Raw genomic sequence first — 117473 nt, 5'->3', positions numbered from 1 at the left:
TCAGGCTCATCTCTCTTCCGAGGGCCTCTACCATGTCTAATGAGCTATCTTTCTTCCTCTGTGTTCTTCTTTGTGCTTTTACGTCCCTGTCTTTGACTGAGCATCCATTTATATAGACCACAGCTGTAAGCCAGCTGTAGGCAGAAACTCAAAACAAGTCACCCTAATGACAAGGTCAAATAAAAACCCTAATCTTGAGTTAATAAAAAAGTGAAACTTCTAATACAGTCTAATATGCCCAGATGAACAGACCAGTTTACAAACACAATCCAATATCTATTTTTGGAATTCATAAACAACACCAAACTGCTACAGTCACTATTTGGCAATCATCACCATAATAAATCATTTAGATAGTCATCATTGGTGGGTGATAAAACTAGTGGATGAAAGTCAGAATGTTTATATAGTCTCAGGCTATATTCCCATGAAATACTGATGAAAAGGGAAAATATAACTACAGAAAAGAAATATGATAGATCTCATCCAAGTAAAAGTTAACATCCCTAGTAATGGGATATATCAACATCATTGCCTTCTGGCCTTCTGGTATAATTCACTGAGAACACAGCATCACTTTTGTGGTATTTTTGCAAAAAAAAAAAAAGCATCACGTGAATCTAATTATGAGGACACAGCAGACCAACCTGAGGGGACATTCTACAAAATAATTGGTCTGTACTCCTAAAAAAAAATCAAGCTCAACAGAAAAGCATTTTTGTAAGCTTGAAATTATTTCAAAACAAAAACAAAACAAGCACAGAAAATTAACAGGCACCATTCATACAAAGTTATAAAATTAAGAATATTTCAGCTGGTGAAAATTACACAAGTGAAACCTAAAGTAGAAGAAAATGACTCACACACATTCCAAGAGGAATAAATGTTTTTGAACAAAACTTTTAGATATGAAAAAAAAAAACCCAGCACAAATGAAAAATGATAAAACTCAAAACAGATGAAAAGTAAAGAAGAAAACATGAAGGTATGAAATAAGAATTGAATGACCTCAGGAAAGAACTTGAAGAATAAAGAATTATCTTAGAGGTGAAGACTAAAAGGTTCCCAAGGAGGAATAGATTCAGATATTAAGGGAACTGAAGAAAAGCATGAAAAGCTAAGAGAATGACAATGATAAGCAAAAATAAAGGATCAGAGAAAAAGTAGTTAAGGACACATACATAAGAGACAACATAGGAATAATTGAGTTCCCCAAAGAAGAGAAATATATGGGACAGAACCAAATATTTAAACCTATAACCCAAGAAAAGTTTCCAGAAATGAAAGGTCTGAGTGGGATTGGACCTAGGTTGGTCAACTCCAGGACATATTCTAGTAAAACGATTAAATTTTAAAGATGAAGAGAAAAAATCTCTCCAGGTCCTCTAGGCAAAAAGATGAAGGCACTTAAAATCACAGATTGCCATTAGAGTTCTCAACAACATACCATCTAAGACCAGGAGAACAGCATTTTCAAGAAATTAAAAGAAAATCTGAGCCAAGGATTTTCTATTCTGCCAATCTTTAAGACACAGTGCTATTGAAAAAGGTTTTAAATGTGAAAGAACTATAAAGTATGCTTCCTGAGGGATCTGAGAAAGAATCAATTTCAAACAGTTAAGAGATAACTGGGGAAACATCAACCAAAGGGCTAGTTGTCAGCTCTAAGTGTATTTTAACTGCAGGTTCAAGGCTAAAAGGTAAAGACAGAAGAAGTAATCAGGAGGATTTGATCTATAAGGTCCTTGCCAGTAGCTAATTAATTCTAGTGTCCTTAATGATAGATAGGGAAAATACTAAAATGTTGTCTTTGTAACAGAAAAATTTCCAGGTCTGGCCATTAGAAACCTGACTTGTGCTACTACAACCAAGAGTCAAGGCCCCTCACCCAGTCTACAGACCTGACCTATTTCATAATTGGAACGCCTTGGTTGAGAAGGAGGCTAGGTTCTCTTGAGGCCAACCCTGCAACACTGCCACAGAATATTCTGTAAATCTTCCCCTAAGCTTTCCCCAAATGGATCTGTACATGCTGTTCTCTCAGTAATATGATGCATTGATTAAAATAATGCGGGAAAAGGGAACACTCCCTCTTATGGATCTGTGGCCATTTACTAAGGCTCTGCATTGGGAAAAAGGAAATATCAGGGATTCAGGCACTGGCTCTGAATTTATGTGAATTCCTAAAGATTCAAAACACCACCGTGGTCGATTGATCAAAGTGGAGTCTAAGGGTGGTTAGGTGACAAGGTTCCAGCCAAGTTCTTTTATCACAGTGAGCCCATAAGGGTGCAGACTCATCCTGTAACTATCTCCTGGTTCCTCTGGGTGATGATTCAGGTGAAGCAGTAAGGCTGTTGCCACAGGCTCAAAATTTAAAGGAGTACCCAAAACTCAATAACTAAGAAAAATGAAATAATGCAAAAAGACCATGATGAAATTTTACACTTTATTCACTTAAAAACAGTAATAAATACTTCACTGATACTCATTTCTTTATATAAAAGCCATATTTTTCAATGCTTTTTTTCACCAACTTTTTCTGGAACCCTGGTGCATAATTTATTATAGTTTGTAATTATTAACTTTATATTTGTGATATAAATGTGTATGTGTGCCTATTTGATTATTAAAATTTATATGAGTTAATATAAATAAATACTTTATATTTACTCATTAGATATAGTATTAATTAAAAACAAATATATTTTAAAGTTTTACTAAAAAGTTTTAGACATGCCATCTAAACAACTGATTTGACTTCTGGGAAGAAGGAGGCTTAGAGAGGCCGAGGCTTCACTTCTCTCCCAGAAAAAAAACTGGAGGATAAGCAGAGACTGTCTGGAGGGCTACTTTGGGGCTCAGGACACCAGGGAAAAGTAAGGCATCACCCAGAAGAGAGCAGGATGAAGGAAAGGTGCTTCAGCAGTCTGAAAAGCCCCATGAGTAGAGCTGCAGCAGCAGCAGGTGCTCTTCTCCCCAACTATGGAGCAAATAGTCTGTGGACTGCACTGGCCGCAGACCGAGGGGGTTGCAGGGGTCCTCTTCCCCAAGAAAGGGGAGAGGGAGGGACAGCCTCCAGCAAATTCAGACTTTGGCCAACAAACTGGGTCTGCTGCATTGGAGGGGACCTACACTTACAGGCCAGGTGGGACCATGACATGTTTACCCTGAGAACTAAGGGTAATTTGCCTTCTCAAACACACTCCCTACTGGTTGCTGAAGAGGCAGAGGGAGGGAGGGTGTGGCCAGCCAAGGGTGGAGAAGAGCCTCTGCGAACGTTTGCGAGGCTTGGCCAGCCCTGAGGCCATGGCTTCTGCACTGCCCACCACCTGAGTTACACTAAATGGAGTCCCTCCAGTACCTGGTGTCTGAGCTGAGAGGTTGGCCAAGGAATGCCATCTGCTGGCCAGACCAGAAAAGGAGTGGAAAAACAATAAGAGACAAGCAGCTGCCTTTACTGCCATCCTCTCCATGGCCCTTAGAAACTGGCCTACACCCCATTACTGGGTTCTTAGCCCTGGTTTGAGCAGTTAAATGGGCAGTTCTAAATATCTAGAAAGACTGAGCCAAGAGTCAAAGCACAGTGGTAGCACACAGCTACTTAACTGTAAACCCCTAGGCAAGAGAGAAACTGATCAGACTAAACTCAGCATCAGAATCAGATGCCTAGACATTAGCAAAACATTACAAACCATACAATGGAAAAAGGACGATAAGGCTCAGGCAAAGGAACAAATCACAACACATGAGACACAGGTCTTGAAACAGCTACGCAATGAGGTTCATACAAATCTCCTAAATCAAATCATGGAATTTTGAAGGACAACATGGCTAATGAAATAAAAGACTTTAAGAAGACACTGAGTTAGCACAAAGAAAAATTTGAAATCTTGGATAGAAAAATAACAGCTTACAGGAATGAAAGACCCAATAAGTGAAGTTAAAAATACAATACAGGCACACAACAGCAGATTTGAAGTCATGGAAGAAAGAATCAGTGACATAGAGGACAGAACAACTGAAATTGAAAGAACAGAGAGAAACGAATGAAAACACTGAGCAGGGGCTCAGGGATTGGAATGATACCATGAAGCACACCCGTATATGTGTTAAGGCAGTTCAAGAAAGAGACAAAAGGAAAAAGGGGCAGAAAAGATGTTTGAGGAAATAATGACCAAAAATTTCCCAACTCTCATGAAAGAAGTGAATATACATGTCCAGGAAGCACAGCATACTCCAATTAGACGAAATCTGAATGGACTTACCCCAAGACACATAATATGCAGATTACCAAATGCCAAAGATAAAAAGAAAATTCTGAAAGCAGCAAGGGGAAGAAAGCAAAACATTACATACTAGAGACATCCAATAAGACTTAGTGCAGATTTCTCTTCAGAAACCACGGAGGCAAGAAGGCAGTGGTATGATATAATTATAGTACTGAAAGAAAGCCAGCCAGCCAAAAATTCTTTAGCTGGCAAAACTGTCCTCAAATATGACTGTGAACTTAAAATATTCACAGATAAACAGAAACTAAGAGCATTTGTAAACTAGAACCCAGCTTTGCAGGAAACACTAAAGGGAGTTCTGCAGCCAGAAAAGACAAGAGAGAGAGAGCCTTGGAGGAGAGTGTAGAAGTGAAGAGTATCAGAAAGGGTAACCAAAAAAGGTAAAAAGATGAACAAAAATAAGATATGATATATGAAAGCCAAAAGATAAAATGGCCAAACTAAATAATGCCTCTACAGCAATAACTCTGAATGTTAATGGATTTATCTCCCTAGTCAGAAGACATAGTCTGGGGAGTGGATGTGGCTCAAGCAGTTGAGTGCCCACCTCCCACATGGGAGGTCCCATGTTCTGTTCCCGGTGCCTCCTAAAGAAGACAAACAGTGAGGAGACAAGTAGACACTGAGCTAAAATAATGAGCAAACAAGCAAGAACAATGAACAATGAGCAAAAACAAGAGAGCAAGGTAACGAGCAAATAGTGAGCAGACAATGAGCAAAAACAAAAACAAGCAGGGAGTGGATGTGGCTCAAGCAGTTGAGCCCCTGCCTCCCACATGGGAGGTCCCAGCTTCGGTTCCTGGTGCCTCCTAAAGAAAAAATAGACAACATGCAGACAACAAGCAAAAAAGCAAAAAAAAAAAAAAAACCCAACAAGCAGACAAGGGGTAAAAAAAAGAGCAAACAAGTGTAAACAATGAGTAAACAGATGAGGAAGCCATCTTGGGGGGCGGGGGAGACATAGTCTGATGGAATGGATAAGAAAACATTAGATTCACCTTGGACGCAAGGATGCAAATAGACTGAAACTGAAAGGTTGGAAAAAGATACTTCATGCGAATAGTAGCCAAAAGAGAGCAGGAGTACCTATACTGGCATCAGACAAAACAGACTTTAAACGCAAAAAAAAAAAAAAAAGGGGGGGGTAAGAGATGAAGAGGGCCATTATATATTAAAAGGGACAATCCACTAGGAAAGAGGAGAAGTCATAAATATCTATGCACCTAACCAGGGTGCCCCAAAATACATGAGTTAAACTTTGGAAAAACTAAAGGAAAAATAGATGTCTGTACAATGATAGAGACTTCAACATGCCACTCACATTAATAGATAGAACAACTACACAGAGGATAAACAAGAAAGCAGAGAACTTGAACAATATAATAAGCTGAACCTCATTGACATATGCAGAACATTGTACCCCAAATCAACAGGTTATATATTATTCTCAAGTGCTCATGGATCTATCTACAGGATAAACCACAAGTTGGGCCACAAAACAGCTCTCAATAAATTCAAGAAGATTGATATTATACAAAGCACCTCTGATCATAATGGAATGAAGCTGGAAATCAATAATAGGCAGGAAAGGGAAAATGTGTAAACATGGAGGCTAAATAACACTCTGAAACAATCAGTGGGTCAAAGAACAAATTGCAAAAAAATTAGTAGATATCTTGAGATGAATGAAAACAAGAACACAACATCTCAAAACTTATGGGATACAGTGAAGGCAGTGGTGAGAAGGAAATTTATAGCTCTAAACGTCTTTTAAAAAAGAAGAAAGAGCTAAAATCAATGAACTAACTGGACAATTGGGGAAACTAGAAAAAGAAAAGCAAACCAATCCCAAACACAGGAGAATGAAATAATAAAAGTTAGAGCAGAAATAAAGGAAATTGAGAACCAACAACAACAACAACAAAAACTAAGAAAGTCAACAAAACCAAAAGCTGGTTCTTTGAGAAAAATCAAAATCAATAAAATTGACAAACCCTTAGCTAGACTAGCTAAGAAAAAAAGAGAGAGAAGATACAAATAAAATCAGGAATGAAAGGGGGACATTACGGCTGACCCCACAGAAATACAAAGGATCAAAGAGGATAGTATGAGAAACTGTATGCCAACAAATTAGACAACTTAGATTAAATGGACAAATTCCTAGAAATGCACAATCTATGTTGATTCTACAATAAATACAGGAACTCAACAAACCAATCATAAGCAAAGAGATTGAATCAGTCATTAAAAATCCTCCAACAAAGAAAAGTCCAGGACCAGATGGCTTCACAGGTGAGTTCTACCAAATATTTCAAGAAATATTAATACCAATCCTGTTTAAACTTTTCCAAAAAATTAAGAAAGAGGGAAAATAACCCAACACATTTTATGAAGCCAAAATTACCCTACTACCAAAGCCAGATAAAGATACTATAAGAAAAAATTATAGACCAACCTCTCTAATGAACATAGATGCAAAAATTCTCAACAAAATACTTGCAAATCAAGTCCAACTGCATATAAAAACAATTATATGTCACTCTCAAGTGGGTTTTATTCCTGGTATGCAAAGATGGTTCAACGTAAGAAAATCGATTAATGTAATACACCACATTAACAAATCAGAGGGAAAAAATCCCACATGATCATATCAATTGATGCAGAAGAGGCATTTCACAAAGTCCAGCATCCTTTCTTGATAAAAAGGGCTCCGAAAGATAGGTATAGATGGAAGGTTCCTCTACATAAAAAAGGGCATATATGAAAGTCCCACAGTTAACATAGTACTAAATGGGGAGAGGTTGAAAGCTTTCCCTCTAAGATCAAGACCAAGACAAGGATGCCCACTGTCACCACTGTTACTCCATATTGTGCTAGAAGTTCTAGCTAGAGCAATTAGGCAAGAAAAAGAAATAAAAGGCATCCAAACTGGAAAAGAGAAAGTAAAACGCTCACTATTCACAGATGACATGATCTTATATTTAGAAAATCTCTAAATATCTCCCATATATCTACTTGAACTAATAAATGAGTTCAGCAGAGCGACAGAATACAAGTTCAACACACAAAAATCAGTAGCATTTCTATACACTAGTAATGAGCAAACTAAGGAGGAAGTCAAGAAAAAAATTCCATTTACAATAGCAGCAAAAAATCTCAAATATCTAGGATTTCATTTAACCAGGAATGTAAAGGATCTGTATTCAGACAACTACAAAACACTGCTAAAAAAAAATCAAAGAAGACCTAAACAAATAGAAGGACATTCCTTGCTCATGGATTGGAAGACTAAACATTGTGAAGATGCAAATTCTACCCAAATTGATTTATGGATTCAATGTAATACCATTCAAAATTCCAAAAGCCTACTTTACAGAAATAGAAAAGTCAATTATCAAATGTATTTGGAAGGGAAAGTGGTCCAAAATAATAAAAAATATCCTAAAAAAGAAGAGCGAAGTTGGAGGACTCAAGCTCCCTGACCTTGAAGTGTATTATAAAGCTAAAGTGGTCAAACAGCATGGTATTGGCATAAAGATAGACACATTAATCAATGGAATTGAATTGAGAGTTCAAATAAAGACCATCACCTCTATGTTCAACTGATTTTCAATAAGCCTACTAAGTCCACTTTTCTAGGATAGAACAGTCTCTTCAATGAATGGTGCTGGGAGAATTGGATATCCATAACGAAAAGAATGCAAGAGGACCCCTACCTCACTCCCTATACAAAGATCAACTCAAAATGGATCAAAGACCTAAATATAAAAGCCAGGACCATAGAAATACTAGAAGATAACACAGGGAAACATCTATAAGACCTGGTAGTAGGTGGGGATCTCTTAAACCTTATACCCAAAACACGAGCAACAAAAGAAAAAATAGATAAATAGGACTCTTCAGAACTTGTGCACCCCAAAGGACTTTGTGAAGAGGGCAAAATGGCAGCCTACTCAATAAGAGAAAATATTTGGAATCACTCATCCAACAATGGTCTAATATCCATGATATATAAAGAGATCCTACAATTCAACAAAAGACCTGAATGGACGTTTTGCTAAAGAAGAAATACAAATGGTGAAAAAAACATAAAAAAATGGTCAGCATCATGGGCTATTAGTGAAATGCAAATGAAAGCTACAATGAGATATCATTTCACACCTACCAGAATGGCCACTATTAACAAAGCAGAGAACTACAAGTGTTGGAGAGGATGTGGAGAGAGAGGAACACTTATTCACTGCTGGTGGGAATGCAGAATGGTCCAGCCACTGTGAAGGACCGTTTGTAAGTTAGATATACATCTACCATGTGACCTCACCATACCACTACTAGGGATATACCCAGAACCGAGAGCAGTGACAGAAACCGACATCTACACGCCAATGTTCATAGTGACGTTATTCACAATTGTCAAAAGATGGAAACAACCCACGTGTCCATCAACTGACAAATGGATAAACAAACAGTGGAATATTATGCAGCTATAAGAAGAAATGAAGTTGTGAAACATGACAACATGGATGAACCTGGAGGACATTATGTTGAGTGAAGCAAGCCAGACACCAAACGACAAATATTGTATGATTTCACTATTATGAACTAAAGATGTGAAAACTCATGGAGTTAATAGCTAGACTATAAGTCATCGGAGAAAAGAACATGGTTAGAGAATGGAAAGCTGAGGTTTAATCTGCAGAATTGGTAAAAAGTTGTTTGTAAATGTTAGGAAACACTAGAAATTGTGAAAACACAACACATTATAGGATTTGTAATTAGTAGCACTAACATATGGGGTGTTTTTTGAGTAATGAAAAAAAGTAATAATTGAAGTGATGAATGTACAGCTTGGTGATTATACCAAATGCCATTGACTGTACCCTTAGGATTGTATGGTTTATGAACAAAACATAATAATAATAGGGCACGTTGGGGGAAAATTACACCAAATGTAAAATATAAACCATAGTTAGTAGTAATACTTTGACAATGCCATTTCATAATTTGTTACAAATGTTTCACAACAATGCGAGGTATTTGTGGTGGGGTGACGTATGGGAACCCTGCATGATGTTATGCATGTTTGTTTTGTATGTTCAGAACTTTTACTATACACTCATTTTTTATGTATGTTCATGTATAAATAATATACATCAATAAATTGGTTTTTAAATGAAAAAACATTAAAAAACAACTGATCCAATGTTCAGGAAAAGAAGAAAAACGCATATTGAAATGGATCAAAATTATGGGAGGCAATTACAACTTTGTCTAGAAAAACACCGTAGGGTCTAACATTGACATTATTAAAGCAGAATTACCGGAGTGGAGGCGGCTCAGGCAGTTGGCACCTCCCTCCCACTTGGATTGGAAGGCCGGGGCTCGGCTCCCGGTGCCTCCTAGAAAGAGAAGACCAGCACACAACAGACAGACACAGCAAATGCAAGCAGCGGGGGGGGGGGATAAATAAATAAATGTATCCTTAAAAAAACCAATTACCATTAAATTAGTAAACAAAGGAATCTTCAAATTATGAAGAAAAAATGTTAGAAATTTCAGAAAATAGTGAATATGGGTGTGAGGAAGAAAGTAAAATGCTATTTGAAATAAATTTTAATAATCCTCTGTCAGAAAAAAATAATAATTACTTTAATAGAACATGGACCTAAGGACAAGATACAGATTTTAGAGACTATTTCATGTAATGGCCAAAGGTTTTCAAAAAACTTTGAAAAAAGTTCTAGTGGCTCTTTTAGTCCTTGTGACTAGCTCACTTAATCTAGATAATTCTTGTCTTCATTTTGCTTTCCATGTATACTTTTTTCAGTCTTAAAACAATCAAATATTTGCAACTCAAAAAAGGGGTTCAAAAATTGCAATAATTTAAACAGAATTCCCTGTTCTAAAATGGAAGTTTTTTTTGATGATCTTTGATGAAGGCAAATGAAGCTGTCAGAATATTTTTCTAAGTGACTTTACATGTTGTTTGGTGCAAAACATAATCCATCCTAGATGATCATGCGACATTCTTGGAAGTAATGAAATGCTTCTAATTCCATTAAATTTATAGAACATTGTAATGACACTATAGCTAGTCATATAGCTACTCATAAATTCGATCTGTGACTCAGTTGTCTTATAAATTCAAAATGAATTTATAGGGCTTCAGGACATTATGTCCTGGACATTATGTCCATTATGTCCAAAATACTATTGAGAATAAAAGAAGCAAAATACTTTTTCTGGTTGATTGCACATATGCAGTAACACGTGATGCAAAGAGATGTCAGATTATTAAGTATGTTTGCATTAGGAACAATGGCATCGGTGAAAATTTGTTGACTTTATTGAGATGAAAGGAAAAGCTGGATATATTCTATCTTATTTAACTGTTAATAAATTGGAAAAAGACAAAATTGACATAAAGGGTGCTTGTGGACAGAGGTATAATAACAGGGCAAATTAGGCAGGTATATAGAAGTACAAGCCATTGTTTTCCCCAAAAATGATTATGTCGAATCTGTGCCTTGGTTAGCTCATAATCTTAATTGAACTCACCTTGACACAAATAGATTACAATATTTTGTGTGATTTATCTGTATGGAATGATATTTTAGACCCAGTGGGAGAGTTAATAAGGCTCGATAGTTTGAAAACATAACAATATATGTTTACCTACTTAATAGAAAACCTATTCCTTTAATGAGAGAAAGTAACTTTGAAAGTATATTTGATGAATGTAAAACTTTAGCAAGAGATGAATTTGAAAATACGTGAAAAAGAAAAGTAAGGAAATTTGAAATGCACAAATCACTGGATGAGAGTTTCAATTACTATGGGAAGACTGCATATCAAGTAGAAATTAAGGAGATTATAGAAACTCTGATTTTACAGTTGAAATGGAAATATAAAAATTACTCTGATTATTTAAGTCCTGTAGAAATGTCATCTGAAATAGTTTTAAGCAGTATACATACAAATATCAATAGTTTGTAAAATGAAATCAACATTGTATTTGGCTTTTCTGAAACTGATCATAAATTTTGCTTAGTGCAATCTCATCCAAATTTGGAATGGCCTTGATCATTTCTTTTAACAACGTCAGTCATAATGTCTTACAAAGGAGGTTTCGGGGCTGAAGTCTGTCTTCAGAACTCCACCATGCTGGTGGGAGGATTGAAGTCTGTTCTTCAGACCCCCTCCACTGAGAGAGCTTCTCAATAAATAAATTCTTTGCTTATGGTCAAAAAGAAAAAGGTTTCAGTAAGCCAAACTCAATTAAAATTATTTAAAGATCATTGCTTGGTCAAGAGAAATTACCAAGTATAGCAATTTTTTCAATGAAAAACAAGATAAGCAAAGAAGTCAATTCTGACAATATTATTGATGAATATGCTTCCTCAATAGCCAGGAAAGTAAAACTATAGTAAATTCTGCTTTTGGTATAAACAAAACACTTAAAATACAGTGAATATGAATACCACTATTTCTTAATTTTTAAATACTTTGTCAACTTTAATGCACTGGAAAAAATAACTATTTAAAAACACGTATATAGAGGTGTAAAATTTCCTTTTGCCTCTGGCTCCGATATGGCTGGGCATGGATCACTGAACAGACATGCTTGTTAACCAGCTGCCAGAATCCCTGCCTTATGTCTCTGATCCAGTAAGGCTTATTGTGAAAGAAGGGATCAAGTGAAGAGTTCTGAAGTTTCCTCTCCCTAAAAGGACAGTAAGCCCCAAGCAATCTTCATTCCTGCGGGAATTTCAGAGACGGGGAACCATCAGTCACCTCCCTGACAGCCTTGTGCGGAAGGACGGTGAACCTTGGTGAATGACCGCAGACAGTCAGTCCGTGACTCCATGTCCAGCTGCTATTCCAGATGTGAAATCTTTACTGGAACTCAGCCTGTGAATGCGCCTGTCAAGCTGACAAATGTGTTCTTTTCCTCCTGAATACCAATCTGTAAGGATCACCAGGTGCAGTTTCCTGTTCCCTAGCTGGACCAAGAGTCCACTTCTACAGCCTTGCCGCAGGGATATACCAACTCTGCTGATCTCTGCCAAATGTCTTCTGCTGAGATCTTAACAGTTTTTGACCTTCATAGAATGCTCCATTGGTCCACTCCATTGGTGACATAATGCTGATTGAGCCTGATGAGCATAAAGCAGCAAGCTCTTTAGATGCCTAGGAAGATTCCCACAGAAATTCAGGGCCCTGCCCCCTGATGAAGTTACTAACGTACGATGATTTGAGCATGTCAGGATATCTCCTCAGGGGGAAGACAGGTTGCCTCACTATGTACAGCCCACCGCTATAAAAGAGCATACTACTTCACGGGACTTTGGGATTTTGGAAGCAAGATTTTAGCATATTACTTTGACTCATTTACTATATAGTAACCTATACACCTGCTGGCCCTGAGTATGGATACTAGAGCAAGAGAAGTCTCTGCAACAAGTGCAGGATACAGTGCAAGCTGCATTGTCACTTGGAGATTCAATGATATTTGTAGTGTGTGTGACAAACAAGACTGCTGTATGGAGTGTTTGGCAAACTCCAATAGGAGATCACAACTTAGAACTTGGGTTTTGGAGCAAAGTAATGCCCTTTTCTGAAGATTACCATGCTTCTTTTTTTTTTAAGTAATAGTTTCTGCATTGCTATTAGACCCTGATCAAGAATGAATACTGACCACGGACCATCAAAAATTCATGCAACCTGAGGTACATGTTAACTGGGAGTTATATGACTTACCAAGCTATACTGTCAAATGTGTACAGCAGCAACCCATCCTCAAGTAGAAATGGTATCTTGAACAGGTCCAGAAGGTACAGGGAGGTAGCATCAGCAGTTGGTTCAGACTCTTTCGCAAAACTGCTACGTTGCCTACTCCTTAAGACAGCATGGATGGCCTTCTGGGGAATTCCTTATGACCAGTTAACTAAGGAAGAAAAATATTGGACTTGGTGAGGAAAATTGCTCCCAGGGTGCAGAACATCCAGGATGGATTTGCCTGTTTCTCTGGAATTAGAAATGGCCATCAATACAGATCCACACTGATTCATGGGTGGTACCTAATGGTTGGGCTGGCCAGCCAAGGAGATGTAAAGAACAAGATCGGAGGAGTCTTGATGTTATATGTTTGTTTTGTAAGTTCCCAACTGTTTTACATTTATTGTTTATGTATGTTTATGTATGAGCGATTTATTTCAATTAAAAAAAAGTTAAAAAAAAAAGTGATGTCAGGGAAGTCTAGGAAGAAGCGTGTAAATGGACCTCTTAGAATGGGCACAGAATGTAAAGGTATTATTGTCCCATGTGAATGTTCACCAGTCAGTCAGGCCTTTTCTCCAGCCCTCCCAGTGCTTGCTTGATGGGACCAAATAAAAAGAGCCATGGTGGCAGGGACGGAAGCTGTGCACAGTCTCGGCAAAGTGGACTTCCTCTGACCAAGGCTAATCTGGTAATCTGGCGGCCACCTCGCTGAATACCCAGCCTATCAACAACAGAATCTAATGTGGAGCTCTTGACATGGTGCCCCGGTGGCAGGGGGAAGACGGGGGGAGAGGGAACAAGCTGCCACAGAGAGAATACACTGAACCTTTTTCATCATGGAGGGGGCAGCAATTTTTCCTCACCCAAATAAACTTTTCCTGGACATAGATTTGCCTTCCTTGACTGTAATACTTCCACGGGCTATTTGTGGGTATAACTTGTTACTCACCATCATGTGATTACACATACACTGCTGATCAAAGGAATAATTTAATAGCAAAACAGTGCTGCAAAAAGACTTGCCCACAGAATTTACTAGTTTTTGTTACATATGCCATCATGTAAAAACAACTGCCCTGGTAAAATGGCCTATTCAGTTATAGTATCAATCGGAGACAATGCCTGGAAAGGATAGCAATCTATTGATAGGATGCAGTAGTGTACTTGGAATCAACGACCAACATATAGCATTCTTTCTCCCACAACTAGGAATCACAGGTCCAGGAGTCAAGTGTGGAGGCGACAGTAGCTCCTCTAGTTATCACACCTAATGAATCACCTACAAAATTTTTGTTTGTTATCCCCACAACTTTGGGTACTGCTGCTTAGAGGTCTTAGTTCCCAAGGAGGGGCTGCAGCTACCTAGGGACATAACAATGGTATCGTTTATTTGGGATCTGAGACTGATGTCTGCCTATTTTGGGCCCCTCACTCTACTAAACAGGCAAAGGGGGTTGCTCTACAGTTGAAATGACTGATATTTCTTACCAAGGGAAAAATGGCTGATATTTCTCACACAATGAGGGCAAGGAGAACTATGCCTACAAACCAGGGCATTCTCAGGGCTATCTATTAGTCCATGTCCAATAATCAGAATTAGTGAAAAATCTACAACAACAACAAAATAGGCAACTGACCTGCTGATTTCAGAAATGAAAGTTGGCATCGCCCTACCAGGTAAAGAACCCCAACAGGTTGAGGTCTGGTCTGAGGGTAAGGAAAACATAGAATGGATTGTGGAAGAAGGAATTTATAAGTAACACCAGTGACCTTACGACCAATTACAAAAATGAGGTCTGTGGCAGGAGTGCACGCTTTCTTCTTTGCTTGTTTAGAGATACATGTAATGCATGTTAACTAATTCTCCCTCCCTGCACCACTCTCCTCCCCCCACTTTCCACCTTTCCCCCTTATTATTCTATAGAAGAATTGCTGATGGTGGTTAAATTTTTTATTTAGTTTTTAGGCTACAGATAAGACTAAACATTTTCCAGAAATAGATACCATGACGCCCGGGATGGATGGATAAAATGATTTGGGGATTTGTGTCTCACCGTTGTGGGGCAGGGTGGACACGATCTGTACCAGACAGGGTCCTCCAGGGAACCACAATCAACAGGAACTCTCTGTCAAGGGTGTGCAAGTCCATACGAGTCTCTCACGTGACCGCGGGGACGCACAAGTCCAGGTCCTGCAGGCAGGCTGCAAGCCCGGGCTCCGATGAGAGTCCAGGGAAGGTCCTTGAGGGGTTTCCAGGGGCTGCTGGCTGAAGACGAGCTGGGAAATTCTCTCTAATGCTGAGATCACTTCCCCTTTTAAGGCCTTCAGCTGGATAAAAAGTCACTGCTGATGGCAAGCTCCCTGGTTGATGGTAGATGTAATCAGCCACCTGTGCAGTAAACTCACTGATGACTCAAGTCCATATATGTCCTTGTATCCACAATTAGCCCAGTGCTTGCTTGACCAAACAGCCGGGCAAAATTACCTGGCCAAGTTGACACATTAGCCTAACCATCACACCATCTTTGTTTGAAAAATATTAAATCTTTTTTAGGCAAAACCATGAAGTTATTAAATGGAAGATCAAGGACATTTAGAAGGGTGGACTGCTCATTATAGGCTACTTTCAGCTTCTAACCCCCTCTTCTGTGTTCTGCTTTGTGGCACTGGAGATGGAACTCTTCACACCGTATTTTTCCTTTGCTGGTTGGCTCCCTCTTGGGTTCAGCCCTTAGGGGTCGGGGGGAGAGGAGGGATTTGTTCCTTCCCATTCCGCTCGCTGTTCCCATCAGCATTACTCCATAATAGTCCTTCACTCTGGTGGCAGCAGTTGAGTCCAGGTGCCAGGTCTTTCTCACACTCCTAGAGCCAGCCCCAGTAAGCCCCTGTAGAGAAACAAGACCGACTGGCCAAAGCCCTCCTCCTCGGAGTCTGAGTCCTGGCACCGTGAGGAGCCTCCTCCCCTGGGGCTCCCCATCGACCGGCAGCTGCGCTCCCCAGAGGCTGAGCCCAGCTCCGTGGAACCCCTCCAAGCCTTAACCTCAAACTTCCCTTTTATGCCCACGCCTTACAGCAATAACTGCTCCTTGAGGCTATCATTTCTACCGTAGGGCCCCTTTTCATTGTGGAAACATTCTAGTACCACAGTAAAGAGATTTTAAAATTTTATTTTCCCTTATTATTTTATTTTTGTACACAAATATGCACACAGCTTTATGTGTAATAGCCAAAAGCCTGGAAACAATCCAAATATTCATCAGCAGGTGAATGGACAAACTGTGGCATATCCATAAAGAAGTATACTTTTTCATTTTAAAAACAATTCACTGAAGTATATCATTCACACATGAACATACATAAACAATAAGTATATAGTTAAAGTTGTGAACTTTTTTTTTTTTAAAGATTTATTTTATTTAATTCCCCCCCCTCCCCCGGTTGTCTGTTCTCTCTGTCTATTTGCTGCATCTTGTTTCTTTGTCCGCTTCTGTTGTTGTCAGCAGCACGGGAAGTGTGGGCGGCGCCATTCCTGGGCAGGCTGCACTTTCTTTTGCGGTGGGCGGCTCTCCTCACGGGCGCACTCCTTGCGCGTGGGGCTCCCCTACGCGGGGGACACCCCTGCGTGGCAGGGCACTCCTCGCGCACATCAGCACTGCGCATGGGCCAGCTCCACACGGGTCAAGGAGGCCCGGGGTTTGAACCGCGGACCTCCCATGTGGTAGACGGACGCCCTAACCACTGGGCCAAGTCCGTTTCCCTAAAGTTGTGAACTTACAAAACAAACATGCGTAACATACAGGGCTCCCACACATCACTCCACACAAATATCTTGCATTTTTGTGAAATATTTGTAACAAATTATGAAAGAGCATATTCAAAGCATCACTACTAACTGTAGTCCATATCTTACATTTGGTGTACTTTTTCCCCCAACCCACCCTACTATTTTTTCATAAACCATATAATTTATGTAAAGTATACAATCAATTCCTCATATTAAATTCTCTTTAAAATAACTGGTTTGGTCTCAGGTGTCCTAACTGGATCCTGTCTGCTATATTAAGTGTAAACAAAGCAGAGATCAAGGTGTAGAGAATGCCCTTTTGTTTGTATTGTTTTAACCAAGAATCACCATTCACATAATCTGGCATTATTGTATTTCTGACCCATCACATTATTTTTTCCGATTCAGTTCTTGCAGGTAATCTATTAGAAATGTACATACTACTTCTTTACTCAGGTTACCTTCTGAAAAAGATCCCCTGATATGTTCACAATAAAAATACTTGCGTTTTGGAAATCTGCAAACTAACAATAATCACCTGCCTTTTGTGGCTCATATTAGGGGTTTATCAAGTTTTTGTTATCTTTATTTAAAACCGTTTCATTCTGGTTCTAAATATTTTTTGTGGTGATGAATGCACAACATTGGGGTTATACTAAAAGCCATTAATTATACACTTTGGATAGATCATATTTTTTAATTTAAAGAATGTCATTCATCATATCTACTATAATATTAAATGCTTGATGAGCAGTACGTTTTGGTGTCAATGTTATCAAATTTTGCTGTGTTTATGCCCAAAAAAGAAATTACTCTTCATTATACTTTATCAATTTTCTCTGAACTCTAGAGATTGATGCTCTAAAAACTTAAACATCAGCCTGTGAATATTTTTTTTCTCAGTCTTACAGAATCTCTATTCTATAAGAATGTTACATGGCAAAGGAGGATTCAGGCTGCAGCTAGAATTAAAGTTGCCAATCATCCGACTTTGGTGATATCCAGTGTTACCCAGGTGGTCCCCATGCAATCACGAGGGTCCTTCAAAGAGGACGGGGAGGCCAAGGGGGTCAGCACGACGCCCGCGAGAAGGACCTGACTTGCCTCCACTAACTGACGGTGGAGGCACGCAGCCACAAGCCAAGGCACGCAGGGTCCTCTACTAGGTTGGTGCAAAAAGAATTGCAGTTTCGGACCGTGAATTTTAAATCGATATAACTAGGCTCAAACACATCTTTATTAATCAAAATAGGAACCATTACAATCAACACATTTTTTGCCAATGAGAAATAAGTTCGTTTATTCCTGTAGCATAAAGATCTGTGCTTTGGGATTCCATGAACTCTTGGAAAGCATTTTCTGCATCCTTCTGGTTGTGGAAGCAGTTTCCCTGCAAAAAGTTGTTGAGATGCTTGAAGAAGTGGTGGTCAGTTGGCGAGAGGTCAGGTGAATGTGGCGGATGAAGCAAAACTTCGTAGCCCAATTTGTCAAATTTTGAGGCACTGGTTGTGTGAGGTGTGGTGAGGCGTTGTCGTGGAGAGGAACTGGGCCCTTCCGTGGACCAATGCCGGCTGCAGGTGTTGCAGTTTTTGCTGCATCTCGTCGATTTTCTGAGGGTACTTCTCAGATGTAATGGTTTCGCCGGGATTCAGAAAGCTGTCGTGGGTCAGACCGGCGGCAGACCACCTAACAGTGACCATGACGACCTTTTCTTGGTGCAAGTTTGGCTCTGGGAAGTGCTTTGCAGCTTCTTCTCGGTCCAGCCACTGAGCTGGTTGTTGCCAGTTGTCGTATAAAATCCACTTTTTATCACTTCACAATCTGATTGAGATATGGTTTGTTGTTGCATAGAATAAGAGAAGATGACATGTCAAAACGGTGATTTTTTAAATTTTTGGTCAGCTCACGAGACACCCACCTATCGAGCTTTTTTCACCTTTCCAATTTGCTTCAAATGCTGAACGACTGCAGAATGGTCAACGCTGAGTCCTTTGCAACTTCACAGGTAGTGTTAGAGGACCAGCTTCGATGATTCTCGCGTTGGGTCCTTGTCAGCTCCCGATGGCCGGCCGCTACGCTCCTCGTCTTCGAGGCTCTCGTCTCCTTTGCTAAACTTCTTGAACCCCCACTGCACTGTACGCGCCTTAGCAGTTCCTGGCCAAATGCCTTGTTGATGTTGTGAGTCGTCTCTGCTGCTTTACTACCCATTTTGAACTCAAATAAAGAAAATCACTTGAAAAAAAGTTGCTTTTTGTCTAACTTGAATTCCATAGTCTAAAATAAATACAAAATAAACAGCAAGTAATGTCATTAGCAAAACAACATAAAGTGAAAAAAGCACATTAAAATGATATATAACAGAACCGCATTTATTTAAGAATGTATTTCAATATTGAATGGCAAATTTCAACAATGCACAACTGCAGTTACTTTTGCACCGACTTAATAGAAGGAGAAGGCAAGGAAACCCTGCGGAAGGAACACAGCCATGCTGACAACTTGATTTTAGCCCCATGTGGACTTCTGGCCCTCGGAATTGTAATAAATTTGGGGTAAGTCATTGAGTTTATGGCAATTTGCTAGGGCAACAAATAGCAAACAATACATTGATTAAATCTGTATAAAAACAAATACTAACAAATGATTCCTAAAATAAAATCAGTGTGTAATTATGAGTCAGTCTCTAATTTATATCTATGTAGCTATCAAAGATTTAATTTGGAAATTTAATAATACCATGGACATGGACAGTAAATAGATAATAGGAACTGAAATATGAAAATTAAACTAATACCAAGTTTTTAAAAAAAAATTTAATATATTCATTGACCGGAAAATCAGCTCCCTGTTTAGAAGCACAGCTTATTTTACATTTCAATTATGTCTTTCAGATATCAAACTCATTCCTGCTTTGTACACTGAAGCCCAATGATGTATGTTGATCCTGTTAGAACAAGACCGTTTACTTACACTTGTCAGCAAATTGCCATGATTTACTGATTCTGTTGGGCAAAAAACTTTGATGTTCTCTGCCAGAAAAATGCTTGTAATTCATATACAAACCATTCATCTTTGGAGTCAGTAAAGTGATAACAAAAATACAAATAATATTGAATAAGTAAGCCTATGACATGAATCACATTCCCTTAATTGAGATTCCCTTGTGCAGTGAACAACTTGAAAGAGAACCATCTGTGCTGGCTCTGACTTTAGATAAAGGTAAAAGAGAAAACGGAGTTCACTCTGGTGTCAACCTGCTCCCAAGGTCTTTGATTCTGTGATTCTAAAATTTTAACTCAGAACAGATTCAGATGCTGAGGCAGGTACAAGCAGCCTCTTTACATCTGAGATTTTAGCTTCAGTAGGTACAAGATATACCAAAGATTGGCTTTTTTCCCCTTCTTCTTGGTAATGCTGAAGCTTATTTGAGTTTATTTCAGTCGATGAACGTGTGTGATGGTTCAGCTCCTGGGGCACCTTGGCTAGTTGTGGAGTCCAGGTGTTTGGTCAAGTAGTAGCTTGATTGTCCTGTGAGGGTCATTCCTGGATTTAAACCATGACTCGCTCTATGGCTCATGACTCTACAGCTAGCAGAGGAGGCTGCCTTCTGCAAGGAGAGAAGTCTTGCCCAACCGGTCAGAGGCCTGGAGGATTTCAGCTGTCAGAGGGATGAATTTCTGCTTGACCTCAGCAGCTGCTGGGTTGCAGTTCCCAACCTGAGCCTGCCCTGTGGAATTCAGACTGACCAGTCCCGGAGGTGGCGAGAGCCAGTTCCTACCATAACCTCTTAATATTTACATTTACTACATATAATATTACACATCCTTCCCTTGGAGAACTCTAATACACGGGGTAGAACAGACATTATCAGTTCTTCACTCACATCTCTCACCCTTACCAGGGAACTTGCTAGAAATACTCCCACACTCCTTGCCATACCCACTGCGACAAACCCCAGAGCAGGGCCAGCAATCTGTGTCCTTAAGCTCCCAGGTGACACTGATGCACAGTGAAATTTGAGAACCATTGGATTGGATTGGATAATTTTAGGCTAGATGCTTAAAAAGTCTGGTTCAATGTCACTAACCTCTTGACTGAATAAATAATCTCCTGGGAGGTAGGGGTAGGTGAGTATCTAGCTTCTCAGAATGAGTCTTTTTTAAAAAAAATTATCACCCCTCGTTGTTTGCACTTGCTGTCTGCTCTGTGTCCCTTTGTTGTGTGCTTTCTGTGTCTGCTCTTCTTCTCTTTAGAAGACAATGGGAACTGAACCTGGGAGCTCCCATGTGAGAGAGAGGCATTCAATGGCTTGAGCCACCTCTGCTCCCTGCTTTGTTGTGTCTCATTGTGTTTCCTCTTTGTATCTCCTTGTTGCATCATCTTGTTGCATCAGCTCATCACGCCAGCTTGCTGTCTTGCTTGTCTTCTCTAGGAGGCACTGGGAACTGAACCCAGGACCTCCCATGTGGTAGGCGGGAGCCCAGATGTTTGAGCTACATCTGCTTCCCTCAGAATGAGTCTTAATTGACAAAGTCCTTTAGCATTTCTTCAGAAATGTCAATTTCTTTCTAGAAAAGGACTGTAAATTATGAAATGTGACCAAGTTTGCATATTTTTTCTTCTAGCTATCATCAGCATTGCTCTAATCCCCTCTGCCAGAAGGCAGAGAATTTCCAGGGTCCAAGCAGTCCTGAGGCTGCCAGCTGGCCTTGGACAAATGGGTACCATAGTCTAGTATAAAAGTTTCCAGCCTTTTCTGGAAACTTCTAGGCTCAGTACCTGCTACCTTATTGAAATATGTCACATATGTAATTTAAATTTTTCTATTAGCCATGTTTTTAAAAGTAAAAAGGAATTGAAATTGATTTTATTTTATTTAACCCAACTTAACATAATGAATATAAAAATTTTTCATGAGATATTTCGCTTTTCTACGTTGCACTATTTATCCAAAATCTGGAGTGCATTTTGCAGTGGAACTCATCTCAATTCTGACTAGCCAGAGGGCAAGTGTTCGATGGCCCCAGGGGCTTGTGTCTCTGGGATGGGGCTGCACAGTCCTCGACCCGGCACTCTGCAGCTGAAGTGGGCAGTGGAGCCCTGGGGGCGCGGGCAGGTCCCTGCGCAGGGCTCGCCCCTTGGAGGGCCTCTGCCGCTGCGGCAGCTCCTGCTGTTTCCATACCCCCAGATCTGGGCTTTGGGACCATGTGAGGGTCCAAGTCAGAAGGTGGAGTCTGCATAACTCTGCTTGTGTCGGGGCCTGTCCTTTCTCTGGGGAGATGCACTGATGACTTTCAGGCCAGGCCATTTCCACGAGGAGGAGCTCCTCCTGGAGGAGGCAGCGGGGGCCAGGAGGCAGACCCTCACCTTTCCGTCCCTCAGAAGTCCACCCTTCTCCTCGCCCTAGCATCAGGGACACAGTGACCCAGCACAATGCCAGGGCTGTTTTTGATTGCATTCATCCTGTTCCCAGACGAGCGAGCTGGGGTCCCTTTGCCCTCCGCAGAGAGCCTGGGGTTCTTTTCAAACCAGGCCAATTCCAGTGAGCCAGGACGGGAGATCATCGTGGATCTCGGTCTATCAGGAAAAGTAGGGGAAGGCTCAACGCCTTTCATGATACCATATATTCTTTTTTTTTTCCCCGGAAACTTTTTGTTGGATTAATTCTCCTCAGGTTGTTTCAAATATCTGATTGTTTTAAATAATTCTGTACAAGTTGATTTTGACAATTTTCATCAGGGTTTGCTTTGCTTTATCAAAGGGATGGAATCATGGACGTATTCACAACATTACAAAAGTTCCTCATATTTCTATTTTCCTTCATGAAAAAGTAGGGATTACTGATTAAGAAATGTAACACAGACCTATGCATTTTAATCCTGTGGGCACTAGGACACATGAGTAATCATTAGTAGAAATGTCTGAATATTTATATTATTATCGTGTATGATTTATTATAAGTTTATGGGGTGATAAAATTTTAGGGAGACATTTTGCCTTTATTCATAGCAGGATGTGAAAATTTTGCCCTTGGGTATGAGATAAAGTGACCATGGCCTCTACTCTATGGTCATCATTTGTATTGGTCAGCCAAAGGGGTGCTGATGCAAAATACCAGAAAGTGGTCGGTTTTTATAAAGGGCATTTCTTTGCGGTAGGAGCTTACAGTGAACAGGCCATAAAGCATAAGTTACTTAATGTTGGAAGAGACTTCAGCGCCGCTCTGGGCAGACACCACTGTGGCAGCCAGTCACCGGGAAGCCTCCTTCACGTGCCCGTCCCGGTTCAGGAGACGTGGGGTGGGAGCTAGAGTCTGCACTTGCAGCAGGACTCTGAGGTAGGCTCCTGATTCTCAACCTGAATCGCAGTATGACTCACCTGAGCTTAAACTAAGGTACGGAGCCCGGGCAACTCGGATTGAATTGGTCTGGAGTGCAGCCTGGGCACCGGGAGTTTTAAATCGTCCGCAGTTGACGCTGCAATGGAGCGAGGTTGGAGCGCCACCGCCCTTGACCCGCGGCTTCTCCAAGGTTCGCGCGGGTCAGAGTCACCCGGAGAGGAGGTTAAAGCAACGCTGCGCCCGCGCGCGGGGCTCCGGTCGCGCTGTTGAGGGCACCGGGTCCTGGCAATCTGCATTTCCGACAAGCTCCCCGGTGGCGCTGACGCGCCCGCCCCGCGTCCCGGCGCCCCCGGGCGGGACCTTCACAGCCCTCTCCCGCCCTGGCCCCGCCGGCTCCCCCACCCGAGGCGCCACGGCGCACGCACCAGGGCGGGCTGCGGTTCCCCACCGCGCAGTCCCGACGGCGCGCAGGGCCGGGGCCGCACGGCTGCGGGGCGCAGCGCGGGGCCAGGCACCCCGCCGCACGCGCGGCCCCAAGGCGCAGGCCCCACCCGCGCGGGACCCGCCGCGGGGCTGCCGTGGCAACCGGAGCCCCCCCCGCCCCCAGCACCGCCCCAGCGCGACGCCCGGGGCGGGCCTTGGCCGCGGCAGGGGATTGGCGCCGGGGCGGGCGCGGGGCTGCCGGGCATAAAGGCGGCGCCGCCCGCGCCCCGCGCCCTGCTCCCGGCTCCCTGCGCTCGGCTCCGGGCTCCTGGCTCCCCGCTCCGCGCTCTGCTCCGCGCCCGGCTCCTGGCTCCCCGCTCCGCGCTCTGCTCCGCACCCGGCTCCCCGCGCTCCGCGCCCCTGTCGCGGCTTCGCTCCGCGCTGTCCTGGGCGTCGCCGGTGCCGCGTCAGCAGGTCAGGGGGGGCCCCTGGGCGCTGCGCCCCAGGCGCGCGCGCTGTCCCCGGCCATCGCCCCGGAGATGGCGAGGTCCACGCGGGCCCCCTCCTCAGCGCGATTCCACCCACCGGCTTATCCAGTCCCCCGGGAAGCCAGCTCCCGCGGGTGGGAGCCCGCCCAGGCTCGTGGGCGCCCCGGTCCTCGCGCCGCTGCCCACCCTGTCGAGAGCCAGACCTCCCTGGGGGCCGCTGGAGCCCACCCCGCAGCTCCCGGCCTCCGCTCCCCGCACGCGTGTGCTCTGATCGGCCCTGGCTCCCTGGCCCGGGGGGGGGGGGGGGGGGGAGGGGGGACTTGCCGCTGAAGCCCGCGTTTGTGAGCCTCCCTGCCCCGCGGCGCGCGGGGGCTTCTCCAGGCGGCGGCTGTCACTAAGCGTCGCGGTGGGAGGCAGGGAGCACCGTGGGCTGCGCTCTTTCTAAAGGGGGCAGCCTGAGGTCCGCAGAGCCGTGACCAGCCTCCCGGCCAGGGAGGGGCGAGGCTGGCTCTGGACCCCCCGCTACTCCTGCTCCCCGGGGAGGAAAGAGCTGCGGCCCTGGGGGCCCCCTGGGCAGGCGCTGAGCCCACGCGTGGTCTCCTCTCTCAACCTGATAGTCACCCCCTCTGGAGGGGAGTGGAGAGAGAGGGCTTGGCCGTCTGTGGACCTAGCGCCCCTCCCCTCCTGGTCGCTGGTACCTGCCTGAGCTGGGACACTCGCTGACCCCTGCAAAAGGGGGGCGTCCCGGGCTTCGGGCTCGTGGTGACCGCATCTGCGCCACCAGCACCCTCGTCGTGATGTGCCGAGTTTTCCCTTTGTCGTTACTGTCAAGAGGACAAACATTCTTTTTAATGAACCAGAGGGTTGCCCTCTGACATGCCTCGCAGGGGCTGAGCAGAGCTTCTGCTCTTTAAAGCGGAGCGGAGCGTTGTTCCTGCAGGGAAGCGCCCAGGGAAGGGAAGGTGGGCCCCGCCCAGGGTCGGGCGCCTGCAGAAATGACAAGGAACCGGGGAATTTACCCAGGAGGCAGGTGCTGAGCGTTTTCGGAGGGCGGGGAAGGAGGCGCAGCTTTGAGGAGCAGGATGGAAGGGGCTGGAGACCCCTGGATCCGAAGGAACAGAAGGGCCCCGGGAAGCAGGAGTTGTAAGCAGGTTTCTAAGTTGAGGGAGAAGAGCCAGCAGGGGCCTCGGCTGGGAGTTTGGGCAGGACCGGGGTTTGGTGGGCGCTAAACTGGTTTCTGAGGGCAGCGTTGCTTGGGTCTCTGGTCCCTCAGCTGTGTGTGTGTGTAGACCATTTCTTGGAGCCGGGCGCTTGTACGTACTGGATTCATCTCAGCTCATCCTTATTTGCTGCTTATGGCTAGAGGCAGAAAGCCAGAGCCAGGGGCAGCAAGGAACAAAGCGACACTGCCAACACATCCTCGGGGGCAAGGCCTGCTGTGCCAGCCTCCAGTAGTTCAGAAAGCTACCCTTAGCATTCCGGAAACAGAATTATCTACCTTCAGAGCAATCACAATTGAATTGTTATTTTTTTCCTCCGAGAAACTTGAAAAAAAAGTTTTTTTCTTCTGAGAACATGAGGCAGTTTATTTTTGTGGCATAGATATACCCCTGATTTTCTTTAGTTTCTCCTTACTTTTCGGCTCTCAGGCATTGTGCTTAGCAAGTACTTAATATACATTAGGCGCTGCTAGGAATTGCTCAGTGACGCTCACTGTCTTATGCGCTAAAATCAACATGTCCAAAATCGCACTCGCCTTCTCACCCACCTGCTGCCGGAAGCCCCTTACTCCAGCGGCGTGACCTGGAGACCCCCAGGTTAGCCTCGGCTGCTTCACCAGCCGACCGTCTCCCGGCAGTCCCCAAAGCTGAACTCTGAATCTGTGTCTCCATCACCCACTCCACTTCCTGATGCCCCCACGGCCCGGTTTCTGCTGCTTGTTCGGATGAGTATGAGTGCTGGAGGTTGGAGGTGCATGCCGGGAGGCTGCTGGGAAGCCCCCAGCTTGCGCAAAAGGGCCTGCCTTTTCCTCTCCTTGCAGTTAAAGTAAACAAGGTGTTTGGGAGAGAAAGTCCGCTGGACTTCAATTTGATCCTTAAGAAGGAGGGCCTGGGAGTCTTCTTTGATGGTTTCCCTACATAAATTTAATAAGCTTGCAAAGGAAGTTTTGCATTAGAAGAGCTGTTCCAGAGTGTGGGTGGGGGGCCGTGAGGGTCCTGCTCACCCTTGGCTGGGCTCTGGGAGGCCAAAGCTATTTTGTAGATAATCCTGAGATGTTTGCCGCTTCCCCTCCCTTCTCTCCTAAGTGTACAGTGGGGTTTTCCAGGGACTCTTAGAAAACTCGCTCTCGGCTCACAGCTCTACCATCTAGCTGCTGAGAAAGACAAAATGACACCAGAGGGTTCTTTGATTCCTGGAAGGGAGGCATTTACTCCAAGAAATTGGAAAAGCCAGATAAGAAATGAAAGCATAGGAAAGCTTTTCTCGGCTTTACAGCTGTGCTGCAGCTGCATTTTGAGACCCCCATTCAGGATCCTCCAAACAAAAGTGAATTAAATGTCTTAAATGTAGCCATGATAAGCTCTTTAAAAGCCAAAAGTGATCTGTTACAGCCTTCCGGACTGGAAGCAGAAAGGCTCCTGAAGCGTCTAGCGGACAGGGGTTGCCCTACTGCCCTGGCTGGAGTGACTGACCCAATAGAGCCTTGCTCAGATAGAGACGTGGCACTGCACTTTCCAACAACTCAGCTTGTTGAATTTTAAAGGTTCAGCTACAAACACGAAGGCTGAGATAGCATCTTGACTGTAGAAGTGCATTTTTACCATACAAGTGGAAACACTTACTGTCAGGGCTGGACTTGCCACTTTTCTTGTTTGTCTAGTGCCAGCATCAAGCCAGTCACAGAAGAATGTCTTTCAGTGAAGGCTTGCTTGGCAGCAAACACAAGGGCTAACAAAATATCCGAAGTGTTGAGTAACTGTTGAATTGCATGGTTTTTTTCTGGAACAGCTGTGTTGCATTTGCACTGATGATGCAAAACCAATGCTGAGGAAACCTGGTGCTGCGGCACAGCTCAAGGCACCAGATGACACTAGCAGCCATCGGGTTTCTCATTGCCACACACTTAGAGTTTAAAAAACCCAGCTTTATTAGGAATGTCCTGATGAAGAGATAGGAAAGAGTGCTTATGCTTTTCAAATAGGATAGTTGTTTTTTAGCACTGATTGAATGTTATCGTATTTATTTTTTCTGATATATTGAGTCTGAATTGCTTTCACGCTTGTTCAATTGTCATAAAATAATATTCTGAGAAGAGAACAAAAGAATGTACCCATACCACAGAAAAATAAGGTGCCATGGTCAGAAAATAAATTTACCATATTACCGAAAAAAAAAAAAAAGTGCTGATGAATGAGTAAAAATGATTAGTTGTTAATTAAATCTTGACCCTTAAATGCACATCTTTTTAGAACGGGAAAGCACTTGTGCTGCATAAGTATGATGACCGTCCTGAGTTTAAGTACTGTACGTGGTTGGATTATGAACTGAACTGGCCACTTTTTTCATAGAACACCAGTTTTTCCTCAAAAGAATGACAGATAGACTATGTTTATTCTTATTTGGGTATTCAGACATATTCCAAAACTGAAGGAAGTGAGACGCGTTAAGGAAACAACTAATGGTATTTGTTGCCACTTAACTTATACCGGCCGCCATGAGCTTGACAGCTTCCCAATAAGTGGAAATTTTCTGATGAGCTCTGTGGCGATGCTAACCAATACTGCTTCCCGGTGTGAACTGTTTTAACATTTAAAAGATCTGCAGAATTCACTGAACCGACATTTTCCGAAAGATCAGTGTGTGAAGTTACAAAATCAGGCTGATTAAAAAGATCCATTCGAAGAAAAAGAGGACCCGTGGATTTTAGTATTAGCAGGATATGAAAGGCTCGTTGTTAATGGTTTCAGATTCCACATTGCAAATAACCTTTAAGAAACTGCCATGTGTTAATTTTGGAGCAGTGTCAAAGGTGAATATTCAGAATTACCTGAAAAGGCTATTAAAATACTCTTTCCTTTTCCCACTACTTCTCTGTGTAAGTCTGGAATTTCTTCATATACTTCAGTGAAAGGAACAACAGGTTGATTACAGAAGCGGCTGTGAGAACGCAGCTGTTTTCTGTTAAGGTGCACATTGCCGAGATTTGCAAAGTGAAATAATGCCTCTCTTTTCACTAAAATTTTTTGGTTTTTGAATATATGTTTAACGTGTATATTTTAAGTGAATAATTATGTTAAGAACATTTCTCAGTTTTGACTTCTAATTGCAGTAAATACTGATAGATCCTGCCACGTGAACAAAAGCTCTTTGGAGTTTCGGAGTCCTCACTTTTCTAAGAGTGTGAAGGCGTCCTGAGACCAAAAAAACAGAGAACTGCTGATCTAAGAGTATTTAACTTGGCAGCAGCAATATAATAAACTTGACTTGGAAAAGCTACAAGCACAGAAGTTTGGAGGTGTGTGTGTGGTGAGTGAGTGAAAGAGAGAGAGAGAGGGAGAGAGGGAGGGAGGGAAGGAGAGAATACCCTGCCTGTTAAAGCAGTTCGGGAAGAGAGAATCGTGCTGCATGGTGGGGGCTTTGGGGGGGGCAGCTGCCCGTTACCTGCTCCTGTGCTGCGTGGTGGGGGGCCCTAGGGGGGGCAGCTGCGCGTTACCTGCTCCCGTGCTGTGTGGTGGGGGCTCTAGGGGGGCAGCTGCCCGTTACCTGCTCACATGCTGCATGGTGGGGGCTCTGGGGGGGGGGCAGCTGCCCATTACCTGCTCCCGTGCTGTGTGGTGGGGGCTCTAGGGGGGCAGCTGCCCGTTACCTGCTCCCATGCTGCGTGGTGGGGGCTCTGGGGGGGCAGCTGCCCATTACCTGCTCCCGTGCTGCGTGCTGGGGGCTCTGGGGGGCGGCAGCTGCCCGTTACCTGCTCCCGTGCTGCGTGGTGGGGGCTCTGGGGGGGCAGCTGCCCATTACCTGCTCCCGTGCTGCGTGGTGGGGCTCTGGGGGGGGCAGCTGCCCATTACCTGCTCCCGTGCTGCGTGGTGGGGACTCCGGGGGGGCAGCTGCCCGTTACCTGCTCCCGTGCTGCGTGGTGGGGCTCTGGGGGGGGGGGCAGCTGCCCGTTACCTGCTCCCGTGCTGCGTGGTGGGGACTCTGGGGGGGCAGCTGCCCATTACCTGCTCCCGTGCTGCGTGGGGGGACTCGGGGGGCAGCTGCCCGTTACCTGCTCCCGTGCTGCGTGGTGGGGCTCTGGGGGGGGTAGCTGCCCGTTACCTGCTCCCGTGCTGCGTGGTGGGGGCTCTGGGGGGGGGGGCAGCTGCCCGTTACCTGCTCCCGTGCTGTGTGGTGGGGCTCTGGGGGGGCAGCTGCCCGTTACCTGCTCCCGTGCTGCATGGTGGGGACTCTGGGGGGGCAGCTGCCCATTACCTGCTCCCGTGCTGCGTGGTGGGGCTCTGGGGGGGCAGCTGCCCATTACCTGCTCCCGTGCTGCGTGGTGGGGCTCTGGGGGGGCAGCTGCCCATTACCTGCTCCCGTGCTGCGTGGTGGGGGCTCTGGGGGGCGGCAGCTGCCCGTTACCTGCTCCCGTGCTGCGTGGTGGGGGCTCTGGGGGGCGGCAGCTGCCCGTTACCTGCTCCCGTGCTGCGTGGTGGGGCTCTGGGGGGGCAGCTGCCCGTTACCTGCTCCCGTGCTGCGTGGTGGGGCTCTGGGGGGGTAGCTGCCCGTTACCTGCTCCCGTGCTGCGTGGTGGGGCTCTGGGGGGGGCAGCTGCCCGTTACCTGCTCCCGTGCTGCGTGGGGGGGCTCTGGGGAGGCAGCTGCCCATTACCTGCTCTCCTCCAGTGACGCTCAGGGGGCCTGAGCGAGCACCGGGATGGCTGCTGATGTCAGCTGTTGACAGGGGGAAGAGGGGCCCGGCTCAGTTAGGGACGCCTGCTGTGTGGACTAAATGCTCGGTTGGGGAATTGTGGGCTGCTTTGCTAACCTCTGTGGAAAAGGGACGGGGGATGCAGTTGTGCCTATGTGGGATCTTCAGGGGTTGGCTTTTCCCTGAAAAAGGGAAGATGGGAAAACTTTCCCAGCTGCGGCCATTCATTATTTTACTTTTGGAAATTGGGGTTGTCTGAGTTTCAAATGTTCTGGCAATTCCAGCCACGTCTTGGCTTCCTCAGTGTCCCCTTGAACTTGCTGAAACGACTGGCTTAAGAATCTGACCTCTGCCCTGGTGTGGGGGCGATTTCCGCCGGGAGGTCCTCTGGGGTCTGGTGGTGGAAGCCGGGCTGTTTCTGTGGCCCTGCCCGCCGCGGGGGCCCTGGTCGAACGGGCCACTCCCGTAGAAGAAGTGACTGGACTTCAGCCCTGGGTTTAGGGGTGCACAGCGCGTTATCAACGGGAACACAAGGGACCTTCTTGGGAATTGAAACGGTAGGTTCTCTCTGTGCCCAGAAGTTGGTTTTACTCCTGTCTGGCCGTCAAGCCGGGGTGCGCCGTGCTGGGGCTCCTAGGACCGTCTCTCCTGCTCGCTGTGCTCTTGAGCAGTCCACGCCTCGTTTTGGTGTGCTAGAGAACACAAACACCGGTGACCCAGAGCGGGCGCACACGCCTTTAGAAGCTGGGTTTCTATAGATTGGATGATTAGGGAATATAAGAAAGCTGCTACCTCTGGCTTTTTAGCTCAGAAATCCCGTTTCTCTTCTCAGGGCCCTGAGCTGAGCACCATGCAGAGTGAGTCCAGGCTTTGAGCGGGAAGTGCTCCTCTCTGCCGTGCTTTCTCTCCTCCTGCAGGGCCAGCTGCTGAAGTCCTCAGTCTGCTCTCTCTTTGGGGGGAGGTGGGGCGGGTACCAGACTTGACCTGGAAAGTTACTCACCAGGTACAGGGACTCCAGCCCTGAGGGGTCCTGGGGCGGCCATGAGACAGATGGGAGCAGGCGGCGCGGGCGGCCGTGCTTGGTTTACCTGGTCCAGGTGTGGAACCTGCCGGCGGCCGTGGGTTTACCTGGTCCAGGTGTGGAACCTGCCTGGGGGGAGGGCAGGGAGTTTGCTGTCAGAACGAGCCAAGGGAGCTGGGCTTCTCCGACTTCCTGTTTGTGACACGCTTGCATGCTGGTGACAGAATGGGAAAACTATGAGGCCTGTGCCCGCGCGCCTTCCCCGGCCACGTGCCATCTGACCGCCTTGACCTCTGGCCGGCAGAGCGGGTGTCCCGGGTCCTCGGGGAGAGGGGTCCCGCCGCCCGCTGGGCTCTCGCCCTGAGCAGGCGAGTCGGCGTCCACGCGGGCGGTCAGGAGAGCGAAGCGGGCGGGAGGCGGGGGTCTCCAATCTGCCTTCTCAGCAGCGTTTTTCTCGAAACAAAGTTCGTCATTAGGGTGACACTCCTAGGAAGGGTCGGAAGGATTCGTTTTTGCTCTTCTCGGTTCATCTGCAAGGTGCCGGGTCAGGCAGGCTGGGGTGATGAGGGTGGGGGTAAGGGTGACGAGTGAGGAGGCGCAGTTAGGCTTGTGCTGGGGCCAAATCCGGCTAATGCTAAGGCTAGCTCTGCGCTGCTGGGGAGCAAGTCACCTGGAATTTTTCTGACATTATAAGGTACGGGGCAGTGCCGTAATATTTCAGCTATACTGGTTTTTCTTGTACTACACGTGGCCAAGCTGATAGTGGATAACAGTAGAGTTAAGTAAAATATACGTAGTCTTTGAAGAAATGAGAGAGCGGCTTAACACTGAATAAATAACAGCCCTTCCAAAAGAGCTGGCAACGGGAAGGGGAGGTGCTGGGTACACGGGAACCCCTGTATTTTGATGTGACATTTACGTAATCTAAAGCTTCTTTAAAATAAAATAAAAGATGGCAATAAAACATGATCCCCACCTTACTAGACACGGCTGGTGGGCTAGACAGTGATGTCGGCTGTCCCCTTAAATCTCAGCCGGCGTCAGCGATTCCAGCTCTGCCTCCAGCTTGCCCCGGTGGGCCTGGACGGGGCCTGGGGCAGCACTTTTCCCCTCTGTCACGGGACGTTGCTCCCGTGGGCGCGCGCCGCGTCTCACTCCTCGGATTCTCGGGTGAGAAGCGCTGCTTGGCTCCTTAGCTGGGGTCTCAGGGTTGATTTTGGGCCAAGAGCTTGCTCTTTTGAGTTTGAGCAACAGAGCAGGTGATGACCCCCCCCCCCCTTTACAGGCACCTGGAGGAGGATGCTGGCCCTCAGGGCGCTGCGGCCAGGCCTGGCGCGGTCCCCGCCGTCCGCCCTGTCCCCTCGGCAGGCCCCGGCGGCCGCCAGCTTCCACGCCGGCTCTTTCTCCGAGGTGGACCATCCCCGTGTCTTGATTACAGGTTGGTTCCCGCCCCCACCCCCACATTTGGGATCCTGGGCAAAACCGGGTGCTCCCACCACACTCCCCACTCAGCAAGCCGGCGCTGCGGGTGGACGTTTCCCCCGGGACTCGCGCTTGTGCCATCGTCTGCCCCGTTTCCAGCGGACTTCCCGGCTTGCCTCTCCCCCAGGCCCCCTTCCCACCCCCACCCAGGGCTGAGGGCCTCGGGGCGTCCCCCCGGAGGGTACCGGGCACCGTCGCTGTTGAGCGCCGAGTGCGTGTGGCACCCGTGGCCGGCGAGCCTCGCGGCCTGGAGGAGGGGGACGGCTGGAGCCTGCCCGCCTGCCCGGAGGGTGTCGGCTCCCTCCCGGCTTTCCCGCCTGCACCCCGCCTCCCCTGTCCCTCACCTGCTGGCCTCTGTGCCGGCTGGTCCCTGGGGCTGGGAGCAGGGGCCGCCCTGTCCTGAGGGCTGTGCTGGTTACGACACGGGGTTGACCTAGGACTTGGCCGTCCGCTGAGAGCGACAAGGCTTGCTCAGCTAACACGGGCTGCGCGGTGAGTACTGGCTGGGTTCGGAGTAAAGTGTCACTTTTTCCTTTCTTTAGGGGGTCTTGGTCAGCTTGGAGTGGGGCTTGCTAACTTTTTGAGGTAAGAACCCTAAAACCTGAAATGTGGAATCTGAGTCCTTCAGCACGGGTGCTTGGCCTTGGCCCCTTCCGGCCGTCTGTCCTCCTTCCCCCGTCCCCGACCAGCTGTGAGAAATCGCAGCCCTGGGGCTTTTAAAAGGCAGGTTCATCGGCGCCTCTTACTGTCACAGACTGGCTGCGGCCTCGGCCCCGCGCCCCCACGCCGGCGCTCTGTGCCTGCCCCTCCCGGGAGGAGCAGCACGCACACCCCAGCGCAATCCCTGGCACCCTCATTTTAGCCGTTGATTGGGCCTGGGAAGGAAGTGCGGGTGGAAATCGGAGGAACAGAGCGGGATTTGGAGAGAGTGTGATGAATGGGTAAAAAGAAGAGGAGAGGAGAGAGAAGCATTTGAGGAGAGGTTTTATAAAACTTCTAGGGGTGATGGGAAAAACTGGGGGCAGATAGAGGGATGCAGATGGGACGAGAGGATATAAATAGAGGGGGTGTGGCAGGGCAAGAAAGGCTCGAGTGTGGCAAGGACTGAAGGCGGGCGTGTGTGAGGCAGCGATGGTGGGAAGGAGGGCTTGGAAGGCTGACGGGAAATTTACCGTTCCGACTTAAATGCTTGCTTTCATAGAGCCGCTCATAGCCTAGACGCTGCCAGCCAGGCTGTTCTGATTTTCCCTTTAGGAAACGATTTGGAAAGCACAATGTGATCCTATCCGACATCAAGAAGCCCCCCGACCACATCTTTCAGAGCGGTGAGTGAGGAAGTAACAGGCCCTGCCTTCCTGCCTTCCTTCCCTTTCTCTGCTCCCTTGCTCTCCTCTCTTCCTCCTTTCCTTTCTTTTTCTTTTCTTTCCTTTCTTTTTTCCTCCCTCCCTTCCTTCCTTCCTTTCTTTTTTCCTCCCTCCCTCCCTTCCTTCCTTCCTTCCTTCCTTCCTTCCTTCCTTTCCTCCTTCCTTCCTTTCTTCCTTCCTTCCTTCCTTCCTTCCTTCCTTCCTTCCTTCCTTCCTTCCTTCCTTCCTTCCTTCCTTCCTTCCTTCCTTCCTTCCTTCCTTCCTTCCTTCCCTCCCTCCCACCTTCCCTTCCTTCCTTCCTTTTCTTTCTTTCCTTCCTTTTCTTTCTTTCCATCTTTAATTTTCAAAATGCAGCTTAAGATGCAGTTCCAGGACTGTGAATTAAAGAAAGAGAAGAAGTGAAGTTATTGAGGTACAGCTGGGTCATCTTAAAAATGCATACTTTTATCCTCGTAATTCTGTGAAATCTCTACAGTAATGCCGCCGTTGCTTGTTCAAGTGATAAAAAGGACAGCAGAGCTCTTCTGACCTTGAAGGTTTGAAATATCCAGAAATTCGATTCCTGTCGTTTTGAGTTTTTAGTTAACTTATTGGCTCAGAGAGAGAACATACAAAAATGAACTTCTTCTGTGATGAGGAAAAGGAACTTGAAAATTTTAGAGAAATCTTTGTTTCAATGTAGAATTGTTTTTGAACAACTGCACAGAAAGTGTTCAGCTGCTTCAGTCGCATCTTTCCTGCTGGGACAGCATGGTTATCTGTGCTGTCTCCAGCCCTTTCTGGTGCACTGGAAGCTTCTGCTGCTTTACCGATGTGGTGAAATCAATAATTGGCTGTAAGTGGGGAAAATTATGATCTAACAAAATCAGCTCTACATCTAACGTAATCGACAATGATGAACGCGTGCTTTATGGCTCTCCTGTACCAAAGTTTTCTTTTTTTTTTTAATATCCATTTCTCTATTCCTTTTAAAGTGTGCAACTTCTGAGCAAAGTGAAATCACTCTGTACATAGCATTGTTGTTGTTTGTTTTGTTTTTTAAGGAGGTACCAGGGATTGGCCCCAGGACCCCGTCCATGGGAAGCAGGCGCTCAGCCACCTGAGCTGCCTCTGCTGGCGGCGCTGGTGCGTCCGGCAGGCTCTGCCGCCAGCTGCCTGGGGCGATGCCTGTTCTTCCTCTCGCCCTCCCTTGGCTCTTGGCACGTCACTTCGCATCTCTGTCCTCAGCTAGCCTTTCCTATCTGCAAGGCCTTAGAGGAGCGCTGGCCCCTGTGGGCTTTCTAAGCATAAGCGTTTTACTGTGTGGTGAGTGGTGGTCGCTTGTTAACCTTTGCACAAGAGAAGATGCTGCAGGGCGCCCACGTGGTTTTATTTTTCTATTTTTTTAAATAAAATTTTATTGAAGGATATCGTTTGCACATGAACATACATAAACAGTAAGCATACGGGAATGCCCAGTTGGTTTCAGCTATTAAGTTGATAGAGCTGGCTTTCGTGAGTCAGGAGGTGGAATGGCCCTTTGAGCGTATCAAACCCTGAACTTCTTCACTTCCGTGGCTTCGTTTTGTGTTCCTCGCAGGCCCGTTTATTTATTCCGATATCTTGGATTACAAGAACCTCCGCGAGATCGTGGTCAACCACCGCATCACCTGGCTGTTCCACTACAGCGCTCTGCTCAGTGCCGTGGGGGAAGCCAACGTGTCCTTGGCGAGGGCCGTGAACATAACAGGTGAGTGTCTGGGTGCTGCCCAGGCGCGCTGGCCCCTTGCCCCGTCCTGGCTGGGGGCGTGCTTCTCACGGTACGACGTGTCCGTTTCAGGACTGCACAACGTCCTGGACGTGGCTGCAGAGCACGGCTTGCGACTCTTTGTGCCCAGCACCATCGGCGCCTTTGGACCCACGTCCCCCCGGAACCCGACCCCAGACCTGTGCATCCAGAGGCCCCGGACCATCTACGGCGTGTCCAAGGTCCACGCGGAGCTCATGGGGGAGGTGAGGTGCTGGGCAGGGCCGGCGGGGCGGGCCCGGCAACAGGATTCAGCGTGTCTCGTCCCACTCTTTGTATCAGACACAATCCCAGCACCCAGAGACGTTCGTTTCACTCGTTGTTTGTCAAGCGTCAGGTGCGTGCAGCTTCTGCAGCTGCTCGGCCGGGGCTTTCCCACATCACAGAGAAGGCTCGTAACGCTTCTAGACGCCCCTCAGATCTGACCCCCTGCACTGGCTGTTGGACTTTGGGGTCCTCCCCCATTCTTACAGGCTCCCGAGCTTAGGTGGTTATTGCTGGTTTTATATTGGTTTTTTTTCTTCTGTCTGTCTTCTTGCATCATTGTCTTCTTTTTTGGTGTAGGCCTGTGCCTCGCCACACAGGTCTGGGATGCCTTTTTTTTCTTCTTTTTTTACAAGGAGGTCCTGGGGATTGGACCTGGGCCCTCCATATGGTAAACAGGCGCTCAATTGCTTCAGCCACAGCCGCTCCCCTTATATTGGTTATTTCTTTAAAGTTTTATGGAAAACAAGTATCTTTTGTATTGGCTTTATTTTTAAAAATACTCTTTGTCCTTTTAACTTTATAGTAACTTTCAGTCCGTGTGGGAGCCCTCGGATGACATTTCATATTCATTGCTCTCTTCTCCCGTGGTTATCCCCTCTACACTTCCAGTGTGGCATTGCAATAGAAGGTTCATAGAGAATTATTTAGGACAAGGAACAGTAACTCTGCCAAAGAAAGATTGGAAATCCCTACTGCAGGCTGATTTATTATTTACAATGTTGATGAAAGACGGTAACCTTGAAATGGTGATTCTTAGAGGACCATAAGAGCTAACGGGAGTATATCTTGGGTACTCTAAGTCTCCGTTTTCTTTAGGAGTGTTTTAATATAATTGCATGCAATGATATTTCAGAAAACAGCTGTTATTTCTTTGCATTGCTCTGATTAAAAGATTTTTTTTTAAATCATTTTTCTCTTTCTCCTAGTATTATAATTATCGGTATGGATTGGATTTCCGATGCCTCAGATATCCAGGAATCATTTCAGCTGACTCCCAACCTGGAGGAGGAACAACTGGTAAATGTTGTTTGTTTTTCTTTTGCATATAAAATTGCCTTCTTGTTGCTAGGAAGATTTGTCTTCGTGGTGAATGGATCTAATTTCTTTCTGGCCACATATCGGCCAGTGATTTTGCAGACGATCTGGGCATGCCCTTGAGGAGCTCCTGGAACCCTCTTGACTTAAACCCATTAGAGAGCAGGAAGTGCCTGAGTTTTGCGAATCCAGCCTGAGATTGCTCAACCAGAGCACTGCAATCAATCGCGTGCTATTAGAGAACAAACCTGTTACCCACAGTGTCGGAAGACACCAAACAAGAAGCAGCTTCTTTCTTTGAAGACATCCTTTGTTCTCAATTAAAATGAACTCTATTCACTGTATATTTAAAAGTAGGGTTTTGTTTTTAAATTTAAATGTGAGTTATTTAGTAAGTCTACATCAGGAATCCATCCCATATCATATTTCAGGGGTCCTGAAATACAGTATAAAAAATACTTAACACAATCTGAGGGATTTTACCTCACTTTAAAGGAGGCTTTGGTTTCAGTTACTTTTTAGAAGTTTATACTTTAATACAGCACTTCTCAAAGTGTGTCTCGGGATCCCTGAGGCCTTTTCAAGGGATCCGAGAGGTCAGAACTGTTTTCACAATAGTGCTAAGACGTTAGCTGCCTATTGCCTCTCTTCCTCTCTCGCGGGCACGGTGGGCTTTTCCAGGGGCTGCCTGGCTGGTGCGGAAGCAGACGCGGGAGTGCAGCTCTCTTCTGTTAAGGCAGGCGCCAGAGAGGTTTTCAAGGTGCGAAACAGGCACTGCACCTCCCTAGATTTTCTCCTGTGTGGAAAATACATTCTTTTACACATAAACTCTTACGTATTACTATGTGATAGATTATCGCCATTTAAAATATACTAATAGTTTTAAGAAACTCTCAGCTAAGTTCTAACGTAGTAAAGCCACCGACTCTAAACCCTTTTTGGGGTCCTCAAGTTTTAAGAGCGTAAAGAGAGTCCGAGACCAGAACCTTTGAGAAGCTCTGCCTTCACCCAGAGGCTCCTCTTTTTGGAAAACCCACGGCAGCGTTCTCTTTCAGACTACGCGGTCCAGATTTTCCACGACGCCACCAAGAGCGGCAAGTTCGAGTGCTACCTGCGGCCGGGCACGCGGCTCCCGATGATGTACCTGGACGACTGCCTCAGGGCCAGCCTGGCGGTCATGGAGGCCCCGGCCGAGGCCCTGTCCATGCGGACCTACAACATCGGGGCCATGAGCTTCACCCCCGAGGAGCTGGCCCGGGAGATCCTCAAACACGTGCCCGAGTTCCAGATGACCTACAACGTGGACGCGGCGCGGCAGGCCATCGGTCGGTACCTCCCTGCAAACCGCCTCTAAACCGCGGCGCGCGCCCTTCCCTGCGGGTCAGCGGGGGCGCTGTTGCGGAGGGTGGGCAGACGCAGCTCCTCTTCCCACGTGCGTGGGCCCTGGGGAGACGTGGGCACCCTTCCCCGGAGTGACGCGGCGCCAGCAGAGGCTCCGATTTTGGAAAACCTCTAAGGCAGGTGGAGGCGTTCGATGCCAGATCCACAGCTTGTCAGCATGCCACTATTTTTACAGTTAAAACATAAAGCAAGAGAAATGGAAGCCACTGAGGTAGTACAGAAATGGCTCTCAGTTTTCAGATCCTGTGATTCTGCCCCTTTGTACCCTAAGCACCTTGCTGAATATATTTCCTAATCTGTAAGGTAAGAGCAGGGCCTTACAAGATTGGGTGAGATGTTAACAGTATGTGAAAAGTCACAGCACCTGACACCAGGTGTACGGTACACTTTTTTTTTTTAAAAGGTTTATTTTTTATGTATTTCTCGCCCTTCCCCCGCCCCCAACCCTCCCATTGTCTGCTCTCTGTGTCCATTCGCTGTGTGTTCTTCTGTGATCGCGTCTATCCTTATCAGTGGCATGGGAATCTGTGCTTCTCTTTGTTGCATCACCTTGTGTCAGCTCTCCGTGTATGCGGCGCCATTCCTGGGCAGGCTGAACTTTCTTTCCCACTGAGCGGCTCTCCTTACAGGGCGCACTCCTTATGTGTGGGGCTCCCCTAGCAGGGGACACCCCTGCATGGCACGGCATTCCTTGCACTGTGCATGGGCTAGCTGCACATGGGTCAAAGAGACCTGGGGTTTGAACCGCTCACCTCCCATGTGGTAGGCGGACGCTCTAACCACTGGGCCAAGTCCGCTTCCCCCGTGCACTCTTCATCTAAGAAACGATGGATGCACGTAATAGCTGTTCTTCTACTCAAGGGAAGTTTCTCTTTTGGTTCCCCAGGGCCGACCCTGTTGGACATGTGTGGACATTCGGTCGGTCTAGGCGCTGGCTAACGTAAGCTCCTTCTCCCTGTCTCTTCCCAGCGGACAGCTGGCCCATGAACTTTGATGACAGCAACGCCCGGAAGGACTGGGGCTGGAAACACGATTTTGACCTTCCGGAGCTGGTGACGACCATGCTGCTCTGCGGCCGTCCTGACGCCCGGGTGGCCCGAGCCAGCTGAGGGAGCCGGAGCAGGGGCTCGTGCGTCCTGGGCGGCTGTCGGGGGACACTGGACAGTTGCTGATGCCATGGACCCCAGGGAACCTAAGCGATTCGGCATTCAAGCGACAGATTGGACTTACCTTTGGCAGCTCATATTGAACTGCCAGAGAACGGGGTTGGCGGTCAGCGTCTTTAAAGTGCTGTGGGTTTGGTGGTAGGGCTTTTAAATCTTAGCTCTTTGCCTAAACTTGCCCAAATATACATATCACAGAATGAAGCCAAGTCAAAAGTTTCTATATCCTTAATTAAGATAAAGTTGCCATTTCTGGGGAAGTGGAAGTATGTGATGTTTGTACCTAATTAAACTTAATTAAATGCAACTCCTAAGACTCCATTGTTCTCTTGACGAGACACCAAAGATTGCATTTTGAAGATTTCCAAAGATTGTGTCCTAATTTAAAAATACTTTTACTCTCCCATCAGGTAGTAAAATATGCTTAGTAGGTCATGCCCAGGTTCATGATGTTTGAATCATTTTAACACTTCTTCAAGAATTATCTCTTCTGTATGAAGATCTGAAGGAAACTGAGAGTAGCTAAGGCTGGGGTCCTGAACCTTTTTTGTTCCACGCGTGCCTTTGCCAGTCAGGTGAAAACCGCAGACCCCTTACTAAGTCCGCACTATGCTGTGTATTATTTAATAAATATATCACACCCGCACCAACACGTCCCACAAAAATGTTATTTTGAATTTCTATCCAGGCTCACGGACCTCTTGTTAACAACCCCTGGTCTAAGATGACCCAACTAGTAAAGGGTAGCTCTGCTGTTACTTTGATAAGCTAAGTGGTAATTACCGGGAGAATAATTCCCTCCCTGGGCAGTGTGAGTAAGCCCCGCGACTCGTCTAAAGGTGTAGGTTGCTGGGGCCTGCCCCTTGAGTTGGCTTGAGGGATGGGGCATGGAAATCGCGAAGTGCGCAGGTAATTCCAGAACAGCTAGCTCCCCTAGTTAGATCAATTCCAAGCCCTGTGTTCTAGCGAGTACCTTCTCGTTGCAGCCTTTTCAATACTCTTAGATGGAGCCTTCAGAAGAGCTACTCAAATTTTCTGATGCAATTACTGTATAAACACATGCAGGTTCACTTTTTTCCAGTTACCTCAGGATGTGCTACATGTGAACTCACAGGAAATTGAAACTTCTAATTCCATAGCTTAATCATAGACACAAGTGATAACTTATGCGCTTAATGAACATAAAAGATCATGCATTTGGCCGTTTAACTCTTAGGTATAAATGTGAAGTTTTTTGAAGGTATACCTGGGTTTAAAACTTTAACTGGGCGGCGGACTTGGCCCAGTGGTCAGGGCGTCTGTCTCCCACACGGGAGGTCCACGGTTCAAACCCCAGGCCTCCTTGACCCGTGTGGAGCTGGCCATGCGCAGTGCTGATGTGCGCAAGGAGTGCCGCGCCACACAGAGGTGTCCCCCACGTAGGGGAGCCTCACACGCAAGGAGTGTGCCCTGTAAGGAGAGCCGCCCAGCATCCAGCATGAAAGAAAGTGCAGCCTGCCCAGGAATGGCGCCGCCCACACGGAGAGCTAACACAGCAAGATGAGGCAACAAAAAGAGACACAGATTCCCGTGTTGCTGACAACAACAGAAGCGGACAAAGAAGATGCAGCAAATAGACACAGAGAACAGACAACTGGGGTGGGGGGGGGGAAGGGGAGAGAAATAATAAATAAAATCTGAAAAAAACAAACAAAAACAAAACTAACTGGAGAACTTTAAGAACTGATTTTTTTTTGTTTGTTTAAGTTATATTAATATGGTTTTTTTCTGACTTAGTGTAATTAAACTTGCATTTGTACATTTTTCTAAAGCCAAGCACTAGTAATGAGGTTTCTTTTTAATGGTTTTTCCCCCATTTAAAGTTTATAGTTCAGCGGTGGTTAAGACATTCACAGAGTTACGCATCCAGCAGCACAATCTAACTTCAGGTCACTTTACCACCCTCCAGAGAAACCCCACATCCAGCAGTCCCTGCTTACTCCCTTCTCCTGCTGCCCTCGGCAACACTGGTTTACTTTCTATCTCTGTAGATTTGCCTCTTCTGGACTCTTCACATAAATAGAATCACACAACATATGATCTTTTGTGTTCAAGTCTCTCGACGTGTTTTCAAGGTTTACCCATGTTGTAGGTAATGTGTATCAGTACTTCATCCTTTTTTATTGCTTAGTAATATTCTACTCCGTCTTCTAAACTCCACATCTTGTTTGTCCAGTCATCAGTTTATGGACATCTTAGCTGTTTGTACTCTTTGGCTATCATATAGCATGCTGCTATGAATATTTGTGTCAATGATTGGCTTTTGAAGCTATTTTTTTCTTGTTCATAGTTGGAAAAAAAGTTGTTTAGCTGTCTTAATCTATTCAAAATTATCTTAAAGGAACAAAAAATTAATTCCTCCCTTCTGTGAGAAGGGAAGAAACCAGTGACTCGAGCCACCCTTCCTTTGTCTTTTGGACACTGATCTTCAGCCACGCCACCGTTTCCTTGGATGGCTTTGTAATTGGAGACTTTGTAGGGATTTGTTTCTAGAATGGCTCCTTTAATCTTTTTAAATCTATATGCACTCTGGGAGAACCTCGGAGAAGAGTGACGAGATTAATGGTTTGCTTGGACTAATCTGATGGCAACTGCTGCTCAGTCAGTGAATGGGTCGGTTCCATAAGCTACCTATGTGGAAGGAATCCTACTTTTAAAAAATCAAATATAGGATAGATTAGGGTAATTGCTTTTTTAAAATGGAATTTTCTTATCAATTTTTATCGTGTTGATACCATGTATGCTTGGATATAAGGTGACAGAATAGGCAAACCTTTAGCTTCCAATCTAAAGATCTCCCCCCAAAATATTTTTATCCAACTTAAATATATGAACTTTTAGGGTTGTAGAGAAAATGTTAAAAACAAAAACTGTTAGTATTAGTTACATGTATTTCAATTTGTTAATCTGTTTCATTTCAATTTGTTAATCTGTCCGCCATGAAATAGCCCTTTACATTCACATTTCCTGAATACTATTCAAACTTCAAATTCACTTCTGACATTAGAGCCACTTAAATAGTCATCTAACAATTCAAGAGCAAATTATCCTCTCAGTCGTTTTGCAGTGTTCTTTTGTGGGTGTTTTGTTTTTTTAAATCCATGGGTAGTGCTGTCAAGGGAAACTTTACCCCAAGCTCCAAGTGCCTGTGTGCGTGACAGTGGGGACGGTCGGTGTTCCGCGGGCTGGGCTGGCCACCGTCACCGAGGGCTTTCAGCGACTTTAAGGCTTGGTTCCCAGGGACTGCCAAGTTGGGACTGAAGCTGTAATCCCGGGGGGTGTTCCTGCAGCTGTTGATTCCTCTGCTGCTGTAAAACCTGTTTTACCAGCACCCAAAGTTAGCATTGCTCCCGGCTGGCTGAGGCTGGCGGGTTTTCACCGCAGAGTTTTGCTCAGGCACGGGTCGCACTTTCCCGATTACGAAAGGCTTTGCCACGTTTCACATCCAGGGTGAGTCTCGCTAAGGGATACTTTTGGGAGAAATTCTTGCCTTCTATTGGAGCTTTTGTCATATATTGACACATTTGTCTGAAGTCCTTTAGGAAAAAAAAAAAGATTTCTGCCTTTCTCGATTTGTCAAGAAGAAAAGATAGCACGTTTTTGTCTTGCCCTGTTCTTTCTTTAAACTGTGAGTGGAATTCTCATGAACCTTCAGGAAGACAAAATATATAGGTTATTCTGAGAAATTTAAATATATTAAGTTGTAATGTGAAGGAACTAACCAGAATAAGTTCCCACCACTTCCAAGGATGTGTTTCCCTCATTTATTTTTTTAAATTTTTATTTCTTTCTCTCCCCTCCCCCCACCCCCGGCCCCAGTTGTCTGCTCTCTGTGTCCATTTGCTGCGTGTTCTTTTTGTCCGCTTCTGTTGTTGTCAACGACACAGGAATCTGTGTTTCTTTTTGTTGCGTCATCTTGTTGTGTCAGCTCTCCGTGTGTGCGGCGCCATTCCTGGGCAGGCTGCGCTTTCTTTCCCACTGAGCAGCTCTCCTTACGGGGCGCACTCCTTACGTGTGGGGCTCCCCTACGCGGGGGACACCCCTGCATGGCACGGCACTCCTTGCGCGCATCAACGCTGTGCATGGGCAGCTCCACACGGGTCAAGGAGGCCCTTCCTAATAGTTTCAGGTTCAAGGCACCAAGAAAACATATTATTAAACCTCGGTGCCATTATTTGTAGCGAACATAATGATTTTGTTTCACTAAGAAAGGAAAAAGTCCTTTCTTAAACAATGCTTTCAAGTTATAATTTTTACTTTATATATTATTGGACTCTTAGAATTTTATTGGACATGTATTTTTATGCATATGCAAAAAGGGAAATAGTGAAATCATGTTTGTTGTACCTAAACTCTTAAATCTGACTTTTCTGGATCACTTTTTGACTCAGTCGTCGATGGCTCTATTTTTTTCTACCCACTATTCTGTGTCTGTAAGAGTGTTGATGATGCAGCATTTCTTAATAAAAACTGAATATCACTGGCACTGGGTTCTTAAACCAGCTTTGCAGTTATGTCGTTAATCTCCCTTTGACCCTGGCTCCAGGACTGCTGCTCAGTACATCTGGTTCACCACAAACCCACAGCTCTGTGGTTCCAAACCCTACAAAAACTGCCTGTCATTGCTTCAGCCTCTGGCACCCATCGGGCAAGTTTTGGGGCTCCGGCTTCTGATGGTGCCAGCGTTACCCTCGCCACCTGGTCACTGTCCATGTCAGATGTGCCTGCCTTCACAGAAGTTCAAGTGTGGATCTGAGGAGAGTCTTAGAGCAGACAGCTGGACAGGGTGGTGTTGGTGCACAACCGAGTTCTCCAGCCCCTTAGGTCGGCTGCTTGGAGGGCAGAAGAGGCCCAGGGGACGCTCTGCAAGACGGCGGCCTTTGGGTTAACGCCCTGACTCCTTCATTGCCAGGTGGGCTAAGCTGAGTCCTGGAGGGATTGCAGAGCACGACAGCAAATACCAGGATGAGTGAGCCTTATGGGAGGGAAGAGGAGACGAGCTGAGAGCTAGCAGAGAGCACCCTGCTGGGAAGAGCAGGTTGCCCAATGAGGGGTCAAGCCTTGCTCAATGTGAAAAAAATATTTCGTAAAATATGATGTGAAATTTCAATTTCTCGTTAATGAAGGTGGAACTATCCGTGGCATACAGCAGCGGGCTGGGTGTGGCCTGTGGGTGGGTGGGTGGAATTCCTGCTCTAAGACTTGATTTATCAGCTCTTTCAAGCTTAAAAGGTAAGAAGCTGGAGTAAAACAGGAAAGAACTTTTATTATTTCGAGAATAATTTGTTCATAGCACAATGGTCCTGCTACCAATACAGCTTCTAGATCTGAGGTTATAGATCACTGACGTTCTCAGAAACCTTCAAAACTGAAAGCATCTATACCGTGTAGTTTTTGGTCAATATTGGCCATTAGCCATAGAAGCTGAGCTTCCATTTTAGGCCTATCATCCATTTACCTTTTATTTATTTATTTATTTTTAGAAGTTGTGTGCATGGTAAAATGTGAGCAGCAAGACTGGGTAAACATAATGAAAAGTATGTCCCCCAGTTGCCCTCTCTAGAGGCACCCATGCATGATTGCACATTTGTATATCACTTACCTCTGCAGAGGATTATTTGGTTTTCTTAATTTGGGGTAGAATGTTTGTATGTATATATGTACATGTGTAGATGTCCTGGTAGATATATGTCTATGTTTCGTGTTGAACTGTGTTCCGCAAAGATACGTGAAGTCCTACCCCCCCAGCACCTGCAAACGAGACCTTATTTGGAACGAGAGTCTTTGCAGGGGTGACCCCTAAGAAGGGGTCACCCTGGAGGAGGGGAGGGAACCCTAATCCAATATGCCTAGTGTCCTGGTAAGAAGAGACATGGAGATGTCACATGACGGTGGAGCCCGGCTGGTGACGGGGGCCGGCGGGGACTGATGCTGCCGCGAGCCAAGACTCCCCCTGGCGACAGGGCGAGGAAGGGCCTTCGCAGACCCTCCGAGGAGCACGCGGGGAGCACGGGCTGTGGCGCTGGGTCCCAGCTTCCGGCCTGGGAGACAATAAGTCTCCGTTGTTTAAGCCACCCAGGCTGTGATATTTTGTTACAGAAGCCCAAAGAAGCAATATTTGTATATATTAAATACCTTGCTTTTTTAAACAACACAAATGGTGAAATACTCTCGGCCTTTTTCATTTAATAGCCTAGGGAAGTCTTTATTATCAGCTCATTGTTTTAAAAGCTGCGTGAGTTTTCACTGTGTGGATGGACAATACTGTATTTACCTGGCTCCCCAGTGATGGATACTTAGACTCTGTTCAGACTTTCACTATTACAATGTCACAAAGACAAGGCTTGCAGAGACAGTCACCTTTCATTAGCTGAAAGACTCAAAATGACTTCCTGCGGATCGTGAAGGATGGAGTTCTTACTATGTAAATAGCATTAGACCACAAGCTGTCTAAGGGACAACATCCATCTACCATAAGGAACACTTATTGAATGAATATAAAGACCTCATTCCAAACAAAACTTTCCGTGAGATATTTACCCAAATGTCTTTCTGAAAACAGCTTATATAGGCTGGACATCCTGTATTCCTTACATTGTGTTTATAGTTGAGAAACGAATTACTAATGTGCACAGATGATCTACAAGTGAACGCACCTGTTCATTTTAATAAAGTTAAGATGCTGGAGGGTCCTTTATTATGCATATATTAGGGAAGCTGTGGGTTTACAGAACAATCAGGCATCAAATACAGGATTCCCATATACTACCCTGTTATAAACACCTTGCATTGGGTGTGCATTTGTTCCAATAGATGATAGCACAGTTTTCATAATTGTGCTGTTAACCACAGTCCATGGTTTAACTTAGGGTTTGCTGTTTGTATGGTGTGGTTTCATGGATTTTTTTTTTTTAACTTTTTATGCTATTACTGTATGTACAACCTAACATTTCCCCTTTTAATTACATTCAGATACACATTTCAGTGCAGTTAATTAGTTCATACCGTTGTACTACCATCGCCACCATCCATTACCAAAACATTTCCACTGTTCCAAATAAGAACTTATATCCTACCCCCCCCCCCCCCCCCCCCGGTTACCTATATTCTAGATTCTGACTTCATGAGTTTGCTTATACTAATTATCTTATAACGTGAGGTCACACAATATTTGTCATTTTGTGTCTGGCTTATTTCACTCACATGGTGTCTATGAGGTTCATCCATGTTGTCACATGTATCAGGACTTCATTCCTTTTTACAGCACAATAATATTCCAATTTTTGTGTATACAACATTTTGTTCATCCAATCATTGGTTGATGGACACTTGGGTTGCTTCAATCTTTTGGCAAGTGTGAATAATGCCACTATGAACACTGGTGTGCAAATGTCTTTTCACGTCCTTGCTTTGCTAGTTAATTGTTTGTTCGGATCTTCTATTTCTTCTTAAGTCAGTGTAGGTAGTTTGTGTGTTTCTAGAATTTGTCCATTTCAACTAGGTTATCTAATTTATTGGTGTACAGTTGCGTATATTATCCTATTATATCCTTTTTATTTCAGTGGGGTCAGTAATGCCCCCCTTTTCATTTCAGATTTTCATTATTTGTATCCTCTTTTTTCTTTTCCAGTTTAGCTAAAGGTTTGTCAATTTCATTGATCTTTTAAAAAATCAACTATGGGCTTTGTTGTTATTTCCTTCCTTCAGCTCAGTTTGGTTTTAGTTCTTATTCTAGTTCCTCCAGTTTTGCTGCTAGGTCTCAGATTTGAAGTATTTCTTCTTTTTTAATGTACATATTCAGAGCTATAAATTTCTCTCTCAGTACTGCCTTTGCTGCATCCTATTAAATTTGGAATGTTGTATTTTCATTTACCTCAAGATATTCTCTAACTTCCCTTGCAATTTTCCTTTTTAACCCATTGATTGTTTCAGTATATTGTTTCGAATCCACATATTTGTGAAGTTTTCTTCTCTCTCTGTTATTGAGTCCTAACTTCATTCTTTTGTGGTCAGAGAAGATACACTGTATAATTTTAATATTTTGATATTATCGAGTCTTGTTATGAGACCTAAAATATTGTATATCTTGAAGAATGCTTCATGTGCACTAGAAGAGAATGTGTATTCTGTTATTGTTGGGTAAAGTGTTTGATATACGTTTGTAGGGTCTAGTTAGTTTAGAATATCAGTTAAATCTTTTATTTCCTTATTGATCTTCTGTCTAAATGTTCTATCCATTACTAAAGTTGGTGTATTAAAGTCTCCTACTATCAGTGTAGAACTGTCAGTTTCTCTCTTCAAATCTGTAAATATTTGCTACGTATATTTTGGGGCTCTGTTAGGTGCCTATACATATATATATATATATATATATATATATATAATTGTTACATCTTCTTAATGACTGTCTTTATCCCTTGTAACTGTTTTTGACTCAGAGACAATTTTATTTGATATTAGTATAGCTACACTAGCTCTTTTTTGGTCATTCCTTACATGACATATTATTTTCCACCCTTTTGCTTTCAACCTACAGTGTCTTTGAATTTAAGGCGAGTCTCTTGCAGATGGCATATATTTGGGTCATGCTTTTTAATCCATTCTGCCAATCTCTGCAATTTGACTGGAGAGTTTAATCCATTTACATTTAAAGCCACTACTGATAATGCAGGGCTTTCTTCTACCATTTTGTTATTTAGTCTTTGTAAGTCTTATGCCTTTTTTGTGCCTCAATTCTTCCATTAATGCCTACTTTTATATTTAATTGATTTTTTGTGTTGTACCACATTGAGTATCCTCTTACTTCTATCTGGATATATTTTTTAATATATTTTCCTTATGGTTACCATGGGGTTAAAATTTAACATCTTACATATATAGCAATCATATTTGGTTTGATACCAACTTTATTTCAATAGCATACACATACACTTTTCCTATACCCTTCCATCCTCGCACCATTTTTGTACTTACTACCATTTATAGCTTTGTATATTATATGTCCAAAACCATAGATTTATCGTTAATTTTTATGTGTTTGCATTTTGGCACCTGTGAGAAGTAAGAAGTGAAGTTATATACGAAACAATACAATACTACTGGCATTTATAATTGCAAAAGGATTGCCTTTACTGGAGGCCTTTATTTCTTTATGCCTCTTTTAACCATTGTCTAGTGTCCTTTCTTTCAGTGTGAAGAATGCCCTTTAGCATTATTCATAAGACAGGTCTAGGGGTAGTGAAATTCCTCAGTTTTTGTTTATCTAGGAATGTCTCAATCTCTCCCTTACTTTTGAAATAATGCCTTGCCTGATATAAAATTCTTGGTTGGTAGTTGTTTTCTTTCGCTACTTTAGTATTTCACCCCACTGCCTTCTTGCCTCCATGGTTCTGATGAGGAATTGGCAGAGGCTAGCTGGGACTCCCTTGCATTTAACATGCTGTTTCTCTCTTCCAGCTTTCAGAACTCTCTCCTCGTCCTTCGGATTGGATGGTTTGATCAGTGTGTGAGAGAGTGTTTTTCTGTCTGCCCTGCTTGGTGTTCTCTGGGGGTCTTGGATGTGTACATTCACATCTTTTGCTAAGTTTGGGAAGCTGTCTCATAATTTCTTAGAATAGCCTTTGCTCCTTTCTTTCTTCTCCTTCTGGGACTTTCATAATGAGTATATTGATATGTCTGTTGGTGTCCCAGGGGTGTTGAAATGCTCCTGGGAAATTTTCTTTTCAGTTGTGGTTTTCAACTCAAGTAGTGCTGTTTGGTTCCTTTTTAAAATTTCTATACCGTTACTAAGATTCTCATACTGCTTATTTGTTTTTTTCCCCTGATATCCTTTAGCTCTTTCTCTGTATTTTCATTCAACTCTGAGCATTTTTAAGATCATTTTTTAAAAAAAGGCTTTGTTTGGTGTGTCCACATTCTCCTCTTCTTTGTTGGTGTTTTCTGCATTTTAATCCTTTTCCCTTTGATGGGCCATCATTTCCTGTTTCTTTATTGGTCTTGTACTCTTTTGTTGCACATCATACATTTTAATATTTTAAAATACTAACTCTGGGATTTATTCCCTGAGATGTCTGTTTCTATATTTAGTAACCAGCTGGTGATAAGACAGTGACTTTCTTGAGCTTCAGTGCTCCTGTCAGGAAAGTCCACCCAACGGGAATGGAAAGTGCAGTGTCCTCCCCGACTTTCTGGGCCTCGGTCTTGATCAGGGCTTGTGCCAGGCAGTTGCTTTCGAGTTCCCCAGTTTGCAGGGATTTGAATGTTCCCTTTATTTCCCAGGAGACAGAGCTTTTCCCTCTTCCTTGTGTTTAAAACAGATAATCCTTTGCCCCAGTCTGTCCACCTAGATAGTCCTTTACTCTGCTTTTCTTGTCATCATTAGCTGCTTTAGCCTGGGGGGCAAATTCTGGAGGGGGGGGTGATGTAGGAGAGGAGTTTCCCAAGGCAGTCTCTCCCAGCCAGAACAAGGCCAGTATCCACGTAGGCAGTGACCCTTGGGGAGGGTCAGGAAGGACACAGAGCCACTGTCCTTACTTCTATTATTACAGATACGTTGTATTAGTTTGGAACCATAAATAAATAAAATAATTGAGTCCTTACCTGTGCCTGGTTTCTTTTGATTAACATTGTATTTGTGAGATTCATCATGTGTTTAGCCATCATTTGCTCAGTTTCATTGCTGCATAGTATTCCTGTGTATGACAAAAACCAACATTCTTAAAAGTCCATTTAAATTCTGACAGCCATTTGGACTATTTTCAGTTGAAGGCCACCAGGAATAGGGGTGCTGTGAGCCCTCTTTTACATGTCATTTGGTGAATGAAGGTTTGCATTGCTATTGGGTATAGACCTGGGGTCTATACTGTAGGCTGGGTCATAGCATATGTTCAGCTTTGGTGTATCCTACCCAACAGTTTTTCACAAGAATGAGTCAGTGTTCCAGGTGCTCCATGCCTTTGTCAACATTTGGTATCGTCAGGTTCCTTAATTTCAGCCATTGTGGTGAGTGGGTAATAGTACCTCACTGTGGTCTTTCTTTGTTTAATTTCTATTGAGATATATATGTACAAGAGTGCCCCAAATTTCTGAGCACTGTTTGGCTAAAAAATTTTTGGAGCTTGATAAGTTTTCACGTACATATGTCTCAAGTAATCACCGCAAAGATCAAGATGTAGAATATTTCCTGCATCCTAGGAGGTTCTGTTACTCCCACCCCCAAAAGCAAGCCACTATTCTGGGATTTATCATTATAGATTTGTTTTACCTGTTTTTAAGGTACTAGTTGGTGTCTAGTTTCTTTTACTCAACCTAATGTTCTTTTTTTTTTTTTTTTAACTTTCAAGACTTCATTTTATTTATGCTTCATCTCCACAGGGTAATTTTCAGAATAAGTGGAAAAATCTAAGTATTAAAAAATGAGGTAATAATGGAGTTTTTTTCCCCCTGGGATAATTTCAGGGACATTATTATGAGCCTGAGCATCTTTAATTCTCTTACCTATATGAATTCCCACTCTCTGAATTTCCTTGTACCCAAGTGTCTCAGAGAAACCTGCACAATGATAAGCCTAGAGTTCTTTTTTTTTTTTTTTTTTTTTTTTAATGTTATTATATTCCATTTGCCTGTAGCTGGACATTTGGTTGCTTCCAGTTTTGGGTCATTATGAAAATGCTTCTGTGAACATCTTTGCTCATATATTTTATACATATATGCATTTTTATGGTTATATACCTGCATGGGGAATTGCTGGGATCAAGGAATGTATAAGTTCAGTTCCAGCAGACATTGCCAAACTGCATTCCAAAGTGGTTGTTGAATTTACACTCCCATCAGCAGGGTAGGAGAATTTCCAATGCTCCATCTTCCTGACAACAGAGTATTTTCCTTTCTGTTTCAACATAGCCCTTCTGGAGGGTATGTGCTAGTATTGCATTACAGTTTAAATTTTTGTATCCCTCATGGCTAATGCCATGAAAGATTTTTCATATATTTATGGGCCATTTGGATAGCCTCTTTTTGAAATGGGCGAGGTACATCTCTCTCTTATCCCTAAAGATCCACTAGAAAAATTCTTGCTTCTTGTCCCTGCAACCTTCAGTTCTGCTGGTCTACAGGTCTTAGTTCCAAAAGGAAGAGTGCTTGCACCAGGAGAGACAACAATGATTCCACAGAACTGGAAGTTATGACGGCCGCCTGGCCACTTTGAGCTCCTCATGCCTCTGAATCAACAAGCAAAGAAAGAAATTACTGTACTGCTAGGGTGATTGATCCTGATTATCAAGAGGAAACAGGACGGCACCTACACAATGGAGGTAAAGAAGAGTTTCTCTGGAATACAGGAGATTCCTAGCATGTCTCTTAGTATTACTACGCTCTGCACATTAACGGGAAACTGCGGCAACCCAGTCCAAGCAGGAAAGAAGTTTTGGGTCACCCCAACAGGCAAAGAACCGTGGCCAGCTGCGGGGCTTGCTACATGAAGGGTGACAGAGAAAGGTAGTTACACATACGAGCTATGGCCATGTGAGCACTTACAGAGATGAGGGTGGTAATGGTTGTGAATGTTTCCTCCTTGTTTTGTTATGAGGATGCTTGAATATGATCCTAAAGCAAATATCTTTGTTTTCTTCCTTATTGTATCCCCTTGCCATATGACATAAGCTGTATTAGCTTCACTTTGCAGTATCTACGTTATAGGTTGTCAAGCTTAAGAGTGAATATTACTCAGGGACTTGCACTTTCTCCTGAGGAAAGGATTCGTGTGTTTCCAATTGTACCCAGGACAGGTGAATATTTTAGGTGAAAATATGTTTTTTATTTGGAGATTAAGTATGGTTTAAGGAGATGTGCGTGGCTGCCACGTTGAGAAGAGAGAGACTGTAACGGTTAAGTTCGTGTGTCCACTCGGCCAGGTAATGGTGTCCAGTTGTTGGGTCGAGCAAACGCTGGCCTGACTGCTTCTGTGGGAACATTGGGTGGATTTAAATCTGAAGATTACCTTCAACAATGAGAGGTCTCAGCCAGTCAATTGACATTTCAGCAGTGGGAAGAATTTCCATCTCTACATTTTTTTTTTTTTAAGATTTATTTATTCATTCCTCTCCCCTTCCCCGCCCCCCGGTTGTCTGTTCTCTGTGTCTATTTGCTGCGTCGTCTTCTTTGTCCACTTCTGCTGTCATCAGCCGCACGGGAATCTGTTTCTTTTTGTTGCATCATCTTGTTGTGTCAGCTCTCCGTGTGTGCGGCGCCATTCCTGGACAGGCTGCACTTTCTTTCACGCTGGGCGGCTCTCCTTACGGGGCGCACTCCTTGTGCGTGGGGCTCCCCTGCACAGGGGACACCCCTGCGTGGCACGGCACTCCTTGTGCACATCAGCACTGCACATGGGCCAGCTCCACATGGATCAAGGAGGCCCAGGGTTTGAACCGCGGACCTCCCATGTGGTAGACGGATGCCCTAACCACTGGGTCAAGTCTGCTGCCTCCATCTCTACTTTAGCCAGCCAGCTTCTTGTGAGCAATTCGAGAACCTTCATCAGAGTTCCCAGCTTGCAGCATGCCTTATGGAATTTGGACTTGCCCATCCCCACAGTTGTGTGAGCCAATTGCCAATTCCCATGATAAATCTCATGTATTTTTATATATAAATATCCTGTTATTCTGTTTCCCTGGAGAACCCTGATTAATATACCTAAATCCAGCAAAAATATCATTCAGGAATGAAGGGAAAATAAAGCCAAAATCAGATGAAAGAAAACTAAGAGAATTTATCACCAGCAGACTTGCCCTACAAGAATGGCTAAAGAAAGTTCTCTAAACAGAAAGGAAATGATAAAAGAAAGGAAACTGGGAACATCAGGAAGGAAGAAAGAACATGATAGACAAAAATATGGGTAAGGACAATAGATTTTCCTTCTCTTCTTGAGTCCTCTAAATTATGTCTGATGATTGAAACAAACATTACAGTGCTGTCTGATGTAGTTCTAAATTTTGTAGAAGAAATATTTAAGACAGTTATACACACTGGAGGATAAAGGACATAAATGAAGGTAAGATTTCTGTATTTCACTCAAATTGGTCAAATGATGTTGCCAGTAGATTGTGATAAGTCATGTATATATAATGTAATACCTAGAGCAACCACCAAAAAAGTTATAAAAGAAATACACTTAAAAAGACTGTAGATGAATCAAAATGAATTATTTTAAAAAGTGACCAAAAAGGAGGCCAACCAGAAAACAAAAATAAATAAATGAAATGGGAAACTCTAACATAACAATAACTAGGTTAAATGCAAATGATCTAAACATACAAGTTAAAAGCCAGATTGGAAGAGTAGTTGAAATGACATGCTGCAAATACTTGCTGTCTATAAGACACTTCAAATATAACAATCTAGATAGCTTGAAGTAAAAGGATGGAAAAGGATATACCATGCAAGCATTAGTGAAAAGAAAACAGAAATGACTATATTAATATCAGGTAAAGTAGAGTTCAAAGCAAAGAAAATTACCAGTGACAGAGAGGGATGTGACATAATGATTAAAGGAACAATTCACAAGACAGAATTCCTAAGCATGTACGCACCAAACAAGAGAATTGCACAGTCCTTGAGGCAAAAACTAATAGAATTGAAAGGAGTAATACACACACAATTATAGTTGGAGGCTTCAGCTATAATAGAACAGATAGAAAATCAGCAAGGACATAGAAGAACTCAACAATACCATCAACCAACATGATGAAATCAATATTTATAAAACACTTCACCCAAGAACAGCAGATTATATTCTTTCCATATCTTGGACCATAAACCTAAAAAATTTGTTCTTATATTTTATGCATACATTAGAAAAGAAGAAAAGTCTCAATAATCTAAGGTACCATCTCAAGAACCCAGAAAAAGAAAATTAAAGGAAACCTAAAGCCAGCAGAAGAAAGGGAATAATAAAGATAAGAACAGAACTCAATGAAATGGAAAACAGGAAAACAATAGAGAAAATCAATGAAAAAAAGCTGCTTTTTAAAAAAAATCAACAAAATTGACAAACCTCTAGCAAAACTAACCACAAAAAAGGGATAATACACAAATGACCGCTATCAGGAATAAAACAAGGGTTATTGTTATATACCCTGCAGACATCAAAAGGATAATAAGGTATTGCTATGAACAACTCCACACATGTACATTTAACAATGAACCAGCTTCTTGAAAAACATAAACTACCACATCTCACCCAGTATGAACTATATAAGTTGAATACCTTTATAAAAGATATTGAATTCATAATTTAAAAACTCCTATAACAGAAATCTCTAGGCCCAGATGGTTTCACTGGAGAATTCTACCAAACATTTAGAGAATAATTAATACCAATTCTGGACGATATCTTCCAGGAAGTAGAAGACGAGGGAATACTTCCCAATTCCTTTTTATAAAGCTAGCATTACCTTCTTACAAAAGTCCAACCGACTATACCAGAAAAGAAAACTACAGACCAACGTCCTTCATCTATATAGACATGAAATTCCTTAACAAAGTATTAGCAAGTGACACTATGACCAAGTGGAGTTTATTCCAGGCACACAAGGCTATTTCAATATTCAAAAATCAGTCAACACAATCCAACCTATTAACAGGCTAAAAAGGCAAAAGATCACACCATTGTATCAATGCGCACACACACACACACAAGGCATTTGACAGCCCTCCCCTGCCCCACTGACACCGACTGCCCTGAGGAGGGGAAGAGAGTGGGCTCCCACTTCCCCCAGCTGCACAACCAGGTGTTGCAATCCCTTCTGACCTTCTTCAGATGCCAGGAGTGGGTGGAGAACTGTAGAGCAGACTTAGAAGGTGAAACAGCCGATCAGCTAAATACACACTATCAGGGCCAGGCACTTGGAGACCTCGGTGGAACTAGTCCTTACTGGAGCATTATCTTCAAGATAATGCTATACCAACAATACTTATTTTACAGGTCATTTGAACAATCCACATAGTAGACACGGGAAACAAATGAAAGAATTGAGTGAAGGTGAAGTCAGGACACCAAAACAGAGAAAAATTGTTGAAACTTCTGAACAGGAACAAAAGAAACAAAACAGCAGCCCTGAGAGCCCCAGGGCTGAAGAGAAGGAAAAGCAAAGAATGCCTACAATCTTTATTAGAAATTTTGGTTCTTATGGGAGAACTAAACACAGCTCTGGATGGACATGAGGCTGATGAACTTGACTGCTGGTAATTTTCAGTGCTGCTGGAGTGCTGGAAATTTTTGAAGAGGTTCCAAGAAAGTGCTTTGAGACAATTTTGGTGAACACGGTTAACGTGTTCTTTTGGTCTTGGATTGTCCTGAGTGACATTGCAACGACAGATACAGGCCATTATGCGTCCTGCCATAACAAACAGAATTGAGTGGGAGAGAGTGGAAACTGCAATGTGAACTATAATCCCTGCTGGGTGGCAATGCTTCAAATGTGTTCATCAGTTGCAAAGACTGTACCACACTAATGAAAGAGGTCGCTAATGTGGGGAAGGGTGGGAGGCATGGGGAGTGGGGCATATGGGACTCCCTTCTATTTTTTGTGTAATGTTTTGTGTAATCTAAATATCTCTTAAATAAAAAATATATTAAAAATAAAATAAAATAAATAAAATAAAATGAATTGTGTAATGGGTAGCCACATGTTGTGAATGTACACCACTGAATTGTATACTTGAAAGTGGTTGAAATGGGAAACATTATGTTGTATATATGTCTATTAGTCGGCCAAAGGGGTGCTGATGCAAAATACCAGAAACCTGTTGGCTTTTATAAAGGGTGTATATTTGGGGTAGGAGCTTACAGATACCAAGCCATAAAGCATAAGTTACTTCCCTCACCAAAGTCTATTTCCACGTGTTGGAGCAAGACGGCTGCCGACGTCTGCGAGGGTTCAGGCTTCCTGGGTTCCTCTGGGCTCAGGGCCTCTGTTTCCTCCACAAGGTCAGCTGTAGAGACTATCAGGCGAATGGCTCTGTCTCTCTCCCTGGGGTTCTTGCCGTGTCTAAGGAGCCATCTCTATTCCTCTGTGTTCTCCTGGCTCAGGTCTTCTCTTCTCCAGGCTTGCTTTTCTTTCCTCTGTGTGCTGCCTTCCTGGGGCTCCAGCTTAAGACTTCAGCATCAATTCCAACATCAGAAACCCTCAACTCTGTCCTTTGCCATGCCTTTTATCTGTGAGTCCCCACCCACCAAGGGGTAGGGACTCAATGCCCTAATGAAGTGGCCCAATCAAAGCCCTAATCATAGTTTAATCATGCCCAGATACAGAGCAGATTACTAACATAATCCAATATCTATTATTGAAATTCATAACTATGTCAAACTGCAACAATATGATACCATGAACATTTTTTAAATTAAATTTGAATTAAAAAAAAAAAAGCAGAAACAGATGCTAGAGAAATGCTGGAGCTGCATTAGGGGAGAGACTCTGGTGAGTGAGGGACTCACACACCTTTTCCACCATCACAGATGATGCGGTGGACAGAGCCGGCGATTTGCCCATGTTGGTTTGTCAAAGCTTCCTATAGGTAATTCAAACTTTTGAAAATACCTAAGAGACTTTTTTTTTTAAAGATTTATTTTATTTATTTCTCTCCCCTCTTCCCCCCCCAGTTGTCTGTTCTCTATGTCTATTTGCTGCATCTTCTTCTTTGTCTGTTTCTGTTGTCAGCAGCGTGGGAATCTGTGACTCTCTTTGTTGCGTCATCTTGTCGTGTCAGCTCTCCGTGTGGGCAGCGCCATTCCTGGGCAGGCTACGCTTTCTTTCGCGCTGGGCGGCTCTCCTTATGGGGCGCAATCCTTGCGCGTGGGGCTCCCCTACATGGGGGACACCCCTGCGTGGCGCGGCACTCCTTGCGCGCATCAGCACTGCACGTGGGCCAGCTCCACACGGGTCAAGGAGGCCCGGGGTTTGAACCGCGGACCTCCCGTGTGGTAGACGGACGCCCTATCCACTGGGCCAAGTCCGCTTCCCACCTAAGAGACTTTTAAAAGAGGTTTCCTCTTCTACGTGGAGGAAAAATTGTAAGGTAGATGCAGGCCACTTAATCACTGAATGTCTTTACCTACAGATCTCCATTGAATGCATCGGTCATTAATAATCCACCTGTTTAAAGGGCCCCTGTTTAAACTCTCATGCTTTGAAGACCCATCTGTTCTTCCAGAAGATAGCACTGAATGTGCCACATTTCATTTCTGTGTGGTCTCTGCTGGTGGCACGCTGGAATTATTTTAACTAAGTCATTTTAGACATAACATTTATCATCACTGTGGATCCAATTGTCAGGTTTTCAGTCCACACATCAGTATTTTGAAGAAATACATTTGAGGAGGTGTGGAAGGAAAGGAATACATTTTGTAAAATGTTACAATGAGGCTCATGACTGAGTTATAACTAGGAGTTTTAAGTAGATTGTTAAAAATTTGTATTGGACAGTTAAGGGAATTACCAGAGAGTCAAAGAAACTGAGCTTGTCAAGCAAGGATTTCAGTGTAGATTTTGTCTTTATCAAATGAACCTAAAGGAGCAAGTTACAGTTAAAGTTTGAATGCCTTTTTCTACATCTCATTGTTGCTGTTTACATTCTTTCATTGAGCCTTACGCCTTCATAAGCTTTTTAGCAGGTGTGTGTTAAAGAATTCTGTGTCATGGTCAAGACAGAAGCAAGAGGCTGTGGATACTGACAACTGATTTGTCTCTTTTCTTCTATTTCCATGACTGTAGCTACTGCCTTATCCTGATTTATAAGCAAAACTTAGAAAGCCTACAAATGAAGTGTTTTATGGCTTATTAAGGAACAACACAAAAAATGTTACATTTGGTGGTGAAAATCAACTGTGTACAGTTTATTTCAGTCTAAATAAAATGTGGTTTGTTTAAGAAAGCATTTTATCAAATTCAACACTCATTCATGAAAAAATCTGTCAAAAAATAGGCATAGACAGTAACTTCTCAACTTGAGAGAGAGCATTTACATAAAAAACCCAAAGACAAAATTATTGTTAATGGCGAAAGCTTGAATGCTTTTCTCCTAATACAGGCAACAAGGAAAGGATGTTTGCTCTCCTTGCTCTTACTCGACATATTGGTGGAAGTGCTGGCCAGTGCAACAAGGCAAGAAAAGGAAATAGGGGAAGCGGACTTGGCCCAGTGGATAGGGCGTCCGCCTACCACATGGGAGGTCCAAGGTTCAAACCCCGGGCCTCCTTGACCTGTGTGGAGCTGGCCCACTCGCAGTGCTGATGTGCACATGGAGTGCCACACCATGCAGGGGTGTCCCCTGTGTAGGAGAGCCCCACACGCAAGGAGTGCACCCTGTAAGGAGAGCTGCCCAGTGCAAAAGAAAGTGCAGCCTGCCCAGGAATGGCGCCGCACACATGGAGAGCTGACGCAGCAAGATGACACAACAACAACAACAAAAAGAAACACAGATTTCTGTGCCGCTGACAACAACAGAAGCAGACAAAAAAGAACACGTAGCAAATGTACATAGAGAACACACAACTGGGGTGGGGAGGGGGAGAGGAGAGAAATAAATAAAAATAAATCTTAAAAAAAAAAAGAAAAGGAAATAGAATCAGTCAGGAAGCAACAAAACTGTCCATATTTGATGCTAACATGCCTGTCTACATGGAAAATCCAAGGAATCTACAAAAAAAAAAATCCTAATTAAGTGAGTTTATCAAGGTTGCAGGATACAAGATAAACATATAAAAATCAATTGTAGGGAAGCAGCTGTGGCTTAATCAGGTGGGCTCCCATCTACCATATGGGAGGCCCTGAGTTTGTGTCCCAGAGCCTCCTTGTGAAGGCAGGCTGGCCCACATGCTGTGAAGAGCTGCCCACCTGGGTGCCATGGAGAGCTGACTCAGCAAGGTGATGCAACAACAAAAAAAGGGAGACAAGCGAAAAAATGCAGAAGAGTATGCAGCAAATGGACACCAAGAGCAGAAAGCAAGCAAACCGCAAGGGGGAGGGTGGAAATCAATTGTAGGGGAGCAGATGTAGCTCAAGTGACTGAGTGCCTGCTTCCCATGTATGCGCTCACAGGTTCAATTCCTGGTAACTTCTAAAAACAAAATAAGCAAACAAATGAAAAAAAACAAACTCATGGAAGTCAGTGTAGCTCAGTGGTTGAGCATTGACTTCCCACATATGAGGTCCCAGGTTCATTCCCCAGACCCAGTTACAAAGAGAGAAAGAGAAAAAGAGAAAGAGAGAAAAAGAGAGAGAGAGAAATAAAGGAATTGTATTTCTATATACTGACAATGAGCATATGTACATCAAAATTCAAAATAAAATACCATTTACAATAGCTTAAAAATGCTTTTATGTAATTCTAACAAAATACGTACAAGACTTGTATGCTGAAAGCTACAAAGTGCTGAAGAAAGAAACCAAAGAAGATCTAAATAAATGGAGAGACATATTATGTTCACATAGTAAAGATGCCAGTTCTTCCTAAATTGATAGACAGGTTTAACACAATTCTTATTAAAATTCAAGCAAGATAATTTATAGATATAGACAAGATTGTTCTAAAATTTATATAGAATATAGAGAAATTAGAATATCTACAAATTTTGAAAAAGAAGAATAAAGAAATTTCAAACTTACTTTATAAGAAGAGTAATCAAGATTCTGGTACTGGAGGAGGGATCTAGGCACATATATCAACAGATCAGTGGAATGGGTAGAGAACACAAAATAAACCCATACATACATACATACCTCAATTATTTTTTTTTACAATGGTGCACAAACCAGTTCAAGAGAGGAAAGATGGCTTTTTCAACAAATGGAGTCAGGGCAATTGGACATCCAAAGGCAAAAAAAACAAAACAAACCCTGAACTGAATATCACACCTTATATGAAAATTAATTCATAATGGGTCATGGAACAAAACTTTAAAAAAAATGGGAAGCAATCTTTGGGATCTAGGGCTAAACAAAGAGTTCTTAGACTTGACACCAAAGGTGTCTATAAAGGGAAGAATTGATAAATTGGACTTCATCAAAATTAAAAACTTTTGCTTTGCAAAAGACCCTGTTAAGAGGACAGAAATATAAGCTACACACCAGGAGAAAATATTTGCAAACCTTATATCTGACAAAGGACTAATATCTAGAATATATAAAGAACTCTCAACACTTGTACAAAAACAAACAATTCAGTCAGAAATTGGGCAAAAGACATGATAAGCCACTTTTCCAAAGAGGATGTTCAGATGACATATAAGCACATGAAGATATGTTCAACATCATTAATCACTAGGAAATGCAAATTCAAACCATAACAGGATTTCACTACACACCTATCAGAATAGCTAAAATAAAAAGTAACAGCAAAATCAAATGCTGGTGAGGATGTAAAGAAATGGAACCACTCATACTTAGCAGGTGGCAGTGTAAAATACTTCAGACATTAGAATACAGAGTTTGGCATTTTTTTAAAAGCCCAGTCATGCAATTACCATGTGAACTACCAGTAATTGCTCTCCTATCCATTCGTCCCAGAGAAATAAAAAGTTATGTTCACAAAGAAACCTATACACAAATATTTACAGTAGCATTATTCATAATAGCCAAACTCTGAAAACACCCAGATGTCGTTCAACAGGAGACTGGCCAAAGACACTGTGGTGCACCCATACTTTGGAATACTACTCAGCAATAAAAAGGCATGAATATTGATGCATGCATTAACCTTGATGAACCTCCAGAGAATAATAATGAGTGAAAAAAAAGCCAGTCCCCATAGATTACGAACTGTATGATTTCTTTTACATAAGGGTCTCGAAATTACAAAAGAGTAGCAATGGAGGACAGACGGGCGGTTGCTGCAGGTGAGGGGAGGAGACTGAGTGGAAGGCACGTGGGACGGGCTACAAAGGGGCAACACGGGATCCTCGCGGTGGTGGAATTGTTCTGTATCTTGACCGCATCAATGCCAATAGCTTGGTTGTGATATTATGCTACATTGTTACAAGATGTCACCATTGGGGGAAACTGGCGAGAGGGTACAGGGGATAGAGCTGGATTATTGCTACAACTTCATGTGAACCCACAATTACCTCGAAATAAAAAATTCAATTAAAATTCAAAAAGCAAAGTACTAGTCATGTGCAGTAAGCTCGGTTACCTGTTTGGAGTCCTTCGTTTCACTGCTTTCTACCAACCTTTCCCCTTCTTGTCTTCCCTTCGCCCCCCCCCCCCCGCAGGATGGCTGGGCACCACGACAGCCCGGCCAGGCCCCCCACGGGGCTTTTGCTGGTGTGGATGGACGTGGGTCCTCAGTTGTTGTTGTTATTTCCGTGTTTTTTTTTTTCCCCTTGTCGTGTTTGGCTGCAGGAGAGCAATTATTTTCCAGAATTTTTCTGTCTTGCTAGGCTGCCCCTTTCCCGATTCTTTGACCAGCAAGAGCAGACTTTTGTTGGGGCTCGTGTTTGTCGATTCCCACGGGTGTTTTCAGGTTGTTGGCTTCTCTGGCACCCAATCTGGGTTATTTGAGGCGAATAAGAGGACTTGCTCCTGGCCCTGACATCCCTAGCCAGGCTGCCTTACTCTCTCCACCTTTCAGAGTCTTCTCATATTTGCTCTATGTCTAATGTCCAGAGTTTTTAGTTATACTTAGATAAATAGGGGGAATACGTCTACTCCAGCTTCCTGGAAGTCTTGAACTGCCTGTTTGTAGTTACCAGGGGCTGGTGGGAAGCCGGCACTCAACCCCTGAGCCACATCAGCTTCCCTAAGTTGGTTTATTTTGTTGTTGTTGTTGTTTTTGTTGTTGTTTTCAGGAGACATTGGGAACCAAACCTGGGACCTCCCATGTGGGAAGTGAGAGCTCAACCGCTTGAGCCACATCTGATCCCTGATTCTTATTTATTTATTTACTTTAGATTTATTTTTTATTTCTCCTCCCTCCCCACTCCTTCCATTGTCTGTTCTTCTGTGTCCATTTGCATCCTTGTCAGCAGCAGGAATCTGTGTCTCCTTTTTTTGCATCATCTTGCTGTGTCAGCTCTCGCGTGTGCAGCCCCACTCCTGAGCAGGCTGTGCTTTTTTTCACACGGGGCAGCTCTCCTTACAGGGCACACTCCCTGCATGTGGGGCTCCCCTATGCAAGGGACACCCCTGGGTGGCACGGCACTCCTTGTGTGCATCAATACTGTGCATGGGCCAGCTCCACATGGGTCAGGAGGCCCTGGATTTGAACCGTGGACCTCCCATGTGGTAGTGGATGCTCTATCCATTGAGTCACATCTGCTTCCCTGCTCCCTGCTTTTGGAAAATTAAAAATTGCCCCCCTTTCACCTCCTCTTGCTATGACGTGTATTAATGTGTAATTGAAAATAACATGACATTTTTAATATAAAGACACACATACGTTAAAAGTAAAAAGGTGGACACACTAAAACTCTTGGAACTAAAAAAGAATTCACCAGGTGGCAGGATACAATGTTGATATAGAAAAATCAATTGTATTTTCATGTCACTAGCAATGAACAACCCAAAACCAAAATGAAGAAAACAATTGCATTTACAATAGTGTCAAAAATAATAAAGTACGTAATAGCTGTAGAAAAAGCATTTTGACAAGATTCAACACCCATTCTTCATAAAAAACTCTCAATAATTTAGGAAGATATAGGAACTTCTTCAATCTGATAATAGGTGTCTATGAAAAACATACAGCTAGTTTCATGGTTAATGGGTCAAAGACTGGAAGTTTTTGTCCTAAGATCAGAAACAAGATAAAGATACCCACTCACACCATTTCTATTTCACGTGGTACTGGAGGCTCTAGTCAGGGCAATAAAGCAAGAAAAAGAAATTAAAGTCATCCTGATCTGAAAGGAGAAAGTTACATTGTTTTTATTAGCAGACAACACAATAGTCCACAAAAATGGATTGAATGTACAAAAAAGCTACCAGATTGAACAAGTGATTTTAGCAAGGCTGCAGGATAAGAGATTAATTAAGTGGCCTTCCTGGTCACTCTGCTTCTTGTTTTACAGTTTTTCATGCTTTCCCCAATAAGCACATTAAGTCTGTTCGTGACATGCTCCTGATCAGAATTCTTCAGTATCTTCTTATTGTCTGCAGCATTAAATTTATTTTCTGGTGACCCATATTCAAGTTAGTAACTCCATCAGAGTCACAAAATATTTAGTTCATAATAGCACAATCATACAGTATTTGTCCTTTTGTGTCTGGCTTGCTTCACTCAACATAATGTCCTCCAGTTTCATCCATGTTGTCACATGCTTCATGACTTCATTTCTTTTTACAGCTGCATAATATTCCATCATGTGAATATGCCACAGTTTGTTTATCCATTCCTTTGTTAATGGATGCCTGGGTTGTTTCCATCTTTTGGCAATTGTGAATAATGCCACTATGAACATTGGTGTGCAGATGTCTGTTTGTGTGACAGCTCTCAGTTCTTCTGAGTATATACCTAGTAGTGGTATTGCAGGGTCACGTGGCGAGTCTCTTTCAACTTCCTTAGGAAGTGCCAAGCAGTCCTCCTCAGTGGCTGCACCATTCTGCATTTCCGCCAACAGTGAATAAGTGTTCCTATCTCTCCACATCATTCTCTCTAACATTAGTAGGTCTCTGTCTTTTTTTTTTTTTTAAAGATTTATTCTAACCCCCACCCCTGCCCCCCCCCCCCTCCATTGTCTGCTCTCTGTGTCCATTTGCTGAGTGCTCTTCTGTGTCTGCTTGTATTCTCATTAGGCAGCTCTGGGAACTGATTCTGGAACCTTCTGGAGTGGAAGAGAGGCGATCATTCTCTTGCACCACCTCTGTTGTGTCTCTTATTGCCTCTCCTCTGTGTCTCTTTTTGTTGCGTCATCTTGCTGAGCCAGATCTCCGTGTGGACCAGCACTCCTGTGCAGGGTAGCCCTCCGCACAGGCCAGCTCGTCACACAGGCCAGCTTGCCTTCACCAGGAGGCCCTGGGCATCAAACCCTGGACCTTCTATACAGTAGATGGGAGCCCCATTGCTTGAGCCACATCTGCTTTCCTCTTTTTAATAGTGGCCCTTCTGATAGGTGTGAAATGATACCTCATTGTAGCTTTGATTTGCATTTCCCTAATCCTCAGAGATGTTGAATATTTTTTCATGTGTTTTTTTGCAGCATAAAAACTAACCTTCTGTGCATGGCTTACCAGACCTTCCAAGTTCAGCCTTATTTCCTCCCTAAAGATGACCAGTCTATGGTTCCCCCAACAGTCCCTGCTCTTTTCCTTCAGGCCCTTTACACTGCTCTCTCCTTTTGCTGAAACATGTGTTTCTGCCTTGCTTCTGTTTTGATGGTGAATCTCAGTTCAGTGCTCGTGGTGAATGCTTCCCTTAATTTACGAACTCAGATGGGCCCGTTCTGACCCGCACCTCCCGCCTCCACTGTATCACACATGGGACACGCTGCAGCATGCGATGGCCAAGTTCCTTATCAAACGCTGGGGTGGAACGCCGACAGGGCCATCGTTGTGGTTGCAACCCTTTCTATCCTAATTGCTTAGCAAAGGCCTCTGTTGGGTGCTGGGGTCTTACTGTGAAAAGTGTTCCTGGCCTTAAGTGACCAGAAGTCTAGTGGGAGAAGTGGAAATGGGTAAAAAGACATTGTGGTAGGTGCTAAATACCCAAATGTGGTTAGCACAAAGTTTATGGGAAGAAGTACAGAGTTTTGTGTTTGTGAGGGGGGGCAGTGCATTTGACATCTAAGCTCATATCCTCTGTAGTCCAAACTTGTAAACCTGATCAGATTTTTAACATCACCCTGTGGATACACAAATGGCATCTCAAACCTGACTTTTCCAAATAGATCTCTTGCTACTGTTAGGAAAAGAATTCGAATTGGCAAAAAAGATTACTGGGTGTCCTGTCTACTGCTCTCATCTGGGTTATTTGTGCCTTTTTGTTTTAAAGCATTTTACAACTCGGTAAGTTAACTGAAAGTAATGCAAATGAGTCTTTTCCATAGAAAAGATGGAAGTACAATTGATCCCCTCTACCAAATAGCCAGTTTTCATCTATTAAAAAGTTTATTTCAGTATTCCTGATTGCCTATATATATATGTGTGTGGGTGGGTGGGGAGGGGTTCTTTGAATTCTTTTTTGAGTAGCTTATAATATTTTACATTCCCCTCAATTAAAGAGTTAAAATTTTCTTGACGCATTTTTTGACAGAGTTATGATTTAGTATTTTTTAAAAATCTTCTGACATTTTCAGAGGTCATTGCGGAAATGTCCAGTTGATTTGCCTGACAGAGCCGGGTACACTGTACTGCCGGAGGCAGGCACCCCACTTCTGACTAAGCCTTGGCTTCCAGGGTGAACCCCAAGCAGCAATAGAGCTTGAACTTTGCCGATTCTCTGTTATTCTAGTTTTTTCCCCCTCTTAACCCGGTTTGTGTTTTGCTTTTATTTCTAGTTCCCACATGGATATTTAACCCCCTGGTGGCAGCAGTGAAGGAATTGGGTAATCTCTGTACATGGATGATCGAGATCTAGTCCCTGCTGAGTGAAAGCTGACAAAGAATCTTGTTTGCTAGTCATTTTTTGATTGCTTGTTGTATTAACCAAAAGGGGTGCTGATGTAAAGTACCGGAAATCTGTTGGCTTTTATAAAGGTATTTATTTGGGATAAAAGCTTACAGTTACAAGGCCCTAAGGAGTTCAACTCAAGGTTGGTTCCTTACCCAAGTCTGTTGCCACGTGTCGAAGCAAGATGGCGGCAGCATCTGTGGGGTTCAGCCTTCCCCTTCCGCTCTAGGCGCCGTGGGCCCAGCTTCTTCCCATCTCAGCTCAGGCTGGAGGCTCGTTTCTTTCCCGGCCTGCTCAGCGCTCAGGGCACTGGTCTCTTCAGCTGTAAACGATCAGGCGAATGGCTTCTCTCTCCCCAGGGCTGCAGGATCAAAGGCCTCTTCTGTGCCTCTGGAGCTCCCTCTCTTTTCTAGCGTGCTGCTTCTGTGTGTCTCCTTGACTGAGTGTCTGTTTGTACAGCCCACAATGCGGGTGGGGACTCAGCTGAGTCCCATCAAAGCCCTGCTCTTAACATAATTTAATTTAAGGCATGCCCTCTCGATCTAATACGCTCAAAGTGTGTCATGCCCAGAGGAACAGACCAGTTTACAAACATAACCAGTACCTCTTTTTGGAATTCATAACTAATATCAAACTGCCACATTTGTCTATTTGTCTATTTTTAGCTCAAATCAATCAAGAATCTTGTGCCCACTAGGAAGAAAAGCTCTTTGCTATTTTGTATCATGACTTTTATATTTTTGTAATTTTCTCTTGACCTATAGTGGATAATAGAGAAATGAAATTATAAGCTCGTTCTGGGTCTGTTTTTGTTGCATGTGTGTGTAATGTTTTCCTGTCTTGGAGGGTATTATTGGATTATAGTGTTCCTTAATTTAGAGGAGCTCTGTTCTGATTGGTGTATAGAGATAAATAAGTTCTTATATAAATGGAATATTCTAAATGTTCCAGAAAATAAGGAAATTGAGCTTTTTTTTGAAATTGAACTTCTAATATCTATTCAGAAACATTTTAAGAATCCAAGTTCACATAATTAAGATAAATCTTTGGCATATGAGACTATTTTAATAATAATTTTTGTTTAAAAATAGCATTCATTTTATTTAACTTGGTTTGTTTTTCCAAAACTTATATTTGTTTCCTAATCAAATAAATTAAAATTACTTTTAGGTAACGACAAGGCAGGCTAGTATGGGGAAAGGGAGATGAGTCTAAAACCTGGCAGGAAAGCATGGCTGCCAAACGTGTGGCTGTGGAATCCCACCTGGAAGCCCCCTGAGCGACCAGAGAGGCTGCTGGAGGAGCCCCGCGAGAACCCGGCCATGAGACCCCATTTGGAACGAGATCTCGTCTTGTGGGCCCCCTGGGGACCCTGACTGTTGGAGGAAAATGGCGCTCACTGGGACACGGAGACTGATATGACCACAGGCAGAGAATTTATTGAGAAGCTTCCCCTACGGAGGGGAACAGACTCCAACTCCCCCACCAGCATGGTGGGGTCTGAAGGGAGACTTCAGGCCCCTCGTGGAAGGTGCAGGTGTGAGTTTATACAGCACAGCAATAGGCAGGGGAATGCTAGTTCAGGGAGAGGGGGTGGGGCCCAGAGTCCAGCCTTCGGTCAAGAAAGGGCTGTAAAAGTGGATTCTCTTTGTGCATGGCTTGGGAGTGGTGGGCTAGGAGGTGGGGTTTCCTTGGAATGCAGGAGGGTTTGATGGCCCGGAAGGGGTGAAGGTCCTTATCTGCTCCGCTCCCATGGCGATAGGGCTCGTTCTTGGGGGGAGATCGCTGTCTTCCACAGGTGGGCAGCTTGCTCAGTCAATCGGAATGGAGCCACAGCCTTATGACTTGGTAATCACTGCAAACCTCTAACAGTCCTAATTTTTGCTTATATACATATTGGGGGACCTGGGTATTGGGGTATCTGGTACTGGGCAGGATGGGAGGGTGAGGGGATTTGGGGCGTCGGCTCAGCCTGTGTACTTCCTGCTGTCAAGGGGCAGAGCAAAGAAGTTCCCTCCACCCTGTGCGGTGGGCTGTGGTTCCGGGTCCCTCAGGGGTTCATGCTGTTCCCGCAGCGGAGAGACCCCGTTCACGTCTTCCTGGGGTGTTGACTGCACGATCTGCTGTATGAATCGGACAAGAAGCTGTAGGAGACAAGGACCAAAAAGAAGCAGCAGCAGTACTGTTAATAACGGTGTGATAAGGGGGAAAAGGATTGATTTGAAGGGTGAAGAAAACAGAGAGGAATGAGGATAGCCATGACTGATTTCCGTAGTTATTATCTCGGGCTCTCTAAACGATTTCTATGTTTTTTTCAAGACTTTAAATTTTCTTCTACCTCATCAGTTCTGTTAATGTAAAAACAACAAGTTTCACTTGTGATTGCGCAGGTGCCTACGACATCCTACTGGATTAGGGACGGGGTGGTGGTTTGGGGTTATCTGTTATCGGAGCAGGGGAGACTTAAAAGTCTCAGCTCTTTTTTTTTTTCCTTTTAGGTATCACATTTATCTTTCCCTGATCCCAGCCTATAACGGAATAGGAAGGGGTATGTCAAATACTCAGATTTAAACCTCAAAGCTTAAGTGATTTAAATGTGTATATTATACATTAACAGTTTTTAAAAATCATTGGTTATAGTCTGATCTAGTCATTCTATTTCCCTTATTTCCATTTCTCAATAGGTCTCAGATACAAAGTCAATTGTGTCACAAAAACTGATTACAGGGTCCAACATGAAATATATTCCCAGTGATTCTTTTAAAGGTGGCATGAGGTTATTTTAAAAAAAGGTCCTACAGGACTTGAAAAACAGAGCCCATTAACTTGTAAATAAAATTAAGCAGTCTATCCTCTGCTTGCGTACTTGGCTCCATGTGTCTATAGGAAGAAGTGAGAGCCATTACCAAGTAAGGACAGATCAGAACTGCTGGGGAACAGGGGTGGGGTGAGGTAGGAAAGGAGCTGGGGAGAAGGGCCAGATTATAAAGGGAAATTAAAGAGTATTATATCTCTGTTTTTCCCCACCCTGCTAGAAGCAGGGACTGGTTCCAGCCCCACCCCTCCACTGCAACCCGCTGGAGCTTTCGGGCTGCTCTGTCCTGCTGCACTGTGAACCAGCTCCTTCTTTCAGAGGAGAGGTCACAATTGTCCCCTACCCAGAACCCTTTGCACAAATGTGACATACAGCCTTATATATTAAAATTTCAGCATTTGGCAAATACCGAAGAGTGTCTAGACTAGGCCACAATAGGAGGGCAGGGAGACAAGTTTTACAAATGAGCAGCTGATGCCCTAGGAGATGAAGTGGCTCAGCCAAGGGGAAGACGAGGAGGCTAGTGTGATGGTCATCCATCTACGAAGGAGCCTCTCAAATTTTGATGTGCATAAAATTCACTTGTGAGCTCATCAAAATGCAGTGGGCCTGGGGTGGGGCTTCAGATCGCACATTTCTAAAAAGCATCTCAGAGATGACGGTGCTCTTGATCCGTGGACCACACTTGGAGAAGCAAAGGCCCATAACACAGAGGGAGCCGCATCTGCCTTTCTGGGCCATAAACAGATCTCGCAAGCCCTAAGCAGACCGAGACCTAGTCCCATGTTATCTGCATACTCGGGAATGTCCCAGGCAAAAAGCCTTAATGCGTTCCCGGAGTAACAGCTGTTCACAAGGAGCATGACTACAGGAACAGCCAAACAAGGAACATAATTCAGCTTGAGTAAATGGTAAGGACTCTCTGCTAGGAGTAAAACTAATCTTTTACACATTTCATCCTTCTTAAAGTGAACATGATATAAAGGTATTAAAAAAACAGCATATTAAATTCCATAGTAAAATGTCACACGTGCACATAGATATAAACACTATGAATTCTAAGACGTTCAATGCATTTTTTTCAGAACAAAGTGCTACCACTGCTCTCAGCTAAAATCATCTTCTCTTCCAAACACAAGGAAAAAAACCTTGACTTGTAAGGAAAGTCACTGCACCGCCAGCCAGCACCAGGCCACAGGCCCCCATTGGATCACAGCCAAGCGAGCAAGAATAACAGGAAATCCAAAGGCAGAAACAGCAATCCCGGAGCGATGAAATGTGCCAGTTCCCCACAGGCGCTGCTTGTCCCGACAGAGTCGTACGTGGCCCTTCTGGCAATGAGGTGGGGAATGGGGGCGATGGCGTGAAAGATCAGAACAAACGCGGGCCAGTGAATGCCATAATCCTCTAAGCCCATCCAGCATTAGGAAAGTCAGCCCAGCAGCCCCGCTGCAGGACGATGCCACAAGAGCTTTTACGCCCGCCGTGTCTCCCGAGCTGGGCGAGGCCGCTTCCCTTCTCAGCCCTTTTTGATCTGGTCGGGTGGAGAGGGAGAGCCGGAAGGCGTTGTGGAGTTCAGTTACTGTTGTTTTTGGTGCTGAGGTGTTTTGGCTTCTGGCCCGTTGGCTGGCACTCTATTTTTGCAGCAGGAGAAGATCACATCATGACCATGGGTGACGTCTTGGACGGCTGTCTGGATAAACTGAGTTATTGCATGGAAGATGCGTGCACCTGCTGATAGGAGGAGAATGAGAATTATAATTGTGGTAAGGATAGGAATTAATTAGGAAATTTAGGGTGGACTGTGAGGTTATCGCCTCCAGGAGTCTGAGGAGAAGAAATAAGAAGATTATACATTCAGCATTAAACAATGGCATTAAAGGTTGACAGTGAAATGACATGATTTGATGGGCTTATACACTTAGCGTTTTAGCTGGAATAGGAGACTTCAGATGATTAATTGTGGTTTCATAACCGTTTTTGAGTGATTTTTCATGGATTTAAGAGTCCCACCAGCAGAGCTGCATAGACCAGCATGGTGATCAAAATGACCACATTTTTCCCAGTTTATATAGTTTGAAGCAGAGGCAACAAGAATGTGTTATTATGTCGCCTTTTGGGCTTGGGGCAGCTGGCACTTTAACTTGTAATTTAGACTTCATCCGTTGTAAGGATTCAGCTACAAGCTTACATGAGTTTTGTCGCAGTGTCTGCAGCCCTGAAAGCATGCCTTGCCCCTTCAGAGAGAGGGAGGGGACCGATGTCATCCACTTGCCATCGTGCTGCTGGAGTCTGTGCTCGGTCAGTATGTCTCATCCAGTGAGGTAGTTGTCACAGTCATTGGAGTGAGCGCGACGGGCACTCGTGGGTGATGCTCCTGGCTGCTGGCGAGGGACGGGCAGTTGGAACTGCTGGCCTAGGCACTGGTATCCGTGGTATTTGCTTTTTCAGCAGAGCCACCTGCTGCTTTTTGGGTCTCAGTGGTTTGGCTCTGGATCTCCAGGAGGGCATCTGCCTCAACAGTCTCAAGAGAGGTGTTAGAGGAGGCGGCAGGGACGTGATAGACAGTTACCTGTCAGTGCTGGCAGGCGTTGCAGATGTTCTGTCACAGGTCTTTCTCTCCACAGAGGGCAGCTCACAACCGTTCATTGTTCCTGTTTTGCACTTCATTTTCTCCTTGCAATTGCGACTAAAACTCAAGTGGTATTTGTTTAGAAAGTTGCCTTTGCCAAACTCCACCCAAAACCAATATTGGTACTGGCTACGTCCAGTTCACAGGGTAGTTATTGCTTGAGCCTGTGTTATTGTTGGGGGAGAGGGGGGTAATATATCCATGAAAAACTTTTTCTGATTAACACATATAATGTTTTTAATATCTGAGCTAAATGAGGGATGAAGGGTTTTTAGGATTCCAATAATATGAGAAAACATTACACTTCATCAGTTACAACAGAGGGTACAGCTTTTGTTTTATTTAACTAATCACCATTTAAGAATGTGACAGTCAGGACTTTGGAGCTTGTCCTAATTGTTTGCCTATCTCAGGCTCTTAAGATAAACCAGTTGTTTTATTTGAGGACAAAATTATTACCTTTTCCTTAACAATAAAACACATTTTATACACCCTCTGCCTTCACAGAGCACATTCCCTTACTCAATGCTACCACAATTCCTTCTACAACTTGCCATCTGCATTCAAGTTTTGTTTTACATACTTCCATTCTGATTTTATGAAAACCAGCCATCTTATCTTACAACAAAACACTTTTCTTGAACAAACTTATCAAATTTCAGTCAGCACTCCTACAAACTTTTCACTTTCCTCAATATTTTACATTTCATTCTGTGAAGAAAAATAAACATTTTAATTTAAGCAAGAACCATTTTTCATGAAGAGATTTGTAGCAATTTTATCAGTCAAGACTTACAATTTTCATTACTCATACCTATTTAATAAAATAAATGCTTGTTTAATTTTTGGCCATTTGAATAGAACTCTTGTAGGAATTAATATTACCATCCTGAGGTATTAAAATTACACTGGCAGTGAAAAAACAAACACAAAAAGAGTTACGGTACACGGACAGAAACATAAAGTTTATTAATTTGACTTATAATTCTTACTCCTTTGGTATGGTTATTTTTACTGCTTTCGAGATTTTTTTGGAATCAGTGTTGCTTATAATATGCAACTTTGTTTTTGGAAACACTTTTACTAGTAATCGGTAACAGGAATATTTGAGCATGATAAATGCTGTTAAACTTTAATTTGACAGTTTAGAGAGACAGATATTTAGCACATATAATTTGGATTATTGCCTTTTAGGAATATACTTAGGAGTCAGCTGAAAGCTTACTGTAAGAGGTGAGCAATTGTAGGTTAAGGAAGGTTATTAGGCACAGCTGGGTACTGGTAAGTTGCAAGGGGTCAGAGGACTAGGATCTGAGAAGGTGTTGGATTTGGGAGAGATCAGATTGAGGAGAGGATGTGCTTTCTGCCTCAGCCACTTCCTGGAGAGGGAGGCAGGAGCTGGGGAAGGAGCCTGGAGAGTGGGGGGCTGGGCTAGAGAATGGATGGTGGGTGGGGAGAAGGGAGCGGGGTCACAGGGAGATGTGGGGGCACTGGAGGAGGGTGGGGTAAGCTGGGGTGCTGATGAGGCATACAGCAGTGGAGGAGGGGCAGGACTGGAGGGATTAGAGTGGGAAGAAGCGGTTTCTGAGTACGGAAGGTAAGGAGGGGAGAGGCGGGGTGGGGAGGCGAGCTCCAGCTTCTGCACCTGTACGAGGAGGGAGGGGTGGAAGGTGGAGAGGACCAGGTGGTGGGGAGTCAGAGGACGGGGAGGGTGGGGGTGGACGTGATGTCCAAGGAATACATGGCGGAGGTGCAGGGGGAGTCTGATCAGCTGGATCAAATTGGGGAATTTGGGGGGCAGAAAGGAGGAAGAAGAAAGCTTTTGAGGAGGTTTTTGGTGTAAAAGAAGAACAGAATTGACAGAGGGAGGGGCAGATACAAAGATGAGAGAAGGCCTGAGTGTAAGGAATCTCACATGTCTGCCACTGGTCTGGATAAATTTCTTTAAATCTTGGAGAACCTGGGAATTGAAAGTGTAATTTTCCCCCACTGACTTTCATTGTCCAATTGGTATTGCGGCCACACAGAGGTCAAATAGAAAATGAGGTTTTGTTTTGTTTTTTTTTAAGATTTATTTTATTTATTTATTTCTCTCCCCTTCCCCCCCCCCACCCCAGTTGTCTGTTCTCTGTCTATTTGCTGCGTCTTCTTTGTCCACTTCTGTTATTGTCAGCCACACGGGAATCTGTGTTTCTTTTTGCTGTGTCATCTTGTGTTGTCTCTCCGTGTGGGCAGTGCCATTCTTAGGCAGGCTGCACTTTCTTTGGCGCTGGGCAGCCCTCCTTACACTCCTTGCGCGTGGGGCTCCCCTACGCAGGGGACACCCCTGCATGGCAGGGCACTCCTTGCGCACATCAGCACTGCACATGGGCAAGCTCCACACGGGTCAAGGAGCCCTGGGGTTTGAACCACGGACCTCCCATGTGGTAGACGGACGCCCTAACCACTGGGCCAAGTCCGCCGCCAGAAAATGAATTTTTTAGGTCTGATGTTTCCTTCGGGGTACAGAGTTTCGAGGTTATGAAGGAAATAGCCCAGAGGCATAGTTTTGGGGGGCCAAACTTGAATTCCCCATTTTAGGTGGCCTGGGTGAGACTAAGGATCTCTAGAATGGGGGAGATTCTGAGTGAGACAGGCAACCCAGAATCAGGCAGATATCTCCAAGGAAATGGGAAACCGTTCTTGGAGCCAGCCATCTCCGGAGCCAAGGCGTTTCTTCCCACCAGGACACAGGCATACCGCCTGCCGTGGCCCTTGGGGAATGGTGAGGATCCTGACCTAGCACTAGGTTTTCCCAGTGGGTTGTCCTGGACAATGGAAAAGGAGAGAGAGAGACAGCTGGATCCTCTGGTGGAGAAATCCTTAACTCACCCAGCTGAGATTCGATGTCAGGTGTTGTATGGGTTTTTGGCGGGGGCAGAAGGGAGATTCCTCACTAGGCAATCAGTCTCAACATGATCCCAGTCCCAGGTCCCAGGTTTTGGCACTGTATGTTGGAGGAAAATGGCGTTCACTGGAACACGGAGACTGATTGACCACAGGCAGAAAAAGAAGTTTTTGAGAAGCTCTTCCAATGGAAGGGGTCTGAAGAACAGACTTCAGCCCCCCAACCAGCATGGAACCAACCAACCCTCGTGGAAGGTGCAGGTGTGAGTTTATACAGCACATCAATAGGCGTGGAAATGTTAGTTCATGGGGGAGGGGGGTGGGGCCCAGAGTCCAGCCTTGGGTCAAGAAAGGGCTGTAAAGGTGGATTCTCTTTGTGCATGGCTTGGGGGTGGTGGGCTAGGAGATAGGGTTTTCTTGGAATGCAGAAGGGTTTGATGGCCCGGAAGGGGTGAGGGTCCTTATTTGCTCTGTTCCCATGGTGATAGGGCTCGGTCTCGGGGTGGGGGTGGGGGGATGCTGTCTTCCTCTTGTGGGCAGTTTGCTCAGTCGATTTGAATGGAGCCACAGCCTTAAGACCTGATAATCACTGCAAACCTCTAACACTTCTGATATTATGTTGAATTAATTAATGGATAATCATTGGATTCCTAGATAATGTCTAAATATTGTAGAATACCAAAACATGGATTATTAAACATAATTTTGTTTATATACTCTTTCTTATTTTTATGCAATAAATAACTTTGCCCATTTTTGTCACGTTAAGAAGATGTCAAAGGAACATGTGTGGATGTAGAAGGTTGTATTATGTGTGTTTGTGAGCTTGCTGGTCTGCTGAAATACTTGTGTAAGACAGACAATTCTCAAGGACCCAACCTCCAGGTTTCTTTGTGAAGTAGAAGGTACTTTGGTTAAAGTTATAAAATTAATATGGTGGTTGAAGTTAAACAAGGAGCAATGGTGATGGAGAAATACAACTGCGTATGGACTTTTTTGTTCTTTCAAGGGAGGAGTATTTTTTCCCTAACTCAGTGATGCTCAGACCTCTGTGGAGCATCTCGGGACCACGAGTCGTCCTTCCCAGCCACTTCCTCCAAGCACATCTAATCCCACCTTGGCTTCCTCTCCTCAAAGGACCCCACCTCACATTGGCACTTCTTCCAAAGATCACTGCATTGTGTGTCATTGTTTGCACATCCGTCCCTCCTGGACTGAGAGCGCTCTGGTGGCTGAGCAGGTTGAGTTCACACAAAACACATTTGTTTATTATTTAACTGTATGCCAGGAGAGCCAGCAGGCTCTACAAAAAGTATGTAGAATAACATTTGTTTTAGAGCAGGGGTTCTTAACAAGGGGTCTATGAGCTTGAACTGAAATCCAAAAACATCTTGTGGGGACGTGTTGTGTGGGTGTGATGTATTTACAGTACAGGGTGGACTTAGCCAGGTGTCTGTGGTCTTCACCTGACTGGCAGAGGGGTCCGTGTTGCAGGAAAGGTGAAGCAGCCCTGCCTGGGAGGACTGCTGGGAGAAGAGCGCTGCTGCGCACAGCTCGGGAGCCCAGGGGACGCTCAGGAATGTTAATTGCTGTGAGTCTGGCCTGGCTGACTCACCTTCTCCTTGGGAAAGGCAGTACAACCCTGGGGGCAAGACCCAGGAGGCGAAGGGAGTCGCAATTACCTTTTGTCTCACCAGGGATCTGATGCAAGTAGGATGAAAAGGACACATTCCAGCCCCGGGAAGGCCCCAGCCTGCCTGGGCAGGATGAGGCAGAGCCAGGGTGCATTTCTTTCTGCCTGGCCTCAGTGACCATGGACAGATTGTGGGGCCCCCCTCCACCCAGCCGCCGCCCCCTGGAAACAAGTGGGTTCTGTCCACAGCTCACGGAGGGCTTGTGTCCTCGGCAAGGCCCTGATGCTCTGTCTCTCTCTGCTCCTTGGCACATGGACTTTCTCTGCAGGAATCAAGATATCAGGATTTCTTTTATGTATTTATTTTTTAAAAATTTATTTCTCTCCCCTTCTCTCCCCCCAGTTGCCTGCTCTCTGTGTCCATTGCTGTGTGTTCTTTTGTGAATGCTTCTTAGCAGCAGCACCGGAAATCTGTGTATCTTTTGTTCCATCATCTTGCTGTGTCAGCTCTCCGTGTGTGCGGCACCATTCCTGGGCAGGCTGCACTTTCTTTCGTGCTGGGTGGCTCTCCTTACGGGGTACACTCCTTGTGCGTGGGGCTCCCCTACGCGGGGGACACCCCTGTGTGGCAGGGCATTCCTTGCGCGCATCAGCACTGCGTATGGGCCAGCTGCACACGGGTCAAGGAGGCCCGGGGTTTGAACCGCAGACCTCCAGTGTGGGAGACGGACGCCCTAACCGCTGGGCCAAGTCCGCTTCCCAGGATCTCTTTTAAAACGTGGAGAAATCCCCTGCCCCGCCCCCATCTTCCACAGCACCGGGTGGCGAAAAGCCTGGGCTGCAGATTCTGGACAGGAATTCCATATGTAGGTAAAGGTGGGTTTTAGGAATCCTGTCTCTCGCCTGGGGACAGCCCCAGGGCAGGAAGCAGGGAGGTACCAAAGGGCTAGCAGCCAGTGCTGCAAAGGGAAGAGAACATTCAAGAAAAGGAGAGAGGGAGAGAGAGCAGGCAAAGCCCAGCAGGCCAGTGCCCAGAATGTGGCATGGCCCTGGAGAGGGAGAGGCTCCAGCAAGAGCCAGGAGGAGGCCGTCATCCATGCCAGCAAAGTGGAAAGAAAATGTGGAAAGAAAAAGGAGAGAGCTGCCGAGTGGCATTATCTCAACTTGGTTGGGATCAGTCCCAGGAGACATAAGGACCTGTGAAGCCGGCTGGTAAGACAGGGAATAGTAAATGGATCTGGAGGCCGGCAAGGTGTCCACGTGGACATCAATAACCCCCAAGATGGCTGCCAAGAGACCCTCCCCAAGGTTCTGCAGTTCAGAACAAAGACTTCTTCTGGAAGCCAGGAGAAGCCCCAGATATTCCCAAGGACTTGATCTGTGGGCCCTCATGGGAGACTGATGGGCGTGATAATCAATCAAAATGGTGAACAGCCAGAAGTCCTCCCTTGCCGTTAGCAGAGGGGTGGGATGGTTAACAGTTCAAAAAGCGGTGCCAGCCCCGAGCTCGCTCTCCGTGCTCTTTCCTGTGGACCCCTGTTCCTGCCCTCTGTGTACTGCGCTCGTCGTGTTTCCTCTGCCATGTGGCCATGCAAGTAAAGCTGGGGCTTTGTAATCTATAATGGGGAATTGTAGCCTGTAAGTCAGCCTGCTTTATCACTTTTCAACCCCTTCCTTTCTACCTAAGACTCCTGATCTGTTACTTTCTTCCATTTCTCATCCTCTCTACCTGAATAAATTACTGGCCTAACTCACCCGTCGTGCTCTTGAAATTCATTTCTGCAGCTCAGTCAAGAACCTAGACAAAATAGGTAACACCTGGAAGTCAGACAGGAGGACAGGAACCTCAAGAGATGGTAGGAAGAAGTCTTGGATTTGTGGGAAAGAAGAGTTGAGGCAGGTTAGTATAGTGAAAGGGGGAAGGCGGCTGGCCTGGCAGACAACATGGCCAGCAGACCACATGGCCAGCCGACTCCATGGCTGACTGATAACATGGCCAGCAGACCACGTGGCTGACAGACAACATGGCTGATAGCATGGTTGATAACATGGCTGACAGACCACATGGCTGACAGACCACATGACTGACAGATAACATGGCCAGCAGACCACATGGCTGACAGATAACATGGTGGATAGTATGGCTGACAGACAACATGGCTGACAGACAACATGGCTGTTAGACCATATGGCTAACAGACAACATGGGCAGCAGACCACATGGCCGACAGACCACATGGCTGACAGACAACATGGCCGGCAGACCACATGGTTGACAGATAACATGACTGGCAGAAAACTAGGCTGACAGGTGACATAGCTGACAGACAGCATGGCTGACAGACAACATGGCCGGCAGATGACTACTGGGCTGACAGATAACATGGTAGGCAGACAACTAGACTGACAGGCAACACAGCTGACAGATAGCTTGGCTGACAGACAACATGGCCAGCCGACAACTGGGCTGACAGATAACATGGTCAGCAGACAACGAGGCTGACAGACAACATGGCTGACAGACAACATGGCCGGCTGACAACATGGCCAACAGACAACATGGTTGGCAGACAATTAGGCCGACAGATAACATGGCCAACAGACACCATGGCCAGCAGAAAACATGGCTGGCAGACAACATGGCCGATAGACAACATGGCCGATAGACAGTATGGCCGACAGACAACATGGCCGACAGACAACATGGCTGACAGACAACATGGTTGGCAGACAACTAGGCTGAGGGATAACATGATCAATAGACAACATGGCCAGCAGACAACATGGCTGACAGACAACATGCTGATAGACAGCATGGTTGACAGACAACATGGCTGACAGATGACATGGCTGACAGACAACATGGTTGGCAGACAACTAGGCTGACAAACAACATGGCTGACAGACCCCACCTGGAAACTTCCTGAGAAGAAGGCTGATGGAAAGACTGCGAGATCCTGGCCAGAAGAATCTCATTTGGAAGGAGAGGGAAAGCCCTGGATATCCTCAAAAAGCCTTACTATTGGCCCCCTGAGAAATGACAGGTGGGGCAACCAATCAGAACAGCAAACAGACTTTAAAAAGGCCTGACCTGGGGTCCCACCCATACAAGTCACCCTGCAGTAAGCCTGCTGTCCATGCCTTGGACTGTGTACTTTTCTCATTTTCTTGTTTCTTCGAAAACTCTTTACTCCCTTGCCTACCTTACGGTATGACCTTCTTTTTTTTTTTTTTTTGAAGATTTATTTATTTCTCTCCCCTCCCCCCCCACCCTGGTTGTCTGTTCTCTGTGTCTATTTGCTGCATCTTCTTTGTCTGCTTCTGTTGTTGTCAGTGTCATGGTAATCTGTGTTTCTTTTTGTGTGTCATCTTGCTGAGTCAGCTCTCCGTGTGGGCAGTGCAATTCCTGGGCAGGCTGCACTTTCTTTCGCGATGGGCGGCTCTCCTTATGGGGCGCACTCCTTGCGCGTGGGGCTCCCCTACGCGGGGGACACCCCTGTGTGGCATGGCACTCCTTGCACGCATCAGCACTGCGCATGGGCCAGCTCCACAGGGGTCAAGGAGGCCTGGGGTTTGAACCACGGACCTCCCATGTGGTAGACGGACGCCCTAACCACTGGGCCAAGTCCGCTTCCCATGGTATGTCCTTAAATTCTTTTATGTGATATAAGCCAAAAATCTAGAAGCCCAGAAACCAGTGCCATCTAGTAACAGAAGGAAAATCAGGGAGCAGATCTTCCCTCTGTAGATCTTATGTGCTTAACATGAACAGACTTCCAGGTGCCCTGCCACTCAAAGCTGGGCTTGGGTGGGATAGGCATGGTGGAGGAATATCTGTTCTACCAGGAGTTAGGAAATATGTCCTAAGTGCCTGTCACAGAGTCCTAGGTCTCCTTGGATGGCTTTTTTTTTTGAGGTACCAAGGAATGACCCTCGGACCTTGTACATGGGAAGCGGGTGCTCAACCACTTGTGCCACATCCACTCCCCTGGATAGCTCTTGTATAAACCAAACCAATCATGTGGTCTTTGCTTGCAAGAATGAGTCATGGAAGATTTGATCCACAGAACCTGGTGGCTTTCAAAAATGGAGTCTCCCATCTACACATGCAGCCCTATAGGCAAGATGGGGCATGTTAGGGCCATGAGACCCCACTTGTCATCTCCAGAGCCTCTCAAAAGCTATAATATTCAGACTTAAGAGGTTCCATATGTGGTCCATCCCACCCAGCATTTGTCTCTGAGACTGTGATAGTAGGTGTTTAAAGTTTGTATATTGGATTAAATTGAATAGGAAAAAGAAGGAATATTCTTTGAGAGATTAAAGGTAAAAATATTCCTGCAACATCAAGTTATGGACAAAAGAGTTCTGCAGTCAGTAGATTGGCTTCTCAGGATCTCACTGAATGCCAAAGTAGACACTACCCCAAATAGCAGGGCTCCTGAGGGCTCTGGCGACATCAGACACTATAGGGAGGTCAGAGAGCTCAGGACTTAGGTGTCTTGCAAATGGACCCTACTTTGGAATTTATGCTCCCCAGTGTGACAGAGTTGGACTCAGCTATGGTTTCCTTACACATGGCTCTTCTTTCCTTCTCTTTGAACCTATAATTAATACTAGAGTTGGTAGGTGTCCAAGAGATTTAAATCTTTGGGCTATCCATGTGCCAGCTGGGCCCTGAATCTCAATGGAGTTGTAACACCTACTCTCCAGTTCACTGGACTCACCCAGGACAACTAGCAAGGAGGTGAGGATGGACAACCACCATACCAAGGAACTGAGAGCATCTACAATTGCAAGCAAGAGAGTCCCATTCATTGGCCCAATGGGATTTGAAGACCCCTCTCAATTAGAGGTGAACTGGACATCACTATCCCAGATTGGGGAACAAACTATGGGCTAAAGTAGACTTACTGGTATTCTATGATAGACTCATTGTGATTCTAGCAATGGAAAAAGGATATAATTGATGTGGAGGCAGTGCCCACTGGAGGTTCTGAGGGCAGCGGGAGGGAAAAACAGGTGTAATATGGGAGCATTTTTGGGACTTGGGAATTGTCCTGAATGACATCGCAATGACAGATACAGGCCATTATAAATCTTGCCATCATCTACAGAATTGGGTGGGAGAAAGTGTAATCTGCAATGTAAACTTTAATCCATGCTTATCAGTGGCAATACTCCAAAATGTGTTCATCAATTGCAATGAAAGTACCACATTAATGATGGATGTTGTTAATGTGGGAAAGTGTGAGAGATGTGGGGACCAGGGTATATGGGCATCCCCTATATTTTTTATGTAACATTTATGTAATCTAAGTACCTTTATTTTATTTTTTCTTTAAAGTATCTTTAAAAAAAAAATTAAAAAAAAAAAAAGACTGGCTTCTGCCCTTGTTCTTATCATTTGTGACCTAAGTGATCTAATTTATCATCTTCATGATCTGAAACTCCCAGGGTCCCTGGCATCAGAGTTGGCACCCAATAAATGCTAGTTGAATAAAAGAGTAAAAATATAAAAATGGTAGTGAATGGTAGCAGTATGTGATGATTAATAAAAGATAAATCAAAAGTTAAGTACAAACCTGCAAAATCAGAGTAAGTTTTGGTGGCCATTCAGTTATAGTAAAGCTCTCCAAATCAGCCCAGTGTAGACTGTGACATTTCCAACATTGAAGTACCTGGATGTGTTTTGCAACCTGCATAATCCCTTGTCTCCATCTTGGGCTCTTCTGAGGATGAAGGAATTCTGAGTTTCCAGAAGTCTAGATGGTTATGGACAGTAATGGTTCCTGGGGATAAGATTTATATAGAGAACTACTTCGCAGAATAAAAGTTCTTCTTCCAGAATAATGCTCAGGACTGTACAAATGCTAAACCCAAAGCAAACACAGTCACTCCTGAGACACAGTGGGGAGACCATTTTTGGATATCCTGGAAACACTCTGCTTTTGTCTACCAATATAGATCCTCCTCACTACCACTCACAGGTACAGAAATCCATCCCTCTACTTTCCTTGTTCATGGCTGTGTTAGTTAGCTATTGCTGCATAACAAATTAGCACACGCTTAGTGGCTTCAATCAACATCTATATGTCTCCTAGTTTCTGTGGGTCAGGGATGCTTCAGTCCCCTGCTTAGGGTCTCAGAAAGCTGCAATGGAGCTGAAGTGAACCCACCAGGCTGGGCTCACCCAGAGGCTCCACTGGGAGGATCTCCTTTTGAGCTTACTTAGGTAGGTGGCTGGCAGAATTTTTTCTGGTGCTTGTGAGCCTACGGGCCCCCTGCATCTTTTGCATGTGTGTGTGAACTAGTCATTAATAGACAAGACTTATTTCTTCATGGACACACCCATGGCGTGACGATGTGGCCAGGGGTCTCAGCGTGCTGGTCTCAGACCCAGAGGCCCCAGACGTGGCGTAGCCCTCTGTGGGCCCGAGTCTCCTTCAGTCACTCCAGGTCTTCCAGACCGTAGGCCAGGACCTGGCTGTATTTCCATCCTTGACGTCCTTCCGTCTGTTCAGGAACCAGGCAGGGATCTTGCACTGGCGTGGCCTCTGCGCAGTGGGGATCGCACCATCCTCCTCATCCTCAGGCACCCTCCCACTCTCTTGGGAAGGTCTGTGTCTGCTGTCCCCAACTCCCCAACAGCACATGTGCACACCTTTGCCCCACGCCCTGTGGCAGTGACGGCAAAGGCTACTTTCCACCGTTCGTCAGCGTGGGTGCTGAGGAGTCGCAAAATGTGCTGGGACTTCTCCGGGGTCGCTGGAGACGTGGTGGCAGCAGCAACGGCGGCAGGTAGGCCACCTGTGCCCCGGCGTCTCGAGGCCACCTTCGGTTCCTCAAAGCCGCGCTTTGCCCCCGGGGCTCCCGCGGTTCCTTGCCACATACGCTTTGCCGATCTGACACTTACTTTATCAAGCCAATGGGACAAGTTCTCGAGTCTGCCAGCAAGATGGGGTCTTTCAGCTCATGACCCTACTCAAGGGAGTGACATTCTCCTCCTTTGCCACATTCTGTTAGTTATTAATGGAAAGAAGTTTCCACTCACCCCCACGGGGAGGGAGTTACACAGGCAGGATCACCAGTGGGGTGACCTGAGAGTCTCTTCTTCACAAGTGTGACAGTGTCCAGCAGCCCAGAGAGCACACACAGAGTGCATCACGACGTGCATTTTGGTTTTCGTTTTTAGGAGGTCCTGAGGGTTGAACCCAGGACCTCGTACATGGGAAGCAGGTGCCCAACCACTGAGCTACGCCTGCTCCACAATGAGTTTTTTATTTTTTTAGGAGGTACGGGGATCAACCGGGGGATCTAACCCAGGACTTTGTACATGGGAAGCAGGTGCTCAGCCACTTGAGCTATATCTGCTTTCCTTACCATGATGTTTTAAGATTATTTACAAAGACGCAAAGAGACAAGGCAGTAAGGAGATGTTTCCATGTTATACGCAAAGTCTTTTACCAATGTTGGTCTCCTGCTGGATTCAGGGCCACCTCAAAATGCTTGGCCAACACATAACCCCACCATTCAGGAACCTAGCCTCATTCCTTTACGCCACTATCTCTGAGAGATGGAGCTCCCCGTCTTCCCTTGTACCTCGGGGTGGATCTTAGCTAAGCACCTCTCCCCATGTCCACCTCCCTTCCTCCAGGCACTCACAGGCCTTTCACCAGCTCCTCAAGTTGCAGCCTGCTCCCTCCCCACCCCAGCGGCTGGTCTGTGCACCAACAGGCCTCAGAGGGCTTTAAAGTCCAAACAGCCAGCTTCGCACCGATGGCTCCATTTTTGAGGTGAGCAGGTACTGGCTTTTATCAGGTCTTCCTCAACCCCAAAAGATAAAGAACCAAGATGTTAGGACACCTTCGCCGCCGGCACATCTGAAAACAAATGAAGGCAGCTCGAGCTTGGGCGTCTGAAAGTTTGTCATCTTTCTCACCAGGGTTACAGGCCTGGAGGCCAGATTGTCCTCTCTGCTGTAGTTGTCATCGTGCCAGACAAGCAGTTCCCAAGCCCAAGCCCCACTTATCTGATGGGCCAGCTCTGTCCTGTCTCGAGACTCAGACCTCGTGAGCTGATAGCATCCCCTCTTCTCGCCAGAGTCAATTCCGCAGCGGCCTGGGAAGCTGGCAGCCGCTCCCCTGCTGACGGGGCGAATGCCATTCCCTCTGGGAGGCGGGCAGGTGCGCTCATCCTTCATTCCACAGGCCCTCTGGCTGCTTCGTCCTCATCTTCTCACCCCCCCAGGCCCTGCCGGTGGTTATCAGAAGCAGCGAGCCCAGGGCGCTCTGTGATCTTTTGCTAAACCATCCCCACTGTGGCGTCAAATCTTGGCCCCACGGTCATTTTTTCTCTCCGGCAGGAACGCTTGCAGGGGCCCTGTGCTTGCAGAAACCAGACACGCGGGCAGGAATGCGGGGCCGGCACCCGGCGGGGAGCTTCCCTGGCCCGGGACAGAGGCAGGGCGCAGAGGTGCAGTGCCGGGACCTGCGAGCTCTGGCAGGGTCTGGCCTCAGGAATCCTACGTGGTGTCAAAACCGCCTTGCCCATCTCTGCGTGGCAGAGCGAGAAGAGAGACGAGTGGCAAGGCCTCCAGCCGGGTGTCCCACCAAGCGTGACAAGAAGCTGTCGAATGCCCTTTGGAAAGCGCATCCGACTGGGGGGACTAGAGATCATGGGAACGATTTATGACATAATCGCAGTGAAGAAACTCCGGGAAGGAGCAAGAGAGGCCCCGCTGGCTGGAGCACATAGCTGGGTCGGAATGGGTGGCACCAGCTCTGACATGATGAGTGCAGGTGAAATGATATGACTCAGCTCCCAGCGACCTGCATAAGCAGGTATGAAATGCCTCTGGCGAGAGGTAAGAAAGCAGCCCTGAACCCTTTGGCTGCCTTTTTAAAATTTAAAAAAAAAAATTTTATTTTTATTTTTATTACTGTGCCTACAAATTTGCTTATGAGCAGGACAAATGTGACGTTTCAGGCATTCACTCCCGTAGGGAACAGCAGGCCCTGGTATGTGTGGGGACAAAATTTAGAAACGAAGGGGCTGCCTAGGCCAACACTAGGCTCACACTCTGAGTTACTGAGAGGAACGCCACCTGGGGCAGGCTGCACCCACAGAGACCCTTCCCCTGGGCCTCAGGGAAGGAACAAGCGAGGGGTCCGAGTGATCACGATTCTAGCCTCGAAGGGGAGGGAGAGGAGCGGAGGGGGAGGAAGAAGAGGGTCACAACCTGACAACCTGGGGGTGGGACATGGTCAAAGTGGGCAGGGGGAGCAGATGTGTCTCACGCAGGTGCGTGCCTGCCTTCCACATGGGAGGTCCCGGGTTTGGTTCTTCTTGCCTCCTAAAGAAGACAAACAAATAATGAGCAGACAACGAGCAGATATCAAGCAAAAACAATGAGCAGACAATGTGCACAAATGAGCAGACGATGAGCAAACAACGAGCAGACAGCGAGAAAAACAAATGAGCAGGGAGCTGAGGTGGCTCAAGCAGTTGGGCACCTGCTGTCCACATGGGAAGTCCTGGGTTTGGATCTCAGTGCCTCCTAAAAGAAGAAACCAACAGACAAAGAGCAAAACAATGAGGAGACAACGAGCAAAAAACCCCCCACAACAACAAGCGTACAGACAAGAGAGCCATCTGAGAGGGGAAAAAAAGGTAGGCAGGGCATCTCTCAGTGTGTGGGATCAAAGGCACAGGGTGGCATTGTTCTCTGAGCACCCAGCCTGGAAGCCAGCCCTATCTCCAAGTCATCTTCAAGTCCTCCTGCTGCTGGCCTCCCCCCAGGAATCCTCGCACATTCCGTGTCTCCCGGGCTATTCCGACGGCATCTGCTGATGCCATCTGTCCTTGCAGCAAGGACGTGGCAGCAGCCGTGTTGAGAAACGAGTCTCCTGGAGAGCAATGTCCGTGTGTGGCTCCTCACCTGGGCGCTGTGAAGGCCACACGAGTGTGTGGAGACCACCAGAGTGCGCTCGTCACCTCGGACGCAGCAGCCTTCTGGAGCGGGCAGCATGGGGTACACATGCCTGTTTTTTCTGGGTGCCACAAGGTGGGGGGGGCATCGACACCAGGCTGAGCTAGGAACTCACACCCCACTAGAAACTTCCGAGAAGATTCCTGCAGTTCTCCTACCGAAGCGTTGGACGCGGGCCCGGCAGCTGAAGGGATCCCAAGGAAATCCTGGGTGTGGCCTTGTCTTTGGGCCTGTGGGAAGAGACTTTCCATTATTTTTTTTTAAATCTTTGCAAAAAGCTGCCAACTCTTCTTCCCAGTGGAAGACATAATGTGACGAACCTTTTATTTCCCAGAAAGCCAGGGGCCAGGTCCGCAGCTCCTTGACAGAGACACCTTTGGGGCAGCGGCCCGGCTCGGCTTCTGGAGTTCTACCGTAACTTATTATCGCCCGTTGTCATTGTATTATCTTAATGTGTGCACACAGTAATCTGACCCCACGAGCCGGCTATTATTGTCCCTATTTGCACATGGGGAAACTAAGACTCACAGTCAAAAACCTTCCTGAGGTGACATGGCCAGTAAACCCCAGAGCCGGATTCAAACCGGAGCTGAAAAGGGAGCGGGCGGGATGACCTGCGGAGGGAACGCACGTGCCCCAGGTGAGAGGGGCGCTGCGGGGCCAGCGGCTTTGGGGTGACAGTGACAAGTCTCCCTCCTCCCGGTTCTCCCCTCTCCCTCTCGGCGCCAGGCAGGCCGCCCAGCAGTGGTCAGTGTTTCAGCCAAAGACTGGGAGAGGGTGCCCTTGACGCTCCCTGTTCACCAGAGAGGACCTTGGCAAGCAGGTCTTGGAACTTGCTGGTGCTGGACTCTCAACTGCGAGAATGACCCAGAAAAGCCCAGCGGGAAGGTGGAATTACCCCCAGGCCGGCCGCGCACGGCTGAGCTCACTCGGAGACCCCAGGTCCTAAGCTCGGGGAGCCGGCTGCTTCCAGGGGACACACCCGCCGTGTGGGCTGGGGGGCCCCTGCTGGGCTCCAGGAGAGATCAGGCAGAAAACAAGTCATCGGCCAAGGACATCTCAAGGTCACCCTGTCAGAAAGAGCTACTGTTCTGAGGCTGTCATGAGGCCGGTATGTAACCTTGAATGGCACGTTTCTGCTTTCTGTAACAGCTGGGAATTTCTGAGACCTTTCATATAAAATTAGAAATTCTCCTAAAGGATAAAGGGCACAGTGACAAGTGTCATGTCTGCCCTTGTCCTCCAGCTGCTCAGTTCCCATGTGCCCCACATGCAACCTTTATTTTTAATTTCCTGTGCCTCCTTCCAGAGCTTTTTAAATGTGTAAACAAGCAAGTCAATACGAAATTCTCATCCCCATCTATTACTATTATGATTTTTTAGGAACCAGTCCTGGGTGTTGAACCTGGGACCTCGTATGTGGGAGGCCAGCACTCAACCACTGAGCCACGTCAGCTCCTCTGAGTTGGTTTTTTGGTTTGTTTGCTTGTTGTTTGTTTTCTTGTTTTTAGGAGGCACCGGGAACCAAACTGGGGACCTCCCACGTGGGAGGCAGGCGCGCATCCTCTTTTTTTTTTTTTTTTTAACGCTCATCCTCTTGAGCCACATCCCCTCCCCTCCCCACCCTTTTTGTTCACACAAAAAGAATCTGTTACACACACTCTGTTCTGCATTTAGCGCTTTTTTTTTTTTAACTTAATCATGTCTTAGAGATCTTTTCAGATCAGTAAAAGCCTAATTTCATACATGAAAAAAAAAATCAGTCCTAGAAAGAAGAGGGCACTTCCCAAGACCTCCAGCTAGGCCCCTGACTCCAAGACCAGTGCTTTTTCAGTCTACCATTTTCTTTTCTTTTTAATTTATAATAAAATTAACACGAGTTTACAAGCTCAGGACCTAAAACTGCCATTCTATGAGTAAGAAACAATTATGAAATTTGAAATGTGACTTCCACCTCGAAACGACATTTCCTTTTGCCACTTAACACATATGTACAACATTTATGCTAGAAGTGAATAGCTATAAATTTACGCACAATTGACTGAACAAGGGCCTTATAAACTATGTGCGTTTCATATCATAATGTTGCCTAGATATCAAAACATGAACTTTCTTAACTCAGTGTAGAGGGAAGGTTTGCTCAACGAGTTCTATTCAGTTTGGACTGTGTTTTACTATCTTCCCTCTGCCCCCTTCTTTGGGAGAACCTCCTTTCCCATTTCAGGGAGGGTCTGTCCTCACGCGACCTCACCCCTGCTGCAGGGGTGCCAGGTGGCCATCAGCTGATCGTGGGGTCACATCCCTCTACAACGGCGTCATGCAATGGCCCAAGCAAACCCAAATGGTCTCCTTCCTTGGCAATGGCCTGTGGACAGTGGAAGAAAGCAATTCTCTTTTTGTCCGAATTGCTGAGCTGGGAGAATAAGAGCCTGGCCCTGCATCCTAGGAGAACTGTCCTCAGAGTCGAGCCAAGCAGAGAGGTGAGGGACGAAGGCGCAGGGAGAGGCTGGAGGTCCAAGGCCTCTCCTGCCCCGAGCCCTTGCTTCAGTCCTTTGGGAACCCCGTGTCTTTCCCAGCCTCCTTTTTGCCTGAGCTGCTTTTGAGGCAGGCTAGTATGGGGAAGAGGGAAATGAATCTAAAACCTGGCAGAAAAACATGGCTGTGAAACATGCGGCTGGGGAACCCCGAAAGGAAAGACCCCACCAGAAGGCCCCTGGAAGTACCCCTCGAGAAACCCCCATTTGGAACAAGATTTCACGGGGGATCAAGGAAAAGCCCTGGAGAGTCTCAAGGGGTCTTATCATTACCGCCCCCCCAGGGGGGAATGATGGGTGGGGTAGCCAACCAAAACAGCAAGCAGCTGGGACCCCTCCTCAAACTTTCACAAGGAGTAATCAGTGGTTTAAAAAGCAACCGCAGGGGCTAAAACTCTCTCTCTGCCTGGACCTGGCTTCAGGTACACCGGGGGCCTGTAATCTGTTATTTTCTCCCACTTCTCCCCTCCCCTCGCTCCCCTCTCCTTAATAAACCACCGGCCTAACTGAGCTGGCATGTTCTTAAATTCTTTGATCTAACATAGCCGAGAACCTAGAGGAATCTGGCAGCAGACATTGGCGAGCCGGCCAGGACAAGTCGGTCAGCTGCCTTCGTCCCCGCGAGGACTGTTGAGTCTAACTACGAATTACAGCCTGTTTAGCACCCTCCTTGAGTTATATCTATTTTAAATGGGATCCCCTATGAGCCCCCACAGGACATGATCCTGGGCCGAAGGAGGGGGCTGGGGCACGGGACCCCTCTGCGCCCACGCCGGGTGCCCAGGCTTGTTGGCCCCAAACCCGGCTGGGAGGGCAGGGGCTCACCGCACAGGTGCAAAGCAGCACCCTGCCGAGACGGGGGGTCCTGGGCCGAGCTCGGGGCACAGCAGAGCCGCCTCTTCTGGCCTGGAGGGGGGGTGTCTACTGCCTCTTCTGGCCTGGAGGGGGGGGTGTCTCTACTGCAGCCCTGGGTTTTTTAACAGCTGCCGGCCCTGCTCCCGGAGCTGGCGGCCCCCACCTTCTCCACCGTCGCCCCTCAGGCTGGTCTGGGAGGGGTGGGGGGTCGCCAGAGGGCAGGGCCAAGGCGGGTGCCGTGGGGGCCACGGACCAGGGAGCTACACCCACAACTCACCTCAACTCCACGTTTAATCTCCCTACTACCGAATTACTCATTTCAAGTTTTTAGAATGTTTTAGAATGTCTTAGAAACTGAAAAGGCATTTGCTGGTGAAGTTTTTGGTCCCACGCATGGCAGGGGCAGTTATTCCTTCAGGGCCCCAAGGCTGGGGACTGAGACAGTTGATCTCTAATCTCTTTTTTATATTGTTTTTTTTTTCCTTTTAAAAATATGTTTCTAAAAGATACAGAAATGACACAAAATGTTACATTAAAAAATACAGGAGCTTGATCTCTAATCTCTAAATTCTTTTTTTTAATTAAAAAATTTTTTTTAAATTTTGTTTTAGTTTTTAAAGATTTATTTTCTTTATTTCTCTCCCCATCTCCCCCATTGTCTGCTCTCTGTGTCCATTTGCTGTGTGTTCTTCTGTGTCCGCTTGCATTCTTGTCACGCAGCACTGGGAAACAGTATTGCTTCTTTTTATTATGTCATCTTCTTGCATCAACTCTCCGTGTGTGCAGGGCGGCTCTCCTTACGGGGCGCACTCCTTGTGCATGGGCGCCCCTACGTGGGGGACACCCCTGTGTGGCATGGTACTCCTTGTGTGCATCAGCACTGCAAGTGGGCCAGCTCCACACAGGTCAGGAGGCCCTGGGTTCAAACCCTGGACTCTCCATATGGTAGACAGATGCTCTATCAGTTGAGCCACATCTGCTTCCCATCTCTTAATAGGCTCTTAATGTCTGGTTCAACTGCGAAACTCCCAGGTAGGGCCATGACAGGACACTGCTTCCTAAGACCTCTGTAAGGATAGGCACGAGGAAAAAAGAGAAAGTGAAAAAAAAAAAAGGGACATTTAAGCCAGCCCCTTTTCCTAGGAAAAATTATGTATCTTGGGTGCTTTGGTTGGGAGGTAACTGCTTCTGTTTCCCACAAACCCAGCTTGGTGCTTTGGTCTGAATTCCAGGTTCAGGCATCTCCCAAGACCTACTTCTGCCCTGGGAACACCCAGCGGTAAGGCCCGTGGGATTCCTGGACGGTGGGGACCAGAGCAGCATCTCCAAATGTCCCCTGACGAGTGGCCCTGGAGGGTGAAAGTTCAGTCAGTCTCAGGCTCTGGGACACTGGGTCAGCTGACTGATACAATTGTTGTAGTTGCTTGGTTAATAACAGTTCCTATTTTCTTCTAGAATAACGAGCATGGTCCCTGGCCTTCCAGCAGACTCCCCACAGGGGTGTCTTGTCAAGAATCGGGAAACCTTGCCCAGTGAGGGTCTACATCGTCGCAGGAGGGCCGAGAACGGGCTGTGTGTGGGATCCTGAATTCCAGCTAAACTAATGTAGTCCGTGCCTGAATTCAAACTTGTCTAATTCTGTATCCAAGTTTGCCTACTTTCTAGACAGCCAATTAAGTGATATAGACCCTATAGGCTTTGAATATTCAAAAAGGACGTGGACTGGGTGTGTATTCAAACTTACATCCAGATAGAAAGTGGGCGCTCTGTTAATTCAAGTTTACCTGGAAAGTGGGCAATATGTTAATTCAAGCTTAGAAACAAATCCCTAAACCCTAAAAAACTAACAAAGAAAGTCTTTTTGACCCCTAAACCTCTCCTGCCCCACCCCACGTGTCTCTTGTGTAAAGACAACCTAAAGGCCCTACTCTGGGCTCTGCTTTTTGGACAGGAGTCTGCTGGGCCTGGCCAGTCATAATAGATGTTCCTTCTCAGAGAATTCCCGCATCCTAGCCTTCAGTACACGATCACTGAATCCTCTCTGCTTCCACTACAAAACCTGTGCAAGAGAAAAGGAGGGGACAGGCAGATTCGAGGGCCTGAAACCACGTGGTTATGTCTCCTTAAAGAGATGAGGCAGCCCTCTCAGTTTTAAACTCAGTTGTGCCTAATAAAGGGAGTGAATGAGCGCCGAGATCTGGCTTGTTTACTGAACCTCTCTCCTGGAAAATGAGGAACCTTCTCATATGCCATTAGTTAAGTCTAAAAAGTTCCTAGAAACTGCTAAAGATATAATATTCTCTCTTCTGTTTTAATTGGCGCTTAACTTTGTGTTTAACTTTCAAATCTGTGTTTAACTTTGTCAGTCTGCTTGTGCCTAGGAAATCAAATTTGGGGTTTTCCTGTTACAAATTGTATAATGGTGAAAGGTAACCTAAAAACGAGTCTTTAAATATCAATACTGACCTGTAATTGCATTTGATGTATAAATCACAAGTGGAATTATTTCAACTGTTAGAAAAAAAAGCAGAAAAACTTTGCAAAGTTGTTACTAATAAAATTCTTGTGGCTTAGTTAATGAAAGTGCCCATTTGCTTTAAAGTAATAACTTACTAGAAACTGTAACTGAAAGTTAAGATCATTATATAGATGCCTTTATTTTATAAAACAGCAGGATTATATCTGAAATGGTTAGCTGGGTAGATTTAGCCTAGACTTCTGCTATTGTAATGGTAAACTTCCACTAATTTACTTTTGTTTATGGTTGCTTCAGGTCTAACCACACCCTTGCTTATGCTTTTGTGATGGTAATTATAAACTGAGTTTGCTTTTGCTTGTGGTGACTTCAGGTCTAGCCCCACCCCTTGTCTTGGCTTAAGGTTATTTCATGACTTCTGTCCCCCATGGCTCAGGGGAAGGCAAACTTGAGACAGCCCTGTCTCCTGTCCTACTGGTATGAGTGATCCTGCTTTCTCCCGTGGCTCCAGTGTGGACTAAGCTGCTGCCTGGTGGAATTCTCGACCCTCGGGGTTGGACGTCCACTCTTCCAGGCCAGCAGCCGCCAAGTCCTGTTATCTCCAAGGACTGGGGAATGGGGAGGACTCCCACCTCCAGCGCTGAGTCTCCTAAAAGCAGCCGTTCACGAGACAAACCCATTTCCCTGAGGCTTTAGTGACCTCTGTGAGTGTCCACTGGAATCAGTGCTTTTCATCCAAGGTCTGCCAAAGTCAAAATGGGAAGTAATCAGAGCTCTGAAGTAAAGGGAAATGTTGTAAATCACACTTTAAAGCATTGGGAACTTTTTGGTTATAAGCCAATAACGAAAGAACAAAATTCTTGTGCAAAATGCATGGTCACAGTACAAATTAGAGTAATTAGAAATAGCCTTCAAAGGGATCTTTTAAATGTTATTTTACAGTTAAGCTTATTTTGTAGGAGAATGAAAATGATACGTAACAGTGAGTTGTGTGTTTCTGTGTCTAACTCTATTTGTGTTTGCCTATTTGTTCAGTGTATATCTTCATGCACCTATGGTAATATCAAATTAACAAATGCTAGATATGGAAGCTATTGGGAAAGGAAAAGTTTTTTCCTGAGCTCTTCGACCTAACTAGCCCTCAAGGCCTTCTCTTTGCAAGAGCTATTTGGGAAGGATGAGGTGCAACCGATTAAAATTCTATCTTCTAGGCTGAGGAATTAAAAATTTTTCCTGTAATTCCCCAATTTAAACCTTTTAACAACCTTATATAAGGTTGGTTAATAATTCTATTACTAAATTTCAATAAGTAAAGAGAAAGACCTTGAAAGCTATGGAACCATCTTTTAAAACAAATTAAACAATTATAATTATTCCAGAACCTAACAGTCAGTATGCCTTTAAGACTATTCAGTTTAAATTTTATTTTAGCTTAGGTGTTATCTCCCTAGGTTTATAGAATACTAATAAAATAAATCAACATTGTTTGTATTAAATATTTAAGATGATAAAAATTGTAAGTTCATGATTAAGATAAAGGTAAATTTCATTGGTTGCTAAGTGTAATTTTTTTTTCCCTCTCCCTCCCCTCCCCTACTGTTTTTGCTATCTGTGTCCATTAACTGTGTGATCTTCTGTATCTATTTCTCTTTTTGTCTTCTCATCTTTCTCCTCTAGGATTCACCAGGATTTGATCCTGGGGACCTCTGATATGGAGAGAGGTTCCCTGTCAATTGTGCCACCTCAGTTCCTGATCTCTGTTGCACTTCACCTTGACTCTCCTTCGTCTCTCTTTTGTTGCGTCATCATCTTACTGCATGACTCACTTGTATGGGCACTGGCTCATCACACAGACACTTAGATTGTTGTGCAGGCACTTGGCTTGCCATGTGGACACTGGCTTGCTGAACGGGCACCCACGCAGGCACTAGGCTCACCACACAGGCACTTGGCTTATCATGTGTGCACTAGCGTGGACGCAGCTCACTGCATGGACACTGGCTCGCTGCATGGACACTGGCTCACCACATGGGCACTCACATGGGCACTTGGCTCGCCAGATGGACAGTCAGCTTGCCGTGCGGGCACTTGGCTTACCATGTAGGCACTCGGCTCACTGTGTGGTCACTTGGCTCACCATGCAGGCACTGGCTCACCACTCAGGCACACTTTCTCTGTTTTTTTCACCAGGAAGCCCCAGGGATTGAACCTGAGTTCTCCCATATGATAGGCAGAGGCCTTATCACTTGAGCCACATCCACTTCCCTGCTAATTGTAATTTAATAAGGTTATTTTAAGGTACAGTAACCAGTCTATGTGCTTATGGTTAATTATAAGGAGTTTGTAAAAGCATCTTCTAAACTAGAGCATTTATGTGGCTAATGCCATGAAGCCATTACCACCAAGAAACCTAAATGGACTTTTTTTAAAAGATTTATTTATTTATTTCTCTCCCCTTGTCCCCACCCCAGTTGTCTGCTCTCTGTGTCCATTCACTGCGTGTTCTTCTTTGTCCGCTTCTGTTATTGTCAGTGGCACGGGAATCTGTGTTTCTTTTTGTTGCGTCATCTTGTTGTGTCAGTTCTCCATGTGTGTGGCGCCATTCCTGGGCAGGCTGGACTTTTTTTCACGCAGGGCGGCTCTCCTTACAGGGCACACTCCTTGCGTGTGGGGCTTCCCTATGCGGGGACACCCCTGCGCGGCATGGCACTCCTTGTGTACATCAGCACTGTACGTGGGCCAGCTCCACATGGGTCAAGGAGGCCCGGGGTTTGAACCGCAGACCTCCTATGTGGTAGACAGATGCCCTAACCACTGCGCCAAGTCCACTTCCCCTAAATGGACATTAATAACAAAAAATAACTTCATAATAAGGAAACTTGTCAGAGGCCACCTCAGTCTGCATATTAAAGTGGTAAGACCATTACCAGCTGGTGATACAACTAGAAAAAGACCTTGAATAAAAGGGGGAAATGGTGAAAACAAATGAGTTTATATGGCTAAGAGACTTCAAAATGAGTTGGGAGGTCATCAGAGGGAATGCGCTTACACATGTCTCAGCAGGATCCCAGAGACAGTCAAGGTAGATACAACCCCAGGTACTGGTGCTCCTGAGGGCTCTGGAGACACCCAGGTCCTACAGTCATGGCAGATGGCTCTGGAGTTCAGTGCCCTGCCAGTGGGTCCTACTTTGGAATTAGTGCTCCTGAGTGTGATGGAGTTGGACTCAGATGTGACCTCTCTACACATGCCTCTTCTGTCACTTCTACTGAACCTGTGGTTGGTGTATACTCAGGAGACTTGAATCTCTGGGTTGTCATGTGCCAGCTGGGCCCTGAGCCTCAGCAGAATTGCAACACCTACTCTCCAGTTCATTGGACTTACCCAGGTCAGCTGATAGGGAGGTGAGAATGGTCAGCTACCACATCAGAGAACTGAGAGTACATACAACTGCAAGCAGGAGAATCTCTTCCATCAACCATGTGGGATCTAAGTCCCCTCTCAATTTAGAGGTGGAGTGGACATTGCCATCTTAGGGTCCAGATGATGGAGGGATATAATATGGATTGGAGAGGACTTGCTGGCATTCTACTCTAGAACTATTGTGACTCTAGCAATGGAAGTAATTGTATCATTGATATGGAGACAGTGGCCACAGGAGTTGCTGAGGGCAGGGAGGGGGAGGAAAAGGTGTGATATGGGGTATTTTTGAGATTTGGAGTTGTCCTGAATGATATTGCAGGGAAAGATATCCTGGATTGTATATCCTGCCATAAGCCACTGGATGGACTGGGGGAGAGTATAAACTACAATGTAAACTATGGTCCATGCAGTGTGGCAGTGCTCCAGGGTGTATTCACCAAATGCAATGAATGTGCCTCACTGATGAAAGGGGATGTTAATGTGGGAGGAGTGGGTGGGGTGGGGAGTGGGGTATATGGGTACCTCTTATGTTTTGTGTGCTCTATTTATCTTTAAAAAAAAAAGACAATAATAACTAACTAACTAAATAAATAAGATCAATTAGCAATAAAAAAAAAAAGTAAAATAATAAAGAAAGATAATCTTGATTCCATTGAGAATCTTCAATTTTCATAAAGTGATTGAGAAAGTAGTTTTTCCTGTACTGCTAAAATAAAATATCTGTTAATTAACATCACCATGGTAAAGTTGTAAAAGTAAAAATCAAAATTCTAAAATAGTTAAGTTCATTTGTTATGTTATACATTGCATTGGAAGTGTTTAGAAAGTACATAAAAATCAAGAGATAGATTTCAGTACCATCAAATTCTCTTATATAGTCAAACCAGGTCTTCAGTATGCTACATGTTGCCTCTCCATTTGAGTTATTGGCTAGGTTGGTCGCTGACCCCTAAAACAATAAAGCTATGTACTACATCTCTGTTTATGTTCCTGAAGTACATGGAGAGTACATTGCAGTTTCAGACTTCTGCAGCAGTTGCACAAAGTGGCCAGCTGTGCAATGGACATTGCCCAAAGACTGGTTCATTGTATAGTGCTGCAGGGTGCTATGCACCAGGCCAGTGAAACAGTGGCACCTAACTCCTAGCTTTTTTTCTAGGATTAACAGTGCTGCAGCATGCTGGCTGGGTGAAGGGCACACCAAGTCTCCCATGGAGAGACAACACGCATAAGCACTGCTATGGGAACTAGAGTTGGAGTTGGCAATTAATACCAAAACCCAGCAGGTCTATCACAATCTCTCCTTAGAGTTAACCAATAGGATAAAAGAACTCAAGGAAGAATGCTGTGTCCTATCAACTTTGGGAGGATGCAGCCTCTGAAGGCACCTGACTTTTCTCATCTCATGGTCCAGTATGTCTTAGCTGGTGCCCTTTTTGGGCCCACTTCCCTCTATCCTCTTTATCCTTTTAGTGGAACCATATATCTTCAAAATTCTAATTAAGTTTATTTCTTCCAGAGTCAATGCCTTGTAAGCCATGCAGGGATTTCATCCCGCTCCACTCCTGGTGCCAGATTCGTTTTCCCCCAGTTGTGATAGAGCAGCAGGAGGGTTTTCACCTTATCAGGTAGGGTCCACTGACCCTAACCAGCAGGAAACAATTACAGAAGGATGACCACTGTCCTTCGGCACCCACTTAAAAATAAGGGTGTAAACCCTCTGAGGGGGAGTTGAGGCAGGCTAGTTTAGGGAATGAAAAGGTGAATCTAAAACCTGGTAGAAAAACATGGCCATGAACCACGTGCCAAGGAACCTGTTGGGGATGACCCCACCAGAAGGCTCCTGGGAAAACCCCCCAAAACCTCCCATTTGGAACAAGATTTTGTCGGGATCAAGGAAAAGCACCAAATATTTTCAAGGGGCCTTGTCATTGGGCCCTCCCTGGGAGAATTGACGGGTGGAGTAACAGCAAACAGTAGGACCCCTCCCCCAAACATTGACAAGGGGAGGAGTAATTAGTGGTTTAAAAAGCAGGTGCACAGGCTAAAACTCTCTCTCTCTGCCTGGATCAGCCTGCAGGTGCACCTGAGGACCGGCAATCTGTTATTTTCTTCCATTTCTCTCCCCTTCCCCTCCCCTCCACTCCCCTCCTCTCCCCTCTCTAATTTCCTTCATAAACCACTAGCCTAACTGTACTGGCATGTTCTTAAATTCTTCTTCTTCTTATTATTATTTTTAAAATTTATTTCTCTCCCCTTCCCCCCACCCCCCACCCCAGTTGTCTGTTCTCTGTGTCCATTTGCTGCATGTTCTTCTGTTGTCCGCTTCTGTTGTTGTCAGCGGCATGGGAATCTATGTCTCTTTTTGTTGCGTCATCTTGCTGTGTCAGCTCTCCGTGTGTGCGGCGCCATTCCTAGGCAGGTTGCACTTTCTTTCACACTGGGCGGCTCTCCTTATGTGGCGCATTCCTTGTGCATGGGGCTCCCCTATGCAGGGGACACCCCTGCGTGGCACGGCACTCCTTGTGCGCATCAGCACTGTGCATGGACCAGCTCCACATGGGTCAAGGAGGCCCAGGGTTTGAACCGCAGACCTCCCATGTGGTAGACGGCTGCCCCATCCACTGGGCCAAGTCCGCTTGTTCTTAAATTCTTTTATGTAACATAGCCAAGAACCTAGAGGAGTCTGGCAACAGTTTGAATTGGATTACATTAAGTGGCCATCATGTTTGCTGTTTGAAGACCTACTTCTATGGAGTTATTTGCTGCCACTTCACCACCTCAGCATTCCAAGTGGAAGGTCATTTATATTCTGTCTCTACCCTAGACCTGTTCCTTAGGTCCTTGCCTACTGATCCAAGAGTAGAAAAAAGAGTGACGAAAATCCATTGACCATTCTTGTGTGGGGGAGAAGTGTCACTCAGGAAACCAGAAAATCTATTACATTTGATCAAAGAATGTTTCAGAACATGGCCAGGAGTGGGGTGAGGCAAGTGAGGCATTCCCTTTGGGCACAGAATTTAAGGGAGTGCCAAAAGCCTCAGAAATCAACATGAACAATATTTTAACGCAGTGTCTTTATTTTAAAAATCAAAACTAGTGCCCCAAATCCCTGGTGAACAAAAATACCAAAATTTAACAAGGATGGGCAAACACTGGGCTAATTGTAATACGAGGGCATTTCGTGGACCTTAATAATCAGTGAGTTGATTGCATAGAGGGCTGATTACATCTACAGTCAACTGAGGAGATTGCCGTCAGCAATGAGTGACATCTCCAATCAGTAGAAGACCTTAAAAGGGGAAGTGATTTCAGCATTCAGAGGGAAAGGACTCCTGTTTTACTTCAGACAGCCAGCATCTCCTGGGGAACTCATCAAGGACCTTTATCAGAGTCCCTTGTTTGCCACCCACCCTACAGAATGTGGACTTGTGCATCCCACAGTTGTGTGAGACAATTTTATAAAATCTCATACTATTTACAGATATTTCCTGCCCGTTCTATTTCCCTAGAGAACCCTGGTTAACACAAATGTCTCTTCTATGGCTGTCCCATCATTGTATTTTGGAAGGACATAGCTTGTTCTCTAGGTTCTAGGTCCATCGATGGAGAAGAATTTTGCCTCAGGAGAGACCATACCTAGAATCTCTCCCTTATCTGACTTAAATGCTTTAGATGATGTGATTTGGGACTTTTGAGCTAATGATACTTAGATGAGATTTTGGACCTAGAATTGATGCTGTAGTGGGTTGAAACTTCAGCGTATTTTGGGATGGGGTGAATGTATTTTCCAGATGGGATGGACATGAAGTTTGGGCAGCCAGAGGGCCAACTGTTGTGAGTTAATTGCTTTTCCTCCAAAGATATGTCCAAGTGCTGTGGATGTGGCCTTGTTTAGCAATTGGGTCTTTGCAGATGCAATTAAGCTAAAGGTCTCATGATGAGATTATCCTGGGTTACCTGGCTGAACCCTAAATCCAATGGCTGGATTGGATTTAGAGTTTACAAGGTAAGGAACACCAACCCAGAATGTTTGCTTCTGGCTGAGCTCAGTCATAACCATGAAACAGAGCCATTCCTCCCCGAGGATGCAAAGAGCTACTTTATGTTAACACCTGAGGTAGAGGACATTCTGAAAACAGCCCTGCGACCTGCTTGGCCTCTTCACATTTCCTTAGGGTCTTGCCTCTTCTGGGTCTTGCTGCACAAATTTTATCTGGATCATGCAGTAGAAGGGAGGGAAGGATGACTACCGATTATGTTATTATTTTTTTAAGATTTATTTACTTATTTATTTCTCTTCCCTTCCCCCCCCCCACTCCCCTCCCCCTGGTTGTCTGTTCTCTATGTCTATTTGCTGCGTCTTCTTCTTTGTCTGCTTCTGTTGCTGTCAGCAGCACCGGAATCTGTGTTTCTTTTTGTTGCGTCATCTTGTATGTCAGCTCTCCGTGTGTGTGCGGTGCCATTCCTGGGCAGGCTGCACTTTCTTTTGCACTGGGCGGCTCTTCTTACAGGGCGCACTCCTTGTGCGTGGGGCTCCCCTACGTGGGGGACACCCCTGCGTGGCAGGGCACTCCTTGCGCGCATCAGCACTGCGCATGGGCCAGCTCCACACGGGTCAAGGAGGCCCGGGGTTTGAACCGAGGACCTCCCATGTGGTAGGCGGACGCCCTAACCACTGGGCCAAGTCCGCTTCCCCGATTATGTTATTAATTGCTGATGGGGCACTTCAGCTTTTACCAGCTGATGAGCTGTACGTGGAAGATTTAGACTATTTAGGAAAACATTTATCCACAAGAAATCATGAAAGAAGGCAAGAAATGTTACCACCTAGAGATGCACAATGGCCATCGTTTCAGTCTTTACGTGATTGTCCGGTCAGGCAATAAACAGGTTCATCCAAAGTGTGTGTCGTGGGTAAGGCCACCTGTAGAGGGCTGCTTGCGGCAAGCTGGCCTATTTGACGTAGTCCTGATGAAGAAAGGGCGTGCATCAGACTTGCTTGAAACTGGAGGAACTTTGTGTCTGTAAAAGCCATATTTCAAGTGCATTATTGAGCTCTCTTGCTTAGTTCATTCTTTAAACCATACAGTAGGCCACCAATATAAAGTATTAATGCTCTCGTTACCAACAAACAACAAACAAACAAATTCATGGGGTTTCCCACTTCTACATTGTTTTATTACCTCAGAAACTCAAATAAGATGTCCTTCTGCCTTTGTTTTTCTAACTAGCCAGTGTATTAACACTTTCTTGATGTACTCAGCAAGTTGATCTATGAAGTCCTTAGACTTTCTGCTGGAATTAATTTAGAGGGTCATGATTAGGTGGTAAAAATAAACTTGAGACAACCTTCAAGTGCTCATGTCATGTTCTTGCTGTCTTTAGTTTGATGATTAAAACCCAATTTTGTTTAAAATGAAATGGCATTATCTGTTCCCCAGATTGAAACATATTTTAGTTAATATTTTAAAGAAATATGATGCCACTTGTTCAGTTTAACAAAAACTAAGTATTTTTACTCTGGAGTGCCAATTAAAATACAAAGCCGTTAGATGTCAAGCTAGTCATCATTTAATGGTGTTTAATGATGTTTATTTTCAGTATTTCTAATATAATATGAGTCGTTTCACATTTTTAAAGAGGAATGTTTGTTGATTAAAGGTGGGAAATGATGGGTAAGATACCTTCTGTTTCAAGATCTTTTGCCTATTTTATATTGCAAAATGGATTTCATTTTTTCATGAAATGTCTTAGTTTTCTTATCTATAAAATAGTAAAAGTAATTTTAAAAAAACAGTAAATGAGGTAACAAATGTGACGGGGCTAGGTATGTAGGAGAGACATGCAGTAATTTTTCTAAAATGTGTTCAAATATTGAGGCACTATCCTGTGAAGGAAGATGAGAATTGCATTGAGTATATCTGGATGACAGAGTAAAAATTCACTGAAAAAATAACTTCCACATCTGCTTGTACCAGGCAATTTATACCTTACACGAGTTCAACGTAAAAGCTCTTCAAAGGCTAAGGGCTACAGCGGAGTTTACTGCTGTTGCTTACGTTGTTCGGTTCTCACACCCCGTGGAGTCGGTGGTATTTATTGGCCCGTTTGCAGATGCCCAAATGAGGGCCAGAGCGGTCAAGCAGAGTGCTGAGTTGCTGCAGCTAACAAGGGGGGACGCTGGCTCGGAAGTCCAGGCACGTCCACCGCCCCCCGCACCGGTCGGCCTCGAGGCCAGAGGCAGCGCGGCCCACTCGGCCCACTTTCCCCCGCCTTCTCTCGTGCTTTCCTGTCCTGGAGAGGCTGAAAAAGTCAATACTTGATTTTCTGATCCCTGCCCTTTATTCCTATCATTAAATTGGTTCAGGGTTTCTCCATTCTGCCTGTATATTACAATCACTTTGGATGCTTTAAAATACACACAAGTGTGTGTCTCTCTCATATATAGAGAGAGGGAGGGAAGGAGGGAGGGAGAGGTGCCTGACCCCTACCACCCACAGATTCCCTTTTAATTGTTTGTTTCCCATTTAATTGTTTGTAGGACTTCGGCATAGATCTATTTTTTTTCTCCCTCCTTCCCCACCCTGGTATTTTTGCCATCTGTGTCCATTTGCTGTGTGATCTTCTGCATCTATTTCTCTCTGTCTTCTCTTCTTGTTTTCTCCTCTAGGATTCACCGGGATTCGATTCTGGGGGCCTCTGATGAGGATAGAGGTTCCCTGTCACTTGCACCACCTCAGTTCCTGGTCTCTGTTGCGTCTCACCTTGACTCTCCCCTTCGTCTCTCTTTTTGTTGCGTCATCATCTTGCTGCGTGGCTTGCCGCACAGGCACGCCTTTACCAGGGGGCCCCACGATCGAACCCGGGTCCTCCCACATGGTAGACAGAAGCCCAATCATTTGAGCCACATCGGCCTCCCCATAGATCTATTTTCCCTTTTTTTTTTTTAAGGAGGTACCGGAGATTGAACCCAGAACCTTGGATATGAAAAGCAGGTGCTCAACCATTGAGCTATACCCAGTCCCCTCCCCATAGACCTGTTTTTAAAGCTTCCCAGGTGATTCTCAAGTGCTGCTAGGATTTTTACTATTCGGACGTTAGGGGATACTGTACAATTTAGATGCTCAGTATGTCCCCATTTACCAGTCTGAAGATTGGCAATTTGGGCTGGTGCTGATTCGTAGAGTCACACAGCCAACTGCTGAGGCTGTGGCACTTGGTTGGAACGTTGCGTTGCCTCTTCCTTCCTTTCAATTGTTCAGACCATTCAGGTTTGGAGAAAAATTATGAAAGGTGCATTCTTTTTGTGAACTAAGATAATATTAAGCTCAAGAAAGCACACACCCCCTTTTAAAGTGGTTTGTTTAGAGTGGGTACAAACTCTCCTAGGAATCTATTGCATGAACTTTGCTTGCTGGAGTAATTTATATCTGGATATGTTTACATTGCCAGGAATACTTAAGGTGAAGGGTGAAGATGTACTGGTTGTTTGAAAGTAAGTTAACCACTTGGAGAGAGGGGAGTAAATCAGAGAGTCTTTTCTGAAAAGTTAAAAAAAAAAAAAAAAGCAAGCAAAACCATAAACACAAGCTGGATTGAGACACATCTAATTGGGGAAGATGAGTCACGAGGAAACGTGTACCATCAGGGACAGAAAGCCTTTTGTGAATGTGATCTTTTTGTTTTCGACACGTGGGAAGAAAGTAAAAATGGACAGCTGCGAGACTGAAGAGGCAAACTGGATTACTTTGGTAGCAATCTTAGAAAGTTGTCTCTCTTGGAAGAGAAAGCCAAGGTTTTAACTGCAAACTGATAAGGACTGCTAGGGCTTTGAAACTGGTCGAAGCCATGGAGGAGTAGTTCTAGAGCTGTCCAGGGTTTTAATATGTGTCAGCAAGTAATAAAAAGACAGAGGGGTTACTCACTTTTCAAATGCAATGGGGATATGGATACATTAATTAGGAGTTGTAGAACTTAAAATTTAGAGGGAAGAACAAATTAAACAATAGATTTTTTAAAACTACAATATTTTCAGGTTAATAGTGGACATTTTCTTTCATTTATAAAAATATTGCATTCCAGAGCTGAAGTAAAACACAAATTGCCATTTAGATTGTATGAATGAGATCAAAGTATTATATGTATCTTCAGCTTCTAGTCATCTTGTTTTCCCAGAGTAGTTTCAGTTCTTGGCATATAATATAATATGGCATATATGTATAATATAATAAAAGGTATTTGTAAAATTTAATTCAAGTGTGACAGATGACTCCAGTTGGAGATTTCAGTTTTTGAGTGGTGGAGAACAGTATCTGAATTTTAATTTCCCAGCACACATGGAAAGTAAGAGCAATCATAAACACCAAGTAAACTAGCAAAGTCAAGTATAAATTTTTGTAGGGCTCAACTATGTCTCCAAATGCACGTGTAAGTAGCTTCCTTCTGTTTATCCAGCAGGGGACGCTGTGGTATTTTTAAACAAGCATGGACCTGACTTAGACAAAGCCTGGGGGGAAACCCATTTGTTTTCTCTGCAGGGAGAGACCTTCACAGATTCTTCTCAGACGCCCTTCTCCGCGTGGTTCTGGCTAAGAGCACGCAGGTGAAGGGCCTGGGAGAGGGGCTGAGCTGGCGCTCCAGGCAGTGTCCCCCGCTGTGGCCCGAGCCGGGCGTGCGGCCACCTCGGCCCAGGGCCTGCTGCTCTGTCTGCAGCGGGAGAAGCTGAGCGGGGTGCTGGGCCTGGGGTGTGCCCTGGGCCCACGTGCCGCCCCCCAGCTGTGGTCAGAGCAGTCGGGCTCTTCTCCTACTTCATGTCCTTCATTCTGAACCATGTCACATGGCCAGGGGTGTCCCTCGCCCGTTCCTGCAGAGTCTCTACCTCTGCCTGGGGGGCCCAGAGGGGAAGCGGTCAACCCCTCCACCGCCCGGCTCCCGGGTCCCTGCCCAGCCCCTCGGCGTCTCTGTCCTCCAAGCCGCGCCCAGGGGAGTCAGGGCGGCTGGCTGCCTGTGCAGTGGCCGGGGGCCTCCAGACAGGGTGGGACTTCCAGTGGAGCCAGCTCCCTTGGGTGCTCCGTGACGCTGTCCTAACCCTGAATCTGCAGAGCGCGGAGCCCCCTTCTTCTGGAAGCCTCCATGGCCGCCCTGAGGCTTGTCCGTGCCTTCCTGGCAGTCTGAGGGGGGAGGCAGGGAGGGCAGTTGTCCCTGGCTTCGCCTCCCCAGAAGGCAGGGCTGCTTTGGGATTTCATCTCCTTGACCGAAAGGAGCCCCGCAGGCTCGGGAGACTTCGAGGCTCCTGCCCAGAATTAGAGTCTGCTGGAAGCGTCCCCGCAGACGCTCCTCCCGTGAGAAAGCAGATCGAGTTCCGCTCCCCCGGGCCCGGCAGTATTTTCACTGTGAGGAGGTGGGGGGAGAGAAGAGCATGGAGGCGACTCTGCAGAGAGCAGTGACCGGGATGCCCATCCCCTTGTCGCGTGTCCCTTGTCCCTTCGTCTACTGCAGGAAGCCGGAAGAGGGGCCTCAGTGCCGCCCCCCACTATCCGCATCTAGCCCCAGGCTCAGAGACAGGGTGGGGGGCTCCTCGCAGGCCGAGCTGGGTGCAGCGGGACACCCTGGAGAGCTGTGCGGGGGCCACTGTGCCAGGCGCCAGCTGGATTCCACCGCTCCGCTCGAGCTGGCCACGGAGCAGGGGTACCGCCCCAGGAGCTGATGGACTGCTCCCCAGAGGTAATGGACTGCCCCCCGGAGCTGATGGACTGCCCCCCAGAGCAAGTATACTGCCCCCCCGGAGCTGAAGGACTGGCCCCCGGAGCTGATGGACTGGCCCCCAGAGCTGATGAACTGCCCCCCGGAGCTGATGGACTGCTCCCCAGAGGTAATGGACTGCCCCCCGGAGCTGATGGACTGCCCCCCGGAGCAAGTATACTGCCCCCCGGAGCTGAAGGACTGGCCCCCGGAGCTGATGGACTGGCCCCCAGAGCTGATGAACTGCCCCCCGGAGCTGATGGACTGCTCCCCAGAGGTAATGGACTGCCCCCCGGAGCTGAAGGACTGCCCCCCGGAGCTGATGGACTGCCCCCCGGAGCAAGTATACTGCCCCCCGGAGCTGAAGGACTGGCCCCCAGAGCTGATGGACTGCCCCCGGAGCAAGTGTACTGCCCCCCGGAGCTGATGGACTGGCCCCCCGGCAGCTGCCGGGGCAGGAACGAGAGTGGGCCCCGGCTAGAGGCTGCTCTAGGATGGGCTCCTGCCCCTGCACCCCCCACTCAGAGGCTGGCACTGCTGGGCCCTGCTCTAAAAGCCGGCGGGGACATTCTAATGGGAGGGGCGGGCCCAGGAAAGGAGGGCTACTCCCCCCTCTCAGACGCGGTGTCGCTCCCCGTCTTCTTCTAAACAAAACACAAACACAAAACCCCCCGCCTTTTGCTTCTCCCCGCGCCTCTGTCTTGATTACCAGTCCACGCCTGGCGGCTCCTGCCTCCCTCCTCCTCGTGCCCGCTTTGGCTTCCACTCTCCGGGGCTTCTGACACGCTCCGCCGTGGGCACGTCCACGGAACGGCCCGGAGGGGCTCGTCAGGAACGCCGAGCCTTTTGCCACAAAGCCAGAGCCGGGGCGGGGGACCCAGGCGGCTGCCCCCTCCCTCTCGGCTGCCCTCGTCCTCCCTGCAGAAGCAGCGGCCGCGCTCCCCTGCCCCGTCCCCTCGGGCCGGGCCGCAGGGCGGAGGCCAGCGCGGCGCTGGGGGGGCCGGGGTGCGCTTCTCACGCTCGGCTGGTTTTAGTTATTTTTTATGGTACTGGGGCGGGGGCTGCCTCCTATGCGGGAAGCAGGCGCTCAACCACGGAGCCACGTCTGCTCCCGTGAGTCGGTTTCTTTGTTTTTAGGAGGCACCTGGAACCGAAACTGAGACTCCCGCGTGGGCAGCAGGCGCTCAACCACTGGAGCCACCTCCACGCCCCCTCCCACTCGTTTTATTTTGTATTCCATCAGCAAAAAGACGGGCGTGGGGGCCCCAACGTACTTATCCATCACGTCAGGGATCACCGTGCCAACCCCTACATGAAGGAGCAGACGCAGGTAGGAGGGGTTCCGGCCTGGCCGCTTCGCCCGCCGCAGCCCGGGTGCGCTCCCCGAGCCCCAGCGTGCTTTGGAGCGTGCGGGCCGCGGGGTCCGGGGAGCGGAAGCCGCGGGGTCTGCAGAGCTGCCGTGGGCGGGAGGGGGCTACGGGAGACGGCACCCCGTTCAGAGAGGGCAGCGCTCCTCCCCGGGCACCTCCCTGCCCCTTGGAGGCTCGGCTTGGCCCTGGACTTGTTTCGGGTAGTGAACGTGAAGAAGTGGGTCCCCCGCAGGTGGGCGGGGGGGGGGGGTGAAGAGGCCGAGGGGAGGAGCCCACGAGCCGCGGTCTGCGGCAGAGGACCCCCTTGGACTCATCCGCGTGGGGAGCCCAGGGGCCTCGGCGAGCTGGCTGCGCGGGCCCCGAGCCACCCCTTCCCGCCGCCGCCCCCGCGCCTCGTGCTCCCGGCCCACCCCCACCCCCAGCTCCACAGGCCTCCGGTTCCCAGGATGGGGCCTTGCCTTCTCGGAACAACGCGATGCTTCTGCGTCTGCTTGCGCGGACAACGCGGGAGAAGCGCCTGTCCTGCGCCGGGCTCCCGCTACCTGGGCCGCGCCACGCATTTGGTCGAGGCCCCGAGTGCGAGGTTCTACCGCGTGCCTGGGCTGCGCCGCCTGGGGACGGGCCCACTGCGGGGAGCCGCTGAGGCCGGCCTGTCCCTGGCCCCGGCTGCCGGGACCCTCGCGTGCTGCGCCAGCCTCCGTGCCCTCTCTGGGGCCGGGGAGGGCGGGTGGTCCGGGGCGCGCAGGTGAACCACACGGCCAGGAAGCGCCGTTCCTGCAAAGCCGAGCCCCGCCGTCCGGGGCCCTTTCCCGGGAACGTCTCCCCTGCCGGGGTCCCTGCTGCGAGGGACAGTCATCTCCTCCCAGAGCCTCCCGGGGCCCGCGGGGCTCGGAGGTCCTACCCCGAGTCGTTGTTCTGGAGACCCCACCACCACCCTGTTTGCTTGGTGCCTGGGAATGGGGTGTTCAGAACCAGCCAGGCCTGTACCCCTCAGCCTGCCCGGGTGGCTCCCCCCCAGGAGGCCGTGCACCCCCCAGCATGCCCCAGTGGTCCCTCCCGTGGCCGTGCAACTCCCAGCCTGCCCCGGCAGTCACCAAGAGGTCGTGCATCCCCCAGCCTGCCCAAGGGGTTCCCCAGTGCCTGTGCACCCCCAGCCTGCCTGAGTGGTACCCCCTACAGCCGTGCACCCCCAGCCTGCCCGAGCGGCCTCCCCCCCAGGCGGCCATGCACCCCAGCCTGCCCAAGTGGTCCTCCCTGGCAGCCGTGCACCCCTCAGCCTGCCCAGGCAGTTCCCCCCCAGGCAGCTGTGTACCCCCCAGCCTGCCCAGGCAGTCCCCCCCAGGTGGCCGTGCACCCCCCAGCCTGCCCCAGTGGTCCCCCTGGCGGCCATGCACCCACCAGCCTGCCCCGGCAGTCCCCCAAGAGGCCATCCTTCCCCCAGCCTGCCCAAGGGGTTCCCCAGTGCCCGTGCACCCCCCAGCCTGCCTGAGTGGTACCCCCTGCAGCCGTGCACCCCCAGCCTTTCCAAGCGCCCCCCCAGGCGGCTGTGCACCCCCAGCCTGCCCGGGCGGCTCCTCCCAGCGGCCGTGCACCCCCAGCCTGCCCCAGAGGTCCCCCCGGTGGCCTTGCACCCCCAGCCTTCCCCGGGCGGCTCCCCCCCAGGTGGCTGTGCACCCCCCAGCCTGCCCAGGCGGCTCCCCCCCAGGTGGCCATGCACCCCCAGCCTGCCCCAGAGGTCCCCCTGGTGGCCGTGCACCCCCAGCCTTTCCCGGCGGTCCCCCGGTGGCCACAGGGTCAGGACAGGCCTGTTTGCTCTGGGCCCCTCGGCTCCCCGTGGCCCTCCTCGCCCCCAGCCCCTCCCAGCCCTCAGCACCCGCCGGCCTTGCTCACGGCACCAGGAGGAGAAGAGCTTCTGTTTTTGCTGAGAAGCCAAAAGGGGATGTGGGCACACAGGTCAAAACCCCCTTTCCAGAGAGGGCAGGTGACGCCGCGTGGGCTCCCCCTGCGGAGGAGCCCGGCCCTCGGCGGCTGGCACAGCCGCGGGGCCCCTGAACGGACCCGCGTCACCCCCTGGCCCGCCCCCGCCCCGCAGGCCTGTCTTCATTCTTCAGCCGGGCGCCGTGTGCTGTCCCGGGACAGCCGAAGGAAGCGGCTTTTCCTGCTTTAGATGGAAATCTTCTTTTGAAATACTTTTTATTTCATTTTTTTTTCTAACAGCAATATAGAAACAATCATAAAAAATAAAATTATAAATTGTCCGTCGGTCAGGTAATAGCACTTGGTACTGCTGGTAGGCGCGGGGCAGCCAGGGGCCTGCACGGGCCAAGGGCAGGCGCCCCCAGGCGCCACTGCCCCTGAGCCCACGAGGACACCGGGGGGCATCTCATGGCGACACCAGGGGATACTGGTGAGGCGGCAGATAATGAGAAACCTGCTGGGACTGCAGACGCGTAGGAAGCGGGGAAGCTGCCCGGGACGGCGGCGGGAGCTCCCCTGCGTGGGAGCCCGGCTTCCCGAGCTGGATTAACCGGGCTGGTTGTTGGGGCGCCCCAGGGCCCCTGAACCCACAGGCCCCGCGCTGTGGTAAGAGCCCTGCCTTCCTCCCTCCACCCCGCTCCCTGCACCCTGTTTCCTCGTCCCCTCCTCAGCTCAAACCCAATTCTCTCGGACAAGACTAAGCACAACAGGGGAGACAGCTAACCTATCCACAATAGGGTGCCTTCAGCTGAGTTCCCCCAGGAACAGAGGAAGAGCGCTTCGGGTTAACTGAGAGCCCGGTTGCTCAGCTTTGGTGGAATCCACTTTTTTTCAGTTACTGTAAGGACAGATCTCTTTTTAAAAAAAACACAAAAAACGGTTCAGCATTTCTCTGGGATGTGGAGTGGGCTTTCCTGCGTGGGTTTGTGTCCGTGCGCGAGTGTGTTCTCCGTGGTGGCAGTGGGGGGCACACCTGGCCAGGTAGCTCCGCTACCGCGCGGCCGTGTTCTGGAAAGCACCTGACAGGAGAGCCTCTGGGGCCTGGCTGTGCCTGTGCTCGGTCCCTGAGGCCACCGCAGCCAGGAGAGCCCTTGTCCCCTTCTTCACTGAGAAGGGAGAGCAGGTGTTGTCCTACCCGGCCCCCTCCCCACCCCCGGCTCTCTGGACTCACAAAGAAGAGACCGCATCCTCCTCTTTCTAACTAGGGCCACTCATCGGCGTCCTCCCACGCCCAGCCCCCGGGAGAAAAGCAGGCTCCCTTGCGGGGTAACAGCATGTGTGTGGGGCGGTGTGTTTGTGAATGTGCACACCCAGTGCGATGACGCAGGAAGGCAAACGTGAAGCAGAGCGGCCGGGCCCTGCGACGAGGCGGGGGCTGGTGACGCGTAAGACACGCCTGCGCGCCACCGTGCGGGCGCTGACCGAACGCTGCGGACGCCTAGCCGGGCTGGCCGGCAGAGGCCTCAGCAGGCGGAGGGCTTGGCTAAGCGTCAGGACCACCCGTGGGGCTCAAGCTCACTGACAGATGGGCTGTCCTGGCGTTATTAAAAGGTTCACACACGGTAGTCTAAAGCCGCTAAATAGCTGTGTGACCTTAGGGAAGTCATTTTCCTACTCTGAGCTTCGGTTTACTCCTTTATGAAGGAGAGGGCTAGACTAGATGGCATCGAGGTACGAAGTCCCCTGTCCCCTGGTGTTACGAGTACACGGGATTAGGGGAGGAGCCTCCTGCCCTGTCCTGTGACACCAGGTTAAGGCTCTTAACCTGTGGAGGGTGAGGACCTCGACTTGCCGGTCCCCAAACTTGCTGTTGGGGAGACTCTCCAGGTCAAACCCCAAACCTCCCCCTTGACCTTCCCAGCTGGCTCCCCATTTGGACAGTAAGCAAACAGTTCTTAACACGCTAGCAACGGATCCGTAACAGTCAGATGCGTTGGAAATCAGCGTTCCGGCCAGGCACGGAACCCAGGGAGGCCACGCTGTCCCTCCGAGGAGGCAGTCAGGTAACGAGGGGCCCCCCAGAATCCGCCAGGAGGCCCCCGCGGGAAGTCCGTCCGCAGAGCGCCTGGTTCGGTCGCTGGTTGTCCCTGGGCACTCCCCCGGTGGCAGCAAAGGGGCTCTTTGGATGGTGATTGGCACGTGTGCCCGGAGGCAGCAGAGGGGGCTGCGCGGGCACCGCCGGTCACGGTCCCGGCACACACTGGCAACAGCTTGTGTGGCCTCGGGGGGCCGAGGTCCGGGGCTGGCAGCGCCCGGACCAGGCGCTCACGGGGCTCTGGCTGTGGGCTGCACTCCCAGGATGCTGCTGCCCGTGGGTGGCACCTCGTCTCGTCCTGGTGGCCGAGGCACCGGCTGAGAGTGTATCCGAGCCCGTGCTTAGAGACCAACACTGGGACGGCACAGCGAACTCACCTAACGCCTCTGCGCCCTCCCCGGGGGCAGGTGGTGGGTGAGGAGCTCGTGCCCTTGGGGGGCCTCCTGCAGGAATCACAGCTTTCAGGGTACCCTCCCTTTGGAGGTCCCTGCTCGTAGCACCAGTGATTCTGGGAGTCAGGAAGGGGCGGTTACAGAAGGGAGGCCAGGGCGGCCCTGCTGGGAATCAGTGTTCACTGAGCGCGTGCCCGCACCGGCCCTTCTGCCTGCCTCTTGGAGTGCTACATGGAGAGGCAGGGCTGGAGTCTGGAACCCCCCAGCTGGGACCCCCGGGCGAGAGCAGCTCCCGGCAGGCCACCAGGCGCGGGAGGCCCCGGCGTGGCTGTGTGCGCTCTGGTCTGGGGAGACCCACGCGGGGCGGCTCTGCCCCGGCCCCCTCCCACGCCCCAGCCCCCCTGCCCACCAGCCCTGCTCGGGCTCCTCCGCCCCCTCCCGGGGCTTCTCAGCAGAGAGAGAACCTTCGGGAGTTGATGTTCATCTTGGTGACCCCGATGAGCTTGAGCGGGGTGGAGAGGCCGTAGGAGGCGGCGAGCGGGGGGTCGCAGAACAGGTCCGACAGCTCGTCCCGCTCCTCCAGCTCGAACGTGGCGTCGTTGAGCATCCTCCTGTGCAGGTGGCACGTCTGCTCGATCTTCAGCTGGTGGATGTCGCTGCGCAGCCGCATGAGCTGCCGGGCCAGCTGCTGGTCCTGCAGCCGCATCTCGGTCTGAGGGAGGGAGAGAGGGGGGTCAGCCACGGGCGGGGGCTTTAACCGGTCCACCCCGGAAACAGAGGCCCTTTCCCAGCACAGGGAGGTGAAGGGACACAGAGAGCAAGGGGACCGGTGAGGGTCGATGTGCAAAACGGTCCTCGGTGGGAGGCGAAACGTTGGCCCCAAACTGGCTTGTGGATAATCCCCTTCCGGTTCCATTGCTTAGCGAGAGAGAGTGAGAGGGAGTAAGAGTACCAAACACCTGCGGACGATGAATAAACCCGGAGGCCGTCTGGGTGGGACGGTGGGAAGGTGAGGTGGGAGGGTACGCAGAGGCTCTGACGGATGGATGGTGGTTGCGTCTTATACTGGGTGGTGCATTTAACATTATATTGTACTATGCTGTTCTTTCAGTATCTTAGGATGTCAGAAATATTTCTTAATAAAGGTTCAGAAGAGCCCAACATTGAGTGCACTAATGTTTATAGAAAGCTTTCCTAAGCTTCTCGTGTGTGTTGACAGTTCATCTCTATTACAACCCTGGGAGATGACACTGCCATCGTCACCCACACTTCGTAGACGAGGACGCCGAGGCCCAGCGCAGCACACCACTTGCGCCCGGTCACAGATGTGACCGACGGCGTTGCTGGCTGTGAGCTCGGGCAGGCAGACCCGGGCCCACACTACGACAGCCCCGTCCCTCTGCTCTGAAGGAGCATTGCGGGGGACGCGGAGCTCGCTGGGTGTTCAGTGACCCGCGGGAAGGCTCAGCCCAGGGTCCGTGCCTTAGGGTCTCCTCTCCGAGGAAGGGACACGGCAGTCGTTCCTCGCCAGTTGCGGTGTGCCACGATCTGTTTACAGGGCCAACCCGTGGGGAACTCCGCGGCGGTCGCTGAGGTTCCGGCAGGGCCGTTTCGCACCACGTTTGTAAGTGAGGAGACTGAGCCTCGGTCCTGCCCAGGAGGTGCTGACTTTCGCAGGTCTGACGCGGCACAGACAGGACCAGAGCTCCTGGGGACCCGCTTGGGGCCGCGGGCAGAGCTTTCCCACCAACAGCGCTTCACCCGAGACGCGTCGTCACGCTCCTGCCTGACCGGGAGCCCGCATCCTCTCACCATCTCCTCTGCCCACACTCATGAGAAGTTAGTGTGTTTGCGTTTTTGTGCACGCACGCTCCGCTATGCCGTTCACCTGGAGCTTGGAGGCAAACTGATTTAGAAAAACCGGAGAGTTATGCAAATGCATGTAAATATTTTCACTTTTCCCCTGCTGAGGTTTGAAACACAGTGCGTTGCAGGGTGAAAATAAATGACTTTGCAGTAAGCATTTCATTGTTCTTTTTTCTCACTTCTAATGTACTTCGAAAGATACATTTTTTATAGATGAGAAAAATCAAGATCTAAAGTCTTCAAAAAAAAATATCTAAAGTCTTACTTGGGGTTCAGCAAAGTAATGGATAGGAAATTGGGAGTTCAAAGCCACTGATTCATTGGTTTACTTCTCAATCCTTGGGCCTAACAACCCAAATTTATTTAACCTGCGATGGTTAACTTTGCGTGCCAACTGGGCTAGGTTATGGTGCCCAGTTGTTTGGTCAAGCAAGCACTGGTCTGATTGTTATTGTTAGGATCTTCTGCAGGTTGAAATCTTGAGTAGGTTGATTGCTCATGGCTGATAACATCTACTATTGACAAAGGAGATGAGATTGCCTTCAGCAATGAGAGTCTCATCCAGTCAGTCAAAGGCCTTACAGGGAGAACTGATGATTTCAGCAGTCAGAAGACAGACCTTCCCTCTCTCCTTCAGCCAGCCAGCTTCTCCTGGGGAATTCATCAGAAACCTTTATTGATGTTGCCAGCTTGCCACTTGCCCTACAGAATTTGGACTTGGTCAGCCCTACAGTCCTGTAAGCCATTTCCTGTAATAAATCTCCTAATATTTACAATACACACACACACCTATACGTTGTGTTCCTTTGGAGAACACCACCTAAGACACTGCCAACCAGAATTCTCTTTTGATCTAGGATAGCACCAAATGAATGACGATGGGCTCACCACAGGGTGTTTGAGCACTCGTCCGTTATGGAACCCCTAGCCCTGCCTGAACTGGGCCAGTTGCCGCCTAACCCTCTGACAGGTGTCAGATGTGTCTGAAGGACAGTGCCAGGTCATGCTCATTGACCTGTTTGTGTGTGTCCGGAGAGCTGGCCGGCATCGTTTCTCTTGGGGACATTCTGTAATTTGAAGATGGATCTCTGAGAAGATAGGAACCCTCTGGTTTGGACTTGAACCCTGGCCTCAAGAATTGGCTCTTGGGTCTGAAAGGATATTTTAGAGTTGGAGAACTTCAGGTTTCAGCAGACGTCTAGGGCTGCCTGTGAGATGACCTGCCAGTCCACGTGGGGGTGGGGGGTACTTTTCTAAGGCTGGTAGATCCAGTCAAAGGTCGGAAAATGATTTAGGGGTTAAGACCCATCGCAGTCAGCTGGAAGGAGGGAGGACGGTAAAGCACACGCCCAGCTCCTTTGACTGGACGGGCGACCTGGGGGGCTACCTCATGTGCCTGTTTAGCCAATGCACATTCAGCTCCAGAGGAAGGAACGAGGAGAAACAAAGCCATGCTTTCTTAGGGGGAGAGTCCGGCCAGCACTTGTTCATCCTCTTGGTGAATGTGAGGGGCCCGTGAGCTCGCTCTTTCCTCAGTGGCCTTGGTTCTCAGGGAATCTGAGTGTGAGCCTCTCACCCTAGGATCTGCCGCGGGTTCCAATACTTAGTGGCTCAGACTCCACCTTCACAGCAACTACAAATCAAGTGGTTCATCTGATGTTCAAAGAAACATTACTGGTTCCAGGGAAACACCAGGAAAAAACCGCCTGTGTTGGACCCATTGTCACCTACTCTGTGGTCAACACAAGGGATTCTCTAAGGGGGACTTTCTATGCCTGAAACACTAACCTGCATTCCCAACTTAAGGGGCAACTCCACCACAGACCACCAAATCCACGCAGAAACTATTGAGAGCTCCTATGGCATGCCAAAGTCACCTGAGCAAAATCTTCAGGGCTAAGACTTTTAAAGTTTTTAAATTAAATTTTTTAAAAAAATTAACATGTTTTTGCTGATGCTGTTTAGAGTCAATCAGAAGAAAGATGGCTCCTGAGGATGGAGCTGAGGGCTGTGGCGCAGCCCAGGAGAGCAGGAGGTGGGCTGGGGCGGACTCCTCCGAGGAGGTGGGGGTCATGACACACCCCTAACCCTGTCACACTGTTGGGTACGTTTGATGTCTTCCCAATAACTCTACATTCTTCTTCTTTTTTTAAAAAAAGATTTATTTATTTCTACCTCCCCCCCAGTTGTCTGCTCTCTGTGTCCATTCGCTGTGTGTTCCTCTGTGATCGTGTCTATCCTTATCAGAGGCACCGGGAATCTGTGTCTCTTTTTGTTGTGACCTCTTGCTGTGTCAGCTCTCCGTGTGTGCGGCGCCATTCCTGGGCAGGCTGCACTTTCTTTCGCGCTGGGCGGCTCTCCTTACGGGGTGCACTCCTTGCGCGTGGGGCTCCCCTATGCGGGGGACACCCCTGCGTGGCAGGGCACTCCTTGCGCGCATCAGCACTGCACATGGGCCAGCTCCACATGGGTCAAGGAGGCCCGGGGTTTGAACCGCAGACCTCCCATGTGGTAGACGAACGCCCTAACCACTGGGCCAAGTCCACTTTCCTCTACATTATTCTTTAGGTTTTACAGACAAGGTGACTGACTCAGGAAAGGTAAGGAACCGTTTGGGTCAGCCAGCGCCGGCCCACAGCTCCTGTCCACCTACAGCTGGGCTGCATCGGAAGGCTAGGGTGGCAGGAGGGGGTTGCAGAGGCAGTAGGAGGAGGAAATTCACAGCTCGGGGCTCAGAACCTGGGTTTGAGTTGAACCCCTTTGCCTCCAGCTGAGTGACTCTGGGAAGTCAGTCGTATGCCTTGAGCTTCTACAGGGACTCAATCGTGACCACGCCCAGGAGTGCAAGAATGAACTCGGGTAACAACCTGGCCGTGTAAACAGAACAGCCAGGTAAGTCCACGAGGCTCCTCCTTGCTCCCGTCCTTTCTCTCCAGCCCAGGTACAGCCCGGGGAGGCCTGGGAGAACCTCCTGGTGTTAAGTCCCCGTTGAAGAGACCGAGACGCTGGCCCTGACGCAGCTGCGCGTGCGGGTTTCAGGATCCTCCTGGCAAAGGCTCAAATCGCAGGACGTGCTCATTTCCGAGTCCCTCTCCCAGGTGGCCGCTTGCCTCTTCCAGGGACGAAGGCACTTGCTGGGCTCTTGGGGGTGTGGCCGGAAACTCCAGAAACCCTGTAATTCGGTCACTGTTCTTGGAGAACGGAGGTAGAAATGTTACAGTGTTGAGGGTGTGCTCCCACCGGGTGTGAAAGCACACGGGGCGGGGGTGGCCCCCTCTCTTAAAAAAAAGTTTTATTTATTAATTTCTCGCCTTCCCTCCTCCTGCCCTGCTGTTTTTGCTGTCTGTGTTGTCTTCTCATTTTCTTTCCTCTAGGATTCACCGGGATTCGATCCTGGGGACTGTGAGGTGGAGAGAGGTTCTCTGTCAATTGCGCCACCTCAGTTCCTGGTCTCTGCTGCGCTTCACCTTGACTCTCCCCTTGTCTCTCTTTTGATGCGTCATCATCTTGCTGCTCGCATGGGCACTGGCTCGCCACGCGGGCACTTGTGTGAGCACTGGCTCGCCACGCGGGCACTTGTGTGGGCACTGGCTCGCCACGCGGGCACTCACACAAGCACTGGCTCACCACGCGGGCACTGGCTCACCACGCGGGCACTCACACGAGCACTGGCTCGCCACGCGGGCACTCACACGAGCACTGGCTCACCGCGCGGGCACTCACACGAGCACTGGCTCGCCACGCGGGCACTCACACGAGCACTGGCTCACCGCGCGGGCACTCACACGAGCACTGGCTCACCACGCGGGCACTCACACGAGCACTGGTCGCCACGCAGGCATTCACACAAGCACTGGCTCACCACGCGGGCACTGGCTCACCACGCGGGCACTCACACGAGCACTGGCTCACCACGCAGGCACTGGCTCGCCACGCGGGCACTCCCACGGGCACTGGCTCGCCACGCAGGCACTTGCGCTCACTGGCTCACCATGTGGGCACTCACACGAGCACTGGCTCACCGCGCGGGCACTCACACGAGCACTGGCTCACCACGCGGGCACTCACACGAGCACTGGCTCACCACGCGGGCACTCACACGAGCACTGGCTCGCCACGCGGGCACTCACACGAGCACTGGCTCACCGCACGGGCACTCACACGAGCACTGGCTCGCCACGCGGGCACTCACACGAGCACTGGCTCGCCGCGCGGGCACTCACACGAGCACTGGCTCACCACGCGGGCACTCACACGAGCACTGGTCGCCACGCGGGCATTCACACAAGCACTGGCTCACCACGCGGGCACTGGCTCACCACGCGGGCACTCACACGAGCACTGGCTCACCACGCAGGCACTGGCTCGCCACGCGGGCACTCCCACGGGCACTGGCTCGCCACGCAGGCACTTGCGCTCACTGGCTCACCATGTGGGCACTCACACGAGCACTGGCTCACCGCGCGGGCACTCACACGAGCACTGGCTCACCACGCGGGCACTCACACGGGCACTGGCTCACCACGCGGGCACTCACACGGGCACTGGCTCACCACGCGGGCACTCACACGGGCACTGGCTCACCACGCAGGCACTGGCTCGCCACGCGGGCACTCCCACGGGCACTGGCTCGCCACGCAGGCACTTGCGCTCACTGGCTCACCATGTGG

General features: G+C 47.1%; 2 protein-coding genes and 1 long non-coding RNA gene across 4 annotated transcripts in view; 2 read left to right on the top strand and 1 right to left on the bottom strand.

Moving 5' to 3' along the window:
- Window positions 1-23323: 23323 nt before the first annotated feature.
- Window positions 23324-39844, top strand: LOC101427763 (L-threonine 3-dehydrogenase, mitochondrial-like). Of its 2 annotated transcripts, none has more exons than XM_071211858.1 (9): window positions 23324-23387; window positions 32325-32477; window positions 33064-33106; window positions 33776-33846; window positions 35465-35614; window positions 35705-35877; window positions 36865-36955; window positions 38029-38298; window positions 39344-39844. In XM_071211858.1, exons 1-9 carry the CDS (start codon window positions 23339-23341, stop codon window positions 39481-39483), a joined length of 1140 nt encoding a protein of 379 aa, XP_071067959.1. In that variant the 5' UTR covers window positions 23324-23338; the 3' UTR covers window positions 39484-39844. The 2 variants fall into 2 exon arrangements, with proteins under 2 accessions (XP_071067959.1, XP_058144020.1); XM_058288037.1 differs by lacking the exon at window positions 23324-23387 and adding an exon at window positions 23884-24094.
- Window positions 39845-42755: 2911 nt separating this feature from the next.
- On the top strand, window positions 42756-91714 carry LOC139437580 (uncharacterized). The gene is made up of 2 exons (XR_011647417.1): window positions 42756-43026; window positions 90976-91714. It is a non-coding gene; the product is annotated as an uncharacterized lncRNA (long non-coding RNA).
- A 16995-nt stretch (window positions 91715-108709) lies between these two features.
- Window positions 108710-117473, bottom strand: part of FAM167A (family with sequence similarity 167 member A) — a 20637-nt gene continuing 11873 nt past the window's right edge. The window contains exon 2 of the mRNA XM_058288030.2: window positions 108710-111649. Coding sequence (XP_058144013.1) covers window positions 111386-111649 — 264 coding nt within the window. The 3' untranslated portion in view covers window positions 108710-111385. The remainder of the gene's footprint in view (window positions 111650-117473) is intronic.

This window comes from Dasypus novemcinctus, chromosome 25 (assembly GCF_030445035.2).
Source record: "Dasypus novemcinctus isolate mDasNov1 chromosome 25, mDasNov1.1.hap2, whole genome shotgun sequence".
In the NCBI taxonomy this organism is placed as follows: domain Eukaryota; kingdom Metazoa; phylum Chordata; class Mammalia; order Cingulata; family Dasypodidae; genus Dasypus; species Dasypus novemcinctus.
This window is presented reverse-complemented; position numbering and strand designations above follow the sequence as displayed.

Excerpts from the sequence above, each read along its gene's own strand:
- LOC101427763 (XM_071211858.1), top strand. The coding sequence starts at position 23,339 with ATGGAGCGAGGTTGGAGCGCCACCGCCCTTGACCCGCGGCTTCTCCAA. Across the intron at positions 33,847-35,464 it reads CGACCACATCTTTCAGAGCG|GCCCGTTTATTTATTCCGAT; the intron begins GTGAGTGAGGAA and ends TGTTCCTCGCAG. Across the intron at positions 35,615-35,704 it reads GAGGGCCGTGAACATAACAG|GACTGCACAACGTCCTGGAC; the intron begins GTGAGTGTCTGG and ends TGTCCGTTTCAG.